Consider the following 134,565-nt stretch of genomic DNA (forward strand, 5'->3'; position numbering starts at 1 on the left):
TTTTATTTAGTCTGAATACCTCCTGATGAGGTGAATAGAAATATCTTCCTCCCACCTTTTCTTTTGTCTGAGGTGCTTTTAATGAGCAATTTTCTCTCCGCAGTAGCATAGTGAGGATGAAGTTGTGTCCAAGAGGTGTCTATAGCTCTCAAGTAGCAAGATTAAAGTATTGATGGTTCAAAAGCCTCTTCTCAGTACATAATTTTCAGATTCAGATCTTTATTTTGTTTTACTGGACATCTGTGTACTAGATATTTGGATAGAATTTGTTGTTGGTTTCATTTAGAAGAAAGAGATTATACAATGTTCCAGCGTTTGTAAAAAGAAAGGAATCTATATTATCAGTTGCACACTCATTGTTTTGAAAAGGATAGTCTAATGGCTCTAAAAATGGATACATCTCAGATAAGGGGAAGTTCTTTTTATTTCCAGAAAGAGTATGCAAATCAAGGGTTAAATGAAAGTGCTGTTATTTGACATGCAGATACTTCAGTTTTGGAGTCTCTGACAAGGTTGGTAACACCATTTGCTCTGCACTGCCACATGCTTTCTAGTTCATTGGAACCATTTTAGCAATTAGAGCATGATTTATTCTCTAACAAATGTCTGAAATCCATTGTTAATGTCCCTTAGAGAACTTATTTCTAAATTATCAAAACTACAAAGTTATTTTAGTTATTGGCCCATTTATTACATTGCAAATTTCTGCATTACTCCATCGTGCCTTTATAAAGATTATGCTACCTCTGATTTTTGGTTAAACTTGTTCATACATATTCTTGGATCACACCAAAACACTCATCTTTGTCAATATTCATTAGTGCTATTCAGCTGAGAAACCTACTCTTCTGGCATCTTCTTTCAGTGGAATTTTTTATTTATTTTAAGGTATGATTAGGAATGCCAGAAAGAAAAAGCTTCTGTACAGGAGACAGAACTCCTGAAAAGTTTGGAAAATGCTGTAAGTGCTAGTATATATGTGTATATATTTATATGAAGATTATAATGATTGAAGTCTATCTGTGCAACATGCTTTCACTGGGGCTTATCAGAAGGGGAAAACTGAAAATTCTCAGCTGGTTTATAAGACTTTTTACGTTCTTCAGTGAAGTGGATATATGGCATTTCTTTCACCTAGAGACTTGTTGATAATTAGTTATAAAAGTTGTATCAATCCCTTGTATATCCCAAAAAAATATTGATTGGCAGTTAAGTGCAAAGAAAGCAAAATAGGGCTCGTGGATGGTGATTTGGGCTAAGGTGAAAGGTGTGCTTTCTTATTTGGACCTTCTATGAGAAGACCTGGTGCTTTGTTAAATTAGATGGCCAAAGGAGAATGAACTGAGTGATTCTGTGCTGAGCTTTACAGTTGATAATCTTCAGAGTTAGAGAGAAGACATTCAGTTTAATATTTATTAAAATGCAAGAGTTGCATTTCACAGCACAAATCTAAAAATAACTGTAAGAACTTGAAGTGTGTGACAGTTTCTTTGTAAATTATAATTAATACATAATAGATTCCAATTAAAAATATGCATACAGTTCAGGCAGAGATTTTTAAATTGCTTTGCATAGGCATATAAATACTGCTACAGTGGAGAAATTCAAAGAAGGGTGACTGAAGGACAGTTCTAAAGATACAGTCGGGTTCCTACTCTTTCAAACCTCTCAGTTCTTAAACTAGAAATTAAACACAGGTCTCCTAAAGCTCTTCTCTCATCTTCTACCACAAGAATATATTGTCTCCCTTGAGATATAAAGCCAGAGAAGACATGAATTATTACACTGAAGGGTTTGTGAGTTGATATTTATTAGTCTTTCAAAGAAGTCACATCATTATTCAGGAGAGCAATATCTAAATAAATTCTTTTCATGGCCACAGACCTGACCTCATTTTGAATATTTAATTTAGACTAAAAAGAAGACTTCCCATTACATACCAAGTTTATTCATTTTAGAAAGCAAATGTAATATATGCCCTAAACCATTAAGAACTTATGAGCTCTTTTTCCTCCAAGACACCTCTCCTATAAAAAAATGAACAAGTTAGTTTTAACCTAGTCCTTATCCTCTGCATAACTGAGTGAAAACACAGATTTGTAGTATGTCTTAAAGGTATATAAATTGAATAAACTGTTTTTTCTATGTTTTGGATTAGTATTTACAACATATAATGCTAATATAACATTTTTATTTTCAGTGGATAGAATATATTTTTGAAAGAAAAATAAAATTCAGGCATACTCACCCATCTAACAGTAAAATTTACCAAATTTGCTAAATGCATGTGCATTTCAGAGCTCAGACCTTGAAAATTTTGAATGCTCTGTATTCCCTTACCACAGTAGGAGGCTGGGGAACCCATCATTTTGTAAGTTGCAAGATTAGATATTGGAATAATCTCCCACCCCCTCAATATTTACATCCTAATATTTCATCATCTTCCCAAGTCCGTAGCCTTCTCCAGTATACATGGAGACAGATGGCTTGTAAGATTACAAGCTATGGAGATTTGGTGCTACAGACAGGTCCCCTGGTATTCTAAGAAAATTAACAATTTATTTAAACAGCTCTGTCAGATGCAATCCTCTTTGCCTCATTTTGTCTCCTGCTGGCTCTGTCTCATGTAGGATTGCCTGCATGTAGATTCACTGGTTACAGATTCATCATGTAGGAAAGAAAAGAAACTTAGTCATGAGCTATATGACCTGTAAGCACACTGGACAAGCATGTGAGCATAACCAGAACAGCAGTCAAAAAAGATTACACTTCTTATTTTTGTACCATCTTTATGTGAAAGAACTCTCTCTTTCATGGAGCTGAAGCACATTCTTGCCTGTTGAGCAGCTCTAAATTAAGTCAAAGGATTATCTGTATCACAGTAGTCCCAAGCAACACCAGATTTCAGATAAGGAGGTCACCAGCCTAGCTCTGCACCCTGCCAAACCATTGCTGCTGCCCGCAGATCTGTCCCTCATGGCCAGCAGAGCTGCTCAGTGACTGCTGGGCAATGGGTACCCAGGGATGCAGTCAGCAGGTGCTGGTTTTGCACAGGAAATCTCACACTTCACTGATTATTGTAGCACTGCATAGTTTGCTGAGCTGACCAGTGAAAACAGGTAAACAAATTAAGGATCTGGCTGTTGTGGGAGCTGTAGATGAGGGGCCACTCACAGGATGGAGTGATTAACCACATGTCTTGGTGTCACAGATGGGGAACGAGCTCTCCCTTTTCATTTCCTTGTTGCAATCAGGACGTGGTGGTCCATGCAGCCAGAAGGCAGCCCCTGAACTGCTGAGCCTGGTTCCCCTCACAAGGCAAGCTGGGAGAGCAGAGCCTACCCAAGGGCCTCACTTGAGGAAGAGCAGTGAAGTCACCAGGCATGCTGGACTCTCCTGCTGCTCTGCATTTCTGAGGAATGCACGCTGGGGATTCTGCAATAAGGATGCAACAACACCCAAAGTGAGAGGCTGCAGCTCAGGTCCAAGACCTAAGCAAAGTGCAGCAGGTGTCTTAGAGTGTACAATAAGGTCAGCTCTGTAGAAAAATGGAAACTGGGATGTGTGCTTTTCCAGATTTGCTTGTTATAGAAGTTCTATTTGGAAATAGTGCCGTTTCTCTTTTCCATGGCAAAATAAGCATAGTTTCAGTAATCCTCATCTGTCTCATATTTTAACATAGCTTTTCTGAGTATGAATGAACTATCATTATACATGCTACACAGCTTGTCAACAGCATATTTACTTATCACTGGAAACACTGCACCTAGGACATTAGGACTGAATTTGCCCGTTTCACAAATTAATTATAAGTGATGTAGAACTATCCTGTGATCCTCCCATACCCTTTCCTTTTCCACTCCGTGACCCTGGGTTGAAATGTTGTTTGTTAAAATTATCATTCCCTTTGAATTTTCTGCTATTGAACTTCTCACTGTTACCATCACTTTTTTTCATTGTCCACTAGAATTTCCTCCATGATATTTGGAATATCCCCTATATATACAATTCCTCCCTCTTCAGTGCCATCATTAAATTTCATTAACACACCTCTCTCTTTTCTATGACAACCATTAGTGAAAACATGAAACAGCATCTGTTCCTACAATGGCCCTTGGAGAAAAGCAGCTTCTAGGGAGTCTCCAGTCCAGAAGTTCTGTTTTCTGCATAACACGGTGGTGTCTCTCTCCACCGGCCCCATCCCCATTTGTACTCTCCTCCTCAGCTGAACTAATGATTTCTTATGTGGCACCACCCTCAAATGCCTTAATCAAAAACACCTTTTCTTTTATAATTCTTTTGTCAATCAAATCAGTTCTGCCAGGTAGTTTGATGGCTTGATCTGCCATAATAGTTGTTATAGTTAATAATAGTTAATAGTTAATAAATGCAGCTTTTTATCGCACTTCCTACTTTTGTCTGTTTCATACATACGTGTATTTATATGAGTCTAGTCCATGCTTTTCTTTCTCTCAAATACTTGTGATGCCACCTTTATTTTCCTTGTTCTATTTGTGTGTACAGTTGAAAATCCTTTGGCAATCTCCTTAACTCCTTGTGGTATAGGAGCTAAACTTTACTGATAAAACTGATATACAGAATAAAACTGACCATTTTTTTTTATATTATAATAAGAAAAAGTCCCACCAAAGGGAACAAAAGAACCCCCTTCCCTGAAAACGTTTTTTGTTCTCTAAACTACCCTTTCCTCAAATCTGTGTGGTGCTTTGGGCTCCAAAACTTTAGGATAACAGCAGAGAGAAGACTGAGTTATTCTTGCTCAGAAAAAGGCAAAAAGCATATGGGATAGATATGTCTGTTAATTCAAGCTGTCTGTCTCTTCTGCTTTGGTTTCCTTCTCATATTGATAGTAGCAGCTAAATGTGAGTGATTAGTATTATAATCTCTGAAACACCTGCATACAGCTAAAGATTTTCTATCTACAGGATTAGCAGGCCTAGTGCTGAAGTTAATGGAATTGGGTATTAAAATCACAGAGGGAGTTTTGAAAATCACAAAGGTGATCAGCACTTAACTAAGGCTACTTTTAACTTAGGGAAGAGTTTCTTAGAGGATAGCCAGCAAATTCCTCTCCTGAAAATCCTGCAGCCCAGTCATATATTGGGTGCCATTCAGTAGTGGCCTACTGGGGACAGTTTACTTTTAATTCTTAGTACAAATGTCACTAATAAACTTTAATTTCTAGTGCTTAGTACATTATTCTGAGGGGAAGAATCGAAGCCCATCTTCTTTTATACCCAGGAAGAATGTACAGATTTGAGTTGCTCAATTGCACTGATGTTTTTTCATGAATGTATAGCAAGTGCTTGGATAAGAATGAAATATGAGAAGAGTGGATATTTTGGTTCAAGCTTGTAGGTAGCGAAGAGAATAAGTAAAGTGGGAAGCATAATTCCAACAAGGAGAGGTGCAATTCCACTGAGGTAGTTAATGACTGCAAAGCGAGAGAAATCTAACTGGTGTCCTGGGATAGAAGGTCAGATAAGGTCAAATATAAATAGTGTGGAAAAAAAAGTTATAATACACATTTGGCACTCTGCGTGTCTGGGACCGATCAGTTGGGAAGCTCAGAACCTGTTCACAGATATTTTGACTTTTCTGAAGTCTAAAATTTGAGGACTTAAATTTAAAAATTATAAGTATCCCAGAAATGCAAATCTAAAGCAGGATTGTTTCCAGCAAGCCTGGGCCCCCCTTATACTATTCCTTAGATAGGTCTTCCACTTCAAAATGAATGTCAACTTCTCCACCAACTTTTGATCAAAGAATTTTGACATCATTCCCGAGTGATAAATGAGAGGGGCAAATGTATGTCAATCAGGGAGTTAGTTTTTTATGGAGAGATTTAGGGGGATATTGGGCAGGGGTTTCACATTAACACCTGTCCTAAGCCAAGGGTAAGGTTGAAGACAAGACATGTTCAGGTTCCCCCAAGGCTCAGACTGTCACCAACAGTCACTGACCCACAACATGGCAAGCAAGATGAGCAGTAGGAATGACACACTTCAAACTCCTCCTGCAGGACTTGATAACTACTGAGTCTCTCCTGTGGGAACACATTGGTAGCAACAGTCTTAGTGTACGTGACCACACCTTATGTGAAACTATGGGATGCATGGCTGAAATCTTGCACGTGCATAAGAACATGTGGGCTTGCTGTCCTTTCCCTCTCCTGCCAGCCTGGTGTCCATGTAAGAAGTGGGTGAGGATTGCAAAAGATTGCTTGTCACAAGAGGGCATAGGAACTTACTGAGGCCAGTGACAAATGAACTCGTTACATTAACTTCTTTATGGAAGCTGTTATGTACGTATCCATTCCTACATTTTAGTTCTTTCACTTGTGTTTCTAAACAATAATCTTAATAATAAGAAGTGTATTATTGAGAAAAAGATGCTGGAAATTGCAGTAGTTTATGCCGGTATTAGTACGCTAGAGATTTTGTATTGCAGAAAGTGTATAAAAACATGTAAAGAAGTGACAGACTTTGATATTAAGTAATTCATCTTCTTCCCTTGGAGCCACAGAGAATTGACACATTCATTTCAGACATTTTAATAAGAGCATTAGTGACACTGGTTTCTCAGCAAACCAAGTTGCTGTGATCTCCACTTTTCCATTAAATATACTGTATTTCTTCACTTTACCATCTTTGTACAGAGAAATACATTGTAGTATAACAATTACATTATGACAACAAATATCTCTGAACACTGTGGCTTTAGGAGCTAGAACTAAACCCCAAGAATTTAACTACCTACCTATCAGTGTTGCTTTGCACCTGAGCAGTAGCAGTGTGGAACTGTGAAGTGTCTCAATAATGATCCCAGAATCTCCTGTGAGCACCAGTTTAGCTTCTGTAGCCCCCAGCTGTGAGACAGTCCTCACCTCACATCCCACTGGACTTTGATATATACTTGCATTTATCCTCTGTTAAGGAGAGAAACCTGCAAGAGTTCTAATAAATATCTTGAGAAGTGTGGAGCAGGGTTGTGGGCACTGATAAATTCATGGTCGGAAGGGCACTGTCCCCAAGCCTGGGGAGACCATGTCTGTGTCTGTGCTGCTCAAGAGACTGTTACCTATTCGAGCAAGAAGTATTATGGCAGTGAGCAGAGCAAAAAAATAAGAGGATGGAAAGCATATTCCAGTGTAATTATAATAATTTATAACTCGGGGTTGTTCTCCTGTTAAAATCTCAAAAGCAGAATATTTTTACTTTCTTATAAATTATTCACAGTCATTTGCTTTGCTTCGTGACAAGTAACTTCTTTTCTTCAGACAGGATTTTCAACCTGAAAGAATGAAAGTGTTGACCCAGTTATGCCTAACAAACAAAACGTGAAAAGAACTAAAATTAGAAATTGATAAAATAATCTTAGTAGGAACAAGAAATAAAGCTTTTTTTTTCCCTTTCCTGTTCCATCTGAATTTAAAATTGGTAAAGCTATTTCACTACAAAAAAAAGAAAATAGACTTCAAAATGAAACTGGTCAGAGAAGGATGAGGTAACATTTATGGAAATGCTGTACATTATTAAAAAACCAAAAAAAAGTTTTAAAAATGCCCTGAAACAGAATTTAGTGGCTTTCCAGTTGTGCAAAATATTCCTGATGCCTTACCAGGCTCTCATGCCCTATCTGCAGCCTCTCTCCCGCAGACTGAGACCCCTGTCATACATGGCATGGATTTCTGATATGGGATTGAGGGCAATGTATAGGAATTGAAAAAGTAGGTGATATTTAAGGGGTTAAAAATGCTTTAGTGGCATCATTCTCCAGACTGGAGTAGTAGATCTAGGACTGGATCTACCCACTCCCAGATTCAGAAAATTCCCGAAAAGGGAAAAATTAAAAGGCTTCATGGAAAACCTGTGCCCCTTTTAACCTTCTGGTATAGTCAGTGCTAATGTGCAGGATGTTATTAATGTATTGATTGCGTATTCCATTAAAAGAGTCTCAAATGGTTAATGTAGGTCAAAAAATTACTTACCTTTTAAGACACAGAGATCAAGACATTAAAATTATGAGATCTTCTTAAAATTCCTAAAGCCAGAGTTAAAACATTTAATGGGTAACAGTATTTTTAAAAAAAAAAACTTACACTCAAAATTTCCATTAGTATCAAGGATTTAGGTTTTATTATCTGAAGTGCTTCAGAAACTGGTAGTAAATAACACTTAATTAAACAGATTAAGTAAGAAAATGTTTGTTTACATTACTCTATAAGGGAAAAAATCCCACAAGTTTTGTAATGTGAACTATGTTTGCTCTTCAAAGGAGTTAACAGAAACAGGGTGCCAAGCAGTTTCTTGTCTACTCATTGGCAACAGTTCTGATCAGGTTCAAGATAAGAGAGGGGTTGTATATATTTAAATGACTTGCAGTCCTAGTTTGTACATTTTAAATTGGCCAAATGCATCTGCGTTTCATTTTTCCTCGACCACTCTTCCCGGTATTTGAAATCTGTGTTAGTTCATAACTCAGCTTCCAGCATGTTTGGACTACTATGGAAAGACAACATAAGATGGGGGTTTATCCTCTGCTCAGTGAGATATAAAAACGGAGCATATATATCTCCTTGTGCATGTACATTTCCTTTTTGGCTAACTATTTGGCTGAGTTTGTTCTATTTATAGTACTTTTCAGGGTTTCAGTAATGTCCAGTTAAAATAGCCTAGAAAATCTTTTCTGAATTGGGAGCTCTGGATTATTAGAGGTCTTCCTGCTTGCAATTTAAAAGAATACAATGGAAAAACTATGAAGTGACCAGTACTTTGTGTGTACCTTATTTACTTTGGATATCAGACCTCAACTTGGCTGTATTTATGACTGCTTTCTTAGGTGTTTAGAAAAGTAGTTGTTGGACAGCAGGGAACTATTTCACTTGCAGCTGTTTATTTAGTATTTATCATTTTAACAGTTCAGGAAAAAGAACATTTTCCAACTTCATTTTTTACAAGAATTTCCACTCACTACAACCTATCAACACCTTCACCAGGTCAGAAATATAAAGCTGGCCTCACTCTCCTTACCTTATAATTTATAATGATGTTTTGGTAGCTGGTAATCTCAGCATGTGCAGTGGAGTCAGTCAAAAGACTCATGCACACAATTAGTAATGTACACTGTGGCTCTGAAAATGATTATAACATCAGGATCCTCAACTGTATTTTGAAAACATAATTTCTGTGTAAAGAACCTCAAACTTTCAAAGAAAGCAAGCAAGTCAGCTGCATGGCAGGCAGTGATAAGCAAAACTGAAAATCAGGCTCTGCTAATATAGAATTTTAAGCCTTTTATCTGCATTTTAAACCTTAGGAAATTTCCTCCAAAAGAAGAAGGCACAAATATCTTCCTCATTTAAATGGCTGCTACTTGATATCCTGATGAAGAAGAAATTAAAAGGTTTTGGTTTGGACTTCTTCTTAGCTTGGATTTTGATTTCTTTTATTTCTTCCAGTTCTTGACTGCTGCGCTCACTCTGGCTCAGATGTTGTGCTTTTCCTGTGAGAAACCTGCACAGGTTTCCTGAATGTAGGAGATTACTACTGCTTAGGGAACAACGTCACAGATGCAGTGAAGATAAGTGGATTTGTGACTTAATGATCTCCTTTCTTCTCTATTCTCCTTTCAGCAAATAAAAGAGAAGATGTCTGGATAAAATTAAAGTGGAAGGAGGAAGAGCTGAAATAGTTTTCAAAAAACTGATCCAAGCTAGGTCAAAGCGTCCCATCGATGTCACAAAATAATATGTCAATTCCCAAATTATTGCGCCCTTGACAAAAGAATGCAATTTGTTCACCTTCTTCAGTTGTTTTACTTAGATTTACAGTGAATATTTGTATAATTCATGCCCTGCTGATGAGGGAAATGGTTGCCATTGATTGCAGTCATAGGAGATTAGAACTTTTCATCCCTTTCAAAGAAAAACTAATTACTGCTGCGCCACAATGCAGTATCTGAACAGATCAGATGCGTAAAAAAGGTACGTGTCATGATAGGCAGGACTCAGTCAGAGGTGACTATCAGGGTGGCTGAATCTGGTCAGCAGAGTAGCCACCAAAGCTTTGGTATCTTGGCATTAGTTCATACTTGGGAGACTTCTACATTTATTCGTGCACTTCACTTGTTAGAGCCACAGGGGTCCTTTCAGGGGTCTGTGGCTCCAGCATATCAAAAGACATGGGATTGTTCACAGACTTAACATTAGGCATGGACTTAACTTGCTGATTCAAGCTTATGATCAAAGTTTTCTTCCTGAGAAAAAAATATTGCTTTCTTCTGTACCATGTAGTCAGAGATGCATTTAATCTCACCTTGACTGATGTGTGCCATCCCTAGCACGTAAAGGAAATGCTTACATACTCATAGCTACCTTTATTTTAGAGACATGACTGTGGCATTCTCTGCACTAATTCCCCAGGATATTTATTTATAAAAAAATTACTTCCAGAGCCTTTTAGTGCATTGACCTTGTTTCAGGGTTTAGCTGGGAGGAGGGAGAGCTGGGGTTTTTTCTTAAGCACTGCAGGGGATTTCTGCCAGGTTGCTTTAACAGTTCCCTTCAGATTCTTGCCAGGCTTTCAGGCTAAAGAATTTTCAGATGTAGCTAGCCATCATCACATAGGTCTTTGCATAGTCTCTGTTATTTTATGAATCTAAAATTCAATTGTTTTTCAAGAAAAGAGAAAACAACAGTATACAAACATAAAGCTATCAGATCAGAATCATAAATGCATGGAAACAGATAACTTGTAACGTATCAGATCTGTATGATACAGTGACCACTGCACGGACTGGCTTCATGCATTATATCAATTGTATGTCCAAAAATTTGGAAAGGAGTATTACCTCTACAGAATAGGAGAAGGAACAAAGTGAGATGTTACACTGTTGAATTTTCTTTCAAAAACTAGAGTTTTCTTAAGTAGCAAGACACCAATTTTAGAAATCATGAAAATATATTTATGCTTTACAGCTGTGATATTCTTAGCCATCTTTACCCTACCCAACCATGACCCCAGTGGGTTAGCACTGCAACTGCTATTAGCCACACCTTTTGCTGTTTCTTCCTGAGTGTTTCCATGTACAAACTGATAGATGTGTGGGAAATACATACAGGTAATCTCTGAACCTCGTTCTCTGTCTGTAAAGAATGTATCTACTATATAGTAGCATAAGACGCACAGGGGGTTTTTTAGACCGGATTACCAAATTTGAGCCACTTTCATTCCCCCAAAATAACTGGTTACATCCAGGCCATGAGGAAGACCCTCACATATTCCCAGATAACCACACTAAAGCAGTGATTCTGGATTAATGTTGAAGAAAGCCTACTGATATTGCAGCATTCTCCCTCTTCTTATGGTCCTTATGGTATAACTGTGTAATTCTGTGATGTTACTGCCTGATCCTTGAACTCCATCTCTCACCTCTCTGTCATCGCTCCTCAATTTCGCACAGGGCTGCCACACACGGAGAGTGGATATTCAGCCTTGGTCACAGATGCGGCTTAGGCAAAGTGTTCAGCTTCATGGCATTTCTGTGCTAATCCCTGAAGGCCTTTGGATATACCCTTGCAGCAATGCACTTACACAGACTAGTTCCACTGGTAACCCTGCTTGGCCAGACAGAAGCTTAGATGTCCAGGGTTAAACACCAAGAAGAATTCAGTGGTAGATAACTAGGTGTAGGCAGGTGAAAATGTACATTACTGCAAAATCTAATTCCACTGCCTCTTGCTTTTATTAGTGCCTTAAAGAAGGGCTGAGTTATTCTAACTGCAGTGTAAGGTCTAACTAAAAAAAGAGACATTTGGAGAAATTCTCCATTATATTTTTCAGAAAAAAAAAAGCAATTACATCATTCTTAGCAGAGAATGGAAAGAAAGCAATAAATAACACAGCTGTTCAGTGGTAACTAGAAAAGTACAGTCAGACTCAAAGCTTGCTATGTCTATTCACAGTGAAGGACTTAGGACAGAAATTATCATGATCCTTCTATGTGCATGTTCTGAGGACAATAATTGCTAGTAAAGTTCTAGGGTTGTCTCTTAAAATGGATGATTGCTAACCGTGTTAACTCGACTCAGTTTTATCACTGTATGTCTATATGCAATGTGGTGCTATATGCAATTTCAGTCACTCTTTCCATCTCAAAGAGGACTTTATCTGGATTGCTGTCGTACCCCAAATGGTCTGCCCTTTCGTTAAAAGAATTACTGTTCCTGTCATCAGCTTGGTAAGAACAGCACCAGGAAATAAGCTACCTCTAAAAGAAAAGATGAATTCTATTGCTCACAAAGCTGGTGAAATATTAGTCAAACATATAGCAGATAGGCTGTTTGGAAATGAGAGTTAGTGCCCTTGCTGGAGTTCCAAAATGCTGCCTGGCATTTCTTATGAGGCACTGGCATACTCTTTGCTGTAAGATCTTATGAAGGCCATGCCACGTCTCTGCATCTCAGTTTCTTCATCAGTAAAATTATGACAATTGTTTTCTACTGAAGTTTCCAAGTGATCGGCTTAATTGTCACATACTGCAAAAAACACTTAGAGATCTCAAATTGAAACATAGTTCAGAAGTGCAAAGTCTTATTGCTATTAGAAGTCCATTACAGCTCTCATTTTTTTCCAAACTAGTACTTTGGTACGTGCAGCTAGACAGCTTCTAATGTTATCTTGATGCACAAAGCACTTCTTGTGTGAGGTTTGACTCACAGTAAAATGCCAGTTAGAATTTTTTCCTCAGGAACTCACTGGAGCTTGGCTTACAAAATCTGAAAATTAAATCAACCAAAATAGGTCAAACACAAAACTATATGTCCTTATGTGTCCTCTTGTCCTCTTTTAGCAGTACAGAAGACAGTTGTTTTCTTTTCTGTAAAATTTGGGCTTGTTGTGTTTCTCAGTTGGTTATCATAACTGTATCACAGTTACATTTTGAATACCTGCTCATGCAAGTTTTCATTCCCTATTAAATATAGTTTAAAGTGATATGCTCATCTGTTAGTCGTCCAGAAATAATATGCTGGGTATACAAGCAGCTGATGCTACTGAACATGACACAAGAGTGTATCATTGTGTTGCAGCTTGTTGGTAGCCATCGCTACAGAGATATTTTCAAACCTTAAAAAAGTAACAAAGCATCTGAAATATAATCAAATGTTAATATAAGCTACAGTTTTGCATTTACCTTCCCCCTGTAGCTAATTCTTTAGGAATTTATTCCTACTCACATAATCCTTCAAGTTGGTATGTTTATTCTGTACCTAGTTTACAATTTCTATTCATTCCTGTGTCAAGTACATGAAGGTGCTGCTTAAATTAGTACTTACTTCAGGATTATAGATTTCTGAATTGGTTGTTCAGTGCAGTTAAAATGCAGTGAATAAATTTGTTAATATTTGAGGTGAGAAAGGAGGTGAAAAGGGAAACCATCTATACCTGGCAGAGCCCAGCTTTCTCGTTATAACATATTATAATTTATTTAAACTCAATCAATACTTAATCTGGAGTTTAAATTCTGCTAAAGATCTGCGGCATGGCTAAAAGCAGCTGGTGCCAGGGAATAAAATTTTCTTCAGGCTGTGATTCTGATGAATTTATAATGCGCTCTAAGGGTGATGCATTGACCTAAATTCACAAAAGCACTGCTATTCCTATTTATTATTATGAAAGGTATCCTACCCACAGTTTCGTTCTCTCAGATGTTGTGTGGCTACATGGAAAAGATGACAGGCTGCAGTGAGGATGACTGGAGCGGAAGGAACTGCATGCACATCCCTGGCATGTACTGGCTGCCCTGGGGTTTGGAGGGCACTCCCAGGCAGAAGGGCAAATCTCTGGCAAGGGGTGCGGAGCACAGGACAGCTGGAGCCCCCTTCCACCCTTGCTTCACCAGAGGAAGCACCCAGCATTCTCTCCAAGGCTTTGTCTCTGCAGCCTGTAACCACAGACAGGGTGGTGCCTCACTGTAATTCCAGGATTTGATGCAGGAATTTCAGCACTGTAAAAACCCAGCAAATGTTTGAAGCCAGCAGTGAGGGCAGACTTCCTGAGAGGTGTGTGTTTGTGGTGATCACTTGGATTTGTTTTGTTGGCAACATGAATGATGTTGTTAAGGCAGGAAGAGGACAGTTTTGTTGAAAATTGCTTCTCCTGTGTTATTTTGTTTTGTTTTTCTCCTGTAGCCTTACAGGGAATATAGAGTAAGATCTAGGGTTTGGTTCTCTGTTCACAGTTCTTTAGAATCCCTCAGGTCCAGCCATCACAGGACAGTACCTATGAGCAACTCACATTGAAGTGGCTGGGAACTGTACACACTGATCTCTTGTAATGATCAGGCCACTTAATTTTTTCCAGTGCATTTGGCAAGCTTTTCCTCTGCATCATCCAAGGGCTTTTCATTGTAAGTGGTGCCTTCCCAGTGACCTGAGTCCTTATCCAAGCGTTCTTTGTTACCTTGAGAGTCTGCAGTCATATTTGTCTATTTTTGTGAAATACCATGTGTTTTAGCAGATTCATAAACGCAGGAGACTTGTGGTTGTTTAAAAAGCAGAGTGAATAAGGGAAATATAAATAAGGCTGACAATCCTTCCCACTTCTTTCATGATGTGATATGGATGCCTCTCATGTAAAAACCATGAGAGCAAAATTATATTTCTTTATTGGTACCTGACCACTTCTCAGTTGTTGCTTTTCCAGGCAGAATGTCCAAGGAGGACTCTCAGCTCTGCGTCGTTTATCCCCTGTGCTCTCCTGCCTTCTTTTGGGGCATAATATCAGACACTGTCTTCAGCATGTCTGTTCTCATTGTATTTTGTGCTCACCTCTTCCCATATCGCTGCTGTAGTCAAATTCTTGTTGTGATTTATGTCAGAATAACTGTGACATAGAATAAATCCATGGACTTTAAAGGCATTAGCCTGCTTTTACTGCAGCACAACCAACAGCTGTACCTAGCACTGCGACCTTATCCCACCCCCCATGAGGCAGCATGCAAAACCATGCTGCTTGGGAAGAGCAGTGCTGTGTGCTCGCTGAGCTTTGCTCCTTGGGGCCAGCCCAGAGGATGGGAGCAGCATGCAAACACAGCCTCTCAGCTGGAGCAACTGTTTGTTTCAGCTCTAGCCTCTACTTAAAAATGTGAAGCTATTAAACAGAAATACAAAGACTTGGAGTTCAAACTCATACCTAAGTAGCTTGGAGAGCTGGGTTTGTAGATCCAAATGTGCATTGCAGTCTGGCAGCAAGAAAGTCTGGGTTTCCACTTCAGTTTGTTTTCTGCTAATGGCCAAAGATCCAGGTGCAAGGGTGCAGAAATACTTACCTGCTGTAAAGCCTATTTATTGAGGTCTCGGACCCTCCCCTCTCCCCAGCATAACAGTCTGATCCACATCACAGCTTTGAACTATATCAAGCACAACTCCAGACCGTGGGTGATCATTGGCGAAGTCATATCCAAAAACTGTGTTCTGCCTGGTAGAGTAATAGATTGGGCACATCTGCAATTAAATATCTGGAAGAAATAATTTAAATAGAAAAAGGTAACTGGAACTTCCAACAAAGGACTAAAGTTGTATCTTACTCCTTATCATGATGGCTTGACCAACTGAATCTTCCTAAATTGTTGGTAATTATTGTTTATGTATTTTTTTTCTATAATTTTATTAAAATTTATTATCTATCTTGCTTTCTTGGAGGATAAAAAACATAACCCTCAGGTTTATGCTTTGGTTAATGTCCTTGGCATTTCAATTGCAGCCAGAGGAAAAGTGGACTGAAGCTAGTTCATGCACATGCCTAGAGAAAAGCATATTCCTTGCCTCACAGAATGCCAGCTGATGAGTTGTAACAGATGAGTAAGATAAAAGTGGAGTATAGGTTGGGAGAGACAGACTGCCAAAAAACAATTGTGTTCATAGCTTTTAGCTAATCAAGAGGAGTAATAGTTCTTTGCTTACTCGCCTAATCATGATTAGGTGCCAGTTTTCAGTTCTTGTAACAGAAGAGGAAAATTTCAAGCCTATGATTTTAAGTAGGCTGGGGGTAGTGACACTGTTTTCATAAATTCAGAAAGTTTTTACCAGGCAGGCCTACAGACCAATATCTGTCTTTAGTTCACCAAACTGTACAGTAATGTTTTTTTCTTCCCGCAGTGCCATGAAAAAACATTTGGCTTCAGTTCATGTGTGAAACATTTTGCACGACAAAAGTGGTTTCTTGTGGCCAGTAAGACTAAATGTTCTAAGCATTCCAGGAAGCATATAAATGGGTTGGTACCCTTCCTAGGTTTATGGAGCCTTATTTCTCTCTTTTTTCTCTCAGTCTTTTTTCCCCATTTATGCTCTCTCCATCCATGCAAAGTCCAAGCAGAGTACAGTGTTTGAAAATTCTGACCATCGTTTTCCATTTTCTTGGGTTTTCCTTAGTTATATTTTCTGAAAAGAAGTTGTTTCGGTAAATGCAGCCTAGTAAATTATCTTAAATTACTTCTTACAGTCCAAGCTAGTAACTAATTACTTCTTACAGTCCAAGCTAGTAATTTTATAACATGAAAATTGTTACTTGGAGTCTCCCACGCCCCCAGCTGCTGCAGACCTATGTCTCCAGGCTGGGGAGAAGCTGAGCACAGTTCTTCCCCAGCAGAGTCTGCAGGCCAATCCACAATGTGGAAAGCAGAGTTTACATAAAGAAGATTTCTTATCCTTGCTTCACAAACCTGCCAGATTCTGTAAAGTTGTAGTGATGGTCAAAACCAACTAAAATGATGATTTTATACCGATGGGTAGGCAAACGTCTATGCGGAAACCAGATGAGAAACTGTTCAAGCCAAAACCATTAAATTTCAGCTCATCTAAGGATACTAGAAAACAGCCATCCCATTTCTTTGATGTATGATATTTGACTCTCAATGTGTGTTAATAAGACATATATGTTGGGCATTGGCATTTTCTTCTGTTGAACAAGGGTAAACATTGTATTTGTTTCTGTAAAAATATACTTCAATAGCTGGGAAAAAAAGTTGAGATTCATTATTTTTGCAGTTGTAGAAGACACTTAGCAGCTGTGTTTATACTGGCAGACGACTTGGATATTAGGTGGCAGGACAGAGAACTGCAGATGCGCAATATTGTGCAGACATTGTGCACTTACAGTCCATTTCCAGGGAAACATGTTATTTTATATTTCCCTTGGTGTCATTAATCACATTTTGTGATGTATCTCACTATTTCAACCCATTCCCCTAGATTCACTCTTTTTTGGCCTGTTTAGTAGTTATTGATCTCCATTTCAAGAAATTCCATCTCAACTACAGATAATTACGTTCTTTTTTCTTCAGGAAAGAAAATTAAGATGGCCCTATACTGACTGATTACTGAGACTACCTGTAACAATTGGCATGTCTACCACATCAGAAAGATATTTAGCCTGCTTTTAGTCAGAAAAAGATTCATACTGTTCATTGGTATTTAGAAATTAAACTCATTTCCTGAAAGTAAAAATATGTTTCTCATCTTGACCTACAAAGGGAAACAGCTGCTCTTTTCTCTGTTCTTGAAGTTCTCTAATCCCTTAACAGGTTTTGTTTTGGTTTTACAGGTGAATCCCTTAGACTGTAGCAATGACAGCCCATCTGCTGGGAGAAATATGCTGATATAAACAGTGAGGAATCCCCGGTTAGACAGTTGAGAGCCTGAGGAACCTCAGTGTATGGGTTGTAACCCCAGGCCTTTTTTTGGCATTAGCTCTACATTTAAATAATGGCATTAAGGATTCCTGAATAAATTTGGCTTGTAAGTGCTGCTGTGGGTGCCCTTTGAGCCACCTCACCCTGGAAGGGTCACCTGGTGTTATTGTGCTTCTCCTGCAGCTCCCTCACCCATGGGCAACAGTCCTGATGCACTGTCTGGGACAGACCATATTTCTGTTTTCTATATGGTTGTCTGGGTCTGCTGGAGAGAAGTTAAAAAGGGAACGAGCTTGTGCCAAACTTTTGATCTTCTTTGTCTGAAGAACTGGCTGTGCAGGAGCTCTGGCCTGAGAGGTGGGAACAAAAGCCCTGTCAGGCACACTTTGTCCTCATTGAGTCTGGGTGTCATGCTAGGTACATTTTTTTCTCTTGGGGAACAGAGAAAAGGAGTTCTACTGACCTCTAAAAGAGAAGGAAACCCAAAGAATTCACTACACAGAGAATTAATGAATTATCCAAGATGGTATAATCAGCAGATTGCTTGACAAAACCACAAGCCCTGCCCAGTGCCTTTTCTCGTGACTGGTTCAGAATGCTGAATAAAACCTGGCAGTATTTTTCTTAGGGATAAATGAAAAGCATACAAAAACGAGGTCTGTTTATGCTATATGGCTTAGCCACACCTAAGGAAATACAACTTGCTTTCAACCTTTTTGTTTTAGAGGATATCTGTGAGGAGGCTCTGTCACCACAGTGAAAGTAGCTACCCAGTGTGTATAAGCACTGTCTTTGTGTTGCCATGAGTTGTGTGGAAAGACATGGCCCCAGGCACTAGAAGAGAAGATAGGGTGGATTTTAGGCTGTGCTCAGCAACACTTTCCTGGAAGGTCATGGAGTTTGGATTTGGGAGAAGAGGACTCTAGTGATCATATTTTTATTTCTAGAAACCAGTAACATATATTTTATATATTCTGAAAGAGTAAGTGGTTTGCAAAAGTACATTGGGAAGCTGGTGGCAGAACTGGAAAATTAATACAGCTCTGGGGAACTTGATACAAGTGCCTTAGTCTAAAACTCATTTATACAAAGAAAATAAAACGTCACTATTATTCATGCTCTTGCGGACCCCATAATTTTGCCCTCTCTAAAATGCTTGCTCTTTCCTGTGATCTTTTTCTCTGTGATCTTTTCCATGTCCCATTCTCTCTCTTTCTCCAACATTCAGGTGCAGTTTTTCTTATATGATGATGGTTACACAATTGATGCTTAACATAACAAATTAGAAGCTGTCTCTGAGCAAACAACATGGGCAAAAGACTGGAACTATGACCATTTGCCAACCTACTCCCCCACATACACAGTATGAGGTTAGTTGTATATAGTATAATTTAGTGGTATTAAATAACCTCTAAATGTCTAGTCCAAGCATGCATAAAATAAATTAATGAAATATCCACTAAAAGATCTATCAATAGGTACTGCAATTCCCACTCCTTTCAAATACGTCGATCATATTTTTTTCCCTTAATTCCTATGTTTTCTTCCCATGTGTTCATCTGCAAAGCACCTGCCTTTCTACTGCAAATAACTCAAGAGCCCAGATCAAGACCAGGTCTCTACTGATTCCACTCCCCTAGTACGAACAGGCTCCTCTAGTTTCTTGCTACACTTGTACACCCCAGTTCTCTACCAAGTGGTCACTGTTGCTGAGCCAACATCGTGGCACAGCTGAGCACTACCAAGGAGGCTCAGGGAAAGGAAGGAGGTGTGTCTTGCCCTGATTTGCTTGATGTTCCTTACAGCTCTTCCCTAACATATTCTTTTTTTGCTCTCTTCACGTGCATGCCTCTGTCCTCCAAGGTATTGCACTGCTCTCCCTCAGCAGGACCTAGGCCTGTCTCCCTTGCTGTTGTCTTTGTTGACTCCAGTCCCTGCTCCAGTCCCCTGGTTTGCCTTCCCTCACAGAGCCAGAGCTGCTCCTGATAACAGCATGTCAAAAGAGATGCAGCAGGCTGAACATGTGTTGCACCAGTACCATGTGAAGTCACTTTCTCAGCTGCCAGTTGTGTAGGTCTCATCCATTTCAGAGCTGCATTCCTCCTACAGATAGCTCAGGCACCAATGCCTCAAAGAAACAGTAAATTAAATCTCTTACAAAAGATTTAACAAGGGCCTAACTGACCGATCACTGAACACCACACCTGGAATCATTTAAATTCTAGCATTAGTAGGAGTGTGTTTAATTTTTCCTTTTAAAATAAACCTAGGAAGTGGCTAGGTTAATGCATATGACCTTAGCCTAAAGGATAAACAGCCAAGCCAATAAATATAATATGCAGGCTCCTGCCTATTCCTGTCTATACAGGCAATCGTCTATAGCACCTGTATGCTCTCTTGTAGAGGTTTTACGACCAACACACTAAAGTGCAGAGAAACAGAAATGCTGGTCATGTACAATGTATTCAAGTTAATTTTCCCCTAGGAACTGAAGTATTTAGTTGCTGATTGTCAGTTCATGGCAATCACGTTCTTCTTTTTAAATGTGGAATTGGAATATTGCATTTGTGTAGCTGTTTAAAATGTGTTTAACATAAAGCTTAGTCTGAATACAAGGGACTTTCGGTGCTTCGAGTACTGAGGAGAAGGAGGGAAGGTTGCAAGGAAAGCTGTTTCAGTATCCCTGTCCGGATCAGCTACTCACATTCTCTGGTCACCAAAAGTCTCCAAGAGGATGCTGTAGCACTGGTGCTAAGAGGAGTTAAGGCTCATGAAATAGGCTGGTACCTTTTATATTGCAGTGACTATGGACCTGGACAGCCTACAGGGATCTTCTGAACAGAGCAAATAATCAGAGCAAGTGTCTAGTCTGGCCCCACAGCTATTGATTTCCCTTTACTGTCATTTAGTCAGATAAAAACATCAAATTCCAGCTATTAGCCACTTCAAGGTCTATGTAAGCAGCAGAAAAATTAGAAACATTTGCATTTCCATCCCTGTTTCAAGCAAATACACCCTATCAAGAGAGGGCAAGGAAAAGACAAGGGTATAGCTCTGGTCTATGTCACTTGAAGTGATCAGACCTGGAATGATGAGAAGGAAATCCAAACCCCATTCCTACCCCCATACCCTCCAAGACACAAATATTTTCTTTTTGCATGATTCTCTTAGAGCAACATAGCTCCCAGTGGACTCTGTGCTATGGCTTGGTATGCCTAAAAGGCATGAAAGGAAAAATGTGGATTTTGCACATAACAAAAATCAAAGTGCATCTTCTGACAGGCACTATTCTAGCTGTGAGATGTGAAACAAATTCTGTGTTCATTACTTCATAATAGAGTGCAAATATGCTCTTTGATATTTTTCATCCAGAGTTCAAAACCAGCGGTGCTATATTGTTGAACTGCAGTGCTTATCACTCAGGTCTGTTATTGTTACAGCCATGAGTATCTCCTGTATGTATACTGATGTATATTTAACCCCACTAAAGCAAGATGGCAGAACCAGTCCCTCTTTATATCCAAAAGAAATTACCAGGTGTGGTATTTGTTCTATTTGGCTTCTGGAGATGTTCCTCAATAATCTCCAATTGCAGGTTACGTACAATATCTATATTACTTCAGTGAAACATAAAGAAACTGATAGGAAATGTCATTCTGTAGTTTAGAGGAATTCTGCTGAGTTTAATAGAGGATGATTGAGTCTGATAAAAACAGAATTTTGGACACCACAGTGATCCAAATGTAAGGAAAACAGGGAGGTGCACAGCATGGTCCTTTAATAAAGTACATTTCCCCTTGCTCTTGCATGAATCACCTCTGACAGCACGGCCATGGAGGGAGAGAGGCAGCAGGAGGAGGCAGAGCTGGGCAATGGAAAGGGAGCTGTGGTTAAGGCAGTGGCTTTGCAGACCATCTGACTGGATTTCTTTTCTGTCCCTGCCTAAGGAAGTCATTTAGGAGATGTCTGTGGCACAGTGCCATTCTGCATTTAGTTTGGTTACTAAAAGCAGCTGCTTTTCTGCACTCACTAGGGGCAGAAGTGGACAGTTTCTCCCACTGGCTCTGCATTCTCTGTCTGTGAAATGGGAGGATTAAAGTTTCTTTCCCCTCACCCTGCTCTGTGCATGGCATCCCCTGTCTGAGTGTGTTGATACGAACAGGAGGCCAAGCTCACAGGTCTTGGTCTTCTTTGGCCCCTCTTAGCAGCAATTGCTTTTGCTCCAGAAACAACTGGTTTTGGAATTGCCAGGATTTAGTTCCCAGCGGCAGTGGATGTTTGTTTTGCCACTGGAAGTTGACTTCTGCTCTCCTATGGAGTCAGTGTGTAGCTGATCTACCAATTAATTTCATGCCTGATTGCAATGTTTCTTGTAACTTTTACAATCCCTTTAATCACCGTGACCAGATCCTTGTTTATGCTGTAACCCTGTAAGAGGAAACAGCATCCAGACACAGCTTTCTTGCTATCTAGTCATAAGGGATAGAGACAAAGACTTGTCTTGAATAATATATAAAATCCAATTTAATATTAACTCTGTTGTAATATTCAATTCCAGAAGCATATATGGAAGCAAATATTAATCCATTAGATTCTTTGTAATTATTTGAACTATTTTTATTAAACATATTAAAACTATAAAGTATTAAGCTTTAAATTTACAACAGCTATTCTTAAAAATTAATAATTTATTGCTAAATGTTACTGTATTATTAAAGTTACAGTCATGCATTCAAAACTGAATCATTTTCACCTACTGCCCCAATAAATTTCTTTAGCAGCATGTAGGAAACTAGGTGAAAGAGGTAAATACTTTTGTATCAATTAGATCAGCTACCCCAATTAGAAGTATCTAATCAAGTGAGGAAAAAGGTCTTTTCAGATTTAAGTTATCTTTTTCACCTAGTCTTGAACTGATGCAACATCTGAATGTGGTTGCTCTGAAAACTGGGGAAACTTTAAAAACAAGGACATGTCTAAACATGCCCAATGTAAATATTGTCAATGGAATGCAAATGCTAGTAAATGCTAGTCCCTTGTCTTTCTGGTTTTGAACATGTAGTGAGAGGGGAAAATGTCTTCAGATGTAGGAAAACCTGTGCAAGAAAAAAAAATCACCACATTTTCCCTTTAACATTTTGGAAGATAAATTTACAATTATGGTTTCAGTTAAAGCTGTAAGAAAGGACTTTTCATCTTTTCAAGCTGTGAAGTCCTGTCCTTAGTGTTGGTGCTTCTGACTTTTTTATTTCTCTAAGTACTAAATGGGGTTTGCAGAAAGGAAACTAAAACAAATGGGAGCAAGCAAGAAGGGACATGACTCTAGGGTTTACTGTTCAGAGCACTCGCCTCCACAGAGGAAAGAAAGGAGGAGAAAAATTTTGTATACTGGTCTCTCAGAGAATATCTGTGCCTTCTACCACAAATACCACTAGATTAAAAGTAGGGGTTAACTACATATGATTATTTGGTTCTTATTTTGTTTTGATGCAGTCAGTTTATTTCATTGTTTGCTGCATCACGATGACATTCACGTGACAGTATTAAGACTGCAAATTATTTAGTTGGCTTACAGTGCCTTTACAAACTGCTTTGCACATGCTTCAGCCACGCTCCCTTCCTACTCTATATATACTTGGATGAGATGCTGCTTCTGTTCAACGTTAGTGTTCAGTCAGAGCCATTTGTCTTTGGGTTTTGGGGTTGGCCTTTTTTTTTTCACTTTCTTTCTTTCTTGTTTGTTCCAGAAACAAAACCATTAGCATTTCACACTAGCCCTTTGGTAGGCCATCTGCTTCTGTGAGAACTGTGCTGGAGTCCTGGATCTGCTTAGGATGAGGAATAGGTAGAGGAAACATTAGAAAGTGTTGCAGGGTCGAGAGCCTGAAATGCTGCGCTCCAAGGAGGAAGAAAGGGCAGGGCTGAGGGAAGACATGCACGGGGTACTGCCTCATTAAAACTAACAATATGAAAATGTCTTACAGAAAGCTTGAGCCACTCATCCATGTTTTCATCAGCTGGGCAGAATCTCGCCCCGGGGTGCCAGCATGCTCCTGCATCCTTGCAGATGCAGCTGCCTTTGCGTGGGGAGCCGCATGGCCAAGCCACCGCTGCCCGGCCCATCATGGTCTGACAGCAAGAGATCCAGGGTGACAGATCTCAACTTGCCTTTCCCTGCTATCCATTCTCAGCCATTAACTGTTCATGCAAGCTCCCAATTAGGCTATGGATGATAAGAGCATTAATTGGCAAAGTCACATTCCTTAGCATCTGACAATATTGATGTTTACCCTTTCTGTTTGCAGGTCTTCAGTCTTTTATGCCATTTATTATTTCTTTCATGTTGATCACACACAGGAATAAATAAGAATGACTGTACTTTCTAGTTTGAATTTTAGCCCATTCTTTTTGATTTAGAAGCTTTCTTTCAGTACATCAAAACCTTTAGTTCGGAAAACATTTAGTTTAGTTTTCCATTTTGTGGTATTTCCCCATTAAGATATTGCTCAGCTGAAGTAACATGGTTTAATAACTTCTCCAGCAGGATCAAACAGGCAAGCCCCAGCTTCACTGATGATGATTAAGGGTGGGAGTCATGCTATGAGAGAGTGACTAAGTGCTGTTATTGAGATCTGACAATTTTCCTGGAAGATGGATCTGATAACTCTATAACAAGCATATTTCAGTGAAATGACCCAATTTTAGAAGATTAGTATATTTTCCTAAATTCAGTATGCCTTTATAAAAATCTCATGTCTACAAATCTGTAGGAGTTCTCTGAAAGGAATTCTAAAAAGGGAAACTATAATACCTACCTGGTAGTCTCAGGGAATTGCAGTACAGAGGTGCATCCTATAGGAGCACTGTCATTTTATGTTCTGGATCTGTGAAGGCATGTAAGATTAGTTGAGGCTGAAGGCAGTAGGAAATCACAGTGAAAAACAAGGATCCTGGGAGTTCAGCATTTGACAACATTCTTCTTAGAAAAGTGAATGCCTAACAGAGCCTCAAGGTGGTCTTACTCTTGTAAGTAATTAATGTGGCCATTATAAGTAATGGTTTTTTACGATCTGGGAGAACTATCTCACTTACACAAATTAATTGCACAAAACTTTGCAATTCTTATGCTGGCAGAGATTAACAGTTAGGCATAACAAGGATACAGGTTATAACAGGAATATAAATGAGAGTCATAATACAACTGAATAGTGGATAGGCATAGGCCTTATGAATGTGGAAGAAAACAGAAATATTTCTGATAGCTGTGAGGTGTCTTACATAGATTTAAACGTTTGTATTTTCAGGTATAAAAATGCTTTGCCTGAAACAAGTAATTTAGAATTCTCTCTTTTGTAGCTAGACAAGTGGAAGCTCAGTTTCATTCTTGTGTAGGGAGAGGATTTGGTTCTTCCTTTATCGCTTCCCTCCCACTCTGGAATCCTTTTCACAGTTGTAATGGGACTCTTATCAATAAATAAGGTTTCTATTCAATATGACAAACTTTGGCAGGGCTAGGTGGTGGCCCAGATCTTGTATCCAGTATGTAAGGTGCTTCCACTGACTCTGCATTTATTCTTGGAGGAAGCAAAGAACAGTGGTTCAGGGAAAAAAAGATCCCAGGCTAGGTTTTAGGAAGGAATGCTTCATGTCCATCCATGGCCCTGCAGAACCCTGAGCTGCTGCTGATGTTGTGTCTGCATCAGTAGGGAGGGGAAGACAAGAGCAGAGACACAATTACACCAGATCTGTGGCTGTCACTCTCAGAAGAGCAGTCAGAAAATTGCCCTCAGTCCCAACTGTCTCCTGAGTGGAGTTACCTCTTGTGGCTGCTGAGTGAAGACCACTCAAACTCACTTGTGCTAATGAGTGTCCCAATCAAATCCCTATTTTTTCATCTTTTAAATCAAATCAACAACAATAACAAACCAACAACAAACAAAAAAAACCCAAACAACCAGAAACCCCCAAACAAAAACTCCCACCCCTAAGTAAATAAAAGATGTATCCTGAGGTTGTTTCAACAGCATTTTCATCTTTTTTCTTCTGGCTAATTAAGTCATCACCTAATTGTTTATTTCAGAAGTGGGCCAAATTCTATGCTGATATAAATGGGCGCAGCCCTTTTAGCAGTAACTCCTACTTAACTCAGTCCTACTGACCTTTAAAAATTGATTCAGAAGTTAAAAGGAAAAAACCTGTTTATTGCCTTGGCCTCAGGTTAACAGAGCAACTGAAAATTCATAATGGAACCTAATAAATAAAGAACTTCATGTTTGTCGTCCAAGCTAACACAGGTGAATTGATGCTTTCCATCCTTTTCAATCCTCCCTCTAATTTTTTCTGACCAATATAATTTTTATTATATTTTTCATAATATTTCATTTATCTAAGAATGTTCTTTCCAGTGGTAATTGTATTATTCTCACTCTAGACAGTCATGTATTTGAAGATATATTCTGTAGCAGGACAGTTTTTTTCAGTATGACATTTGAAAATGTAGTGCTAGAAACTTGTGAGTTCTGATCTTTTTTATTTTGCTGCTAAGAACTGCATACAGTTCCAGAGATCTCTGTGGTTCTTAGGTGTTGGAATTTCATCATTCTAGGTTCTGCCCGCTGGTCCATATTTTCAAGTGGCAAAATAACTCCCTGTATGAAGCACAATATTGAGCGTAATGTGAGGTTCTCCTAACCAGGCTTTAAGGAAATTCTTGTACTGCCATTTCAGTTTTTCCTGTCATTTGCTTCATTATGTTGCTGCATATGTGGTTGACTCATCAGTCCTTCTGATCTGAATCATGCTCTTTAATATGTGCTTTTGTGTCGGTGTGCCAGGTTTGGCTGGGATAGAGTTAATTTTCCTCCTAGAGCTTGGATGAGCGGCTGTGTGGTGCTTAGCTGCCGTCTGGGGTTAAACCACCACACTCAGAAATATTTTTACAACTCTAAATATGTCTGGAAAATGCAGAAGACAGGACCTCTGGAAAAATAATTTTAGGAGATCCAAGAAAATTTTCAAGAACCTAGACAGCTTCCTTTGCATTTTATTTTTCTGAAATTCTTAGTCTTTGGATTGGGAATTTTATGCTGTTTTCAGAATATCTTTTTGAGTAAAACAGTGTGTATAATGGTGACAGAATCATTGCCAGATTTAAAAATAACCCCAGCAGCAACAGCAAAATGCTGTCCCTTGCAGTTTGTCTCCCTGCACCAACATTCCTTCTATATTTTCAGTTATCATCATTCACAATTAAATAGCTATAAACTGAGTTTTATGACAATTTAAAGTGCTTCTGAATGCACCAAAACCCATGTGGTGTATATCACATACACAGCTTGCTGAACTAAGGAGAGAAATTATCTAAAAGTAAGTTAGGTGGAAGCTTTCCACAGTCTCCTTATGTGACCTTGTATGAGGCCACGAATGTTTGAGGTCAGAGGGAACATAAATACTCATTTCTAAATGACTCATTCTGAATACTCCGCTAGACAAATTTTAAAATAATTCTAGCTAACCAGCACTGAAAACATTTTGGACATTGATCATTAATGTTCTACATGTTGGTTTGGCAAAACAGTTTTTCCCAGATTTTTGTACTAGAAAACAAAATAAAAGCTTTGCTCAGACTGCCCCCTGCAGAACACACAGCACTGGGGTTTAATGCCTCGGTTATTGTCAGCGACAAGAGAATCCAAAGGTAACATCACAACAGCGAGCTCATCCATAGCTTACAGAAATAAAGCAAAGATAGACTAATAGTTATTTTTCAAGGTATTTCAAAACCCCCGTGATGGAGGTGTTTAACTGTGTCTGGATGGACATTCATTTCAGGAAATGTCCCTAATATGTAGCTACTGTACTTCTTCTAGAGTAAGAACAGCGTGCAGAAGCACAGACCCCGCTAGTTACAGTCAGGGCCCCAGACAGGGATTTACCAGCCCACCCATGGCTTTGTTCTCAGCTGCTATCAAGAGAGTTCCACTGAAACTTCACCAGGACTCTGATCCTGACTGGACCTAAATATATATTCATTAAATGACAAATACTTTGAAAAACTAAAATATAATGTCCTGTGACTCATGTCTTAGGTTTTCCTCCTATTAAAAGGGTAAAAAAAAAAAAAAAGGTGCTGTCAACGACTTACACATCATGAGCATTTGCTGTTCTCACTGTCCCTAATAGGTCTGTGTATGGCAGTGGGAGAAAGTTTCTTATGAAACCTTCATGTAACTAAAAAGGAAGGGTTTAAATCACCCTTCAACAAATATAATTTCAGGAACAAGGCAGGAGAGCATTCAGACACTTCCAGAAACTGGAGAGATTTGGGGTAAAATGCAAATCTGGGTTTGGGATGGAAAGAAAAAGACATAGGACAAGCATTACAAGTTCTGATTCCTGATAAAGGCTTCTTCCAAGTAGGGGCTTATGTTTTACATATTTATTCAAATAGAAAATCTGTTAGAGCCATTAAGACTTGGATGTTGGCTCCACGATCTTTCCCTATCAGATTCTCAGTCCTCAGACTACATCGGGGCAAAAGTTTTCCATTTGACAATGCCAATCAAGGAAAACACAGAGGTAGGACATTTTCCTGATGGATACACATCAGCTGTGAAACACTGTTGTCTAAAAATGAATTATTTCAAGTTTAATGGGCCCTAAAATTGTAACTTTTTTTTTAAGACAATGTCAAAAACATAAGCCTGTTTTCTCCACCACACAGTGCTTTCCTCAGAGACTACCTGATCCTATGGGATTCTAAGTCCTACCATGTGAAAAGGAGTAGGAAGTTTCTCAGATATTGCTGCCTTTCCTATTTTCTTTGGCTCTTGAGCTGTACAGTTTTTAAGGCATGCCAGACACTGTCTTCACATGAGATACTCACCCAAAAAGCATCAGAGAAAACATTTAATATTTTCATTACAGATTTGACACCCTTGAATATTTCAAGGAACTGGATTGTTCAACTCAGTTCTTTCTGTATTGGGGAAGTGGAAGGCTGTTTCTTTCCCACCAAAAACTAAATACTCTGTGGTTAAATCTAAGATCCCACAGTAAGATGACTTTTTTCCAGAGAGACCATAAACCAAATACTGATTTACTCCCTTTCTGCTTTGTGAGATTACTGTCCTCTGTTTGGATCAAGAAGGAAACACCCTGGAAGCATAAATGCTTGCTCTTGCTTCAGAATCATACTTAGCACCACCTACAAAAGCAGCATCACACCTTTTCCAACCAAGTAAATGCAATTATCACATTGGGAAAAAAGAAAACATTGTACTGAATATCCACTGGCTTTAATCTTTCATTGGAAGATCCTGCAAGGTTTTTCATCCTGTAGAAACTTAAACCAAGTAAAATCTCAGTGTCTCATTTGTTGATGATCACAGTCATTTCCAGAGTTTTAGAATAAAGCTGACTGTCATTAGGAAATTGAGTTAAACTGCAGAAAAGCCTGTTTGGATGTTTGCAGCGCTGTTTCTTTAGTCCTGGTTAAGGGCTAATTTCTGTGCAGGGCTCAGTGCCCTTTCAAAGAAGATGTAGCTGAAGGTATTTTGCAACTGAAATGAAGATTCCATTGACTTACATGATTTCTTTCCTACTTGCAATATGTTTGTGAGAATGGGCCACCTTAATGTTTATGGTGACACTATTTTAAGTGAGGTTTTGAACTACATTTGTAGTCGCATATATTTTTTAACCTAAATATTAAAACTACAGCTTGCTCCAACATCTGGTTGGTCATGTGATTTTGTTGGGATATAATCTAACAAACCTCCAAAATTTTAAAGACAAATCTGGCTGCTAAATTTTTATATTCTTTGAAATGTTACTTAATTTTCTGAGGTTCATTCTCTTTATTTTCACAGATTTTTCATATTATATTTCTAGGCATGGGCCCACTACTCCACCTGTATTCCTTAGTGGCAGAGAAAAGATCTGTTTTAGAATTAGTACCACAAGTATGTAGTAAAAAGAGGGAAGGTTGAATTTTTACATAATGCATAGAAGGTATTATTCTTCTAATAAATGAAAGACATTACATCAATGGAAATGGAGTCAAATAGAATCCTTACTGTTGATCTTCTACCTAAATTTGCTACAGATTTCTTAAGCTCTGTTCCTGCACTGTGTCCCTTTTGTAAAGGTTCTGTTTTAGCAGTTTTACTGCAGGAAGGACAGATTTTGCAGAAGTGGATTCTTTCCATTTTAAGTTTAAAAGTAATTCTTGGAAATCTCTTAGAAGCCTCCATTGCTTTAGAGACTGTTTATACAAAAGTCTGAATTCTTGACTTTCTTTGAGGTGAGAATTGTACCTATAATGTGAGAACATAAAAGTAATGCAATTTTTTTTAATGTTTGCAAACATTTTTTTCCCTTATTTCCTACGAGAAAGTTTGAAACAAGTTATAATTTGTTGGTTACATTTTGTAATGCGGTATCCCTATCTAATTTCTCTGTTATTAATTAAACAAGTAGGCATATCTTTCAGCTGGGCATTAGAAAGCTGGGCATTATTTTGATATATTCAAAATTTGCTCATAATTATTGGGATGTTAGGAGTTGCTGCAGAAAAGATCCAAACAACTTGGCTCATAAAACCAATCCTTTTACTATCATGAAGAGTCTTAAGAGATGTTATATTAAATAATTGGGACAATTAACAAATTTCTACAGATAATACCTTTCTTTTGACATCTTATGGTCAAAGTTATATCCAAAATAAATTATTGATGAAGGACTACTCCTTCACTTTTCATTTTCAAGGGTACATTTTTTGATATATTTAATTATTTAGAGATTGGAACACCTCAGTTGTAGACCTAAGTATTTTAGATCTCTGACTATATCTCTGTAATAAGAGATGACATTACAAGGAATGAAATATGTACTGAGTTAAAAATATATTAAATGTGAACGGAGACTTTTTTCTTTCTGACTGAGGCGATTTTCTGTTGACAGCAAAATGACCTTTGCTTCGTATGTTTATTTGCCTCATTTTCCCTTCTCTCAATACGCAAAGATTTCAACATGAAACCAGTGTAATTTTCTGTAATTTAATTTTAAATAATATATAAATAGATTTATGTTTACGTTGTAAATTAGACTTATAATATTGGCAGCAAAAATTAAGGAGCTGACTGATGGAAAGAAAAAAACAACGTCTTCCTTTCCTTGTTTTGTCCTAGTTCCTTCCTTCCTCTGCCAACAATCACAACTCTTTCTTCAAAGGGAACACACAGCCAAAGCCTGACTTTTCAGTTTTTCTTTTGCACTGAGCAAGCTGAAGCATAAGTCCAGACCCTTGTTTGCTAGACTCCAATGACACGTGCCAATAGGGTTCCTTAAATTACATCTCCACTGGTCTAAGTAAAAGAGAAAACATTAAACAAAAAAGTCTCTTTCCTGACAGTTTAAAACACAAATACCAAAATATTTAGCTTCCCTTTTGCAAAACCCAAGGACAGTGTGGCCCAAATGAACAGGAATCACAGCCTGGGAAGTGTCAGACTTCTGGCCCTCAGGTCTGTTTTGGAATACGGAGTGGATCTACCTTTTGGTGGGCTGCCAAACGCTGAAATGACCAGAAATTGACAGGTAATAGGGTGATGATGCTGAAATATGGCAGGACTGAGATGTCTGTCTAATTTGCAATCGAAGGCAATGTTTCAAATTTTCTTCTTCCCATTAGAGATGGGTTCCCATGACATGGGTTTGGTCCTCATGGACACCTCCCACAGGCATAAAGCACCAAAGGGTTTTTAGGATTGGGGCAATGGAATGTTTTCTCTAGGGCACTGTGCCACATCATAGCGCTTTGCTGTTGATTAAAATCAGTCTTATTCCCTATTCCCAGAGCTGTTGGGCTCTTAACTCCAGACATCACCTTTGACTCCGTGTTGCCAACTAAATTAAGACAAGAAAGGTGAGAAGTGTCTGTAGTATTTGCAAATGTGAATAAGTGATTGTAACGATATTTTTCTCCCTGTACGTGGCTTTTATTTGTTACGTTTTATTGATTTCTGCTTTTTGAGTATCTGAATGCAGGCAATATTCAGTACTACAGATTCATAAGGCAGCCAAATAATCACTGGTTAAAATATGCCCACAAAATTCCTCTTCAGTCCAAATAATTTTCTCTCCAAACATTTATCCCTTTCATTTGACAGAGCAAATCTTTTATTCTGCTGCATTTGGTCACGAGGAGTGTAAGAAGAAAACAATTAAATTCTGAGTTGCGTTAGCTAGCAAATGTCTTCCTTTTCTGTTTTTCATATAAACACAAACTTGTGACTGTCAATTTGGATCATAAGGGAAATGGAAATTGGAACTCTACTGGAAGTATGGAACGGCACATCCTAAAAATAGAAGTGCAACAGGTATTCCCATCAGCTGGTCATGGTCTTACCCATTCCCTTACCTGAGTGAAATGATCTGGCAATGTTACTTTGCAAGAGATATTTAGAGAAAGACAAAGCAGAGAAGGAAAAAACACAGTAGAAATGTATGGGATGAGCAGGAGGAAGTAAATGGAAATGCTGATTTTTAGATTTTCTAGTTCTCTGACTCTGTTTGCACCCAAAAGTGGACAACTTGCCAGGAAAATATGATTGCTAGCTCTAATTATTCAAATATTTGTGAGGAATGCTGATTATATAACCACCCTAAGAGTCTGAAAGAGCACATTTCTTTGAACTGTGCAGCTGAGATGCGCTGGTTAAACAATAATAGTAATTAATATAATTTGCTAAAAAAAAAAGACATTCATCCACCAGTGTATTTTACATTAGCAAAGGAAAATTTGCAATATCCTACAATCACAGGATACTAAATAAACAGTAAACAACTGTATTCCAGTTTTCACAAGCTGGAAAGTCAAAGCACAAAAATGTGAAGCTGGCCACACTTTGAAGGCAGTTCCAGGAAAAAAAAAATAAATCAGGATCACTTTGTTATTTTTGTCTTGTGGTAACACTCAGAAGTTCTTTTTCTGAGACAGCACCCCCATCAAGAATACATTAGAAATATGCATAACTTCACATGATGCACAGGATAAGTAAATAGTTCTCAGCACACCTAAATAAACATCTTTGAAAATTTCAGTCTGAGAGGTCAACTAATGGTAGGAAGCTATTTTTCTTCTCAATCTTTCTTTATTTTATTCCCACCTAACAGGATACTATAGCTTATGACATATGGTCCCTTAAATTAGGCACTCCAAACCTTGTTCGTTCATCTCTGTGTGTGGAGCCAAGTTGTCTATTAATAGGAAAATCCTTGCCCTGGAAAAATGTGTATGCACCAGTCTCTGCATGGGGGAAATGAAGGATATGCTACAATAGGGAATAAAATTAATTTATTATGTATTACGGAAAGAACCACTCTAATGTAACACTGCCAAACAAAGTGGAGAAGTGCTGTTAAACCTTTATGTTTCAGAGGTATGGTACATTTAGCAACTTGATGTCTGTGTTATCCCGCATGCTGACTTTCCAGAGTCATCTCCAAGTTGTAACGGATAACCTCTCTTTGGCTACCAGAGCCCAGAGAGGCATAAACTGAGACCACCAGCTAAGACATTATGTAATTGCTGTGCATATGAGCACTGAATGACCTCAGGTGCTGTGTTTCAATGAAAAGATTTAGCCAAAACCAAGAAGAGTTACATGTAAAAAGGATTTGCTAGTATGTCATTTTTTCTTTTATAAAACTAGAAATTTTAAAGGAACACTACAATGAAAGTGCTGACACAAAACACTATTATTAGAAATATCCAATAAAATTCCCACCTTCCCATGCAACATGCTTAGTGTAAGTTTAAAAAAAAAATCATTAAAAATAATTGTCTTGTGGAAGTGAGTTATAGAACTTACTGTGGAAATGAGTTATAGAACTTAGTGATTATTACTGTGCAAGAATTAATAGATATGTACGTAATCACCAAGCTCTCTTGATTATTTCAATAGCCATTCCTCTGCTTTCGAAAAATGCAATTTTGCAGCATGATTCTATACATCATAGCACTGCAGAGATCATTTGCCTAGCCCATCACTTTGGCTGTCAAATGTAACACTCTTTTTCTATCAGATATAAGCAGCTTGTCTTCACCTTCAAAGCCTGCACCTCATCCTACCTATCATCTCTCATGCAGGATGAAGAAATCACTTCTTTCACTGATTAGCCCATGATGCCAGCCTCCTTCATTGACTTCTTAGATTTTCAGTCACTCAGTTTGAAGCTTTATCCCATGCCATTCCTTACATTTGGAAAGTGCTTCTTCAGACATCTGTAAAGCTACCTCTTTATCTTCCTTCTAATCCTGTCTGTGAGGTTCCCCTGCCATTATGCCTTCAAAAGAAGTTTCAGAGTTTGGACTGAATTTTCCTAGTTATAATGAGCTGTTCCCAAAAAAAAGATTTCTGGATCAGCTTCAAATGGAGCACTCCCAAAGATCTGAAGGTTGGTATTTCCTACTCAGATGCTGCACTGTCAATTCTGTATGGTTACCAGTGCCACATTTTTCAGAGGATGTTGCTTTGCTGTTTTTGGGCACCAATACATTTCCATTTGAAAACACAGGATGAATATAAGGGTGATCTGTCTGGATTGTAGGAGTGACGTGTCTGAAACAAGGGATAACCTAGAGGGCGTCTTGGTCTTTTCCTTCATATGGCAAGTATAAGATACTATTTATATTGATTAAATGAAATAGTCTTCCTGCTGCTGGACACAGGCATAGGAAATTGTGCTGTAGAATTATGTGGAAGGACTGATGGACATTTTTAGTTTTGGTGACCAGTTTGGGGGCAGTTGGGGGCAGGATATTGCCTATGGCTTGTTCAAATTTCTGTTGTGGGAAGAACGAGTAGTCATGGGAAGCAGTGTATTGCACTGGGTCACCATCTCAGAAGAGAACATTTTGCTTTGAAGCAATAACATTTGCAGCCTGTGGCCTTGAACATGTTTGCTGTTGTGTTGTGTTTGTATTCCCATCTCCAGTAGCAGTGACTCAGGACCAAGTCATCCCTTTATGGGAATTATCTACGAAGGAAACTGGAAACTCCATGGCATCTCTCTGTCATCTTTCCCTCCAGATGGTGCCTCCAAATCCCTTCTGAAGGCAATTGTGTAAACCAGCATGTAAGTAAGTTCTGTTGGTTTTGATCTAAGTATCTCTAGTTATGGTGAAGATTTTGTTTCAGGATGCTGGAAAGGTGCCTTCCTCCTCCTCTCCCTCACCTGTGGCTCCTAGCACTCAGCCCCAGCCACCAGAGCACTCTCATGTCTCCTGAAAAGGCAGGAGGTGACAGTCTACCCAAACTCTCCAATTCAGGTTTTCTTGAGCCTCCTTTCTACAAGGTTTTCATCCCCCAGTCCATCAGCATTTCCCACTGCTGCAGGACCAGCAGGCTCCTCCATTACTCTGCATGCAGACGCTCAGAGAAACCTTGAGAGCCCTCCATCACTGCAGAGCAGTTGGACTCACGTCTCAGGCTGGCTAAAATCTTCTGAAAAGTACTGTAGTGCTCAGGTGATTAAACTATCTTCCAAAGAAGCACGGACTAGATCCAATTTGAAAATCTTTAACATATGAGATAATCATTTTTAAAACACCCTTTTAGATTGTCTTTCTAAAATTTGTCAGGAGTGGATCTGCGCTTTTAGAAAGTCAGGCACCAATGGGACGTAGATAGCAAGGCATAGTCTTGGTCAGAATTTCAGACTGAAAACACCCACAGAGTTGTGCAGATTTTTCAGAAACTGAAATCGCTTCCAGACTGAGCTTTTTAAAATAAGTTTCAGCATAAAACTATTTTTGTAGCCAAACTATAAACCTCTGAAAATAAGAGTTTATGTGGAAAGGCTGAAGCTTTACTTACAGCACTGGTAATGTCTATAGCACTTGATGATTTGATGTTGAAGGCTATTAATTCCAAAAACAACTTTCATGGAAGAAGCTGAACTTTGGAGGTCAATGAGATCTCAGAGGAAGCTGGACTGAAAACTGAGAAAAGCTGATTTTGTCCATGTAAATCAATTGTTACTGTTTCCTGTCTGAGAAAAAATTTAATGCAAATACTAAGGATTTATGAACAGGAAAAGGGAGAACCTCTAAAGGTCTTGTAAGAAGTGATTAATAACAATGTTATTTTTTTAGATAATGCTATTTTAAAACTATGTTCAAAAGCCGTGCTGATGGTTTAAGCAAAGAATAAACTATGTTCACTTATGTGCCCTGGTTTAAAGTTTGTGGTCAATGTTAAGTTGTGATACTGTAATTGCAAACACCGTTCTTCTTTCAGCAGAAATTAGGACAATTAACAGAGAATACACAAAAATTTTCAGTAAGAAAGCCCAGAAGACTTGAAAAAAAATATTTGAATTGTATTTTGAGGCAAAAATATGTCTGGCAGATCTATTTTGAGGGGAGCTGCAAGAGCATGAGGCTGCATTAGGCAGAAATCTTCCAGTGTAGCGTGAGAAGCTCACTCCTTAGTTTCTACCAGGGATAACCAGAACCCCTAATGCTATTAAGCCCATGTGACTTAATTCCCTAGGAAGTCATCACATTATAGTTCCCCAAATGGTCAAGACTCTGACATAGGGCTTGAATGGCTTCCTGTCATTGGAACTGAAGAATGCTTGAAAACAAAGCAATAAATCCTCTCCCTTGCTACAGACAAGTAAATGAGAGCAACTCTTTTGGGAGGCTGAAAGCAAAATGTAGGCAAGGAAGGCTATTTTGTGCATTGACTAAAGGTTTTTGGTTAGGCTTCAGGTTCCTTACCAATCTAAGTAACAGGATCCTACTTTGTCTCTTATCAGTTTAAGAAATGTTAAGTTTTTTGGAGCAATTACAACAGACAAATTCATCTGTCAATTAAAATAATAGTGATTGAGGTATTTTGAAATTTGTCTGCTTCTACTGAATTCATGCAAGTAAATTACTAGCAATTGAAGCTATGTGTGTGGGTGATCCTACTAATTAATCACAGCCAGCAACTAGTGTGTCTCATTTAATGCATTTTCTTAATCTTGTATTGTTATTTTGATTATTCCAGAAAAACCGAGAATTAAAAAAAAATACAAAATGTTTCTATGCAGAAAAAACCAAATCCTATTTAAATGGCAGCATGAACAAACTAGTACTTATGCAAGGTTGTACAGGGGCACTATCCAGCCAGTCTCATGGGATGTTCTACACAGCATTCCCAATGTCATGTGTTCCAAAGCCCGTCCCATACAAAATGGTGCACATGGCAGAGGAAGCACAGTACATCTATTCTTTCCCTCCTTCATGAAATGTGGATGGGACAATAACTGAGTAAAATGAACTGTGAATATTGAGCACAAGGAGGAAGATATTAATCCAAGATATTAATCCTGAAAGTGATTGGTAAATATTTTGGAGATGTCTCAGTAACCTATGAAGAGAACACAGGTGATTCTGCTCCTGTAGACGTTCTCTCTGAGCTGCTAAAAGTGCCACTTGTACAATGTGGTCAGTGGTACCACTTGTCTTAGTGCCACTAGTACAAAGTCAAGCCTTACTTTCCCATGTTACTGCTTTTTAAAAAATAACAGCATTAAAGTAAAGAAATGCTTATGTGAATCCAAAAGGAAAGTTAATTTTGTGAGACTGTTACAGCTACAAATTATATCAGGGCACCACAAATTATGCACTTTCACAAAGCATAACACTGTTTGAACAATGGAATTAATCCTTTTGGTTACTTTAACTCAAATGTTTAGGATACACTTTTGTTATTTTAAATTTTGAAGTTTAAGACTTTTTCTTCAGTGAAAGAAAAGAGATTTCAGTGTGTCAGAAGAAATCCCCTCTGAATGAAAACATAGCTTCCAAACCAGTTCCCCTCTTGGACAATATTCCTGCTCTCCTAATCCTCTGAATGGCAGACTGAAAGTAGAGTAACATGAATCTTGGCAAACCAGTATTTCCCCAGATGGATTCTGAGCCATTATGGACAGATACATAATTTTTACATTCCACTAAAGCCAATAAACAAAACTGTCAGGATGGCTTATCTTCTAGCAGTCTTACAAGCAAAGAAAAATTTTCCATCATCAAAATCATTGTAGCAGTGCAAACTTTCCAGATTGTGCTACAGCAGCTGTGGCAGTGCAAAGATCTGCCTCGCACCTTGAACTTCTTCAGCCACCTGTGAGCAAAGCTTCCTTTCAATAAAATGGGGATAATCTGTCTGTCTCTTTCAAAAGGGCTATGGCATTGGGCCCTGGTGCTGCACAGAGTATTTTGAGAAGTACAGGTCTGTATTGATGATCCCTTTTTAGTTTCTGAAATCTGGAATCTCAGTCAACCAGGTTGCAGTGATGGAGAGAGCATAAGTACCATGCACATTGGTGACCACAAAATGGATGTATCTATTCTTGATGTATATTTGACACATAAGTTTGGAACTGTATTTTTTAGTAACTAGTAATAGGGAAAACAATAGAAGAGCGAATATCAGAATGCTTAATCATGTATAGTAAATTTAAATAACTGATTATACCCAAATTAGGACTAAAATGGTGTGCAAATAGCATCTATCTCAATGCTGATACTGGCACACATCTAAGTACACCGTTTGGGATTCTGTCACCACTACTTTTCCTAACATACCTGATACCTAACAAGACAAAATAATTAAACATTTGGAATAAGAATGGAAGCACAATAGAGAAGAGTTATTTATAAGCAAGTGAGATTGGGGCAGTATTCTGTGGCATCTGTTGTACTTTTGATTAATGTAAAGGAAATGAGGGTATGTTCAAATTATATGCTCACTGCTATAGAACTTTTCAAAGACCTTTTTTGTTTTGTTAACTCTGTTGTACACCCAGGGTTAGTATGAATTTAGTGTTTGGATACCATAGTGTGCTCAGTGTCTCAGACTGGCTTCTGTACGAATTCCTGCCAAGCAACAATTTCATAGCTTTTTTTTTTTCCCTATGCCACAAAACTGTTCATTTTGTGCCATTCCTTTGTTTTTAGTACATAACATCACTCAGAGTACATATCTTTCAGCACTTTATGATGACAGTGCTCAGGCAACTCATGGAAAAACAGAAGAAAAATCAGAAAACATTTCAGGACTTGAAAACATAGCTGGAGATACCCAGAGATGGATGTATCTAAGAACCAGAAAATAAATGTGACATATGCAAATGAAAAAGTTTAAGCTGTTCCTCTGCAACTGTTTGACTTGCAATTTGTTACTTGTTATTATTTTCTACAAAACATTCACTTGAAAGAATTTTAGAAAAAGTATTGATGCTTAATAAGCTAGTTCACAATAATCACATGACTAAGGTTGCATATAGAAGGTGCAGGAAACACCCATCCTATAAAGACAGATGTAATTTACTCATCCAAATTAGTGCTTCACTAGTAATGTCATGAAGAGATGAAAATTTCTGAGACTACATTTAATCTTTTATTCATCAGGAATGTTTTGGGTCAGCTTAAACAGGAAAGACTTTCTGGAAAGATAATAAATGAATTTGAATTAAAATTTTATAAATAAAACCTTGTTTTACAGAACAAATACAAGAGATTCTGTCAGAAGCCTTCTCTACAGAAAGATGGACTTCTGTCTCATGGCTGTTAAATAAGAGAAAAATTATTGTTAATGCCATAGGTTTTCAGCGCTAAAATAATGCCTAATACTCTTTTCTAGTGATAATTTTTTTAAATCAAAAGAAGCACCTTTTTGGCATTTTCTGTTTGCAATCAAATTCTCTGTGGTAGTCTTTATGGTGACCTTTGCACTAGAGAAGAGATGCTAAAATCATTAAAACTGATATTGCCACATAAGAGAATACAACTGTTCAATAGGAACCCATTTGAATATGTTTCTTGTGATTTTTTTCTCCCCTCAGAGTAAAGCAATAGCATAATACCCAGCTGCATGATAATATTGGCAAGCAAGGCCATGAATTTCAACTGCAAACCCTAAACACTGAATGTGCTGTGCTTTTTAAAGAAATCCCCTTTTGTATGAGATATGTAATACCCTTTTGTCCTGGAGCAGTTGGCATAATAATAGTTTTCTTTACTTATTCATTGTCATGTGATGGAGCTGCAAAGTGAGCTACACAGTAACAGCATAAAAGACAATTTTCCATTTTTCTCTAATTTTTCAGAAATTTTCTTGTCTTTTAAATGTAAATACTTCTAACTATCTTCAGAAAAGATATCTAGTTATTAACATTTCAGACCTAATTGTTACTTTTCTTAAATCCTACCTAACTATTTGTGCTTTTCTTTTTCATAAGAAACAGGAACATTATTTCCTTTGCATTCACTCCTGAAGAGCCTCAAGCATACTGGGGAAGATTGGGCATATGATCAACTGGTGTAAATTCAAAATATCTCTCAAGAGTTTAACAGTAGAACTACTTGATCAGAGAAGCCAAGCAAAATTTATGTTATTAACTGTATAATTTATATCAGAGTTGTGCATGTGTTATACTGTGCCACTGAGCTAAAAGGTAATCTCGGAGTGAAGAGCCACCTTAAAAACTAGATATCTAGGATACATCTGACACTAAATATAAAATGAAATTTTAGAAATTTTCTGATGAGATTGCCCATGTAAAATTTTTTTAGGATTCCTTTTGGGCTCTTTGATGTGTTCTAGTCTGGGTAGTAAGTAAGGAGTATTTCCCAAAGGAGATACAATTACATTGAAGTGGAGCTCAATCTTATCCACAATGAAATTTAAGAGGAAGTCTAAAGCCAGAGGAAGTTCCTCAACTAATGTACAATAGACTAGCCATTATTCTAACTGCTGCTATCAAAGGATTTTTCCTTTGAAATCAGCAGAATTATGCCAAATTACTCTAGTTGTGACTTTGGCCATAAAATTACACATAGTTTTGAACCTCTGGCCTGTAACCACGGCAAAGAGACCATTTCCAGGCAACTCCTGACAAGTAACGAAGGAAAGCAATGCTATTACCCATTATCTCAAATTCAGAGAGCAGAGAGGGTTCACAATCTTACTCAAAAACATTTAGAGGCTCGTAAATTGAAAAAAGGTCAAAACCTACTGGGTTAGATTATTTTGGAGAAGTTCACAAGGTGGATAAACATATAACAATACATGATCAGATCTGAGCAATGCAAAGAATAGCCAGGTAGAAAATAAAGGCTCCAGAGCCCCAGTAAATCTTTTTATAGCTCCACATGTTAAAATAGAAACTATTAGACACAGACACCCTTCAAAAGTTAGATTAATAAATCAGCATATCACTTATGAAGCAACCATATATTAACTGTTTTCTAAAATATCTAAGATCTGTCTTTGCCAAACAGTGCAACAAGAAATGTCCACAGCTCCAACCGGTAGAAATTAATACCATAGACAGAAATACTATCGCTGAAGCCATGGAGGAAGATGCAGACTCCAGGTAAGACAGTACTATAATGGTTATGTGTACTGTAAAGCTTTTAATCTGGACTCTCACAATTGAGCCATGGGGTTCTATCCTCGGAGAAATAAGAGTTGCTTTTTTATCAGTTGGATACCAGATACCCTTAATGCACTGCAGGCTGAGCAACATGTTACACTCTATCTCAGTGGTAGTGAAATATATTAGCTTAGACCATTCTCTTTGCCTAAGGAAACTGAAAAAAAAAGTATTTCAGGAGCAAAAAGTTCAGTGGAGCTTTCTGAAATATTTTACTAGAAAGGTATAGCCTATCCTTATTATGTCATTCATTATAAGGCACTCTGAGTTTATTCGGGAGTAAGTTCTTGTGACTCATAGTCATCATACACCTGGCCTTGGGATACAGCCCTTTCATCCAATTTTCTTGTTCCACTCCCCACATTTCTGGGGTTCTGTGATTTTTTTTCTGCTTCCTAACAGATGTATCAAGAACCTTATGTGCTCACCACTTTCTTTTTTAATTTCTTAGAAGTGTTGAAGTTTTTGTTCACAGAATACTGCATGAGAATTACATTTTTCTGTTAAAAAAAACCCCACAACTTTGCAAAGATGTCATTTTTATGTGACTATTTTAAAGAGATGCAGATGGCAAAAAATTGGAGGAATCAGCTATGGGGTTTGTTTGATTTTCTGAAACAACTGTTGCTTAGTTTGTGAGGTAATGAAGTCTCTACTAAAAGCAATACATTCACTTTTTTTCTATTAATAATCCTCCTTCAGATGATTTGCTAAATCCATCCAGGTATTACACGGTACAAACTTTTTCTGATACTTTGATACAAGTAATTTTTATTACGTGGGAAGTGTAAGTCCATTCCTGATAAGCATCATTCGGTTAGATCCTGATACTGTGCACTTGGACTTGGAAAAACAAATCTTCCCTTGTGCTAGCTGCAGTGGATAGTGTTGCAAGGAAATGACAGATTAGGACAAATTTACTTCTATTCTCTTTCTGTGACAACTCAGTAAGAATAAGATGCACTTTCAAGTAACCTAGGCTTTTGCAATATTTTGTGGCATCTGTACATGAAAATGCAGAATTCACCCCAAATAGTCTTCTGGTGATTTAGTCACTGAGAAAGAGTCCCAAACAGTCAAGACCTGAGTCTTAATGAAATTAAAAGTTTGTAAAATGTTCTTTGATTAAATGTGCTTTAAAACAAAAGGTTTATTCTCACGTGTTGGCATGCCTTTATTGGCACCATTTATTTACTTTTTATAGGCGTGAGAGCATGACTACTTTTATGCCAGCACATTTGATTGTGTACGACTTACTTACACTTACAGGGATCTATTGTTACTTTTAAGGAAAAATAAAATTTCTGTAGAGTGTTTAGTTAACTCTCTGTTGAAGTTAAACAAGACATATCTTTGGAAGTCTCTTAAAGGATTATTTCTAATGGCACCATTGGGACCCTTGCTTTGCTTATAAAAATATATGTGAATTTATAAAGGATAATGATACAATTATCCCAGAATAGCTTCAGGAAAAGCCATCATACCTCTTTCAGAGGAGGTGCACAGCTATGGATAGCAGCAAATGTTACTGTTCCATGGGCAGACTGGCTTTTATTTTCAATGTGAGACATATTCTCCTACGACTTTCAAGGGTCAAAATTAATTCCCTTTAAATCAAGATTTTGTATTTCCTAAGTGGAATTAGTCCTTATTCATATGGGTACAAGACAAAGAATATTCTTAGCCAGGATTTTAATATTGCCAGTGATGAATATATGAATGCTTGAGGTCTCTCAGAATTCTTAGATCTTTGAGAGACAGACTCTCAAAGTCTGTCCCAGTTTAATCCAAGAAATTGCAAACTCGGTCTCATTGTAACAAAAGAAAATATATTCATGGGCCTTTTTTTCTTTTCTAGATCAGGAGTTCTGTCCTCTACATTCCCACTAAAGCTTTTCTGCAAAATCCTTATAGAGATGAATAAACCTTGTTAAAACTTAATTACATGTTGTACTAAAAACACATCTGGAAATTACATTTCTCACAAGTTGGTGTTCAATTGTTAACAGTTATTTCTGTTGACTCCCCAATGAGCTGCTTATGAAGATGGAGGGAGTCTCAGATGGGCAGAACTGAAGCTTGAGCTGAAGAGGGTCTTTAAAAGATCCTCAGTTCTCCCAGCATCTTTGTGTATATAAACCTGGAGTCTGGTTGTCCTTCTTTACACCTGGTCCCAAGCATGAATTACTGTAACAGCATCTCCCCTGACAGTGAAGTGCTCCCTCAATAGATGTGAGCTTATTGTCTGGGTACTGTTGCTAGGAAAAGCAGCTGATCAGGGGGCCAGCACAGCAGCCAGTTGATGTAATACATGCTTGATAAATCTCTTATCAGAGTCTTGCACGCTTCCAGGAACGCTCACAATTCAGCTGGATTTATCAATATGAAAAAAGCCTCATTCTTTCTTCATTGCACTCACCTGTTGGAAGCTGGCCCCACAGAGCTGGGTTTTAAAGCTTGAAATCATCACTGTCCCCTCCTGCTATTCCTGCCCATCACACAGTGGCCGAGGATGCAGCAAAGGAAATGCCATGTCAGGGAGTGTTTTCCCTCTGAAGCTGTTTGTTGACGTGAGCAAGGCAGAGTGCTTTGAGCTGCTGTTCTCCAGCCCTGCACTCCTTTGAAGGCCTCTCAGGTGCTCCCTGCAGTGAACCATCTCATTCAGGGCAGAAACAGAGGAAAACAGGCCATCAGAATTGAAGTGGGGACAAGTCTTTGGCATAACGTTGAACTGCAATTTTCTCTTCCCAAGCTTTCAATAGGGGACAACATTCAAAGAAGAGGAGAAGGAGGAGTATTTTAGTTAGCCACCAGATAATTTTGATTAATGCTATTTAAGAATATGAAAACAAATTAAATTCTTTAATTTTTATAAAAAACTCCCATGTTAATTATTATTAAGCAAATCATGTCATTTCCTTCAATTCCTTATGCAGCAAAGAGCTTACATCAGTCAAAAGGGAGTATTTCTTTAATAAAAGACATTCTTTAACAAAAATTACATTCTTTTCTCTGTATTGCCAAGAAAGATGACCAAAGGAAAGCCTTTAATCTTGGAGAAAAATCTAAGAAAAGTGTTTGCTAGATATATTAGTGGCCTGCTGATCCATGATTAAGCATCGCTGCTCCTTTTTGCAGCTGTTGTGTAAACTGCAGATTAGCTCTCAGATACCTTTCAGGAAGGATTTGACGGATGGCACTGGGTTGCCCTATCAGCCCCTACACCCTTAAATTAAGTGATTACTGAAGCAAAGGGGTGGCACCCCCTCAGCTAACACCCTGGCACACTCTATACACCTTGGCACTTTTTGGCCTTTCAAATGTTTTTTCAAAGCCTTGGCCATTGGGGTGCAATTCAAAATACCCCGTTACGTGCACCCTTCTGAGATGGAGGGATCATCGAGGGGATACTGCTGTACTGAAGATCTGAGCAATTGCAAACTTTTAAAATTTGACTGGAGTGATACTGGGATAAGTCATTTTGTAAGGATGTGAACGATGTGAAAAGGACGAGGTGATGTGCTGATTACCCTCAAATAAGTGAAGCTTTCCTGTGTGCAAGAAGTTCTACAAAGCCTTCCAAAATCTAGTTATATAGATTTTAACAACTGCCAGTGCAAACTTTATAAATTGAAAGACTCTGGGCATATTTGCCCATGCACATGTTTGTATCCTCATGTCTTTGATTTATTGAACCACCAGTCTGCTGCTAATAGAATAATTATTGGCCTGATTCTTTTTTTTGGGGGGTGGGGAGGGAGAGGAGGGTTGTTTGGTTTTTTGTTTTATCAAATACATCTATCTCAGTTGTGAAAAGTTGACTGGAACAAGCAAGAACTGTGGAATATTTGGGCTTACAAATAGCTTCATCAAAAAGTATCACTATTGTATCGATTTTACCGGGACAATTTTGTAACTTGGAAGATCCTTTGTAACCTTAAGAAGGTTCACAGAGTACAGCAGGGGACAGGGCAGAGGAGATCAAGTAGAAAGTGAGATGCACACTACACTTGGGGAGGTTATAGCAGCTGGGCATTGCATTCTGCTGATTTGCAAAGAAACCAGTTTATACATCGGCTTAAAGATAACTTGGTCATCTGTCGCAGCGCATCATCTTCCTGCAAATTTACTTTGTCCTTTCTTTTCACTTACAGTCCCTGACCATTGAACTGCTGTGGTTTAATTGTGCAAAACTGGGGTTCAAGATTCAAGGTATTGCTCAGATTGTTCTGCAGTAAACTCTTCTGATTCAGCAGTCTCAGCAGGAGGGAGCCCATGGATGCCAAACTAACCCCATCTCTGCAGCCAGTTGGGCCATCACATGAAAACAGGATTCTTGCTTCTGGATCACTCAGACAGCTCTGTTGTTCACGTGATTTTTTGGATGTGTGACTGCTCTACTTGTCTTTGATTTCCCATTTATACTTCTTGCTAATTTTTTCATGGCTTGCAGAAGACATTAGTTTTATGTCTTCTCTGCCCTTGCTGTCCCCACTCACATAAAAGCTTCACCACAATATGCCCTTTTATACCTTAGTCATTCTTGCTTACTGCTCTACAAAGGGCATAGCTGATCCTGGGAAGTCTTTTTCTGTGGCATGCTGATGTATTGTGCTTAATGTATTATCAACAATGACAGATCTGCCTCAGGCAACTCCAGCAACACAGAAAGCATAGGGGGTTTTATACAACAGTTCTTTTGAAAACAAGTGTATATATCCCACGCAGAAAACTTTCTCCCTTTGGTTTCCTGCAGGTCGAAGCAGCAGTTGATGCTACACGGAAAGACAAGCCAAGGAGACCTTGCTCAGGTAAATCAAACCTGAAAGCAGAGGTAACTATGCTGGAGTTTATTTGTGCTGTCCATTTGTGTAACACTGCAGGAGCTTCATGCAGCACATACAGAAAGCAAGTTCTAGAAGGGACCCAAAAGGGCAACCCTGCTCTCATTTCCAGGGCTGTGCTGTAAGGTCTACTCCTGCTACTGCATTTGCATGAGAAAGCAAAAAAGCCTTGTTGTAAGGCTGCACGTGCTAATTAGTTCAGGGAAATAGGCATTTAGAAAAACTTCACATTCCTTGCACACAGTGCAGGTCATCTTGCATTTACATTTGTGCTCTTACAGTTGCAAGATGTCTCAAGTCTGAGACAGGGATGCTGTCCCAAACAGATTTTTAAATTTTTTTTATTTTTAAAAAGTCCAGAGTGAGTGTTTTTCTTGACAAAGTGTTGGTAGTTCTGTAATTCTGGACATTAGGAGTGCTAGCATAAATCCCATACATATGTTTCTAAATGAAGAGTCCAAAATAACCTTATACTCTGATCACAGTATAAAGAATTATTCACGATTCAGAAAGAAACCAATCTTTCAGTGAGTTTCACTTAATTTAGAAGCTTGTAATGAATAGGAATTTTTAATCTGTTTGAAATCGCCTTTCAAACTGAGCTCTAGCTATAACCAATCCTTCTGACTAGCTGGGTATAGTTGAAATGCCAACAGCTAGAAATACAAGTGCACAGTGCTCTTCTGTCCTCACAATAAACTTGAAATCTCTGTATTTTGGAACTCAGCCAGAAATGTTCTTGCATGCCTTCTCCTCTCCTGACCTCAGCTGTCATAGTGAGCCCCAGCAGCACACAGGAAAGCATCTTGGTTTTCCATCAGACTCCATTTTGATATATCAGGGAGACGAAGAATAGGGTTTTTTGAAACCTATGCAGTGCTGCATGTGTTTTTTGTCTGTATTTCTACTATGCCATGTGTACATATCACCATCTAGGAAACTGGTATAGACATTTTTGGAGCTAAGGGAAAGGGGGAGGTTTATGAATTACATCTTTTTCAGAAAAGAGACCATGCAGAATGCTGCTCAAATTGCTCACAGGGCTGAGAGAGGTGTTTGGTAGGCCACTGCTGCATGGCAGAAGCATTCCTCCCAAATTGTGGACAAAGCTTATACTTAGAAAATTACACAGTAAGAATAAATCTGCAGCTGACCATTTAATCCATTTGAATATTTTTTACAATGCCTGTCCTACTACCATGGTGAAGAGAGGCAAACTCAGGCACTGCAGTGGGAGAGAGCAGTGTTTAACAGGACAGAAAAGAACTGCATGCCACCAGCCACGTATTTTCTCTCTACTTGTTTGGTGGGTGGGGAGTGTCCCTCTTGTTTCTGTTTCTTTTACCCCTGAGCTCAGAAGTCAGCATGAGCAGCAACAGGCCTTCACAAATGTGCTAAGGAGGAACCTCTTGGGTTGGCTTCTCAACATGCCTAATCTTTTGCTGACAAATTGGTGTCAGGGCCAGAACTTAATGAAGTCTTCAGAGAAAATTTTTCAGCAAATCAGGGGATCTCAAAGGTGTGGACTTGCAGTAAAACCAGTGCAATACAATTTATCTACTTTTACTTGTCTTTTGAAAGGCTGAAAGTTCAGCTTTGCAGCAAATTGTAAAATCAACTTTCAAGCTGCGTCCACTTTATTATTTTTCAGGTTTCCTTACATTCCAAAAAAAGAGGCCAGAACAGTAGCTTGGAGTAATTTGAAGTTTATCTCCCACTTATACCTTCAGTCTTGTAAACTTCTTGAGCATCTCTGTTACACTGCTCAAGAAAATTACCTGCACAAAGCTGTCCGAACACATGTATGGAATGTATGCAGACAGACAAACAGTATGTCTGTGATTCCATTTCCCTCTGCACTGTGGAGCTGGATTCATGTCACCAGGTAGGTGCCACCCTTTTTCCAGAAGAGCAGTAACAAAATTTGCTTCCCTGTCTGTTGAAGAAACTCAAGAGACACCACGTCTTTCCAAAGCACTTAGTTTCCAGTGCTGGACTGATGTTTCTGTCACCACAGAGGGCTTCCGATGCTTGGGTAGGACCATTTATGGGATTGGCTTGTGTACTGCAGAACTGTTTTGCTTCCTTCAGTCAGATGTAGGCAGGACAAGAAAATGGGCAGCACCTTACTGTGCTGTTCAAGATCAGGACAATAGTTGTAGAAATAGGGCTGTCTAAGTAAGTTGTTTTCCTGAGCATTATCAATTTAGAGGGAAAATATAAACAGTGTCTTGATTCTGGAGAAATTAGCGTAAACTTGCCACCTTTGGTTTTTTCTACTGAAAAATATGTGGGCAGAAACGTTTTCCTTAACTCTAGGAGCCAAGGGGTTTTTCTCCATTTGAAAACAATAAGGTTTCAAAGGAATTGGTAGCACTAATCTCTTGGTAGAAAAACACCTTTACTAAAAACCACAGGCCCATTGGCCATCTCAGTCTATAGACCAGGAACTGAATGCGCAACTAAAATCAGTAACTTCTTGTCTGATAGAATAATATATATATATAAGGAAACAGAAGTTCCATATGCTGCTGCTGAGCCAAGAGCTGGGGGGGAGCATTGCCCTCACAGCACCCCAGAAATCAGGCTGGTTGCTCTGGCTCTGAAAGACAGACCTCAGCTGGCCAGAATCAGTAGGAAGTGCAGATTCGCTTGTATAAATGCAGGCACTAATCTTTGAAAGTTGCTGCTCTGAACTGCCTCATTTGCACCAGCAGTAAAACAAGGCAATAGAGTTAGTCCTGGCTGGTGAGGAGACATGAGTCCTACATGTAAGTCCAGCTCTGTTACTGAAAAAGTGTTACTTGCTCAGATGTGAAGGGAGAAAGGCTTAATTCCTGCTCATACCTCTTGTTTAACTTACATAAATGCACAGTGTGTGTTTGGAAATCACCTTTACTAGATGTATTTTCTGTCTTGCCAAATTTCACGTTGTAATGAACAGTCAAGAAATCCAGACATGCTCTGTTACACTGAGACTATTTTAAAGTGGCAGATGTTCTGGTACACTCTCAGGACAGGACATTTCTGTATCTTTGGTATTGCTTCATTGTTTAATGTCAAGGAATTTGATTTTCTCAACATCATTGGGCAAATTTTATGAAACAGGTAGTTGGATACAAGTAAATATTAATGCACAGCACCAATACCTTTCTTCTGATTCCTGTTCTGGTTTTATACATAGGACCTGTGCAAGTAGATTTTTACATTAAACAGATTCCTTCTTTGAAAGCTTACTTAGCTTTCAAATTTAGATTTGAAAAAACATAGAAGGAATGAAATTAAATGTTTCTTTTGGATAGCACACTGACAAAGGAAAGGAAATCCCTTGCTGCAGGATATTGCAGTCACAGGTCATGACTGTTTAAGCAAGAGTTACTGCCATCCAGAGGAGAAAAGCCATAAGCTGTCCTATTTCATTATTTTTTAAGCATAGATAGGTAAACCTAAATTGTTGATTCCGTTTATTTCACATTAAGGAATCAAAGAATAGAGAAATATTATAAATGTACCCAGAGGTATCTGTGGGGTTTTTTGATGTAGGTATTTATGAAACGAAGTTCAGAGCAACACTGGGAAAGCACTGTGAAAAACACATCCACGGATGAAAAAATACCAGGTCAAAGCCAAATTTATTTTCCTCTCTTCATTTAAGATATTTAAGGAATAGATTTCAGAAATACCTGTGCTAGGTTTCAAGCTTTGTACACAGTCCAAAAAGTGGAAAGGAGACGTCTATCCTGCGCCACTCGCATCCCAGGCCTCTGGTGACACACAGGCAGAGGGTGTCCCTTGTCACAGGGAGCTCGGTGAGACATGAGTGGGGATGCTGGCAGGGCTGGGCATCCTCCCTGCAGAGCACAGGGCAGTGCCGGCCTGGGAGGCGGCGAAGGCACCCAGGACCCCCAGGGTCTGCTAAATCAGGAGACTGGGAGATGTTGTGGGCTGAAGGGATTTTTCACAACTCTTAATAACCGAACTAGGAGAAAAAGTCTGTGTGTCCAGCTCCAAAGAAAAGGTCCCTCCCTCTTCAATCCCCCTTTCCCCCAAAACCAACAAAAACACTGTAGAAAACAAGGAATAAGGGATTTGGGCGGAAAGGGGGGAATGGGAAGTTCAGCATGTCCCTGAAGGCAAAAAAAATAAAAGTTCTGAGCTGAAGGAGAAAAGAAAATCTGAAGGGAAAAAAAATTTGAATTTAGTGCTTTTTTTGGACAGTCCATGTCCAATCACGAACTGTAAAAAATCCAAGAATGGCAGTTCATTTTGCGCAAAGACCAATAATGAAAATCCTCCCAGGACAGGTCTTTTTAAATATCTTATAGAAATTGTAGTTCAGGATCCTTCTAAACTTTATTGCTTCAATATCTTTTTTCTTCATCGGGAATTAACCTCCAGGTGCTCGTGTCTCTCCTTACGTCCATGCAGGATGCGAGAGGCGGATGCCGCCATTCCCCATTCCCGGCTGTTCACGGGCGCGGGCAGCGACCGCTTCCTGAGGGGGCCGAGCCGGGCAGGCAGCGCCCCCTACCGGCCGCGCCGCTCCTGGCTCCGCTCTCGCGGCGGGACGGGGCCCGCGCTGTGCCTCAGGTGCCGGGCCAGTGCGGGCCGCAGGTGCCGGGCCAGTGCGGGCCGCAGGTGCCGGGCCAGTGCGTGCCGCAGGTGCCGGGCCAGTGCGGGCCTCAGGTACCGGGCCAGTGCGTGCCGCAGGTGCCGGGCCAGTGCGGGCCGCAGGTGCCGGGCCAGTGCGTGTGCCGGGCCAGTGCGTGCCTCAGGTGCCGGGCCAGTGCGTGTGCCGGGCCAGTGCGTGCCGCAGGTGCCGGGCCAGTGCGTGCCTCAGGTACCGGGCCAGTGCGTGCCGCAGGTGCCGGGCCAGTGCGGGCCGCAGGTGCCGGGCCAGTGCGTGCCTCAGGTACCGGGCCAGTGCGGGCCTCAGGTGCCGGGCCAGTGCGGGCCTCAGGTGCCGGGCCGGTGCGGGCCGCAGGTGCCGGGCCAGTGCGGGCCTCAGGTTTGTGTCCGAAGTGAAGCAAAAGCTCGGCCAAGGCGTGTGGGCGTGTGCTCGCCCGTACCGGCGCAGAGCTGGGGAAGCGCGGCTTTGGCCGAAACCGTGGCGTCACAGCGGAGGCGGGAGACGGCTGAATTCCCGGACTAAAGCTGCAGCACATTTGCCATTGTGCTGCTGGGCAGCGGCGTCTCCTCCAAATGATCATCAGAAGGAAGGGGCACTCCAGGAGGGAAGATTTCCCCATCGGAGGTTAATTCTCTTGAGTTTTAGACCATCTCTGAAGACACCTACTTCTCTTTCCCGGTCAGATTTTACCCACAGGGGTAGCAAACATCTACCCCAGGGAGCAGAGCCGAGCCCAAATCCTCTGGGAATGCAACCATCTATTATCAGAGGTATCCTCATGCTTCATATGCGAACACGGTGCCCAACCTTGTTAAACAAATTAATTCTTTCCTCAAGGGGCTCTGCTTAATGGAGGGATTTCCAGAAGGCCCCAAGCCTAAGACCAGTGATATGCTTGCCCTAGCCCCAGATTTATTTGTTGAGGTAGGAGGGAGGTCAAAAGCACTGAGCCTTCCATTTCAGTAAGTTATGTGCCTGATGGCCTGCTGTAGGAAGAACTATTGATCTCTTCTTATAACTCCTGTTAAGAGTCCTGTACATATCGACAATCCTGGAACACCCCACATTTAAACACTAGGAGTGCCAAAGACAACCAAGCAAGCAAACTTTCCTTCTGACAAGGTATTTCTGGTTCTGTTCTTTCCAACAACATGTAAGAAAGCTGAAGTTTTACTAGTTTACACCCATTCAAAGTTATAAAATATTCCAAGATAATGGTTTAGGATTTTTAAACAAGTTATGTTTCCTTCTCCTTCTGTATAATGCTGAAACTTGAGGGGAAGGGGGAGCCTCTCCATTACTAAATAGTTTTTTGTCAATAACACTCATAGTCCATTAAAAAGTCCATCAGAATACCCTATTGATTTCACTCAACTACCCAGCCCACAGAAATTTAATGAAGTTGGTAGTGAGACAGGACAAGCCCCTGGGTTTTTGCTGCTTTACTAGTTACCTTCACTATAGCATCGTGTCCTCTCCAGCTTCATCACAAGATGATTTATTTCAATGGCATGTGAGGAGCAATTGCCCTTAGAGGCAACAGATAACCTTAGAACAGCATCATCTAAGAAAAGCAGAGCACAAATCACTAACTATTGTTTCCAATTAGAAAAAAAAAAAAAAAAAAAGCATCAGGAAGAGCCATGTTTTACAGAGCTAAAATTATGTATTATTTCATGTGGTCTATTTTTTAAACATTATAATCCAAATAAAACAAAACTGAATTTAGAAATCTGTTTTAAAACCTGAAAGAAGCACTGCTGAGATGTAAGGAGGTGTATGGGCCAGTACCCAAAATATTGGATATAAGTTTCCACCACATTCATCAAACCAAATCCATGTAAACTTTGAATAAGTTTGGCAAGAGCCATAGTGGTTTTGTTTTTACTGCCATATAAAGGAAGAAGTCCCTTGTGAATTGGATATCCCTTTGTAATAGGCAATATTACTGTGGTAAAATGTGTTTATATGTCTTAAGACAATCAGGAATTGAGACAATTCTTTGAAGACAGTTTATGGTAATAATTTCGTGACTGTTAAGCTGCCTGGTCTGCATAGCTGCCTACGTGGGTGGGTGCCAATGAAAGCAGCAGTATTAGGTGCTGCCAAATGAAATCATCACCTGTTTTCGTGCCCCTTCCCAAAGCCTGCTCCTCACAGGCAGCCTTCGGCACATAAACAAACGGATGAATCATCTTGCCAGCTCAGAGGGTGACAGTGAAATTAGAGTCCTTCTCTGCTCAATGCAGCAGTTTAGTCATTTGAGACAGGAAATCACTTTGTGTTGGGAAGCAGTACTGGGTCAATCTCAACCAGTTTCTAGAGCAGTGGAGGGCTCAGGTTGCAGCAGGAACAACGTGATTATGACGGGCAGGAGGCAGAATAGGAGAAGTTCCAGCAAAAACTCCATAGAACGTAATAGCAAATGTTGCTGTTGGTGTAGATCTTTAATGTGTAGGTAATTCAAAAAAATATACCAAGATTCATTCTACAAATCCAATAAGCTCCTAGAGCTGTTTCTATAGAATTCTATTCAATGTGGTAGGATTTTCCTATACAAATACTTGTCTGTGCCCTGCATCAATCACCCTGAGCACAGTTCTACAGAAGTATCTGCACAAATAATGATGTAAAGGAGGAGATACGGAGAAGCAGAAGTTCTTTTTCTCTCCCACCTTCATCAGCTGCAATATCTCACTATCAGTGAAAGCTGGCAGAGGGACAAGTGACAAGTTGCCAAAAGATAAGGAAGGCACAGACTGCTGAGGAGCACTTTGGGAAGTATCTCCTGTGAAGGATCTGCACCAGAGCTGACTTTGATTCCTCTTTGTCAAGGCAGAGGCTAAACTTTGGAGTGCTGTCAAGTCTATTTTTATGATACTAAGATCTCCCTGGAAATTTATGAGACTCTCTCTTTGGATTTAAATTATCTCTTCAGGAAGTGTGGGTTATAGATCAGTCATTTTAAGCCAGCTGACCTCAGTCACCTTCAGTGACAGGTAACCTCAACTTAAAGTGAAAGGATCCCTAGGGTCCGTGGTTTCTGCTGAAGGACGTGTGTGTGTGTGTATGTGTGCACTATCAGAATACTCAAATAAGAGAAATATGATGCAAAGTGAGGGCATTTCCTTGCAGACACAAACCACTAAACTGATGTAAGAACCCTTGACATTTAATTCCAGAACCATTAATGCTTCCCAAATGGTCCAGAATTAAGTGGAATTAAATTCAATAGTGAATCCCACTTTATATGATGATACAAGGCACAATAGAAGTTACCTGTTGAGTGATAAAGGAGCTAACCAGTATTTGAGACATTTGGGTTACTCATAGCAGACTTTAAAAATGGCCTGAAAAGGTGCTGCCTTTTGTACAGCTCATTATAATTCACCTGTAGAGCTTCATCATTTTCATATACATTTCACATGCAAGAACTTCCATGTCAAGCTGTAACGCTTGCCTCAAATATTCAGGGTGGGTTCATTAAATTCCCAACAGCAGTCAAGGGTGAAAAAGCCACTTGTCAAGCTCAGCCTGCTCATCGATCCACCTGCAGCTCTCCTGTGTGTCTGACGGGCAAGGAAGTGTTCCAGTGTTTCCAGTGTCTTTGCAAGGCTATTGCCAAGCAGCAAAGTCCCAGGAATGTTAGAGAGATTGTGGAAGGCAGTAAACCACACAGTGCATTTCTGGAGTGAGTTTTCTAAGTAGTTCATGATTTTAAAAACTCAAATCTCCATCCACATTGCAATTTAAGCATTTGTAGCTGTTCTGAACAAGGGAGAAATTAGGCAATGCTGGATTCTATTACAGGAGAGTTCTTTGATGCCCTTTTCAAACACTATCCAGATACTCCATCTGAAGCTTTCATTTAGAGTAAATACTACAAAAATCAGCTATCTGAAAGAAATTAAAAGGATGGAACATATTCCTGGCTGTTAGACATCTGAGAAATCCAGAAGTGGATGATGCCAAACTATCTGTCATATGTGTCCTTTAGCCTTATTCTCCTGAATGAAATGTGGTTACCACAAAGGATATTTGCAATTGAGAAGGAGAGATCAACTAGATTTGGCTTTCCTGAATGTGGCCTGTCTCTTAGCAAGTGTTTTGCAGTTTCTATTACAAATTTGAAGGAAAGGTTTTCTCATTAACAATTGTCAGGTTACATTTTCAGCACAGAAAAATTAAGGATATTGGGGTAAGTTTCAAGCCACCATTTTAGAGTTTTTAGGCAAGCACTCTTGTCAACTGATTGGAATTACACCACAGGCACCCAATATACTTACAGGACCATTTACGGATGTGCTTCTATTTAACCAATCCTTGAAGTAAAAATTAAATAATCAAAGTACATTTACATACCAAATTACAAGAATATATGTTTTAGAAGCTATTATAAATACATAATTAATATAAATACATAGATATAATATTACTATATTTAAATACATAATCCCAATCTTGTAAAAAATAAGACAAAAAATTGCATTTCAGTAAAATTTAGTAACAGTAAGGGAAACTATTCTGATTTCTTTAGGTCCATTTTCAAATCATAGATAATTTAGGCTGAAAGAAACTTCTGTAGATCATCCAATCCCCTTCTCAATGCAGGTCTTATTACTTCAGGTTGCTTGTGCTGTGTCCAGTCCACTGGAACACTCCAGAGACAGAGATTCTGCAAGTTCTGCTGAATGCTGATTGCCGCAATGCATTGGTAAGAAAGCAATCCACATGCAAAAATATTCTCCACTTTTCTGAACACAATAGGAAATGTTCCACTTTCTATCAGAGGACATTCTCACTGCACTTTATGGGTTGCATGTAGTACCTTACAAGAATCAGATGACAGAACTTTGTTTATCTGGGGGGATCTAACAGGTGCCAAGAGGTGCCTCCTCCATTTAGGTTTGCATGAGCCCACTGTGGAAGGGATTAAAGTAGCTCAGGATTCAAAAGTTAGCACAGTAAGTAAAATCTTTCAGTTACTCTGAGATTTACAACTGGTTTGTTCCCTTGTTTACAAAATTACTTGGTTTTTTACCAGTTAAATCCCTCGTAGGCTTATTGGGGGGAGGATAAGAATCTGAGAATTGTCACTATCACCAGTATTTTAAAGGAGTCCCTTAAAAAGTGTGCAGTGATTTGAGTCATATCTTTTAACAAATTCTGGAAGCATCACTGCTAGAGCCACTGGCAGCCCTTCCCAGTGTGCAAATCCCCTGTGAGTTCACAGCCCCTGTGCAGACCTCTGCAAAACTGGGGAGCAGAGGTTTTTCCTCATCTCTCCTGACCTGTTCTACCTCCTTCAACCTCCATCCCTCTTCTGTGCAGAGCTCAGGCCAGGAGAGCCAAGAAAGCACTTGTGAGTATTTTTGTGGTAAAGTTCTGCTTTCAGAAACATGCATCAAAGACACAGTTGATGCCTTCTGTTTTGGTCCAAGTTACTTGCAAAGGAGAGGTCTGGATCCAGACGAGTGCTGGGAGCCTCTTCTTCCATCTTCCTGGGAGACCTGGGCTGCACCAGATCAGATCCCCTGCCAGAAATGAACGTGGGGTGTTTTGTTTAAAGTGGGAAGCTGATAGTGTTGAACCCATCTATTTGAATAAACCAGCTGGCTGTCCTCTTGCCATCTCTGATGTAAATCTATACGGTATTGTGAAACTTTATTTATTTTAAGCTTGCAATATTTACTAAAGCAAACAAAAAGGGTTCTTTCTAACTTCCATAGCATTTTTTCTACTGAGCTATTCGTTGGAAAGACATGTTCATGTATAATTAAATGTGGCTTGCTTAAACCTTTGCAGTTGGTAGCTTAATATGTATTTTGTTGTGCTTTGAGTACAAAGGCTATATTATGCTTTTGTTGGCATCCTTGCTGGTTAGAATGCCAACTGCATAATTTTGTTCTCTGCTATATGTCAGAATTCAAGTGCCGAGGGCTCAACAGGTGGTGCTGGGATAAAGTTCTGGCAAATCAAATAGGTAACGCGGTTATTTCTTTTGTCAAATTATAATTGAAAACAGAGACAAGTAAAATGAAACTCACATTTTCCTGGTGCAAAAGAGAGACTAGAATTAAACTCAAATCAGTTTCCATGACAAATACACATTACTACTAGAGCTTGATCTGTAAATAAACATGCAACACCTTAGTTTTGATGTAGAATGATTTGTTCCCTGTAAATTTAAACCTTAAGCATCAGTGCTTAAACAGTAACAGAAGGCCAGAGTCCTCCATGAATCTTCTGTCTTTCTTGTACGTATTTTGGAGAAAATGTGCCAAAAGCTTCAGAAAATCTTTGACAAGATTTAAATCTGGAAATTCACAGAATTTGAGACAATCTGTAATATATAACTCAAATGTTTAACATCAAGAGTTTCCTGTCATATTGTTTTCTAATCATTGCTATATCCATGCTCCCAGAAGAAAATGATAAATACAGTGGAAATTCCACTGAATGTGCTGAATGAGGTGCTGCTCATTTTATACTTGACTTGGATAATGTTTATTAATCCTAAAATCATAAAATTGGGATAAAACCTTCTAGAAAAAAAATGCAACAAATCATATATGCATAGCTTGGTTTTCCAAAATTGCACATAAAAAGGCCCGTGCACTTCCAGGACTATCCACTTTGCTATTGTAGCTGATCTTTTTTACACCAAAATGTTTTTATTTTCCTCTGAGGACCTATTCAAATCTAATCTAAATAATCTTATCTACAGTTCCAATGATCATTGTGGTTTTATTTAGTTTTCTGTTCCTCCTCATTTAAAGACCTTTCTCCTAAACTATACATTTCTCAACTCAAAGTTTTGTTTTATCAGATCTGAACCCATCATCCACTGGGGCAGCTTCCTGCAGTGGCCTCCAGTTCCTTAGGCTGTCACAAACATCTTTCTATCCCTTTCGAGCTCTTAGTTTATTCAAGGCACTGCCTTTGTCTGGGACCAGATGGTGCATCCTCTTCTTTCAGTAACTCATTCCATAAGTGATGAGGAACTAAGCAGCATGGAAAAGGGGTAACACATCAATCCAGAAATGTTTTTATTTGCACCTTTTGCATACCATGGTTGCTCTATTTTAGACCTGGCAGAATGCATGTTTCTCTCCCAGGCTGTGGCTGTGCTGCTGAGTGCCGGGGCTGTGGGCAGGGGATGGGACACACCTCACAGGACATGGCCTGAGAAGCTCCTGAATATGGCATCAGAAATTGCTGGATGTGACAGATCACAAGGTGACACAAATGTATATATGGTGCTGTGAGGAATTCCCAGGTGGTTAAGGAGTAGTTATGTGAGGAACAGTGGAATTTCAGAGAAAGATGGGGCTCTGTGCTGAGGTTGTTTTGGGGTTTGGGATAGCGCAAGGCCAACAGTACTCGGTAGCCATATCAGCTTACCCACACAAGGCTGAGGTCACCTTGAAATGATATCAACAATACCAAAATTCAAATTCAACATCTACAGATGTTGAAAATGGAAAAGAGATTAACTGGATTTGTGGAGAGATAATAAGTCCATTAACCTTTTATCTGTTGCCTTTTGGCTAGTCATCAGTTTAATTTCTTCACACTTTTCAGTATGAAGATACCTGGGAACAAGAAGATATTGACTGAGAATAAAGTTCCCAGTTCAACATAACACTCTTCATAATACCACACTTAGACTGACCCTGTTACAGCTTGGTTAATGCAGGAAAGCTGCAGCCAGTTGTCTCAGGAGTTTCACTGCAAGGGACTGGCTCAGAAGGTACAAATTATATTACAGCCAAAGTGTTATTAAATTCTTTACCCCTTTAAAAATCCTTTCCCTGCACTACTGCATTTCTAGACTGACCTGACATAGGCTATGAGGACTGGTCCCCAGTCTCTATGATTTCTCATAAATGTTCAATACATAAGAAAACGTGTTCTGGCTTTACTTTTTCTTTCTTTTGAATAACCATATTGAATATTTATCTCATACATCAGGTAGCTGTTTAGGAAAGAAACAGCTGAGAAGCAGATAATGTGCCCCTTTCATTGACAGAAGATTTATGTCTTGCCTGGCAGGACTTGGTACTTGGAGTGCTCACAGCTGACATAGTCAAACACAAAGCACGTAGTCCAGTGTTTATCCAGGGGAACCAAGACTGCTGCTCCCACACTTTTTTGTGTGAAGTTAAATTAGCCACATTGAAATTGGCAAAGATTTAAAAACACGATAAAAATTTTATTAAGAAGGGGAGAGAGAGGCTCAGCAGCAGTTTGAATCAATTAATACAGTGCAGAAGTAAGTAGGGTATGCATGAACATTTCTGGTGACCTTCTGTAGGAGCCATCTGTGTGCTTGTAAGGCACCCTTTCCCCATAGGAACATGTGAGGAATTCAACCACAGCGCCGAGCACCCTTCCCCCACAGCTGTCACAACCACTGCAATTTGGCTCTAGCATTTGTATCATTGAATTCCATGCTGTGCCAGAATGAGAAGGGAAAGAGAATGAAACGTGTTCTTGGGTACCTCTTTGCCATGGACTGCGTGTAGCTCGGGGTCAACTGTCTGCTCAGAAAAAAGGCTTATCTGCATTTCAGTACAACTCTTTTGTCAATGTATTAAAAAAAAAAAAAACATTACTTTTTTCTTTTTAGGCAGGGGTTGAGAAAGGTAGACTAGAATAAGAAAATTCTGCATTTCCCAGGAGATCCTTAATTTTTCCCAAGGATAATATGACAGTTTCCTCCAGCTTTGCCACAGCTCAAATGAAGCAGAAGGAATAAATGTCTTTTAGTGCGGTGCTTATACTCAGATGAGCTTTCAAGGCTGGCCAGAAGAAGGGGCAAAGGATTGGGTGTACCTTCATTTCCTGAAGTGAGCAGGTAAACCTGTGGGTTTTCCCATTCCCTGGCCCTCATCACTCTGCCAGTCCAGACAGGTCTACCCATGGAAGTGCTACTGATGGCAGCATAAACTGAGTATTGGAAAACAGGCAGAATTTGCCCCAGAGGAAATTAACCATGAATTGGCTTAAAATACCACTTCCCATCTAATATAAATAATGCTAATATCTTCAGAAGTATTACTGTTATCCTGGGAATGAATAACGAAAAGAATTGAATAGTCAGGAAATTAATTTTTGTATGTGCTGGAAAGCCTAGAGGTTAATGTATGCAACTAGATGGCCACAGACCTGAGGGCCATTTCTTCCTTAGACAATATTCTGCATTGCCAAGGCAAGTCACCATGTTTCTTCTTCAATAATGTCATCCATAAAATGAGAATGAACCTACACGGCTCCCATTCCAGTGAGGATGGTAGAGCTCATCTGCCTTGGTTGTGAAACGAGACTGCTCAGATAGAAACAAGCTCCTGAAATTCAAATTATTCATATTACTCCATGCTGTTCCATTACAGAAAAATGGCGGATTCTTCTGTGATACTTAGGAATAGAAAAACAGCAAAATTTTCAGGGTTTTCTTTTACATTGCTACAAATCTGAATAGAATCTACCACATACAGCATTTGATTATTCAAGAGTTATGCAATATCTGTTTTATATTGATCTCTTAGAAAGAGACTATATTTAATTTTTTTTGAAAATAACAAGGTTTTTTTCTCTGTAGCTGTTTGCTGTTGTTTTCTGTGAGGGCACACAATGAAACAGATATCTGGAGATATATGGGAGCAAGGGCTTAGTATGTGTATGTATGTGTGAAAAGTGTTTGAACCTGCAACCAGATTTCAAATTTTTCTTGAGTTTACATACAAAAAAATGTAAATATTTAGACTTAAAACAACATCTCTTCTGTGTTATTAAAAAATAGAAGGGTAAAAAACAAATCCTCCAGAACAGGAGTATGGTAGGTATTATTTCTCCTCTCTCCCAGCACTCTTACAGCCCAGAAATACATACTTAAGAGTTATATTTTCATCTTAGTTTGATGTAGCAGATTTTAGTGACTCAAATCCGTTTTTCCATTAGTGTGAGTTAAGCTGTTCAGGCTTTGCCCATGGATGCTGCCCTACTTTTGTCACTGTCTCTATGAGCCTTCAGATCAGTTTCCCTGCTCTGGCTGGCTGGAGCATCACTCCCAGGCTAAAGCAACACCTGCTGTGCCTCTCCAACCTGTGGCACTTTTAACACTTCCTTTTCCCCTTCGGTTGAGGACAGCACCCAGGATCACAGCCCTGGCAAGGACTGCTGAGTGCAGCCAGCCCAGGCAAGCAGTGCCCCACTGCCAGCACTGGGAGGCCTCCCAGCACATCTGTCCCTGTTAGGTCCAGAGATTAGCTGGGGAAGAGGCTGGGAACCAGTCTGGGCTTAGACCTGGTCTGTGTGCATTCTGCCAGTCCTGCCCTGCATACAGCTTCCCATTTCCTTCTTGTTGTTCTTGGATACGTGCACATGGCACTTTGAATTTTCACTCGTCCCTCTGAACCATCCTCTCTATTGTACTTTCAATTATTTCATCTTTGTTTATTTTTACTACAAGTAGTCGAAGGACAGAGAACTTGATCCTTGTCTTATCATTGTGCAACCTAAAATGGTAATATCTACCCTGAAGCGTCTGGTTTCCAGCCACACAGTGACAGGCATTGCCTTGTAGTACATGCCTAAATTTCAAAACATTGCAAGAGAAGAGCTTGATACCTTACTGAAATCTATTTCAGCCTTTTTTATGTTTTTATTATGATTAATGGATGAAACAAAACCATTTGTAGTGCCTTTATTATCACAAACAATATTGAAAGTAATTTGACCCCTACAGTACTTTCTTTTTTTAATAATACTATACAATGGCAAAAAGGCTATGAAATCCTGTGCAGAGATCTTTATCTTAGTTGAACTGGTTGAAATATAGACAATGGAAATTCTCTGGGTTGACACTGGTATAATAGGAAGCAGCATATGACCTGCTCTTCTGAACAATGTGCTGTCACCACAAACTACATTCCCATACCTACCCAACATTAAAAGTTTATTTGTCAGCCTGCTCCTGTGAGCTCTTTATTTATGGCTACTTTATCATCTGAAATAAGCCATGTTTTTCATTATTAGAAATATAACAGTCTGGCAAAATCTGAAGTTGTATAGGAGAATGTGAATGCTTTTATTATGATGTCGTTTTGCTGTAAGCACTGGAGAAATCAGATAATGTCATACTGTGTTACTCAACTAACAGGTCAAGTGTGATATAAAAGCATGAAGTTCAGAAAACCTCTCCTGGCACAGTGTGTTTTACTAAAGGACTAAATTACTCTGTTTCTCCCAGGACTTGAAAAGTTGGGAACTCAAGGTAATTTTTTTGTCTGCATCTTCTTCAGCCAGAGACTGTTCATATGTGCACAGCACCTGCCTGACCATGGGCTGTCCCTCAGAGGGTTCTGTCACAGCTGCCAGAGGATAGGATAGCATTGTGTGCCATTTACTGCCTTGTGTACCAACCATTTAGCTTTGCAGAGATGCTCCAAGAGCTCACCTGAGGAGTGAGAGCTGAGGTAAGACACTGACTGACATACCTGAATGCCAGTACCAGTACTGGTCACATACATTCAGCAGAACTAAGCTGCCAACTTTCTAAGTGTAAGGAAAAAAACTATGTCCTGACGTTGTTCTCAAATTCAACTCCTTACAGAAGGATAAATCAGGCTTTGCAGCAATTTACCTTAAAATGGGAAAGTGTAGTGGTTTGGTCCAAAATACTCATTACTATTTACCTTCTGTGAGATAAGAATTAGGAGAAACTCAAAGCAGGCACCAAACTTGAAAGAATATAAAGAAGTTTATTAACAGAACTAAAAGAAGAAAAAAAAAATCATACCACACCTTCAGAACTCTTCTCCTCCCCCCACCTTTCTCCCTTCTCCCACTGACAATGTAAAAAGACAACCATTGAGATGTTCAGTCTGTTTACCACTTCCATAACAACCTTGCTCAGTCCATGTAGGAAGAGGAGTCTCTCTTGCCCATGCTATGAAAACATTATCACAACGAGACAGCCGCCCAGGTTGGTTCTCTGCTCGCATGTGAGTCCCTTCCCCCCGACTTGCAGCTTTTCCCACAACTGCTTTCGAGGGTCCACTCTTGAAATTACCGGGGTACAATTTTAAGGTTGAGCCATTCAGAAACAAAAGTTCTCTTCACCCATCTCTGGGAGCATTTCATCTCTAAGAACAGAGGCCCTCCTCTTTCCCTGGGAGCAAAGGGTCCTCCTCATCTTCATCTCTAGGAACTGAGGTCTTCTCCTTTTCCATTTGGAGCAAAAGTCCTCATCGCTTCCATCTCTCCCTGTTCAAACTTCTCATTAAATTACAGCTGCTTCAGCATCTGCCTATCTCAGTGCAGGTGCTTTTGCTCTCAAGTACAAGTTAAACGCTCCACCCCCCATGCCTTCATGAAATTACAACGGGTACTCTGATACATCATAGCTTCACAACTGAATTTCAGCTTTAAGCATCTCCTCCTTCTCTTCCCTCATGTTTTCAGCTCTCCACAGCACTAAAAAGGTTAATCTCACCTGGGATTAAGATTATTGCTGTCGGTCACATGACCTCTGCCGGACAGCGGTGCAGCTTCAGCTGAATCTTGGCCGCCCTGGAGAGGGGGAGCCGAGCTGCTCCGGCTGCCCACAGCAGGGCTGGGGGGGGGGGGGGGGGGGGTTCCGCAGGTGGAACAGGGCCCATCGGCTCCAGGATGGCCTGGCCTGGCCTGGCCTGAGCAGGGCCTGGGCCGGGCCCACTGGCCCCCGCACGGGGCCTGCAGCCACCTGTCCCAGCACTGGAAACGAGACAGAGCTCTGCCTGGGGTGTGTCTATTCTTAAGTGTGGATCACAGAGACAGTCACAATTTTAAGTGGCTCAAAGAATTGTCCAAACTGGCCAGCTGATAGGTTCTGCTAGGTCACAGAGAAAGCTGTAAGCACCCCTTTGCAAGAACATCACTTCCAGGACTATGCTTGCTAACCCATGACATAAATAAAAAAAAAAGTGCAGCTAGCACAATCCATGTGGAGTCTGCTTAAAGGTTGAGTGTAAATGTATACCATTAAGTAGTCTCTTCAAATATCAAAAGTAGTTACCATGTTTAAAGGGCAGAGGATACAGTTATCAGGAGAAAAAAGCTGTCCTTCAAAAGGTAAGTCCTGTTCTATGGAGAAAAGTAGACTTGACTGAAACCACTGTAAATAGGCCCACAACATTTCTGAAGAGTGACTTGCTAAACACACAAACATAATAACTGCATTCACTTAGCCTAGAGGGTAATTGGTGAACTGATGGTGCCAACACATGACAGAGGTGTAAAAGGAGCAGTTCTGGACGAGAAAGCCATTGCAGGAAACCTGAATATGTTATTTGCCTCAATAATCAGTAAGGGAGAACAGCAAGGTTCCTATATGAGACCAAAAGTGTCCCCAGGACTGCATCAGGTCACAGTGTCAAAAAAATATTACACTTGGAACAGAGGGGATTCCCTCAAATATGAAATTCCCAGTAATAGCTCAGTGGAATCAATTATTTGCACTGACCTCAGTACCACAGGCAAGGAAAAACAAGATGAAAATATGTGAGAAAGGCTCAGACCTTTACCTACGGTCCAGTAAACCAGAAGTGCTGCAGCAAACAAACTGGTAGAAGCTATGAAAAGAACCAAATTACTTAATGTGGGGAAAAATATGTCCCTCAGAGAGGGGTTCACCTGATTGTTGTAGAAGACACTCATGCCCCCAAACCTGCTAGAGCCCCATGGAGGGATCGGCATGTTCGTTTTTATGAGGAAACCCCAACAGCCCAGTTCAGTGTGCACCCTCCAAGGCATGACTGTGTCCTGCCTACCTTATTGAGAGACCCAGCTGTGTTAGAGTCACCAAGATCTACTGCACCCATAACTAATATTACAGAGCTTTGCTTTTCTTGTTGGATGGAACAGAATTCTCTGTACTTCTGACTTATTTTGAAAGCTGCAAGCCAAACCTCATATGTATCAATTAGACTGTGAAAATGTACTGCTGGAGTTGCCTATGGATTATAACTTAATGATAGATTGCTTGCATGCTGTAGAGAGACATAACAGAATGTTATTGCCATTGTTCATCCTTTGGAATTCAGTCTGAGAGTCTGAGCTTGTTAATCAGCAGTTCGTCCTGCTTGTACTCGCGAGTGCTCAGCGCCAAGAGTGAATTTCCTCTCTATGCTTTTGCACTGGAAGCTTTGCCAAAGGTCTTTTGTTCACTATGTCAGTCAGCTGTGCTCTTGCCTTAATTGTGCCAGTAACTCATGTCTGGAGATTATTCATTCTGCTCTGGTGCAACGAGCAGCATGTCAGCCTGAAGCCGGTGGAGACACTGGATCTTGTGTACACCCAGGTCAGGTCTGGGGACACCAAATGTGATTCTGGACCTTTTTTCAAGTGCAGCCCTGAGCAAGGGGATTTTGAAGGTGTGCTAAGTTTGTAAAAATGCTTATTTCTGGATACAAAGTACAAGGTATACAATAACTCATGTTGTCTGAGTGCTCCTGCTGTGCAAGATTTGATCTCATGATGAGATTTTTTCCAAGAGGTTTGTTTAAGATCATTACCAAGAAACTATAAAATGACTGTCAAGGAAATTATTTTTAATAATATCTACTACAAAACAGTAGCTACACCAAAACTAATGCAACTTTTAACACAAGTATTTTTTTGTGTGTCTAGGGGTGTTAGATTATGGCTGTACATAACTTTGCAAAACCAATTGCATATCATGGGCTAATTCTTTTAAAGAAAAGATCAGATGATCAGCTACTCTTGGCCAGATTGACTATCTTGCTTTACTTCTTTCTCAGAAAAATAGTAGAAAGAGCGTGAAAGAAAACTCAGTTAAGGCAAAATTCCCAGAATATAAAAGAAAAAAAAAAAATCATAAAATGACAGAATGGTTGTGTTGGAAGGTACCCTAAAGGGACATTTTCAATTATGTCAGGCTGCTCAGAGCCCTGTCCAGTCTGGCCTTGAATGGATCCAGATCTCCCACTATGTTACTGTTTGAAACACCTCTCACCCTTCCCATGTCTGCCCAGCTCAGTACAAAGTCCTGCAGATGAAAAAAAAACTCAAAAGAGATCCCCCAAAAAATAGACACTGGCTAATGCCTTTCTCTCCTAAAGGAATTGATGTCCTGTCCCAATAAAGGTTTAAAGCAAGATAATGTTTTCATTAGCTATTAAAAGTTTGCATGAAAACAATATGGTACTTCTTTTTTCTTGGTTTTTTTTTCCCCTTTCCTTTTTTTTTCTGGGTTTGTTTCTTGGTTTGCTTTTTTTTTTCTCCACAAAACTACTTTTGAAATAGTCTTTTGTTGGCATACATGCTGTTCAAACTTATATACTTGATAAAAACTGCAATAACTAAGGGGCAAACCTTACAAAGTAGCTCATGAGTAAATGGAATTTAATGGGGTCAATTATCCCCACATGCTTGTGTGCAGGTTTCATTAATATTAATAAGTGGTAGACATGCTGTTGAGCTGAAGAATAGGTTGTCACCGGCCTCTACATGCTGTTTTGTGTGTGCTGATTTAGGATTATTCAAGAGAACACATTCATTTCCAAATGTCTAACATGTCAGTGGCAGAAAAACCCACATTTGCCCATTATACCGGCAAGATACAGAAAGATTGAAAAAAATAGGTTAAACAACTGAAATAGCACAGATTCAGTTTGTGTGTTCTCCATAATGTAGACTCACATTACATGCATGTCTCTCTATAAATATTTAACGACATGGAAATGAGTATGTAGCAGGCTGGGTTCTTCCCTCTAAGGGTTAAGTTCCATTTCTGCAAATTGGTTTGTGCCCTATTTCTGTTCCTGTGTCTCTGTGCATCTAGACATTTTCTTGGCATCTCTAACTCTTCTGAGGTTTCAGGAGATCTTTGGAGATTTGCTAGTAATTGACCTGTTTGGATTGCCCATGACTGGCATTTGCTAAAAGATAATAATACAGTCCTGCATTTTGTTGTTAAGTGCTGGTCGTGTTATTAACTTGTGGCCAAACCAGAAGAAAGGCTCAGGAGACATCATTTTCCCTCAGACAACTTCATTTGGTTCTTACTGTAATCTCCATTATAAATGAAGCACTTTGGTCTCAGCTGAAGGGAGTCACATATTCCTTAACTTGTCAGCCGTGTTTGGCCAGTAATGAATACAGCCACTTTGCTTCATTTTTTTAAGCTATTACTGTACACGAAGGGTAAACAATCAACATCACATCAAAGTCAGATGATTTAACCTTCTGCCACTTCTCTAACCACTAAAGAGTTCCTGCCAGGGCTAGCTGAGTATTGGAACATGTGTAAATGTTTTCTGAGAAAACAGAATTATCAAATGAAGGAAACCTGATGTTTTCTCCTCAGAAAACAGGAATAATTAATAAGATTAGATCTACCAGATCCCAAAGGAGTCTGAATGAACCCCATTTGGTTTAGTTTTATCATGTAGCAGGAACAAATCTTGCCCCCAGTTACAATAGCATAGTTCTGGAGGAACCTTCAAGTTTAGTTCTGCTATAATTTAAACTGCTACCATCTCAGTGTAACACATCTGATTTCAGCATAGTTCCTCATCTTTAGCACCATCTTTAATAGCCAAGAAAATTAAAAATGAAAATAGAGTCTGGAAACAATGAATTAACACTAGCCAGATAAGCATAGGGAATCTACTTTGTGTAATACAAGAATTAAATACTGCTGATCTTTGCAAGTAGCAATGACAACTCAAATACAATGCCTTGGGGCCTGCAATAACCTGGAGGCTAATTAACTGCAGAGAGGGCTTTTTATATTACACTTTGTATTAAATAAATTCAGCACAAATCCACGGAGACCAATAAGCATTTTTTAGGCAGTCTAGCTAAATTTTACCCTAAAAGTGATCAAGCTACATAGAATTCTGGCTTGTGAGATGTCTGATTAATATATTGTCCTCCAATAATTTGGGTGCTTAGGATGAAAATAAGAGCAAATAAGAGATGGAGATAGAGGAACTCTTCTGTTCATGACTTTGTATCTCTTTAAACATAGTACTAGTAGAACTATATAGGAATTTTACTTTAGGGGTTTTAAATACTGCCCTAAAATGTGTCATCATTTTAAAACCAGAAGCTGATATCATCAAGTGAGGAAAAAAGGAAAAGAGAGGAGGCATAGCTTAATTTTAAGGCTCATCCTAGTCCCCCACTCTCTCACCATCTCCCAATGACCCCCAGAGAAACATTCCAGCAGGATACAACCACAGTGCTGGAAGGCAAAGTGCTGGGCACAGTAGGGGTATCAGCAGAGAACCTCTGGGGGGAAAATAAAGTCCTGCTTTTTTCATAAAACATCTGATCACAGTCAGCCACTGGGGTGCATCCAGATTTGTGTGCAGTAAATATGGCATCAACTAAGCCACTGAAAAATGCATACTAGAAATGAATGATTTCTATTTTGGTCTCAAGGAAATGTTCAATTTCTCTTTGTAGATGTCTTTGTCTTCTTGTCATCCTCTCCCACACGTACTCAAGAAGACTAGAAGCAGAGACAAGGCACCTTATCTAATTTGCATACTTGGCTTAAAAATAAGATATTGTTCATTTTTTTATTTCCAAACCAGCAGGTCTGTGAATCAGAACTGGTGAGCTAAGTTTTATGTTATTATGGTGAACTAGGCACTCTTTTTGAACACTTCTCATGCAGTTATAATACATTCAACACAGCAAGCTGGGGAAGCAAATAGAATCTGGCTTGAATCTCTTTAGAGCCTTCAGGTTAAAAAAGTTTCCCAGTAATTCTCTCCATTAAAATAGTAAAACTCCTTAAAAGAAAATCTGTCTCCTTCCAGAGGAGGTGTCAGGTATGTTCACCACCACTATGTGGTGCAGTCAGTGATGTATTGAGAGATCTGAAATATCAACAGGAGCACCTCAAGCACATCAGCATAATCTTTGCAAGACAAAGCAGGATAAGGCAAAAAGGACTACCAGATTATCTGATATCCTTATCCCAAATTTGAAAGAAAAGGAGTAGACACTGGTGGGGTTCACAAAATTATAAAAAATAAGCCTGTCCCTCATATAGAATCTTTCACACAGACACTGGCACTCTCTTTTGGAAAAATGAAAATTAGCCACCAATACAAGTTTGTGTTTAGGACCTTCACAGAACAACTGCAGAAATTTATGCAGGGAGTAGATCAGAGAAACCTTATCTCTTCTCAAGTTACAACCCCACTAATAACTTGTCAACCTGCATCAGGAGGGCTTTATTCACGAATTAACACACAAGCTGTTTGCCATCAGCCAGCCTCAGCTGTTCACAAATGGAGGCAGGCTGGTTTCACCCCTCATTCTCCTAGGTTTTCTTACATATTATGGCTGAGGCAAAGTTGTCATGTTTTAATTTCCGTACAGTCAGAATGGAAAAACAAAGTACCAGAAAAGTAACAAGGATTTATATGCAGCTTCCATTTTTAACCATTGGTGCTTGGGGTGTTTTTTAAGATTTCTAGAAGTTTCTCAGAGTCAGGGTTAAGATAAATGCACTGATCCCTGGAATTCCTGTGTTATGCATTGTTTGCACTGTTGCTCTGTCTTGACAGAGAGGTCATCATGGCATCTCCCTGCTGACAGCATCCTGCATGTCACCACTGGCAAGGTTTTGGCTGAGGCCACTGGACAAAAACCAACAGATAAAACCATGATTCCAAAGTTTGGTTGTATTTCGGGGTTTTTTTAAATGAAGAGCTGAATCTCATTAATAAATGTATGGCTTTCAAAAAAAAAATAAAGAAAAAAGACGAGAGTTTCTCCTGTAGTCAAGAAGCTTCCTTAACGAGATCCAGACAGATTTACATTTTTTAAAAGCACAAGACTTTGGGGTTTTTCCATTTAAATCATCAACTCCTGCATAAATTACATTTGTAAGACCCACTGGCTCCAATCAAAGGGTATTTAAGAGCCTGTCTGACTGAGTTATGAAAGGACCAGGTAAGAGGAAGTGGAAAAAAAGGATAAGCTATAGAATATCCATTAATAAGATGACTAATATTACTACAAACCTGATTTCCTACTTCTTTGGCTTCTTTCATGGAGATTTAAAGATAATTGTAGCAAAGGCTCAGGAAGAAAAACTAAAAGAGACAAATCCTGCAAAGAGAAGTCTTATTTACAAATGTTTAATATTTCTTCTGGCTTATTGTAAATAATTTATGAGGTGCTTTTCAATATTAAAGTTCTTCGTTAGTTCATTGGAGACATGGTCAAGATTAGTAATGAACTAATTGTCATAGAAAAGAATTTATTGCTAACAGTCTCCAAAAAATCAGCAGTTTGGCTTCTGTGGGTTAAAATGAGGTAATGTAGCAAAGTCCTGACTTATGAGGAAATAGTATTTTAGATCACAGACAAATAAGATTAATGCTATATCCCATGCTGTGCTGAAAGGGATATCTTGCATGGTTAAAAAATATATTTAAAAACCATCTAATTTCCTTGGGTTTTCCTATGTTTTACCTTTTTCTTTTTTTTTTACATAAATGTTTCCTGTTCCAATAATGTAACTTTTCCTTGTCATATAGCTTGCATTTTCCTCAGCTTCAGTAATGAAAATTAATTAGCTAAATTTGCTTTTCTAAAAGCCAACTTCTCATGCAGATTTTCACTCAGGACTGGAAATTAGGACTTTGAGGACAATATCATGTAGGGTTTTGCTTCTAATAGATGGAAATATTTCTACCACTTTTTTGTTTTCCAAAATCTTGGTAAATATTGTCCTTGAATTGATCTGGCAAATTGGTTCAAACTGAACTTGTAGAAAAACAGGAGCTCTTTCAGGGTAATGTTTCATTTCAATACATTTTCACATAGTTTTTTTGGTTTGGACAAATTATCATCACTTAAGGCAGTTAATAACAGATCTGTAGGCAAGGCAGATGGATCTGAGTAAAGCAAGAACTTCCCTCACTGGCTGCTGTACCTTCCCCTCAGTCTTTGAAAAACTTTTACAACAAATTTCAGCCCAAAATCAATTCCAAAACAAATACCAAAAGGCTTAATTAATCACTTTGGTTTGATTTGTATGTGTGATTCTGTTTTAAGCTGGTTGTTTTCCATCTGGTCACAAACACCATGGCCTTTTTCAAGTTGTGAACATCAAGAAATCTGCAGAAATTAAAACTATGTATCCAATTTGAATTTTTCATATTTTTCATCTGTTATTTCAGGCTCAGAAGTATTAAATAGCCTCATGAAAGCATGAGGGCCCCAACTTTCTTCTGTGATTCGCCCAGCTTGGACATAAGAGAGCACCTAAGTCAAGAGATTCAAATAGAAAATACTGCTGGATAAACTGTGATAAATGAGACTTCACAGTGATGTATTGGAGAATAATATATTGTAAACTGGAAAAAGTAGGAGGAGATTCAGCACATGGCAAAAATCAATCACTAAAAATGCATATTTATGTGAAGAGAAACCCCAAAGCTTTTCAAGTTAGTTTTGCTTTATCTGTGGATGCCAAGAAACACCAGGCAATCTACAGTTACCGATCTTCACTCTATTAAAAAAAAGGGGCCATACAGTCTTCTCTGGTGGCCTATAGCACGGTAGGAAACATTTTTATACAGATGTAAGATGCTACTCATGAATAAATATTTCAATTTTAACAGAAGGGGTTACTTCTCAAAAGAAAATATTGTATTACTAACCTTCTACTAGAGTTTTTGTGTTTCATCTTGGCTACAAAGCAGTCATGCTGTGCCACAGCCAGGCTCCACCCTGGTGACACTGGCTCACAAATACACTCCTGTTTTGCTTGCTTCCTGCTGCTCCCAGAGCAGTTCTGCCTAATGTCACCTTTTTTTTTTTTTTTTTTATTCAGAACCACCTTTTTTGGTTACTTAAAGGAGAATTCCATCCCCAAAGCCCCACACTGATGTTCTCTGTACCTCCACAGCTGTCATGCCACTAGCTCCACTTCCAGGGCACTGACTACTGATGCAACAAGCAGGCAATTCCTCCACTCCCACAGAGTGACCAGGAGAACCAGAAAGGTCTCTTGACTATATTACCTTATGGCAAATTCAGAGACTTGGACCCTCTCTCATGTTCACAAGACCTAACCACTTCCCCATAACTGTCACAATCTCTTTAGCATTTGGAGAAAATTAAACTACATGCAACATGGCAAGATCAAATACTAAAAGGGCAATTTTTAATTTAATTACTGTAGACATAGAAAAAGGAGTTCTTTAAGGAAGTCTGTCAACTAAGAGCTATATATAACTCTTGAGGGATTCCTTAGTGATTTTCCTAGTAAAACAGATTTCCTTTAAAATACACTTGTTTGCTACACGGGGTGGAATTATTGTAAAATCAAACAGTTACTTTTCAAAAGTCTGATCTGACGTGTGATGATAACAGAGCGGATAGTAAATACACAGCCCTTAGTTTGTCGTATTGATCTGAGAAACATGACTGGGCATTGCAGAGCCAGTGTTTGTATCTACTGAGAAAAGGGCCAGGATGAAGTGTTAACTGCTAGAGTTAAAGCTCTTTCTTTCATTGATTTCAGTAAGCATTTTTCCAGATCCAAAGCCTTTCTATTAAGTTCAGTGCTCTTTCAGTCAGGGCTGTGTTATCCATTGAAGCCAAAGAACAGCAAAGCCTGTCTGATCTTTTTGAGATCTGGCTTCAGTTAAATAATCCAGTGGACCCTTCTCTGAATTAGCATTGCAGAATATGTGCCAGCAGAGAGGGGACTACTCAGCTGAGAGTTACCTGGGAGTGCTCCAGAACAAGGAAGCCAACAGATCATGCAAGCGGCATGCAGCCCTAATTTTGAGCTATTACAAAGTAAAGCAAATTTCCTATCTTTCATTTCTTTCCAGACTTAGATCAATTTATTTCTTCTTAGATTTACATTCCCATTATTTATTTCTGAATTTCTATATTAAAAGGAAAAAACGTTACCTGATTTAGTGCTTAATTTTTTTAAGAGCGGCATTACTTCTATTGAGCGACAACTCCAATCTGCACTGTTGTGAGCATTAGCAGAGGATCTGGGAAGAGACATTCAGAGGGATGAATTCAGAGGTGATAGTGTAACATAAACTCAGGAATAAGACCCACACACACTTTGTGTTAAGGTAAACCATAAAAGAAAGGAGCAGAAGAGGAAAAGCAGTTAAGTGAATGGTATGTAACACCTAATCTAAAGCACATTTATCTTTCCTTCAGCACACACAAAACTTTTGCTTAGTTTCTTTTTATAGTTACTGAATACTGTTACCCACATTATTTGAAGTTGGAATTTACTGTGTGGGGACTTAAAACCTTACTAAAATCTTAAAAATAGGCTTTGTAATAAAAATATTTAATAATTTGCAACATACACCAACTCTTACTCTCCTACTATGTTCATCACATTTTCTCCCGTGAAGAATATCATGAATGTATGCCAGCCACAGAAATACATTTAATGTACTTATACCAGAATAACAGTGCTTAAGCACCTTCTTACTACTTCAGCTCTATTTCATATACATGGGTATGTTTGCTCAGCAACTCAGCTTCTGAAAGACAAAAATAAATTTACTCATTTCTACAGCTGTGAAAAGATTTCTGAAATATGGAAAATTTTAAGAGCTCCTTCACTGAAAAAAAAAAATCGCAGGATTAAAGAAATCCAGGGAAAGAGAAAAGATTAACCTAGAAAAGGCAAACAGGCAAGAGAATAAATCTGAGCTTCATTGTGGCTTTCCACTTCAACAGAGGATTCTTATAAGGCCCTGGCCACGGTGCTCAAGCTCTCACAGGTAGGAGGACAGGGGTGGGCATATGTCTCCAATGTGCACAGCAGCCTCTGTGACATTAGTCAGGGCCACGGTGCAATTGTTCCAAGGAGGAGGAACACGTGGTCTGGCACAGAACCGCATTTTTCTCTCCGCTTTCCTGCAGTTACCGCACGGAGCACAGGAGTCAGAGATGCCATGGCACCGTAATGGAAATAAATGACTCCGCAGAGCCAGCAGCGGGAGGTGGGAGCAGGAAGCATCCTCATCCCAGCCTCAGCGGCCACGTAAATCTGTCCCCGTCAGGAGGGCTCCGGGAGGCGCTGGCACCCGCCGCTCCCCGGGAGTCAGTGAGAGTTCAGGTGCTTACTGTGTCATCAAGCCTGACCTTCAGATGCGACACGGCCAGCACGTTTGTTTTCCCACAGCAGTGATTGCTTCAGTCAATTATTATTGCCCATCCTGGAGTGCAAACACATAAGGATTTGATTTACAGTGCAAAATATACATCCTGAATTTACTTCCTCTTTTGTTTTTGGTCTGCCGTACCGTCTCCAGCTTAAAGGGGTGACAGCAAATTATTTCATAGGTAAATATATCTACATATGAGGAAGGCTAAATATCAGTCATTCAGGGCATCCTGAGATGAACACTCCATATACCGTTGGATGTGTTGTGTCAGATGTGACAATATATTTAAAGGGTTTTGCATTTTGTTTTAAAGTGCTCTTTTGTCTGCTCCTACCTAAAAAAAATCATTAACAAATTTGTTGATTTGGCAATCTAACCATTAAATCCAGTTTAGCACAGATTTAAGATTGTACATTCAGTTCTTTAAGCAATGTTTAGGTATTACCAATATACTGAAAGATAGATGAGACAGCCTCATGGTAATACAGCTTTTAACCTTTCCTCTCCTCTACCATGACGGGGGAGAATTACAGTAAATGATGGTTACCTTGTCTGCAGTATGGACAATTGATTTGACCTCACTGCATCTGATGCTCTAATGGACTTCGTGGCTGAATCCCTGGAGATATAAAATATGTCCAAGTGAATTGGGGCAGGTTAAAGAACGGACCTGCTTTTCATGGCTGGCTCAAGCTGTAATAGATCTCCTGGTTGTTCTGAGAAGAAGATTAAAAATGATCAATATCCAAATCATTAAAAGGAAAGTGGTGGCTTCTGTAAATCTACCTTAGCTATATTTTTCTCCCTGCTGAATGCTGGGGGGGAGCCTAGGTTGGTGACATGAGTTTCTATAACAAATGTTTGCTTCTGTTCACTTTCTTGTGGCATGGTCCCTGTTATAGTAAGAATCAGACACTCGGGTGGCCTGAATCAGCATTGCTTTCCTGAAGTCATGCTTGTTTGCACCACGAGGAATCTAGTCTTATGTTTAGTTAATATGGATAAAATGCCAATACTATTATATTTCTTGGACCAGCAAATAAAGGCAAGTACAGATTTCAGAGAATGATGGCAGCTATGATAACTGAATGTCCTTACAACTCTGCTAGCCCCAAATAAAAGGCCAAAACCAAAGGTCTAGTTTAGGGAGGGGAAAACAAAAAGATTTCCCTTGGCTCCTCTGAGCCCTTCATTTGGCAAAATGTAATTCAACATCTTTTTTATCCCTGCCTACCCTCTCATAGGGGTATGTTTGTGCTCTTTTCCCAGCAGCCTCTCTTACATGAGCTTGTAACATCCCACAGGTCAGAGACCTTCCTCTCTGCACACAATGTGCCAGGCAACTTCAGTGGGATTACATACACCTACATTTCCTCCACTTCCTGGAAAGCCCAAGCCTTAAGAAGACAGCTGTACCACTGTTCCATGGCTGGCACACATACATTAAATAATTATTTAGTACACTTGAAATCCAAGAGAGCCCCAGTCTTTAACCAGCCAAGTCTGACACTGTTGGGATCGGATATTTCCGTTTATTTTATGACAGAAATAAGAGGTAATCCCAAAGTCTGTATTTGAAGATGCAGTCTATTTTCCTACTTTTGAGAAATTTAAGGACACTGGAATTGGACTGACCTAGCTCCATTCCATTAAATTGAGTGAATGTGAAAAATATTCTATTATGAAGGAATAGGTTTTCAACAAATTGAAAAAATTTCCCTTCTTTTTTCCCCACTTGTTTGTTGAACAATATTTTCCTTTTGTTTTTCACATGTTGCTTGTTTAAAAATATGGATGTGTAACAGTAGCCTCTGTAAGGAATGTCTATTTACCTACATGTATTATCTATCTTATATGAAGAAAAGTAAAGGCACTTTACAAGCTCTTTGCTTTTCTCTGGGGTTGCCTATGCCCTGTGGCTTGGGCTGAGCTGAATGCCTCACATCCATGAGGAGAAGAGAGAACAACTGCTGACCCTCAGATCCAGCTATTCTTGTAGCTGGAAACATTGTCAAGGGCTGCAAGCATCAAGCTGTCTGAAAGGCCAAAGTTGAGCACTACATTATTGGAGTAGATGACACTTTATTCTTATTCTTCAACAATTCTAACAACTTCGAGTCCCTCACTGTCCCTTTATGAACACAGATGTCATTTTGATGGGGGGACAGGCAAAATGACAAGAAGGTGACCTGTCAGTGAACTCAGGAGCAGGTGAGGCCTGTCAGCTTCTAATTTCAAACTGGTGTCAGTCCTGAGGAATGGCTGGTATAATCACATTTGTAACTGATCCCCTATAAACTCTGCAAACATTCCCAGTGTGCCTGTTATGAGTAATATGAAATTAACAATTCGTGTTTATGACACCAGACACCAAGAGAATCAAGGAAATTTCAGTAACAGGATCAGCTCCGTCTGTCTTCCAGAGCAGAACACCAAAGTCCCCCAGTCGTAGCCAAATTACTTTGTGCTTATGTTACAATAGGCATTGTTATTTATTTTGAAGACAAACTTTTGTAACTGGGTGTAAAGTGAGGACCTAAGAACTAACCCTTAGTTGAAATTACTCTTTTTAAATTTCTCTCATTCAACCTCTGCCTTTACGATGTTTATGATTTTTAAGTTGAAATTTGGAACCTGACAAACCACACACATACTTCTATCTCGAATTTTTTTAATAACTGAAGGGAAGGCTCTGTGTAAATCTCTCTCAGACACATAAATTACCAGCTGCATGAATACTGCCATTAAGACATGCAGACAAGTGTAAGGGGTGGGGACAGGGCAGGATGCCCGAAAGAGGTGGAGTCACAGAGAAAACAAGACATTTGTTCACTGAGTAACTTATCCATTAATTAATATTAATTAATTAATATTAACCTATCTTCACTGTAGCTGAGCAAGAATGAACACCACAAGTTAGCTTGTCAGACTCCCTTGCTTCTCTGGCATCAGGGAACTTTGTTTCTACAAACTAGACCTTTTCTTCCTGGTTCTGTGTTACATTATCTGTAATTTTTTTATTAGAAAAAGTCAAAATTGCAGTATGTGAGGCTAGATTTGAATTAAAATCAAATACAATCTTGAACCCAACCTAATTAACAAAAGACAGGTACAACTGCAAATGGTCCTTTTGGGGACAATGACAGCCCCAAACCCAAGAGGAAGACTAGGGTGCAAAACTCACATTCATTTTGAGCGTATGAGAAAACATAGGAGCATTTTGTATTGCTGCTACCTGAATCTCAAGAGCTTATCCTGTGCAGCTTTAAAATGCACCAGAAATAGCCCATCACACTTCTGAATCTTGAAACCTTCCAACTGTTTTCCACCACTCAAAACCTCATGTCAGCATCAGCCTTGAATCCTGAGGCAGGGGCTACAAGCTGTGCACACTACCATTGATGAGGTCACCTCTGGACCCGTAATACAATGGCTCACTTTAAATCTGATGCACAGAACAATTTTTTGGTGTTTGGACAGGGCATATAGAACCTTGATAAAAATGCCATCCATTCAGAGCTTTCCTAGAACCCAGTGAAATATGTTTTTGTTTTCCTCCTATTTACATGGTTATAGTTCAACATATGGTTTAAATAGAGAAAATTAGGACAGTTTGGGCTTTTTGGTGTTTGGGGTTTTTTTAAACAAGTCAGAATTTCTGTAGACTAACTTCAGAGGGTTTTCTACCAGGAAACCAAGTGGGGAGAGGAACAAAAACAACCCCAACTAGGTTCCCTTCTGAAAGGAAAGGTAGGAAGTGGAAGAACAGGACAAAAACCTTTGTTGAGCTGTTCAGAGTAGACCCTGATCTTGAGGCTGTTCCCCACACACAGAAAGGAGCTGCAGAGCACATCTCTTTTCATGACGTAGCTGATGGTATTTTGAGCACTCAGGTCCTGCACTTTCCCCCACAGCACCACTTTCTGTGAATACAATTACTTTCAGGGCACCTTCAGTTCTCACCAGCTTCAGTTTTGAAATTAAACAAAATTAGTCCTTTCAAGGCAACTGTGGCACGCACAAGAGCATTTAAAAGCAAGAAAGATGGAGGTGGGGAAAATGAGACTATAAAGAGGTATCCCCATTTTTAAGACTATTAATCTGTGTTACATTGGGGGGGACCGGAACAAGGAAGGCTGCATCACAACAAAGAGTTGAGGCATTTGAGTTTGCCTCCATGTCATGCTGAACAGAGAGTAGCATCATTGCATTGGCTCATTGCATGGGAGATACCTGTGCATAGGTCATTCCACTGGCTGGCTTGGATGTGTGACTGGTCCTATCTCACCCAGCTGCTCTAAATGTTGGCTTAGAATGTTTTCTTCCTGACCCATTGAACTTATAATTAGCTCTACAAAATGGATTAGCAGAGCATACTGAGACCACAACTGAAAGACTTAGAAACTAGTCTGCAAAGTAGGTTCAAATCCTTGCCCTGCTTGATTCCCTCTCAGGCTCAGTGACTGCTATTTCACAACTCATTGCACTTTGCTGGCTACAGGGCACCCACACGCAAATGCCCCTATCATGGAATAATTCCTTTTTTTGCTATATACAGAAAGATCACCACATCTGGGAAACTTTCCCCTCAAAAACAATCCATTTAAAAAGTAAGTTTAAGTTCTCGTGACTCAGTGTTTTCTTTAAAAATAAGAAAAAGCATGTTTCAGTCAAAAACCTGTAATCAACTCAAACTGAAATGGCAAGGTTTCCCCTGCCCTTGGCTGCATGGCAACGTGTGTGCAGCCCCAGGGAATGCATCAGCACCAGTGCAGTGACCCAGTGAAAATCCTGGAAGAAGGCAGACAGCATTAAAGTCATGCATTAAGGAATGCTTGTGTATACTTCTGAGGCAAATTACAGAACTCCCCAGAAATATCTGCAATGTGATGGCTTAGGAAAACCATGTGGGAATTGTACCTTGGACAAGAAATATGCCAGTAACAGAACTAGTGGCTGTATCTTCCCCCTGGAGCTCACCTTCTCTTTTTAAATCCCCAGGAGCCAGAGCTGCAGAGGCAGAGGGGGATACCCGTGGCACACAGCCTTTCCCATTTCCTCTCATAGGCACAAGTCTGCAGAATAACGATACAGATTTATTCAAAGGAGTCACTGTGGAAGCAGATCTGGATGCATGTGGCAGAGCTGGAGGCATCTCACTGTGATTAGTCAGTAGTGAAACAAGTAGTTATTTATGTTGCACACATCTAATGAACGAGAATTAGTCATGGCTCTGATTCTTGCGCAGCTTATCTAATATTGGAAAGGAAACTGCACTGTTTTTTCTAATTCAAAGAGGCTGGGTGAAATAAGAACTGCCTTCTGCCTTTGACTAAATATTAGAAAACTGGTTTCCATGTTCAGAAGCATCTGGGTGTATTTTTTCATATTCTTTCCTTCTCTGAGTTTTCCTGACTTCAGTCAGGAGGTGAAATGCCAGAAATATCCAGAGATACCCTACCAAAACAGACGGCTCCCCTGCGGGCATTGCAGCCCCAGCGGGTGTTTTTCCAAACCACCCCTGAACTCTGAACCTCCAAATCATTTACAGATCCCTTCCATGCAGAGATGAAACCACATCACTGCCTGCCTTTTGCAAGCAGAAGTGTGATGGAGAGCCTGGATCAGCAGAGCTCCTGTGCACAGTCCAGCTGCTTTGCAAATGCAGCTCAAGTGACTCAAGGCTTCTGTGGTTGCAGTTGCAAGTTGCAGTCACTGGAGCTGGGAACGGAGGAGTTGTCAGACTCTGTTTGTGCTGGATGCTGTTAAGGTCTGTGGAGCTAGGCACAAGCTGGGCACCCATTAGCTCTGTAATTACCCAAAGAAAACCTTCTCCTTTTTTTCTCAGGGTACAGCCTGAACAAAGCTTAACTAGCCAAAAAACTAGGAGACGCTAAATTTCCAACTACAAGCACTGTCTGGTCCAATGGTATTTTGTAAGAAACTAAAGCCTCCTGTCCCTGGTGATAAGCTGGTTTTTATTATGAAATATAACAGTTGTATTGTACATGACTGTTCTGTACAATGCAATTTACAGAGCTGCTCTGGTGACTGCTGTCCCTGACAGGGTGCCCTTTATAACAGGACTTGTATCGCGTCAACATTTTCATGATTCTAGGAGAGTAGAGAAAGAAATGTTTCCATAATAGAAAATTCGTGTTAGGTAACTATCATTGAAGTGTGTATGAGATCGGATGTCAAAACATTTTTATTGTTAGCTGGTGGGAATTACACTGACTGACAGCAGCAGTTTAATAACTGAGAAGCAGCATAGTTCGTTATTTGAATTGTTTTTCCATTTGCATTTTGAAGTGATAAAGCCTTAGAAATGCACACAGGGTCCCTGCTCTCACTTTCTCAGGTTGGTACAAGAGGAATGACTGATAAAAGAGATTAATAAATAATGCTTTAACTTTGTCTTGCTACACGGTGCCAAAGTATCCTGGCCTATTAACAGCATAAGCAATGATCCTACATTGTTAAAATGAAGTTAAAATGAGATTGAGCTCACTGTTAAAATGAAGATGAGCCGCAGTACGGGGTGTTTTCCGGACCCTCGTGCCCAGCTGTGGTTCTGTTGCCACGGGCCGTCATTGCCGCTGCCGGCCGCAGTTCCGGCGCTGGCCGCGAGGTGGCGGCCGAGGCGGTGCCATGGCCCGCAGGCCCCGCGGTTCGCTGCTGCCGGGAGCGCTTCGGGAAAAACAATCAACCCTCTGCTTCCCGCTTCGCGATGTCCTCCTGCTGCGCGGCTTCCAGAGGCTGCGAACAGTCGTACTGCTCCTTGTACCCTCTGCTCTACAGGCAGGGGAGAACCATTCCCTCAGAATTTACTGTGCTGTCGTTATCTTCACTTGAAAACATTACCTGCTATCACACAACCACCCTGAAACATCCCCAAACCTTCTGACTTGAACCTTTGCCACCCACGTGTATGGCCACTTACCAAAGTCTCTCATATGCCCTACTCAGAAGAGGGAGGCTGTGACACCCTCTGCCTCAGGCTGTGATGACATCCCCATCCACGTTTAGGTTTTCCACATTTATTTTACTTCTGTTCTTTATTTTAATCCCGCTAAACTATTTCTTCAATGTTTTCGCACCTTGCTTCAGCTTAGAGACTGCAACTGTAAACCAGCATATCTGAAAGCTACAGAAGCATTTAGGACAGGAGCCTTCCCCTGAGCTGGATGTGTTTGTCAGATTGTCAGCGTGCACAGCACTTTGCCAAGGAAGTGATGGGAACTACACTGTTGACACAGCATTAATGTTTCTTGCTTCCTGTCTGTTCACATCATTAACCCACGTAGCTGTATAATACCCTTGTGCCAAAGTCACAAAAAACTGGCTTAAATACCTCTCAGAGGTGCTGAGGTGGTTGAGCCCATCCGAATTTGTGTTTCCACAGCAGCCTGCTCTGGTGGGATCCCCACTTTTCAGAACAAAAGCATGCTTTTTACTCCATCTCCAATATCCAATATGTTCTTAATGGTCTTTTAGATTAGGTCTCAGTTGCCAATAGGCTTCAATAGCAGCCTAAACTTGGAGCTATTTGGGTCAGAATGGTTTAAGGGTAACATCATGGAGGTCACAGGCTTCTGCCTGTGGCTCCGGCACCATAAAAAGCAGTGACAGTGCTCAGTGTCAAGATGCTCTGGCAATGAGAGCAGCTGAGGACTGCAGCTAACCCTGGATTCAGAATATCAAGGCATTGAACAGCATTATAAAATACTAGACGAGAAGGTGGGCAGATAAAAAGGAAGGGAAATAGAAAAGATAGGACATGAAGAAAGAAAAATAGTTGAGAATATATAGGAGAGTTAAAAGGTCCTGATCTGTATTTTTTGAGCCTATTCATGTGTGTGCACAAGAGCATGCATGTGCATGTTACCCCAGCACATGACCATAGGAACTGCTGCTGGACAACAAATAAGAAAAGAAAATGTGGGAGGAGATGATGAATAGAAGAGGAAAGTGGTCTAGAATAAGGAAGCTTGGTATTTTTTGTCTTTAAAGACTGGACTTGCATGAAGTCTTACACATGGAAGAATTGATTGTTTTGAAAATAAATACAAAGATTAACTCCTGGGTAGAGCTATTTCAAAGTAGTAAACCAGCTGGCTCTAAAAATGTTTTTGAACAGTAGCAGTGAGAAACTCTTAATGGTAGCACAAATAGGCAGCCTAAATGAATTCAGTCCTTGCTGGTAAAATACTGCCGTGCTTTTCAAGTCAAAATTTCAAACTGTTTTTGTTTGTTTGCTAGGAGTTCATCTCCCTTTTTTACTTGCATTTAATCGAATGGGATTTTGGTTCTGCCTGTCATTTTGAAGTAGATTGGAAAAGAGGGATAGGCCCCTGTGAGAAATGAATTTAACAACCAAATGCTGTCCCTGAGAAACCAGAGCAGTGCCTCTGTGCCAGGGGGGGACCAGAACAGAAAGAGAGGAGTGAGAAGGGAGGGTCTGTATGCTGCTCACAGGCTCAGCTCTTGCCCAGCTCCCTTTTGGTCTTTATAGGCCACTGGCAAATTTTTTTAAAATGTTCTGAAATCTCAGAGCTTTGAAAGAAGCTTGTCCACAAGTGTCATGTGGAGCTCTGGGTGGTAGATGCTAGCTGTCCCTTATTTCATTTACGTGCCTAAGGAAAAGCTATCACCTTGTAAATCTGGCATCAGTGCCAAGTGGTCAAGTTCTGGTTTATCTCCTCAGTTCTGTCCAGGTTTCCCCTTAGAAAAACTAAACAAAATCCTGTACTTTGAGTGCTGTTCACACACATGAAGTTTCAGTTTGAAGTGAATTAAAATCACCAGTGGATCTGTTCAACACGTGTTAGGCTCTGCCTCAGTTGCCAGGAAGCGTTATTTTATGTCAAGGGGAAATTTGGGGCATCTTTTACTGGTTTCTCTAGTAAGAAGGTTGTGTCCTAGTCCCACTGTCCAGGAGTACAAAAGCCACCCTGCTTGCTCCCAAGGACAAACCCTAGAGAAACAGGCCACTCATTCAGATATCAGTTATATCCACATCCAGCAGATTGTTTCCTTACCAGGAGATACCAGTTTTAGAAGAATTTGATTTCAGAGTTTGAAGCAGTTCCACAGACCACTTGGGCTTAACCTTCAAATGCCTTAGATAGATATGAGCCTTGAAAATGACCCTCTGCACCCTGGGAACTTTTGCAGGGAAAAAAAAACCACCCAGGGGGTATAGCCTTGACTATGTTGCTGAGTCAGTGAATTGCAGTGCTCCAAATTGCCTGAAGATTTAGTTAACCATGAGTAAGTTTCCTTCAGGTAGGAAAATATAACAGTAATAAGGATTATAGTTTGTGAACGTTTACGTGAAATACATACATGTGCATATATTTTTAATAGGAAAGGAAAAGGAGTCTAGAGATGGAAGAGATTTGTAATCCAGTGTCTGCTGTCTGGGAAGAGCAAGGAGCTGAGGAGACATATCCAGGAGCAGAGCCATGCTTCTGCAGTGTTGCTCAGAGTCCCAGCACTACCATGCACTCTGTGCCACAGGAACATCCCAGTGCACCCCATGAGGCTGCCGGGAACCTGACAGGGAAAACAGCTGGAGCAGCTAGAAAGCCCATCCAGTTCTCATTGGCAGCATTTTCAGCACTGCAAACAATTGTTACCTGAAATTGCACCATTGATGCTTCAATGTAAAATGCCCAGAAACAAGGAGAGACTTTGTCAGACCTTCCCAGCAGCACTAGGGTAGAATATGGATCTGGGATAAGTGTGATTTTTGTCTTAGCTACGGCTGATCCCAATATTATGCAGGCAACCACCCTTAATGAGAGATAGGGACAATAAATTTTGTGACTTTGTTTAGGCAGTGACATTTCGGTATTGGGGGCAAAATGCTTCACAAAAGCCAAGGGACTCATTTATCTTTTCATACATCTTCACATGTTCATTTCAAAATACAGCTTTTTTGTGAGCTGTGATACCCATTCCAAACCTGAACAGTTCCTGTGGCTCATCTGTCATGTATATGTTTGCAGATCACACTGTGTTCTGAGATCTGCTTTCACAGCATTCAGAATGTGCAGCTGCAAATGGAAATGTAGGAGGGATCAGCACTGAGGGGTTTGCATTTAGCATCGACTACTAGAATCCCAAAACTAGAAATGAGCCAGAGGAAACCAGCAGTGCTCTGCTTTGCATATGCTTATGGCCCAGGAGCAAATCCAAGGACCCAGGTCTGATTTCCCAATTCTGCACATGCAGTCCTGCAATTTTTTCAATATCTGCACCAAGAAATATGTAGGCATCTGAGGGTTGGATTCAGATCTGAGATGAATATTTACTTCTATCAATTAGGAAAAGGTTTAGACAAGTGCTCTGTGATCATTACCTTAACAAAACCAGAGCTTTATCTCTAGAGTTGAAAAACTGTGTTTGAACAGAACAATCTGCAAGTCTATTCAAGTTCCTCCAACTCCTGCTGTTTTTAGTACAGGTACCTAAATTGAAGTTAAATATGTGAATTGCATTGCTGTTGTTTTATGTCAGTGACAGAATTTTGTTCCTGTTAAGATTATTTCTACTGTGACATGAAACTGTGTGACAAAGTAAATTAATACAGCAAGAAAGTCAAACTGTCCATACAAAATATGTTGACATAGCTGCTCTATCTTCCTAGCCTTTTCTTTCTATATTTACTTATTTGTTGTGTTCCTTCCTGTAACATGTTTTGGTCACTCTCAACAAAAAACCTCATTACAATAGGGTTTTTTTCAAATTTATGCCAGCTAATTTAATTTCAGGCAGAAATTGAGCCTTGTCATCACTGGCTAATTCTTGCAGCTTATCTTATTTGAGACACTAATACAAGGAAAATATTTAACAGTACTTAGAAAATTGTTTTAGTAGTAGATGCATGAATTTGAGACCAACACAGTGAAGTTCTGTAAAGCCTACAGCAACTTCATGATCACGAGTATTTACACAAGCTGACTAATCCAAGAGCTTTCACCAGCCAGCCAGTTAGACACAGAACACCCAGCTGCTGTGGCTGGTTTGTGTGGGGTTTGTCTTGTGAACTTGGAATCCTTGCCACAACACTCTTGTAATCACTCTAGCAGTAATTTCAGACAAACTGGTCATGAGATGATAGCCTCAAAGCACAAAAGAAGCTTCAATCTTTTAGTCAAAAAGCATTTTCTCTTTTCTCTGAGGGCTAATTGCTCTGTGCAAGTTCTTGACTATGAATAGCTCACCCTGCCTTCTAACCCAGACTCCACGGTGCTATGAGCTGGCCCCATAAAGCCATTCCCACACAGCTCTGCACTCACCCACTGACCCAGACACTCATTGCTACTCTCAGTGGGGTACTGTTAGCCCAGCCCTACCAGCGTATTGGACAAATCTCTTTTTTTGTGTGTGTGTAAACATATTCACAGATATATTCTCTGTTATTTCGTCAGAGAACAGCAGACACATGTTTATGTAACTGTCTGTGTGATATCTGAATACCTCAGTGTTCTTTGGGATCATACTTAGGCCAGTTTGTCAAAATCTGGGGGAAATACCTCCCTTTGCATCATTTCACCAATTAAATGCCTCACCCTTGCACTTGTTTTCTTTTGGGAGTGCAACATAAACTTGGGTGCAATTGAGCCTCTGTAAGGTCCTGCTTTACTCATGGAAACCAAATTAAATGCATATATTAGCCAGCATCGATCCACTTAGGACAGGTTAGACTGAAGGGTAGATGTGATGCCAGTTTCTGTATAGTCCGTATAATGTGTTCATCTGCACAGAAGTCACCCAAATTGTTTAGAGCTGCTGCACAATCCATATTTTGAGATCCAGCTAAGAAGCCTCGATTTAGTACCTATCAGGAACTGAATCCAAACGTGCATTTCATATCAAAGCATGTCACTCTGTAACACTGCTGTAATTCATGCAAGTCCTGTGAATTTATATTTCCCCAGATAAAAATAAATATAATATTCTTGGTATTTGTAAAACTACACCAATACAAAAAACCCACAAAAATCCCCTAAACTCCTACTATACCTTCATTGGAAAAACTGATCTTATGACTGGGCTTGTAAATGTTCTTGATCTTTTTGCAAGGTTGCATGGCAAGCATATGGGGCTTAGAATTCCAGCCTCAGGGTCCATCAGGGCTTTAACATTTAACAAGAAACTGACATTTGTCAGTCACATCTATTGTAAGTTTATGCAGCGTATTTCCCCCAGCTATCAAAGTGGACAGACACTGTATTAACAGCTCTACATGTCTCCAGGTACTTTTAATCCCTTTCCTCCCACTCCATTCTTCATTCAGGCAATGAGCTTCAGTCAGACTCACCTCAGTGGCCCAGCACAGCAGTCTGCATTTAGAGGCAGAAAACCTGAATCTTCACACTGCTGACCTTATTGTTTCACAGACAATCACTTGATTGCAAGTCATCAGGTTTCAGCAGTTCAAAGAGATCAACCTCTGGAAAAGAAAAGCAGAAAGAAGGAATGAACCCATGCACAGGACCAGGGCTCAATTACAACTGAACAGACAAACATGAGACTGATGTAATATAATGTGGATAAATAGTAGTGAAAAGAGCTTCTCTAATCTCTCGTGTGCAGTGTCAGAACACAGCCAGCCAGAAGTTTGCGGCACACCAGTGTGCCTACATGGCCTGCAGGGAAGGCAGTGCTGGCAAGGGCCACAGCAAAGGCTGGGCAGGACAGCTGTCCATCTCCAAAGTCTCCAAATGGAGCAGTTCTGTGTTTCACCCTGTGAGCCCATGTCTACCTTATGCTTTGGTGTAGAGAGAACAAGAGGCTCTCCCTGAAGAAGAGCCAGGGTGGAAAACCATTTGAGAGTGTGTGAACACATCCTCCGCATCCTCATCCAGAGCCATCGCTTTTCTTGTCCCACAATCAGGTGAGTCCAATTAGAAGACATCCAGCAAAGAACTTGCTCCACCCCACCAGCATCCTGCAGCTCTCCCTAGAAAATTTGTCATTTCCACAACAGAGTCAATGAAGATAAATATCTAAAGTTACATAGAACTTACAAAGGTTTAGACTAACAGGGGCAGTTTGGAGAAGGATACCTTTGTGGGTTTATAAACTACTGCTTTTCTTCTACTATTCTTTATAGTTTGTGGTATTGCATGCAGTAAGAAGAACTTGGAGACATCAGTGTTATATGGCACTTGGACTCAAATCTAATATAATTTGATATTAGACTCACCAGGGCTTTAGAACTCAAGTGAGGCTGTGAATTTCAAGTGTATTTTTTGATAAACTATTTGCAAAAAAGATGTATTCCAAATGTTTGCTCATTTAATTAGAACATAAAAGATTTTTCTCTTTGACTGGAGCTTGCTTCTGACCCTTCTTGCCTGTGTGTGGTTTGTATTGTTCTTGGCTAATGAGATATAGGATATGTACTAAACATTTACACATTAAAGGCATCCTTCATTCAGCATGAAGGTGTTGATACATCAAGGATACCTCAAACATGCTGAGATTCCAACAACTTGTCAGACAAATTAGCACCTTACCAATCGGGGGTAAAATTGAGTTTCACATTTCTCCCTGGTGGGAAGAAAAAAAAATCAAAAATCACTGTAGCTTAATGGTTTCTTTGCAAATAGGAACACAAAAGGCTTTATCACCTCTGTAGTGTAAATTATAGCCCTCACCGACCATCTGATTTTAATTCATTGGTTTTAAATGATCCCAGGCAGTTCAGAGCAAATCCATTGTGTCTTTCCTCTCTTAGAGCAGACATCTTCCCTCTTTAAGTTCATATCTTTCACAATTATTCAAAATTTACACTTCTGTATTAAAATGGAAGAAAATGAATCTCAAATCTGTGTGCTTCACTAGCATATAACTGCCAGAGGGGTTTAACCCAAACTCTAAGGAATGTGTGGAATTATGGGACTGAATTATGGCAATTAAACTAAAAAGATTACATTTTTTTAATGTTTGTTTTTCAGCTGACTAGCCCTTAAAAGAAGCGCTCAGTGCTTCAGATTGCTGACACTCTGCCTGAGACAGTCAGGACACCAGAAAAACCCACAGTCGGATAATCCAGCCTAACCAGGTATCCCAAAGCAATAACTGGGCTGGGAGCAAGGCTCAACCTCAGGTGCTGTAGACAGTACAGCAGGAACCAATGACCATTCTTTACCCATAAGATGCAAACCATTTATATCCTGGGGCAATCGTGACAAATTCCTGCCTGCATAAGATTTGGGAGAGGGGGTTACTATCATAAACCTCTAAAATAAGAATTATTTATGCATCAAAAGGGCTTGCTTTAACTTACATACCTGACCTAATCACAAACATGTATTTTCTAAGATCATGAGATCAGCCAAAGAACATCTAATCAAAGCAAGACGGAGCTTAAGGTTTCATAGAGATCAGTTATAAAACAAAGTTTCCCTTCAGCAACTTCTTCGTTCTCAATAATCTCAAATTTAGCAGGTTTTTTATATGTATACAGGATAGATATTTGAGGAGGATTTTCCTGGTTAAAGTTGCTTTTAACTCCTTTCATAAGGCGTTTTCAACATAAGAATTTCATTATCAGCCCTTCTAATTTGTCATTAAACCCTAAAACCTAAACGGCACATACATACATCTTTGTTCCACACCTGGGTATCTGCTCAACGGGACTCTTATCCTATGGCCACAGCTTCTCCTTTACTGAGACAGAACACACAAGACTCAAAATCATACTAAACTCATTATGGAATAGCTGCCTGGGAGAAGAATGTTACCAGAAGCATGTATTTAATTCTGAGTGCCACCTCCTCCTCTGCAGGTGTGTTTTTCAGAGTTCTCAGCACAAAAAATGAGTAGAGCTGTTAGTGCTCACCATCCATAACCAGGCAGATGAGGGCTGCTGAAGCACAGAGATGGGATCGAATGATGACATTTTGGGCATCGCACAGCTATGTCAGATTTGTAAACCAGATTCTTATACAAAGAACTTCATATAAATATCTGGAGAAAATTAAAGAGTTCTATTTTTCATAGTACACGTTTATGGAGCACTTAGAGCAGTGCCCCTGCTCAATAACACATATTAGATACATTAAATAACTTGCACAGGTTTTTGCTTTGAGGGAAAAAAAAATCCCAAAGAAAAAGATGCAGAACGTTCAAATCCTTAAAAGAGACATTTTTATTCCCCATACATATAGTGACATGATTTATAAATATGTAATTAAAAGGAGCATAAATCTGTAGATAAGTGTTGGTATTTGACTGAAACACTAATGGCAAGCACTAACTGCATGTGGTCTGTTGTGTGGCTACTGGAATCAAGTAGTGAAGAGGATCACAGTTCCTTATTAGTTAGGACCACCTAGAGTGATGGAAAGCTTGAATGATCAAAGAGAAGACAGTTTTATGCTGTAAATGTTGATATACTCCTGAGCTTTCTAACTCATTTTAAGGTCCAGTGTGAACACTTGACATGTTAACTACTAAGCAGGGAAACAAGTGTAGTATTACACTACAAAAGTTCTGTTTGCTTCAAAGATAAGTGAATGGTATTCAGTGTTCTAGTCCAGTCCCTTATTGGATCACAAAATAGTTTTTTATTAGTACCAGAACTCAACAACTTGGTTTTGCCTACCTTAAGCAAGAATAATTAGCCTTTCTTGCTAATAACAGCATATGAAAGAACCTATCCTGCTTCGTCTGAATAGTCACAGTGATCACTGGTGAATTAGGGTGAAAAAAATTCGTTACTTAATTTCTTTGTAGAAGCCAGAGTAATCCAGAGTGAGTGTTTGCTTTTCATAACTTAGTCTTGCAGTCCCATGGAATTGTTTCTGCCTTGTCCAAACAGCTGAAATGTTTCAGAGAGGATGAATGTGTCTCTGCAGTATTGTTGGTCATGAGAAGCTGCACCTCATGAAAGGTACAGTTCTTCCTTTGTGAAAGAAACCTGTTCCCATGAGTGTAAATGCTAACAAAAACATGACTGAAACAAGCTCTGCTTTGGAATGGATGTAAAACTGAAGAGTGAGAATTGTCTTGCAGAATTCAAGTGGTTCTAAATTCTCTAAGCAAGGCTTCAATTTATTCTCATATATCTGAAATTATTTTGTTTGTTGCTGTTCAGACTCCAGCCCTCAGGCTGTTCAGTAGGTTATGGCTTTTGATTCTGGGATTCATCAAATAAAATCTACTCTGGATATAGAAAAGCCTTCTCGTTCAAGTGACAGGTGCTGGAAAGTAGTCTGTATTAAGAAACCTGAACATTGATTTTAAATTCTGTCTCTGTCTCAGGAAAAAACCTTAACTTCTAATTGAATAAGATTAGTGATCTCCTCTGAGAGAGCTTTCATTTAACATAACTGAGGGACATAAGCAGGAAACACATGCAGTAAAATAACAACCTGATGCTCCCAGTGAGGGTGAGTTTTAATAAGAAGTTTTACCCTCCTCACATATCAGTTTAGAACTTCTCTTTAAAAGCTCTTCACAACTCTTAACCTGATAACCTTTAAATTCTCTAAAATCACCAGAGTTTTAAGGTGTTAAGCACCTTGGTATAGCCGTTAAAATTTTTTTATATTTAATATATTTATATTTGCTTTGATACTACATAGAAATGCATATTATTAATTAACCATGAAATATATTTAATGCTTAATCTCACTAAATAAAAAACATACACCAGCTGGAAATATATTCCCAGATATTATATATGGGTTCTTTGAAGCCTGCAATCAAGTAGATAGTTCTCAATATAAAATGGACCACTGCCTAATCAGAAAAGTGGCCCCCCCTCCTTGCCAGTATCTAAAATCCATTTTCTCCCTCCTAAAATGTCAGGACATCTTTGTTGCAACATCTTGACAGAGGCTGAAGAGAAAAGAGCTGTATGTATGGTCATATGCTCCACTACAAAGTCAGCATCACTTCACAGAGTCCTTGAGCTTGGTGTAAAGATGCCCCAATCTCATTGGAGTTTGCTTTTTCAGACCACTTAATCCTGTACAACACTAGTACAGAATCAGGAATGAGCTCAACATCCAAATTCTGCATTTTTGAAGTCACAATGATAATCCTGGTTTGGGGTTCAACTAGAAAAAAAATATCCATGTTCAGATTTGAGGAATTAATTTAACCTTTTTGAAGAAATTAGAGGCTGGGGCTGTCAACTTTGAACCATCCCCATGTTTAAGGTTCAGACCTCATTAGTTTTGGCTAGGAATACTCTCTAATTACTAAGAGAGTTTCCTCAAGTTGCACTTTAGAAATTCATTTTTTTTGTAAGCTGTAAAGTATTCATAAAAAGCTAAAAACTGTGGGAAAATTAGCATTGATGGATGTTTTCTTACCCTCCATCAGGAAATGATGTACTTGAAACTCATTACAGATCTTCACAGCAACTCTGCTGAATGTGCCTTGGGCTTTGTGCTGATCAGCACACACAGAATTTACTGCATAATTCATCTCTCTTGTGTCACATTTAATGTATAACATGTATTTCCTGTTAATTATGAAAATAAGAAGGCGTCCTTTCTTTTGGAAACATAATCATGAAATTACTACAGAAATTAAGAAACATGGAGTCCTATATTACCTCTTGCACAGAAATAAGAAGAAAGCACTGCAGTAAGTACTCACCAAACAGGATTTTGTTCTTGATGCACCAAGCACAGCCTCTCCCTGTGACCACACCAGGAGAGGTGCATGGATGGGATCCTTGTTGTCCTGCCAGGGTCACCGTTCTCACTGGAGCTGTGGTACGGCATGTGGTCCCCTTAACTTTCCTCTGCTGAGAGAGCTTTGGATGTTTTCATGTCTCTTTTCATGGATGTCAATGAAACATTAGGCATACTGTATCTCATTTTCCTCATTCAAGGTTGAAGATTATTCAGTAATATTCTACTTCACTTCACCCATCCATCTATATGTGTCTGTTCAGCTTCCCTTACTAAAAGAATGAAGAAACAAAAATCCCATCTCAGCATCATACCCACACCAATACATCTTATGGGTTATATATTATCTGCCATCAGGGGAGGAGAGGGGAAGAGTAAAGTGATGGAGCAGAAGAAGAAAAGGAGCAACACCATAAATCTGAAAACATACCATTATTATTTGGAATAAGAAGGGGGCTCATCTGTACTCAATGGTACATTTGGCCGGCACATTTTCATTGTCACACCGATTATTTCCCTTTAGAGAAACAATCCGGTGCTGGGATTATTTGGTCTGTGACTGTTCCTCAGGAAAGTTTGATGGGGCCCTTGGAGACCACATATTACCTCTCACTTGTGGGGTAGTCCCATAATTCTCCCTTTTCAGAAACTTTCAGGTGATATTCCCTTTTGTCTCCTGCCCACATAATAAACCTTCACTCATAATTGTTAAGATCAAAAAGCTGACAAGCTGCCTAAAGCTATATAAAGTTGTGTTATCAGTAATAGTGCTGGTGATCTCTAGAGAGACAAATGAGTGTGGATAAAAAGACGTATTATCAGTAGTGGCTTTCAGGACACAGGATAAATTTCCATTTCCCCACCTGAAGAAACACCTGTGGCAGAACCCCACTGAAACAATCCCGAAGGACAAGAGCATGACTTTGGCAGCTTCTTCTCCAGGAGGCTTTAACTTCATTGTTTCTTATGCAGATATGAAAAATTTTACTGCCAGAAGTAGCAGTTAAAGTGATCTGGCTGTTAAAAAAAAAAAATGGCCTGAGGGAAGATTTCATTCTGACACAGCTGATCTCTCTAAGAAACAAAAGCAGCCTTGGCAAGAAGAATTTAGGTGTTTTTAACCTTCTTCTTCAGGGTGGCATTTAAAATCATGTGAGCAAACAGTACACTTAGAACTAGTTACCATAGTATCTGAATTTCTTGTGGCATACTTAAGCATCAGTTCCTAGAGTCACATGGCTGTAAAATCATCCACTTTTTAAAAAATACTCTATTCATGATTGTGAGAAAAATCTAGGAAGTCACTTCTAAACTGACAAAGCCAGGAAGGCCAGGCATACCAAATGTGCTCACTGAGCTGCAAACTCATAGCTTTGAAGTCATTCTCATGATTTCTAGATACTTTCGATATATTTTATTGAAGTGTGGGATGGCAATGCTGCAATTTTTGGGACAAAACTTTTACCGTTCCAAAACCAAACATACCTCTTACAAATCAGTGGTATAAGCAGTCAGTCCTGCCTTTACAGATGGCTGGACAATGCCTCTTTAGCCAATTTAGGAAGTGAAGATGCAAAATGTTTCTGAATAATGCAAGCAAACATGAAACAACCTGTAAAGAGAAAATATCATGGAATATTCTTTTATGAAATGCCGGGGAATAATATAGTCATCTTACAATGGAAGCTTTTCCCATCACCTTCGTATTTCACCTCAGGGCAAATTCATAGATTTTTTTTTTTCCCCCTCAAGATATTGATTCTTTTGTATATCCTAAATAAGATTTAAGTAATAATTCTTTTATTTTTTTTTAGCTCTCAGGTTAGGAGCCTTACTTTAGAACAGCCCATTTCATCGTTATATGCCGCACTTATTTTACGTTTCTTGCATTCTTGAGGATATTTTTCCATGAAAGTTTATTTTGTCACTTTTTATCTGTTGGAAGTTGGTTTAAAACATTAGCAAAAAAGAAAGCAATAGAATTATTAAGACACATTCCATGCTATAGGTCCACTTCTCCAAATGTTCATAATTTTTCCTTCCAAGTCCACATATTTCACTAAACCTTGTCTTGTTCTATTTCTCACCCTCAGGTTTCTTTCACTCTTCATTGGCATAAACAGAGAGACTGATATTCTTTGAAAATATATCCACAAAATCATTTGCTCTTGACATTCAATATCTTATTTGGAAGAATATTTTATGTAAGAGCTGAATTATTGATAGACAGCCTTAACATAACGTTTAGGGCAAAATATTGTTGCTGTATTAAACTTTATTGTATTACTTTCAGTTAAAGTGATGGAAGAGCTTGATCTTTGTAGCTTTAATCACAAAGATTCAGAAAATTTGACAAATCAAATTGAATCTGCCAGACCAAAATGTGCACCTTCTTAGTTTTGCTGAAGAAAGACTCCACCAAGTTCTAAACTTAAGAGGGGAAAAAAAGAGCCTGTTCTCTCTGTAGAAATAAGGCAGCTCTTCATGGCCCAGTCTTTTAAAGCTGGGAATTCCTGGCCAATAGAATTATATTGCTCTAGAAAAAAACATATAACAAAGTTCCTACATAGTGAATACACAAGGGAATTTTAAATACAATTTGTATGAAGGCTTCTCAAAAATAAAATTTTTCAGCATTCTCTGAAATTTCTGTCAATACACTTAACAGTCTTATTGTAGACAGACAGGCTCAGAAGATACTCAATTGACCTCAAAGAATACCAAACAGCATTTCCCAGATGTGTTATCTCAGGTCTCCTGAGCCCCATGCTCTCTCCTGGCTCTAATTTAAATTTTCCATTGATAACCATTATTGAGAAGAAAAAAACATGTGGCCTGATTCTGATGCCATGCAAGGTTTAACTCCAGCCTTTTATCTGGAAGAAATGTCCATAGGTGTAATGGCACTGGGTCAGACCTCAGATCCGTGTCCTGGATCCAACAGTGATCAACAGCTGATCACCATGGAAATACCTATGGAAGGGCCCTTTTTTAGGTCAGTTGAGAATAAGAGTCAAAACTATCCCTAGCACCAAGTGTTACAATTTGTCTTAGCCCCCCATAAAGCATTGCTATGATTATTCACACAGCTTTGTTCTCCTCAAATTATCTGACAGACTATTAAAAAATAATAAACCACTATAATGAATAGAATTTTGCCAGATTTTCTCAACTCAAAGGGAACTTCTCCTGAACATGCAACTAGGCTTTTATATGATGTTTTGGCACAACTGCTTTATAGAACTTAGAGTAAAGCAAATCTTCTCCCAGATCCTCAACAACTCACCTTAAATCTAGAGACTCCTCAAACCAAAGCCCCTCCTAAGTCAATTTAGTTGTTTTCACTCCATATCACACTTTATTGCCTCTATGCTTCTCTCTCAAGAACGACAAAATGATGTGGAGGAAGCCAATTGCTGATACCAGAAAGGGCTGCCTCGCTAGGGGTGGGATTTATTTCACAGCGAACAGTCACAGGACCATTAAGAAACTATTTCAGCATCCTTTACTCAAAGGAGGAATATTACCAGAGAATTAGATAAGAGGGAATCCCAATTTCAGTATCAAAATATTTAACCATAAACTAATGTCTCCTCTTCCAGACTTGTTCCTCCTCTCAGAGCTGCACATCATTGTGCATCATGGAAATGAAACAGCAGATGTTTCCAAATATAGAGCCAGAGTCATTGTGCTTTCAGCTGTCTTCCTGGACTGCAGACATACATTATAATTGTAGTGAGAAAGCCGCCTAAAACACCTGACAAAATTAGGGAGGAGGTCTAACATTTTAAATAATGAGCATATTAAAAATATTTATAGCTGATATTTGAAAGATGCAGAGTGGGGAAGGTGGAACTGCTTAGTAACATCATTCCTGCAGCAAGCCCTTTCAGCTAAATCCCTGTACAACATCCAGCTGGACGTCTGCAGAGGAATTTGACACTGACATCCCTGGTAGTCATTCAGTGGGTGCTGGCTGATGAAAGATACTGAGTGCTTAGAGTAAGAATCCTGTTGAAAACCTGTGGCAGCTTCAAAAACAAAACCAGGTAGTGGTTTCCAAAAAGGAACAAAGTATATTGCGAACTTGATACTCATCTCAATTTATAGTTGATCTTTAATCTGCAAACCCACCCACAAAACAATTGCTAGCTGATTTTCATTGTATGTCTTGCTGAAAGAGAAAAGGCAATTGGTGGTATGATGCACTTTCACTGTTAGAAATAGCTGTGCCATTTGGAAGTAGTGGAGGAAAGGTATGAGCTTGTTGTTTAGGACCATCTGTCTTCAACATACACTACATAAGATTAACTTTTAGTTAGAAGAATTTGTTTCAAAAGATAGATATAAGTCATGTTTATCCATTTTTTTTGGAATGGACAAAGGATAAGTTCTCTAAGATCCATGATGACAGTAACTAAAAAGAAAAATATTAGAATTAAAAATGGACCCAACCTCAGAATTTGCACGGATACAAAACTCAATATCCCTGGGATTTCCAAAATATATGTCTCTGTGTCTCCCTGAGCTACTATTTTCACCAGGTTTTGAAGTCAGGTGAAAATGTCATTATTCCAATCCAACGAGTGTAATCTCCTCACTTTCCAGTAGGACACGAGCCACAAGGGGATACCGTTTACTGTATCCCCGAGCATATTGAGAAATAGTCAATGCTGGGAATAAACTCCAAGGTGGTCTTGTATAGGGACTGAAAAGAGAAGTTCAGAGTAATTGCAACTGCAAAACATGAATATCATATTGATGTTAGGTAATTTTGCATAGTATACTGACAAAAAAAATCTGTGGAATGCTCAGGATGAGAAGACAACACCACTGCGGTGTGAAGGACCATAATCTCTAGCCATTTATGCATACATCTGCTTATTTATCAAAAATAGACCTATTTCCTCTCCTTTGTAACTGTATTTGTTGATTTTATTTGAAATTTCAGCAACAGGAAAGCCTTTTGCACTTCTTGGATTTGTTGTGTTCATTTCACAATGAAGATTTAGTTTTTATTTAAACTGGATGGCCCAATATATTCAGTTCAGCTACTAGATTGACTGACACTGAGTTGTCAAATGCCTGTTACGAATAGTATACAGAAGGAGAACAAGTTGACCTTGAACTTGTTAAATGTTTTATGAATACTACCCATTTCCAGAAAAATATGAATCTGTTTTCCAGATTTGCTCTTTTTGCTTTCCCTAAGGCCGTTCTCAGTAACAATTGCCTTTCATCTTACTGATCTTCTTGTTAAATGAAAGGTTTGGGAAGGAGAAAACAACATTCTAACTATGAATTTAATACTTGTGGATTGTAGAGAATTGATTATATTGAAGACTAAATTCCCGGACTTAGCCAAAGGCTATCAAGAATATTGGGGCTATAATGCTAGCCTTCCTTCCTAAAACCTGTCAAATTCTGTTTTATAGTTTGCTGTTGCTGGGCTGATTTGGTCTTGGTGACTTTTCTCTTAATAGCCATTTTCACAGCTAAGCAAAGTCAGAGCCAATGATGCTATTCAAACAGAATAAATAAAAACAATCATGGTTTTGATCTGTCCAGCTCCCACAAACCCATGCTTTGTTTCCAAAGATAAGAACGTGACCTTAGCACCTCCAGCTGGCATTGGAAACACGGAATCCTCGTGCATACACCAAAGAACACAACAAGAGAGGGAGGAAGTTAGTGCTATAGGATCCAGGTTGTAACCAGCAGAGAAGCACTCTAAACAGAATTAATTTAAGACACTATATTCAGTACTGGATTTTGATCAAATACTTCAAAAGTAAAAAATAGCATTTAATTTCTTCTGCCATGAAATACATTGGCTCCTTTTCAAAAGCTACTTTCAGCTCTTTCAGAATTTGTGGGCAAAGTGGTTTCTAGCTAATACATAGTTTTAAAATGCTGTTTTGAAAGCCTCTTGTATGATAGAGTTCATAGCAACAGCTTCTGCTACTGCTTTAAGAGCACAATAAGGTTTAATAAGAGGAGGATGCACTTCAGTTCATAGATTGCTTGTTTTCTGCTTTACTTTATTCATCATAATCTTTACCTATGCTTAGTTTAAAAAAAAAAAATCAGAAATAAAAATGCCAGTGACCAGTATTGACCTTCTGTACTCAACAGCAGGTTCCCTTGATCTGGATCGAACCTGTCTCTGTCAGTAACTGCTTTTTCAGGAGACAGTTCTATTTAAAATGTTTCACAGGGCATCTAGTTATTTGTTCATTTGTCAGGAATGGTGGAAGAGACTATAATAGACAAGCAGCCTCAGCTGGCTGCTGGATGTAAGACTAGATCCAGTCATTTCACAAAGACAAGATGAGTATATATTTTCTGTGCTCTGTGGAAAATAGATTTATGATGCGTCTTGACCCAAGACTTATTAAAAAACCCATTCTCAATATTAATTGAAATTTAAAATGTCCTTAGGAATTTCATTGCAAACATTTTTACTCTACTATTGGTTTTGATGTTAAGAATGAGAGGTGTGTGGCATGGGCTGCAGTACGGTGCACATGGCAGCTATCAATTCCACACCACAAGATCTGTTTGTCAGTTGAATGTAAACGGAAATGTTTTCATGCAGATCATGTCCCCCCTCATCTGTACGACACACTCATGGCAAAGCTGGGAAAAGAACAGTCTCTTATGACAATCTTGTTCGTATAGTGAAAGGTACCTTGGTCTTTGTGGTTTTCAAAGAAGAGCTGAAAAAGAGCTTCAATGAACACTGATATATGTAATATGTATTCAATGTCATTGAATGTGAGGTACAAGTGTAGTCCAGACCATCCAGTGTCATTTGCAACATCAAAGACCACTGATGTCAGTTAGAGAGGCAGTTGGAGTGCCCATCCTACGTTAGACATGGTGAGAAGAAACTCGAGACCTGTTCCTTTTCTTCTGACACACTTACAAGACAAACACATGCTCCATTAAAAATAACACAGCTCTGCTCTGATATGTTTCTCTCCCATGTGTCTGACTTAAAAATATGCCTCAGTTCACAGCGTTATGCTTATTAAGATATAACATTACTGCTCTGCAACGAGCCACTTCAGAGAACACATCAGGAAGCTGGGTCCCATTGTGTTAAGAGGGCAACCCCTTCAAACTCAGCACTGGAGCTAAACATTCTCTGCTTGCAACACTCTCTCATCTTGCATCCAGAGTTTATTTTTGCTTTTTTTTTTTTTCCCTCTTTTTCTTGTTTTGTTATTTTCTTGAGTCATATTGGTTCCACCTCTGAAAAGCTATAGTGACATAATTGACACTACAGCGGCTGAGGCTGAGAGCACTAGAAAGCAGCATATTACATTTTCTTTGCACAGGTCACTGAGCATCCAGTATGATTTTAGCACATCTTGTTGTGGAGAGCTTTTAATGCTAATTTGTTACTATTATTTAAGAATAGTCTGCTGACAGGGAGACTACCAGCATGCTGTCTAAACATTAGGTATTATTTCGACCTTGCTTTATTCCTGCAGTAAAACCTGATCGCAGGTGGGAAATGCAGGTTGTTATTCACACATTAACCAACAATAAGGGCAACCCAGATCATAACTGCACATGGAAGGTGAGTGTATGGAAATGATGGAGGGCTTTCTTCTTCTTTTGGCCCAAAAAAAGGGTTTTACTTGCATGGCACTGATTTTTTGCCTTAAAAATAAGACATCAAACATTAGGCATAAATAATGCAGAATGCCACTGCACCTGTGGAGCACATACAATGCTTCCAGTTGAAACAATGAAAATGTTGAAGCAATTAGAAATATGAAAAGAAGCAGATTATAAAATTATTCTGCTCTGTATCTTATCAGTAAAGACAGTTTAGGTGGATTTGTTGCACAGATTTTTGAATGAACATGTATAAGAGGACAGTATATCCTGGCTTAGGAGTGGCAGGTCACCAGTTTTCCCCCAGCAGGTTCACTGTCCCAGAGATTCCTCACTGAAATTACCAGTGAAAAGCCTGACCCCAGGGACAGGATTGTTGTCATGTGGCAGTAGCTGGGAATGTTTCACATACTTAGCACTTATGCATACAACAGCTCTTCTTAATTGTTTTTGCTTCAAAATTTCTGCAGAAAAGCAATTCAATGAGGCTGGTTAAAGTGTTACAGGTTTTAGTGATTTTTTGGGTTTTTTAAAGACTTTATGCTTCTGCAAATTTAAGTATCAGTATAAACTTTTTTTTCAGAGCTGAAAGTTCATCATAAATTGATAATCTTTATAAACATCCTCCTTTAGTATAGTTTGATCAACATAATTGTTCTTGCTCCCAGCCTAAATTACTATTGCCACTGAGAGCCTGTTTGGGGTAATGATCATTTATGAACGATCTTCCATTATGGGAATGAACTTCCATTATGAACTAGAGCAGCTGAAGATTTGTCATGGGTATTTATTCACTTCTTCCTAAATACAATTTCCCATCTCATCTGATGAGGGGCTTCAGTTTAAACCTCTGCTTGAGCCACATTCTTGAGCTGAAGGTTTTTCAAAAGTGCTGTCCATGTTACCACTGGTAACATGATGCACATCTCACACATCTGTTTCTCTCAAAAAAGCCTGCAGCCCTCTAGCCTAACACCAACATATTGATGCTTCGTATCAGATATTGCAAAACTTACTGCAAATTTGCATTTGTCCATCTAGCCCTTTAGTCTTGGTCATACAAATAAGGGGTTCTTTGGGCTGCTGCTGTAAGAATTCACACAAGGAACCTTCACATGAACTCATGTGCTGGGGCAAAGCACTTCATACCTGGCCTGGGTCACCTCATGTATATCAAACTACTTCATTCTCAGAAAAAAATTAACAATTAGATGAAGAGATGTTGAGAATAGTTCAACTCTGCTAAGGCAACATTCATTCTGGAGACTAGACCAAGATAAACAAGAAAAAAGGGAAGTCTTTCCCCCAGATCAGAAGAGAGTCCAAAACAAGAGACATCCTTCATCTGCACACAGCTGGGACCTACAGAACTACCTCTTCGTACTGTGCTCTGGGCCCTGTCAGCATGTCACTGTACCTACAAAACAAAGTGGTAGTGTCTGGTAGTCCATCTGATAGAATATCCCAAAATAGTGCCTGGTAAGCCAAGAGGGAAAGGAAAGTTTCCAGGCAAGTTTTGACACAAATTACAAGGACAAAGTGTCTACTTGGAATACCAAGAAAAGAGAAGAGGCTGTGACTTGGACATCACAGACTGTGCAAGCAGATGGGAGATCTGGAAAACTGTGATGAATGTGAAAAGGTGTTTCAGTGCACTTAAAAAAAAAAATGTTGAAATTTTTAATAAAAAAATACAGCAAAAGAGAGAGGATGCATAATAATGTCAGACTGAGAAAATAGCGAAACCTCTGCAGGTTGACATGTAGAAGACACACATTTCGGAAGTCCAAAGAGGTGTAATTTTGTCTGCCATGAAAGGAAGAAGTAAGAATATGACTGAAAATTTGAAGAAAGGCAATGGTTAAGTGTAAGCACAAGGCTCAGTAATACCTGGGAGATACTCGTCTGCAGGTGTCTGACAAGCCCATTTTAGATCATCTTTATGAAGTTCCCAATGGCTAAAGGAGACCCGAAAGATAAGGAGTACCTAAGTATTGCCTCTTTTATCACAAGGACCACAATGCTTTATAACCACTTTAAAATTCAGTATTTCAAATTAATTTACTAAGGGAAAGGTTAAATCTTTTCTACTAAATCTTTGTACAATTAGGCAACCTTTTTCCCCAGAAAGGCTGAAAGTGCCACACAAGGCCTTAAATGTTTTTGGCTGTAAATCATCTCAGATATTCACTCAGTAGGCTTGATCAGTAAGTAACTTTTCCAAAGCCCTCAAAATCCTGGCAGTCTTTGCTCTGAGCTCTAATTCCTTTTGCCTGGAAAAATATGTAGAAGACTGGTCCAGAATAAATCTGATTATTTATATCATAAATAGATATCTGATTTTTGTTTTGAAATATAAATAATCAGTTTTTAAAAGTCTTTTTTTATAAAGAATAAAAACATCCCCAAGATGTATGCAGATACATTAGCATGTGCACATTATTTTATTTCAGAGTGAAAAAGCAGCTACATACCAGATACCCATTACATGAGCGTGTACAGACCTGAGTGTCGAACCACTCTTCCTGATTAAAAGAATCATTCCAAGAATTTTTAATTGTACTTCATTTGCCTGTGCCAAGAGAAGATGAAAATTAGAAACCACAAAAAGATTGAGCTAAGTCTGGTGAACTGGAGGGATAATGGAGGCCAGAGGGTAGGAAAAAAATGTTATTTTCTATTTCTTAGTGGTAAAAGTCCTGATAAGGTGGATGTTTGTTTACATTCCTCAGACATGCCCTCTAACATTGTGAGTCTTCAGCAAACACAAGCACTGATACAACAGGCATCTATTCAGCTTTCTAATTATGCAAGTACAAATATCTGCCATTTGGATTTTAGCAATTTCAAACAGTAGAAATGAATCTGATAAAGGGAAAAGGTGAATTTTTATGCTGCAATTGTCTCAGTAGGCAGGGAAGGAGGATTAAGCAAAAGTGTTTGTGATCTTAAAGGCAAATTGGATGACATTTTGAAAGATATCTATAAAACCAAGTTAGTGATTGATAGAGATGGCAGTGAATTTTTCCTCAGAGCAATTAAAACTTCAGGGATTTTGCTTTTCTTTATCATTTGCTTACCTATCATTCAAATCTTTAACAGACAGTAAGAAAAACTTCATACGAAAGATTCTTCTTTCATATCACTGAAAGGAGTGCCCTGAGACAGCTTCTAGATCAGATCCAGTGGCACATAAAGAGAATTTTCCAGTCAAAATTAAGTCAAAAGGAAATCAGGATCATAGTGTGTCCTCTTCCCTGTCATGCTGATGCTTACTTGGCACACTGATATACGTTTACCCATTGCTGCCTACCCCAGTTTGCCCACAATGGCTGCCTTGACACAAAGATTCACTTGGCAGATGTTTACTTGCATCACCTTCAGGACCCCAGTGAGTTACCTTGACTGAAAGTCAAGCCAAAAAGATTCAGTGTTTGCCCCTTTCAGGTCCCATTCTGTCTCCTCAGCAGCAAACTACTCCACTCAGTTCAAAAATCAATTTAGTTGCAAGGTCATATGGAAATACCTCACAGTGTGAAAAGCTTGCCTCTGTCTTAGCAGAGGCCTTTGGACTAAGCAGGAAATTGACCACCTAAAAGCTTTGGCCATACTTCACATGCAAAGAACTTTGTGTCCATCTCCTGCACAGCCAGAGCATAAAACTTCGAAAACTCCATGTCGTAATCAATCAAGCTCAGAGGACATGGCCACTCTTGGCACTTCAGCTGGTTTTGCTCCCACTGCGTTTGCTGCAGTTCACTAGCAAAGTATTACAACTCACATGGGAAAAGTGCTGAGTAAAAAATTGTCTTTGCATAGGCACAGAACAGTTCAGATGATGCTATGAATAAGGGAAAGAGAGTTTAGGTTTTTGGAGGTTTTTATCATTTCCATTTCTTAAATTGGTTGGAAGCTTGGTTTGGAGGTCAGGTGTCCTCCCCTAAATTGGCCAGTTGTTTTACTTCTTGTTTATTCCTTGTATTTTCCAAATAACTTATAAATAATTGTGAAGCTGATCTATTGTGATGATTTGTCAAAACATAATCACATAACACAACACAGGCCAGGTTTTAATTGTGCTTTAACTGAAGCCCTTGCAGCCTTAAAAAAATAAAGCAGAGACTTTTTCACTTGCAACCATGAGCTACGGACATATGTGGCCCTATGATGAGCTATTGGTGGGGAGGGCCCACCAGATGGGAGGAATGAAACAGAAATTTTGTTTATTTCTGCAATCAAGCCAAAGTGAGCTGAAAATCCTGAATGAAAAACTTTCCACAGAACTTTTACACAAAGATCAGAGACTTTTTCTTGGGATGTACCACTTGGGAATTTGTGTTCCTTGTTCCTACCACAGTTGTATAATTTTAACATCCCACAGAGCTGACAGACTTTGACACTAACAACTGTGCAGGGAGTAAAACAGATTTACAAGTGGCAGTGACCTTTTCATCAAGGGAAGTAAAGTAGACCACCGTACCCCCGACTCAGTCCTGACAACATCATTCAACATACAGTAGGAAAAGCACTTCAGCAAAAGTTTATGAAAGTGACATTGACACAGCACAGGACATTAAATTGATCCCACCAACATGCCAGGAGTTTTAAGTAGCATCTCTTTCCTTTTTTTCATTGAGATTTGAAGTATTTTCTGCTTTAATAGTTTAGTGTCATCTGTTACTCAGACAATTAAAACACACCAGCACCATTTTAATTACAAATGCATACAGATTTTGACCATCCTTGTAGTAAAAAGACGGATAAATAAAAATTAAACTAACCCATAATTGAATGTTCCTACCAGCATTTCTTTGCATTCATCTGAGACAGCCGTAACACTGTGCTGCCTGGACAGGGCTTATTCACTATCTTGGATCTTGTTACCCTAGCAACTAATAGCCAAGCTGGCTTCAAAAAAAGAAATAGAGTGGCCTCTCTGATTTTTAAAGGAAATTGGCTACTTTAAACCCAGTGAATGCATGTTTTAATTGCACTCTTCATGGTTGAGAATCTCTCCCTCAGCATTTCTTCACAGTTAGTAACAATTTTATTCATCTATGTGGTTTGATGTGTAGATACAGTAAAGCAAAACTCTTCCTAACAGACACTTGAAGCATACTTGATTCATTTTAGGACCTACAAGCCAAAAATTACATCTGCATTTGTTTATGCAGAATCTCCACAACTTCATTTAAATTTGATTTAAAATATGGCTATTATTTTAAACTTCTGTAAGAGTAAGAATAGTTTACTAAGAAGCATTATGCAAGTACAGTTAAGAAAGATACTCCATCTTCAGAAGAAAGAAAATTGTTGGACAAATTTATGGTAAAGCAAATTTTTCGTATCGATCAAGCCCTCAAGGGGCATTAACAACACTTAAGGGACCAAAGCGCAGAAGATGGCATAGCTGACACAGAGAGGAGTCGACAAGAGAACTGAGCAGGGCTGGAAGGAAATGGAACACTTTAACATTACATCCCAGTCATACCAAGGTCCATTGACCCTCTACGCATTCCAGATAATTAATTTACAACACATTAAACCTCTGTGTGAAGAAGGATGTTATGCATCAATTGCATAAGAATAAGAAGCGTTATTGATTTAAGTTTTCTATTGTATCATGCACTGACAGAAAGAAACAATCTAGTGGTTTTTTAAAGACAAAAAAACTCTTTTCTGAAGGACAAGTTTGCTAAATAAGTGCACTTTACACTACATTTAACTGAAGTATTGTTGACACCCGAAAATAAATGCTGTTAGGAAAGAAACCCTCAGCATAATTAGGAGAATATGGTGTGACTGGATAGTATTGGCATTCACTCTAGGAAACAAATACTTTGAGGTGATAATGCTCTCTTTTACAGTAAGAGCTTAAAATAGAAAAAAATATTGACAAATATAATTTAATGAATAAAATATGAGTGAACCTGTTCCATTAATACAGGACGATGTCTAATGAGATTCAAGCCCATTTTCCTCACAGAATCACTGTGCGCTTAAACAAGTAAAAGAAGGAGACTCTCACAGGCTGGCAAACTTAGATTCATGAACATCAGAATGAGTTTCATTTACAGGGGTTTGTTTTCTTCAAATTACAATTTTCAGACAACAGTTAAGAAAATTCAGAAGTTCTGGTGAAAGTTCTGTACTGTTTAGCATTTCTTACTGTAGTTTAGCTTCCCAGGAACACAGGATGCTTAGAAAACCTGGCCTGTATCACTCACAACTTTCAACAACTATTTGAAGTTCATTTAAGACTCGGAGTTTAGGAGGTTTGAATCAGCTTACATGTAAAATACTTCCATGTAAAAGGATCCAATAAATTCAATTTCAAGCAAGCAGTAAAAAAAGAGAGAGAAAACACAGAGAAGCCTTTAACTGATCTGAACTACAATGAACCTCACAATCTGAAGGGAAGGGTTAGTTTCCTGATAGAAAGCTGGATGGTGTTCTGGATTTTGTATAAAACACTGGGAAAGAGTGTATCAAAGATCTAAAATAAAGCCTGGGATTTTGCAAGCCAGTGAAGCTACTGCAGCCAAATTGAAAACAATATGGGAGCATCCCAAACATAGCAGAGAAGTCAAAGCATTACAAGACTCAAATAGAAAAGTGTGAAGAATCTGAGCTATAAAAGCAGGAGAGTGCCCAAATAACTCAGAACTCAGGCACAGTGGCCAATAGTATGAACTATGAAAATCTGTGTGTTTAGGTTTAAGAACAGCAATTTACATTTTTCTGCAAGAGTTTCTGGACACCTGCAAGTATACACATATATTGGCAAAGTGGATGGCAGTGGCAATATTAGATCCAGGATCCCTTTGTGAAACCAAACCACACAGAGACACAAAGAAATGATAGCTTGAAAGCCAGCCATGAACACACAAACAACATGATGGCAGCAACACAGAGACCACTGATGCAAGAAAGGCTGCAGCCATCAGGAGGTAACTTAAACTGATCAAAGAATTCATTTAAAACAAAGATAAACTTTTCTTCAGCATTAAAGTTGGCTATTTAGGTACTTCTGAAAGAAATGTGTCATAGTTTCTCACAATAGTACTGTCAAAACTGAAGTCAAGTGCATTATTTATCGTGGGTACTAATAAAAAATTTAATATCAGTGCTTTCAAAGAGTGAAGAGAACCTTTGGCCTTAGTCTACATGTGTAAAAAGTTATGCATCTGATTCAGAGAAAGTTTATGTTAACTGAAACTAGCTATAAAATACTTACTGCCATTCCCAGAAGGAATCTGATAAGCACCATTATCTCACCCTCTCTTGAAACTGCATAGATTATTTCTCAATTGCAAATAGTTAATTAAAAAAACAAAGCTAAGTAAAATTTGTTACCAAAAGATACATATACTGGTCCCTTTGATACAAGCCCAGTGGAGCAATGTACTATCCCTTAAATGACACTTGTATCATCCATCTGATATTTATTCCCTCTTCAACCATTTCTAGTCCAAAACAAGGGTCTCAAATGTCAGAGAAAAATCAGGGTATGACCTTAGTTTGCTGTGCTCCTCACTTTCTCAAGGTGCCTGATATGAACACCCTTCAGCTGGGCTGCAGGCACCTGTCACTCCCTTTTCATTAGTGCCAGTGAGCAGTTCTGCAATACCTCCCATGTGAGTGTTTGCCAGAGACTTTCCGCAACAAACTGTGCTCTTGCCCAGGCTTAGGATCACACCATCAGCTAAAACAACAGCAACCAAAACCCAGCCCTGGCAGTGCTCTGATGAAAAGAATTATTTCCTAATACCCATGCCAAGATCAGATGTGCACATACTAATAAAATGCAAACTGCCAGTCACAGGAATGAAGGGGATATTATAGGCGTGGCTCCTCTATAATCTACCTGAATTTTCTAAAAACATGTGTGTGTTTCTAGGAGTAGTACAGGATAAAGGGGAGAAAGCTCCAGTAGGTCCAGTCTTGACTCTAACTCAGCAACCTCCTCTCCCAAAAGACTTCTTGACCCATCATAGAAATTTCTCAAGTAGGTGTATCACATTTTCCTTTCTGCACACATTGAGACATCCCCAGGATTTATATGATATAAAAACCAAACTATTATTCATCCAGAGCAACTAAACATTCACAGTGCAGAAGATAAAAACTGATTTTAAAAATTAATTATTTTGGCTAGATATTTTAGATATTCTTTGACATTAGAATTTGAAACACAACATTCAGTGATAATTATTATCTAGAAAAGTAATTCAAACAAAATTTAAAATATCTCAAACCTATCCTTAAAACTGTAATGAAATGAAGGGCAGGTCTATTGCTATTATAGAATCAGAAGGAAAACAAAAGTCTCTTATCATTTGAGATTCCACCAGGTCATATAAATATGCTACAATATTACAAATTTCAGTATCTAAAATAATAATTCAGTATTTCCCCAGAGCAAATTATAGCCTAAATTTTTTTTCAGGGGGGAACAGGGAGGAACAAAAACAAAATAAAGCACAAAACAAACCAAAAAAAACCCCAGCATTTTTCCTTTAAGTTTTACAGTGAAAAATACAAAAAAAAAAAAAAAAAAAAAAAGCATTCAGCTTGAATGTGCCAGCCTTAACTGTCTGCAGCTCAAATGGACAAAATGATGAAGGATTGTAAGGAAAACCAAAATAAATTGATTTCTTGGTGGTGGTGCACTCTCTGATGAGTAACAGCAAGAGAAGAGTACAGATTCCCTTACAGTTGATGACATTGTTTCCCCAGTCTGTATCAGAGCAATTATGTTACTTAGTAGCCTTTTCAATGATGAGATGATGTTAATAAACAACCTGGGTGTGTTCGCCCCTCACTAAATTACAATCAACATTGATTCCAATTTTTCATTTGTTTTTCCCTCCCTCTATGGCAAAGATGAAGCTCTCACATTTCATACACTTGCACGAGTAATCACGCTACTGTTAACTTCTACTGCCCCAGTCAGGGAAATGTTCTTTTTCTCCTTGACCTACAAGGCATGACCCAGTCTCGTGAAACATTATTTCACTATTCTAAAAAACTTTTTTTTCAAATAAGCTGATTCTGCCAGTCTGATGAGAATTTTGAGATTTCCCCTGGTAATCATGATGGTGTATTGAAGAGGGCTGCTACACCAAGGCACAGACTGCCTGCCCACTGCTACCTCCTGCTCGTGCTCCTTTGCCCACCGTGTGCCGTGGTAACCATGGCATTCCCACAATATACACTTCCACCACATCCAGCTGCCACACACTTACATGGCTGCACATGCCTTGTAGGAAAAGGAGGTCAGCCAAGGAAACTGGTCCAGAGGAGCGAACAGAAAGAGAGGCCCAAGCTCTTAATCAGGTGAGACAAGGCAACCATGGGAGAATGTGCATATGACATTTAATGATGGCCAAATATACTCTGAAAAAAAGTTGTAAGTTCAGTTGAATATAAATGTATGTTTGCTTATTTCCCAAGTTATTCTTTTGTCACTCAGAAGAAAAAAAATTCTATATTACAATATTAACATTTTAATGGGATTAATTTTCTGCTTTACTATCCTTTATTGAGTGTTTCACACCATGCACATTGCCATGGATCCTGAGCACCTGACTGATCAGACTTGCACCCTGCATGTCAGTGGTGTACAGCTGATGCACAGATGGCCACATTCGTTATAATGGACTCAAATGAACACCCACTTGTGAATCCATCATACACTACTCACTGACTCCTTGAGATCTAGCTGGTGGCAAAATTCCATTTAAAGTGTAGCAGCAGAGTGTTTATCCTGGAATTGCTGAGATAGCTCAGAGGTTTGGGCTGGTTTTTGGTTCCAGTGATTATTATGAGCAAATGATTTACTGCACAGAGGGTTTCTCTACTCAGATTTTATTAAATAATTGCAAAGTGATTATTTGCAATTGCAAAGAGATGAGCCAGATTCCCATTAGGGGTATATTGCTAGAGTTCTATGATGTTTATTTATCCTGTGGATACTTATTTTATATGTGAACTGTGTATATTTGAAAGACTAGATGCTACATGAATCAGGGTATCACGCACACACATCTAAGGGTGAGGTTATTTTTAAATACTGTTAATTTCATTCAAATCCATATCTTGCAGTCCCTTCTGAAAATGCTTTCCTAATGGAGTATTATGTATGTAATAACTGCAGCATCAGGCTCAAATAGTAACTCAGACTTTCAAACCAGTTGAAAGAATGCAAAATGCAGGTAGATAATACGGGTTTTTTAAAATATTCACCCATACTTACTGTGTTCCTCTCCAGAAGTCATGGGTCATTATTCTTTGTAGCTCTTTTTTCTTCAGAGTAAGACTATGGAATGAAGTCCACATTCTGAAATTACATACAAATATGTTAGAAAAATGGAGTGTTTGAAATCAACTCTAATGTTAAATGCAAAGGACATTCTGGGCTCATTAAGTAAAAATATCTCATTTAATGAGCAGGAAAGCACTGGAGCACACTGAACCCTGACACAAAGCAAATTATTTAAGTGATAAATTATATTTTATGTGGAATGTAAAAGTTAATAATACTCAGGGGTAGGGTAATAAATGCAGAGGTGTAACTAACTTCATTGACTGCTTTACTTACAAACATGCCATATGTACCTGGTTACTTGAAATAGTAATAAAAGGAATTGGCAGAAACTCCAGGAACCAAAGATTCACACAGAGACCTTTGTAGCATTCTTTTCCACTAACAAATCTGTGTTTTATTCTTCTCAAACTCATTATTCTCCTCCCTCTTTCACTCTAGAATATATACCTCCGGTCTTTGCTTTTCACTTTTTGTCAAATATTTGATCTTGCAATCATTAAAACTGAAACCTTCTTATCTACCAGAGACTAATAAACACAGTGCACATTTACCTGCAATGATGCCCCAGAAGTGACCTGAAACTTTACTTGAAGACAACCAACCTATGCTGAAGGAAAACTTTAAATCTACTGCCCTTCTAGTGCATACAAGTTCAGTGGCACTGAATCAATCTCCTGATATTTTTGTCCTCAGAGATCAATGCAACAGACCAGCCCACAAGGATACAGATCCCAAGTACACCACAAGGGTTGTCACCATGAATTTAACTGTCTGCATTAAAACCCTTTCTCTATATTTCAACAGTGTAAAGGAAACAATTCATACACTTCTAATAGAAAACAGAGGAGTCTGCTCAACAGCAACTATTTCCAGTGACTATTTCCTTAATCCTAAAATGTAATTTGCATCACCAACATGGTCCTTTTTTCTTTCCATTTTCTTTTCTGTTTACATTTACAGGTCAGCAGGTAGTGCTTTATTCCCACTGGTTGTTACCTTGAATTGGTACAGTTTGTACATGTATGAGACATTCACACAGCATGAGTATCACATTTGTCAGAGTCCACCAGCAAAGCTGTTGTACAGAAACAATCAAATGAATTATGAAAGGAATCAAATGAAAGTTTATCCACTGCATTGAAAATTACCCACATACGTGCAATTGGTTTTTTAGGAAAAAGAGTTTACATTCAATTCTGAATTAAATCAACTTAATTTTACCCTGCTTTTTAGTTTGCAAACTTGTGATGGTGATCAGTGATCTTATGGCACCAATAAGTGAGCTCGAGCTATCATTTTGAATCTGGAAAATAAAAAAATATTAATAAATAAAACCAGAAAAGCAAAGTTTTCTTTCAAAAAAACCCACCACACTCATCCAAATTCTTCATTTATGGTTGAACCCAATGATCTAAAAGGTCTTTTCTAATCTAAATGATTCTATGATTCTAGTAAATAACAATAAAGATGACATACAATATATCATTTTCCAGCAGAAGAAACATGTCTTTCACAGATAGCATGACTAGAAACAGAGGCTTTGGGGACCCACAATGATTACATTGCATGATTTGTAAAATGGCAAGTGTGTAAGCCTGCAAAAGAAACAGCAGCAGCAGATTTATTTGGATGGATTATAAACTTTAAAATAAGTGTTTATCAAAATTATTCTCTCCTTCTAAATAGACGGATAGCTTACTACTGTTACGTTTTAGCTTTTTAAGTCAGTCCTGAAAGGTCCAGATTTACTAGGTGGTTTGAGGTTCCAGAAAGCCTGCATTTTGAACAGAAGCTGAAATTTTGAACTAATCCAGTGACATTAGGAACAGGTATTTTCAGGAAAAGCTTTGATTATTGTACTCATTGTGAGTTGAAAGTACCAAGAATTTCAGCAAACTTTTGTAGATCGGCATTGGGGGCATATATGTATGTGTCTGTATATTCTGTATATATCAGAGACAAAAAATTACAGATTCGTGGCATGAGAACAGTAATAAAAGCAATGTGTTTTTAGGAGAGAGGAGAGAGTCAAAGTTTTAGGTAACTAAAGCATGAAAAATCCTCACAACAATTTGTATATCTATCTTCTGATTTGTGTCTATCCAGAAGACAGAATCAGAATTCTGATTCAGAACTGAGTCCTTAATAACTTGCATGAGCAGCAAGTACTTTTATAAAGAGATAAAGAGTGATTTCCCTTTTCAAAGCATGACTGTGCTGCCTACAGAAGTTATTTTTGTGGGGTTTCTAGACTAGATTCTGTTAGGAGACAGATGAACATTTAGTCTCCCTTACAAAGTTAATAATACAATTTTCTCTGAAACTTCTTTTTATAAAAGAAAGAAGCATTGCACTTCTTTTTGGAGAACTTCAAAATGGTGCAGGGAGTAAGAGGCTACATAAAGTTGGGAAGCTGAGGGACAGAAGGGCTCAGCGTGTTCTCCATGGAACTTCCCTGTGAACTTGCAGCACACTTGATAACCAAAACCATGTCATCTGAGTCTTCTAAACCAGTAGGTGCTGCTATCTCTACTTCTCCAAATATTGAATTTATGTTTTCAGCTACATGTAGAATAGCTAATGCACTGGTGCCAGTCAGATGCTTTATATCACCAAACCCCCACAAGCAAATTTGTTTTACACAGCAGTTGAATGAAAAACATCCTGTAGAGAGTGCGAACGCAAGGGAATGAAAACAGAAAACAGCGCTAGCAACATGATTTAAATTAAGTGAACATTTATACCTCCAAGACATTGCATTATTGCTTCTTACACTTAGTGGGAAAAGCTGTAATTTACATGTACAATATTTTTAACATCATCTATTAATAAGATGTGTATAGTTTAAATTGATACTGGAAAGAAAAGACTTATTTGAGAACATATGCTGCAATAATTAAAATGCTATTATGCTGACAGTGCCGTTCTTTGAGGAACTTGTAACGTCTGTATTGGCTGTGATAAGCATTGATTATCTAGAGTGATATAAATATTTGGGGAGCTAATAACAATCAGGTAGAATTTCAGTGCATGCTATAGGCAGCCGAGATAAATCACAGGAAGCCTAGATCAAAGCTGGTTTGTGAATAAGCTTGTTTTTACTTAATGTACTTAATGACTCAATATAAAGCACACACACAGAAAACTCTTCAGAGATTTAAAGCACACGGAAATGCCATAAAAAAAACATCCCATCCTGTGCAGCATTTCTCTACATCTGTAGAATCTCCCTATGCAGCGAGAAGGATGTCAGCACACAAAGAAGGGAATTAATTCAATCCATCAAGTACTTACCATGTAAATTTACCAACATTAGGCATTTCTTTGAATTATTAAAACTTTTTTTAAAGCAGGAAAAAAAAAAACAAAACCCATGGAACTTTTATCCCTTCCCCTTGAGGAGGGTAATTTAGTGATGCAATAGGTCAACTGACTGGGTCAGCTGCCTCTTGGTTCTACCTCAAGTATTTATTTATTCTGACTTACTTTCATTAAATTGCTATAGACTGTAATAAGGGTTTATATGACCCATTGTGGTCCTTTCTAGGTGCATTTTCTCTTCCCCACTCTGATGTCCCACTATATAAACCTCTGGTTTCTTGGTCCTGGTCCTTAACATCCCAAAAGCTCTCTGGATTTCTGGAGGTGATGCAGGCTTGAAAGAGACCTGATGAGTCAAGATGGCCTCGACTTCAGTGAGGTTGAAAGGGCATGACTGAAAGCAGGATCTGCTCTCTATAGTCATTAAGGAGGACTTTTATTGCTCACATTTCCTCCTTTGCACATAAGACAAAAGCTCATTCCTGTCAGTGAGTGAAAGAGAGCCCCAGAAGCAGCTTGGGAAGCCCCACAGCAACGTGTGCTGCCATACGGGAGCAGGGCTAGGATCCGGCCATGGATCCTGGCTGCCAGCACTCCACTGCTCCTTTAGAAACCAGTGCTGGCAACAAATCTGGAGCCTGCTGCATTAGTGAGATTTTGGCCCCAGTGATAAAATAGGAGCTTTTTGCTGACAATTATGCAACCAAGTTTTTACCCTGAGTGACTGAATCCAAACATTTATCTGATTTCAAGTGAGTGAGAAGCCCTCTATTGACTACCCATCCCCGTAGGACTTCCCACATACTTGTGATCAGGAGAGAAGCCCAGTTTATGTAAACCTTTGCCCATGAGTCAGGGTTGAGTAAACAAAGACTTTTCCATATTTTCTGCAAGCATTCCACTGTTAATACACAGCATGCAACATTTGTTTCTTATTAAGCAGTATTTTCATTTCTTTGCTCTTGTAATTTAGGTCTTTCTAACACTCTTTGTTCCCTTTTTTTAAGCATTGCACTAACTTGCCTCCCTGTAACCTCTGTACAGCTTTCTCTGTGATTGTTGTAACAATTTGTCCTATTCCAAAGCACAGGGATTAATTGCATCTCTAGTTATTATCTTGTCCTTGTTTCTTTCAGACTAGTGGCCTCTGAATTTTATTTTTTTTTCAAAACAGATAGAAGACTAAAAAGACATCATCTTCACAGTAGCATAAAGTAATGTTCTGTAGACACAACAATGGCTGTTTATTGCACCTTGCATAAACTGCTTTCATTACCTTCAGATTACTGGTGTTATTCAAAAACATTCATTTACAGCAAAGACAGTCCATGGACAGTTATTGAAACTCTTATACACGGCATTTTGTCCTAGACTACAGCAAAATGTATTATACTCTTTGTCTATTCAAAAATAGATTCATTTTCAAAAGAAGCTTCTGTTATTTACACAGTTTTGATTATCTTAATACTATGATGGGTTTTGTTAATCTAAATTAAATAAACTTATAGCAATGTAACTGAAGTGAATCTTGTAACTTAGTGCAATAGCAGTGTCACCATAAACATATTGCATTTTTGCTCAAAATATAGGAAAATTCACACTCTGTTGGCCACACAGTGTAGTTTGCATGAAAGCCAAAAGGATTCACGTTATTTTCCACAGGGAAAATAACTGCAGTCGGGCCATGGCAGCATGGTAGTAACAATACATGGGAAGATAGGTAGCCTCGGAGACTATTTTAAATGGCTGGTTTCTGTTGTTTTGGGGTTTTTTTTTATCCTCCCTATGTATTTTTCAAGTGCTTCTGCAACAATAATGTTACTGGTCTTGCAAAGGACCCAAGACAAATTAAAGAGCTGATTACTGGCTATTTATTGCAGAGTATCACACAGAGGTACAGCCAAGCTGGGGCCTTACTGAGGTGATGCTGGGAGGGGGAAAGGGTCCCAGTAACTACTGTCTCTCTGTCACTTAAAAGACACCAGCTGAGAAGGTAGAAAACAGCAGTAAAATGTAGAAACCCCATATGTCCTGATTTTTTGTACACTTCACAACAGAACTATAAAATATATTTCTAGAATGATACTAGTGCCACTTCTGTCTGTTAGTTTCTAAATTAGTTTCTTTGCACATTGTATTTTTCAGGAAGTTTACATTTATTGTTCCATTATCATAAATGGTATAAGATTGGTTAATTCTATGTTTCAATTCTGATAATCATATTTTAAACACGTAAGTGTTGCTACATTTCATACAGCTTCCCACTACAAGACAAGATTCTTCAGATTCTACATATGCTTAATGAATTTTCTCAACAATGTGGAAAGTAATTCTGTTTGCATGTTATAGGGGCATGGAAATTCACAATTGGGTAGATATCTCTAATTTCCCTCTCATACAGTTACAGAGTGCATTGAAGGCTTCATAGGTTTTTTTCCACATGCTGGATAACTCCTATGTATTCCTGTTATGCTAATGATTGCTATAATTTGAGACTGCTTTTCTAAGTACCAAAGATGTCTGAATGCATTTGTTTCTAAACAAGAGAGAGTCTGTGACAAACACATACTGAATAGCAAAAGGAGGCAGAGAGACCAGGGGATTGGAAACTAAAAAAGAAAAAAAAGAAAAAGAAACAATACATAGCACAGCAGCCTATCTGAATGACCTTGATACACAATCTGCTATTTAGCTATATACAGGGCTTCAGCTATTCATTTTCTCTTACTTCTTTCGGATGATGCCACCTCTGTTAAAGAAAGAAATTCGGGGAGAAATAATTAGATTTTGTCTGAAAGAGTGACTTAACAGTGGCAGTACAAAATCTCATGTGTTTCCTCTGCTAAAGAAAGAATTTGTATACAACTATAAATTTTTTATGTTTCTATCAAACATTGATAATAAAAGTTTTAATATTTATAGTTACCCTTGGCCAAACTCAGAGTTCCCTCTCCAATAGGGTACATGCACAGAGGTACACATTGCCTTTGGGTACCACTGATTGGGACAGTAAGTACATGGTGGATTTCCCTTTGGAATATAGCACTGATATCCAGCTCTCCTTAATCTTCTTAATATTCAGTTTTACGCATTCCTCTGTAATCAGCTCTATCCTGAATTCTAATGAGTTCTGGTTTTACACTGGGAGCTGTGTCTTTTAACAATCAATGTTATTAAAATGACCCTTGATAGAGCATGATTCCACAGTAGGGATTTTCAAAGCTATGTACAAAAATACATTTCATTACCACTTTAATATAGAAGTTTAAAATCAGAACTTCTCTCTGCCTTGTTCAAAGCAACTTCTCTAGCTTTGAACAGCTGTTTGGCACACCACAGTGACTACAGCAAGATTTCAGATTTCTCCTTCCATGGTGGCCCAGGATCTCAGAGCAAAAGAGGAAACGCAGTGCTGGAGATTGGATAGCTGGTAGATTTATGGTCACTGGTCTGAACCCAGCCCAGGAAAAAAACTGATTAAAGGGCTCCATGATGCAAGGTGCTCTGTATTGGTTAGATTTTTTATTGCATTGTTATAACTTCATGGGAGTTATTTAATGATCTTTTAACTAGTTTTATTGCTTACTGTATATAAGAACTACCAAACTGCTGGCATAGATAAAATATGTTAGGAAATGAGTTTCATCTCACTTTCCTTTTTACTGAGCAAGTGAATCTCCCTCAAGTTTCCATCACGCAGCAAATAAACCCAATACAGAAGCAAGGAGATTACACATCCCCTTGTCACAAGCATCTGAACCAAGTACTGGTTTCTAGATGGAGCCTTGCTAGGACTCTGGGAAGGCACCAATTTGCAGTGCCAGCACTGTATGAGCCCCACTGAACAAAACTGCAACATGCAGGTCTCTAATTCAACGGCTTCTTACTAAGGAAAGGAAAACACACTGCTTTAAGGTTTTGCTTTTCTTAAAGCTGAAAGCAAGCTACAAAAAATTGTGCTTTGAGATAGGCAGAGAGAATAAACAAAAATGAAACAGCGCGTATGGGAAATTTTCATCTGTCTGTCAAAGCACATAACAGAAGAAATCTGCTATTTTTATTAGGGTTTTGTTGTTTGGTTGGATTTCTTATGACATAGCAGTAGAGAAGGTTGGCAGCTGCTGTGCAGGTAACTGAGTTTAGAAGCCTGCTACAAATAAAAAGACTGTTTAGTAGGAGCAGAAAGGGTACTTCATAGGATAAAATGGAGTAGGGTAAATATAGACCCCTGAAAATCAAATAAGGAAACCTTGAAACTCCTTACCCACCCTGCAGCTTCAGCTCTAATTTGTTCCGTCACAAAGCAGAGTTCAAATATTTTAAAAAGTCTAATGTAAAACAGAAATCCCAGGCATCCCGTATTCAACAGCAGTTTCCTTTTCCCCTAAACATCATGAAAGGAAAACCAAAGAAATCAAAAGATTGTTTCAAAAACAAAGGAAAAGAATGCTCATTCCAGGAGAACATGGTGCCTGCTCAGTGTAAAAAGCATTTCCCCTTTGACTTATTTCCATTATTAAGAGTAAATAACCAAACTAATCCCAACGGTGGATTTAAAGTAAACAAGGCAAAAACAGCAACACTTCTCTTGAAAAGAGAAAAGAGTTACTAAACAGAACTAAACAAATCCTAAGTGGAAATCGTGAGCTTGCAGTAGCATTTAGGTAGAAACACATTTATCTGGATGACAGTAGAATATCCTTAACATGGAGTTGTATCACAAGGGCACGCTTTGGAAAAAGAATGAGCACTACTAATAAAACTTGCGGCACAAAGTAGTAGGAGAACTTTGCCCACGTGATTTTATTATAGTTCTACTTCTGGGCTTATGTCATTTTATTCTACCCCACCTCTTAAGCAGGTTGCCACTCTGGAAGGAGGCAGCTCCTTTACCCAAACGCACAGGTTTGATTGGCATGTGCTCCCACCTTTGCCCGTGCCTGTGTTTCTGAATGCTCCAGGGTCTGGATTGAAAAGTGCCACAACGTGCACTCCCACGTGTGAGCTAAAAGCACTCTGGACATGAACTGAAAGCTGGGGGCCTAGAGCCAGCCTAGAACAGCTACAGCCCCAAGCTTCTCGGCTTCTCCCAGCCCCTGTATTGAGGACTCAAAAGTTGGAGGAATTTTTAGGACATTCATCAGATGTTCAGCACACCACGGAACAGAACCTCTTGGCCTTGTCCCTTAATAGCCTACATCCTAAAAGATAGATTTGACTTCAGGTCCTGAATAAGGAGGAAGGTCTGTAAGCCATTTGAAACTTAAATTCACCAGGTGGGCTTAGCCACCTGTAAAACAAGCCCGGAGGACACTAATGCGTTCCCCCTAACACTCAAATCAGCGTAACCCTGTGGACTTAGACCTCCTTTATACCAATGTTAGAGACATGAACTGAACTCTGTGTCCTTGCCTGAACCAAACTGGCATTTCTCAATCACTCAGCCCTTCAGCCAAGAATATTAGTATTTTAAGTATTCCCTAGCAATTTTCTCTCTCATAAATACATCTAAACATGTATGATGGGTCTTCCTTCAGATATGTGTTCTACAAAAAAATACGACAAGCTAAAATGCCATTGTTGAAGAAAACCCTATATTACCAATTTTTTGGAACTCTCTGTAGAGAAAGAAAATTACACATTCTAGAAGACAGTATTCTGTAGGCTTATCTATAACAATCCCTCTTTTTTCCCTTTGCAATTCCTCTCTGAAAAGGAAAAAATGACTGGCAAGTATCTTAAATACTGTGATGCTCACCAGTCCAGCACTTTATTTCTGAAATTCAAGCTTTAATATATCCTCTTGACATTAACTTCCTAATTGAAGAAATAGATATAATTTTTATGTTCAGGAAATTATAAAGAGGTGGTATTTACTACTACTTCAGATGACTGCAGAATGGTTGATTTACAGCCAATATAAAAATTGAAAAGTATCTGTCACTGCTTCATTGATAAGTATTGAAATCCATGGAAACAAGAGTGTAGACATCAGCATTTATTATCTTATAAAATACCAGGTTACTTCATCTTTCTAAATGTCTGTAAAATAATAATGGTTAGTTCTTTTGTTTATTCTTAGGGAACAAATCAGGCCACAGGAGATTTTGCTTTAGTAGTGGCTACTCCAGAAATATATTCAATAATCTGTAATGACTTGTGAAGCAAAAACCCCTGAGTGAACTTCACATCTGTAAAGCTGTAAAAAAGGAAATGGTCATGTACATTGATTGACCTTTTAAAATCCTAACCTGTTTTATTCAGTTTAATGTAGGAGATATATGGAAAATACATCTAAAAAAGAAAAAACTATGGTCTTGGAAGTCTAGATGCAAACCCACTGGATTAAGCAGTTAATAGCATTGGTGAAATTACTTATTTTGTATAAAGACTGCTATAAAGATCACGATAAAAACCCTAAATTTAATCTATGATTCCTTAAAAGTTTACTTGAGGCCATATTGTATTTCTTGTTTTCCTGATTAACAAATCATCACTGCACAAAGCAACACAGGTGGTCAGTCCCCTTGGGTTCACATCAAAGGGGCCACCACGAAGCTTTAGATGTTATTCAACAGCAATCTGAAAAGTGTCTCTCACTGTTTGTCCCATCTATTGTACTCCACAGGGTCATCTTTAAAGGACTGTCAAGTTTGGGGAAAAAAAAAAAAAAACAAACCAACAAAACCAAAAAAAAAAAAAAAAAAAAAACCAAACAAAAAACCCCACCTTGTAAATGATGTTTCTAAAAACTGTTTCATAACACTTGACTGGTTCACAAATGCTCTATTTTCAGAATACTTGCATCATAAATTATGTCATTTTAAAACTGTTTTTACATGAAGCACTGTTTGCCATCCTTAGACCCAAGAAGAAATGGGACTTTCTAAAGGATAATTATATTACCATGTATATAACCATTTCTATCACTGATGTTAGGCAGTGTGTATTTAGGATATTTTTTAAAATAGCAGAAGAAAACAAAGAAAATAATTAAAAAGTCAGGATTACAAAATAGCCCACCCTTCTCACAGCTCTTGAAACAAATTCCTGAATATATTCTTATAAAACAGCAGAAAGAAATCAAATCAGTTGTTGTATTCCTTGGATCAAAATATGTTAGGGAGTTTAAGATATATTCTTAGAAACACTACACATTTCAGTGTACATCCTACACTCATGGAAGGGTTTTTTTCCTGTATGAGGAATTTTTGGGTTTTTTTTTTTCATGTTAACACTTTGAAGAGTACCGACATTGTGCCTTATATGTGAGTTACTTGAAAAGATCAAAGTCTCATTAAGTCCCCAGTTATTCGACCAATACCAACAGGATGTTTATAAACCATGATTCATGTTGGGTATACCAAGAAGAAAACACAGACCACAGTTCTCTGTAATAAACAAAGCCAGCAACACTTTTCAGCTATGGAAAACTGATTAAAGAGTTATGGGCAAGCTGTCATAGGAAGGAAAACCCAACAGGGCTTCCCACTTTTAACGTACGTACAGGAAGCTGACTGCAGAACATTTTCTGGGTTTCTAACTTTATGCACTCTAAAATGATCTGATACACTCTCTAGAGAGAATTTACTTAAATCCATAATTATTCACACAGAGTTGATGGATTTTTCAGCAAATAAAACATTCATCAAATGTGGTTTTCAGCAAAAACCTATTCAGTTATTTCCAAAGTTACAGTTTCACCTCCAAATTACTGAGGACTACAACAAAAAGTGAAAAGAAAGCAGTCCCTCTCTGAGAGCACCTCCCCACAGAAAATGGTGTGTTTGAATTCCTCTTCTGCTCAAGGGGCCCTTGATCCATGTCTCCTATCTGCTCACTATGTGCCCAAAACAGTAAGCTAAAGGACAATCTCACTGGCTCCTGAGACACACAAAATATTGAAATATTTGCTGAAACAAAGAGTTCAGTGGTCCGACAGTTCACATTATCTCTTAGGAAGTAAACTTTAACTGAGCTAGGATGTTTTAGATAAGGGGAGAATTTAACTACTGGTTTAATTTCCTGATGACATGCTAACATTATAAACTGGAGACCTTAAGACCGATGGTTAAAAGCCAGTGCAAGGCAGCCCAAAAAAACATCCTTTCATTTTCAGGCCACTTAAGCTTGCTGGGATTTTTGTTTGTGGGGTTTCCTAGGTATTTCTTAGGAAAATGTTCAGTGATAGAAAATGGAAAACAAAATAAATAAAATAAAACCATTTCATTAGGAAATACCAAAATGAAATTTTCCAGTTTCCAAAATTTTTACTTGAGAACAAGGGGTGGGAGGTCTGAAGCTCTGGGAGCACTGCAACACTTATCCAAAGTCTACAATGAAGCCATCAATTTCTCATAAAAATCTGCACCATGTAAGCATAAACAGCTCAAATATACTTTTCATGTAGTTTTAAAAATGGACATCTCTAAGTTACATGGGGAAGGCAGCACATTCCTGCAGAAATACCTTATGTAAAAATGTGAAGGGCAGCTCTGATTCCATGACAAATATTGCATCACTCCTACACTGGAAGATACTATAAACATATAAGTACTGTTGTGGAAATATATGCAAATTATATTAATGAGCTTGTGTTTTGTTGGAAAAATTATTTTCTAATGCACTTTGTAGGATTTCATAATTTCAGTATTTACATGTCTTATTTAATTCTACAGCTTCCTTTTGATAAGGTCTGTCTGCTTCCCTTGAAATAAATATTTATATATATATATGCTGCTGTTAGGGAAGCGACCATCCCTAAACAGAAAATTACTAATTTAAGAATCATATTAGAATCAAGGATAGGTATTCATAAAAATGGGTAGTGAAACAATAGCCTGAAACAATTTTACTCAACCAAGAGTCTGTGTGTGGTCAATGCCTCCAAACCAAACAGCAGAAAAGTGTGTTCTTACATTTACTGTATTGCCTGGAGCAGTTAAATTGACCTCTTAGGAGGGTAAACATTGTGTCTATCCAGTTGACTGTGTAGTCAATACCAACAGGAGCAAAGGGGGCTTTTTCCAAACTAGGAAAGTAACTCCTCAGTGAGACTAATTAATTTCTCTGGAAACATCCAGGATATTGATTTGAGATTTGAAAACACTGCTGATGTACAGTAGTCAGCTCCACATGAATGAGAGCAATCTTTGATGGAACTTTAAAGAAATGGAGCAAACAGTATTTTACAGTCTGACTTCCACTGTTACACAGCAGACAGCGCAGCTAAGCAGTAGAGAATCTGAAAATTTTTACAAACTTCATTACTGCTCAGAAAGCCCCATGATTTTCTGCAACCTTAATCAAACAGATTTTTGAGCCATTCAATGAAGATTTTGATATAGTTAGAAAACAAAAGCATCTAAACTATCTTGTTTCCCACCCTGACAAGCCCAGCTCACCAGTGATCAGTGCAGAACTTGGGTTTGTCTGACATCCTAGAGGTGTGATGCCCCTACACTGTGCTTAAAGCATGAAGGTGTGGTAGTTTCAACAGTCAAAGTTTACTTTGCTAACAAACTCTGTCTGAACACTCCTGAGTTATATTCTTTCTTAGGCACATGTACAACAAACATCTGTTTAAGTCATTGGCAGTAACACATATCTTGCCATATCAAGATGCACTGATCTTAAGACACAAATTTCAGCTTTTTGCAGAGGATGTGGTTATTCACATTCAAACTGCTTGAAGAAGGGACTGGGAAGATACCCCTCCGCACCAGTGCAGTTGCTGAGTTTAGTGTAGGGTTTAAGATGGGTTCAGCCCCAGGACCCCTGAAATGGGGACATCAGGCTGGGCCAGCCCAGCACCACTTTGGGCTTTAAGCTCAGCAATCTGTGCATCACTCTCAGCTCCCTGACCTGGGGCAGAACTGGGTCCTCATCCACAGACAGTGCAGCTGCCCTAGAAGCCTTCATCAGAATCTCAGTCCAGACAACACAGGATCTTTGCATATAGAATGTGTCCCATGCCCTGGACAGTGTCAAAGCTCCATGGAAGAATTTTCAAGACAAAAATCACACAGCCCAACAAATGTAAATAATGCAGAGAAGTCAAACCTGGCACAGTAACTGGAAGCAAGACAGAAGGTATGGGCTTCCTTGTGCAACAGCAGATGGACAGTGGGGGTCAGCCAGGGAAGAGGGAGATAAAGAGCACTGGTTCAGCAGCTGCTGACATTGGTGGTACTTTGCAGAAGGTATGAGACTATGTACCTCTAAGAACATGACTCACTTCTTTTCAAGCTATCATCTAAATAGAACTAATTTTGAGAATCTGGTTAGAGTACCCCTTTTGTCAAATGCATCCTGAACGTATTTTTATGTGAGTTGAAGTTTCCTGTTAAATTATAGGGGTTTTTAATGGAAATGCTGACAGGACCTTAACCATTGCAGTGTGAACAAATGAATAACAATATACATATTCTTCTTGCTAATAAAGTTTTATAGCCTTGAAATTCAGTGTAGAATTAGTCAATCGATTCTAGAGAGAATTTTTGAAAGAAGGGCTTCATGGTGCATTCCTCCTTCCATGATGCGAAAAACAAATCATTCCAGTGCTTTAATTTATTATCAGGCTTTTACAGAAACCTTTAGGTTTTTTTCCCTAATGTTTTTTGCGGTCTGTTTATGACAGTATTAAAGACATAAGCACCATTTCAAAAGGATGTAATGTCTTTCTCTGACTTGAGGAACAAAATATCCAATTTTTTATTCATTTAACTAGAATCATTTCTTACATCTCAAGTTCATCTTTTCCTTTGATTTTACACTACATTTCCCTAAAGGTTTCCCCATTAATATTAACATATTTATGAATCTCATTATTCTGATTTATGTATTTTCAATATATTTAAGGCTATGTCAATATTAAGCTATTTGTCCCTTGTGAGCACCTTCTACAGAGTTAGGATTGGAAATATTTTTAAACTTAACATACTGAGGATGACCACTTTGGGCTCAGAGGTAATATACTTATATAACCAAACTGTTTCTCCGTTTGTTCAGTTTAGTTACTGAGTCTGCTTTAAAAAAGGAATGACTCCAGCAATGGGACTAACCACTTTTAATCAAAGATAGACTATCAAAACAATTATATTTAATTAAAACAATTATATTCAAGGACATAAATGATGCTATAAAGGTATCATACTACAGGATATACTGTGTACGTTACCCCTACCTAGAGTTTGAAGCTCCTTTACAGCTTTCAGAGGCCACAATGGCCTTGCCTGGACCCTGACACTGGGCTGATTAGCTTGATTCCACCTGCCAACACAGCTACAGACAGCTTAATTCCCAGTCTTGAAGTGACAGTAACCTGAATGGGATGAAGGATGCAGCTCCACTACTGCCAGGAGCAGATCAGCCTATAAGGGCACTTGCCATAACACATTACTTACATATGAAATCCAAACCTGCAGCACAATGCTCCCCTCTCTCTGGGTAGGCATGAGAGCGCAATTTCTTAATTATTTTTTAAATGAGGCTCACTGTCATCATGAATTTCAGATACAGATTCCAGTAGAGAAAGCTAGAACTTGGTCTATCCCTATCAATATGGTCATAGCTTGCTTACATATAACAAATGTTGTTTATTGACATATTATTGATTTCAGACAGTCATATTGTAAATTCAGTATGAATTCCCAGACTTCCTTACATGGGTCATAATGACTAGACTACATGAAGAAAAAAGGAAGCAAAAATCTTATTTTTCAAGCAAAGAATCAGTCCATGGTGTGTGAACAGAACTGTCTCTTTTTCTTTGCAGAAAATCTGCATAACACTGGAATTGATTGATCGGTTAATTACTGTGCTTGCCTCTCTTCTATTACTGTGTCAATAATAAAGATAGAGCTGGTATTGAAACATTTTGCTATAATTGTAATTTTTATTAAAATCTCATTTGCAATATTCCTCTTGCAACCCTTTCTGTGTGCATATTGAATATGATCAGAAAATATGTTGAAAGTAACTCACATGCACAATGGCAATCAATGCTTGGGAAAGAACATCCCTCCATGGACACACACTAGCGAGGCTACCAGAAAGCGATTAATGCAAATTGCTTATTAGAGAAACACATGGACATAATTTCATCTCTTGTTAGAGGAGTTGCAGCTTTGCGCCTCTGCTTTCCACTCTGACCTCCCACTGACTGGCCTCTAATTCCTAGGGAGTAGCCCTGTTGAGTTTTTAAAACAAACAAAAATCATCACGAAGACAATTTCTTCCAGGAGTACCTGTTTGTTACGGATGATGAAACAAAGACAGTACAAAGATTTGGCCCAGTGGTGATTTTTCCTAACAGTTTTCTTTAGCTTTTTATCATACAAAATACAAACTTCATCTGTTCCTCTGACTCCATCATTATATTGCTATGAGGCAGAGCTAAAAAAGACCTTCCCCATCCCATGAGTGACAGAATTTCTTTTAAAAGGTACTAAACGCATCTCAAATACAACTAAAAAAACCCATGCCAACACTCAGGAAAAGTACCTGCTAAATCTAAAGTTCAAATAGGAATGAATTGCATCATGTTCCTAGGGAAGATTGCAAGCAAACTTTTTAACTCCATGAAACCCGGACTTCTATTGCTTTAAAAGAACTGAAGATGTGTTAGTCTGTGCTGGTTTTTCTGTGTCTTTCTTGCATATTTCTAAGAGACATCAACAGGGAACAGAGCTCCTTTTTAAAGATAAATTTACCAAGTCATAATCCAATGCATGTATTCTCCATATCTCCTAATTAGCAATAACGTCTTGAGAATATATTTTTCTCATACATTACTCTAAATTATATACTGGGAAGCAATAAGCATTGAGTTCATTTAAGAGGAAATACCATTTTCATAATAAAAACCTTCTTGTGAAATAACTTGGCCACAGCTAGCATTTCCTATCATTCTGTGGTTATGGTGACATTTGCTTTATTATAAGGAAATCCACCAGCACCACAGCAAGATCTACAAAAAGAATAAGTTGTGCTGTGATTTATACATACCCCATGCCAGCAAAAGTAAGCCCTTAGTCCAGAAATCTTAATATGGACTTTAAGCAACAGTGCACATTATAATGCACGGGGATAAAATAAGCAACACCAGGTGTAGCACATCTGCCGCTGCCTGTGTTTGCCATATATTGAATGTGGGGCATAAGCTTTCAAATGACCCCACGTGCACACATCCTGGGACATGAGAGATGTTTGGCTGTGGGGGTACTAATAAGAATGAAGGAACAAAGCATAGGTTAGCATTGCCTTTTTTTCTTCCTAAATTTTGTGGGCTATAATCCAAATTCCAGTTCACAACCTGTCTCATTAAGAGACACCATGTGTCCAGAGGGATCCTTCCATCAGCTCTCAGAGAAAAACCCATCTTACCCTTTGCTGTGAAAGCTCCTACTGGGTAGAATTCCCTCACCCCTCCTGAATTTAACTCCTCTCCTTTCTCATGATATTAGAAAATGCTCATATTACTTAAAAGGATGATCCCTGCCAGCCTCTCTATAACCACCCTCCTTCATCGCTTATACTTTGAATGCACAGCTTCCAAGACATTAAAGCTAGAGCAAAGCATGAACTCCCAAGGCTGCCTTTCCACACACAGAGCCCTTCAGATAACATCCAACAGCTCCCATACCTTCCTGAACTACAGCACCCATTCTCTTTCTGCATGAATGTAAAAGTTTTCTGAAGATCCAATGCGGAAAAAATTCCTCTGTGTATTAATTTCATTGTATTAATAATGTCATTTTGAAAGTGGTACTGTAAAAATAAATATATTATTTATTACCTGCTGTTATTTCAGTAGCAAGTGGAAATCCATCTATTTTCTCTCAGAATGAGCAGAACTAAAACATGGTGGCCAGAATCAGTTGTGTTGTTCCTGAGCAGAGTGGGAGCCTCTAAACCAAGATGCTGGTGCAGGGTAGAGGGCGAGCAGCAAAAGTGGGAATCCTCAACTTCACAGCATACTGGGGAGGTGGAGGAAAAGGAGAAGCCCTGAGACCGGGCTCTGACAGGGATAAACCCATGCACAGGCTGCCACCACACAGAATAAGGAAGTGGCATGGGGGTTTGAGCTTCCTGAAAGAAAAGCTGCTCCCAAGACATCCTCTGCCAGTGCTCAGGTTTTATTGGGCTCTACAGAGCAAGAAAGAGAGTGAGCAGAGGATACCCAGTCCCAAGAAATGCTGTACTGCAAATGCTGTATCTCCACCTGAAATGCTTTGGGTCTCTGCTTCATGCTCCTGGTGCCAGCCAAGAAGGCGCCAAGGAGAGAGGCAGCGCAGAGTCAGCCCTCACAGGCTGAGTAAATCTGCCTTTCTGCACTGGCCTGACCCTGCCAAAGCCTTTTCTGGGCTGTGGGAGAGAAGATGAAAGCCAAGAACCATTGCCAGAGGGCTGGGAGAGGCACTGGCAGTGAGGACAGCAGAAGCCCAGCAGGCCCAGAAGGACAAGCCTTGTCCTGCACCTCCAGCTCCTGGAGGAGGGTCATGCCAGTGAGTCAAAACCAGAATGACTGATGAATAGCTCTAGGAAAAATAAATAAAATAAAAAGTCAGTAACCATGCAGGAAGCATAGACTTCCAAAGTCCACCTGATCTGTAGAAAAGTAATGGTATCTAATAAAAGAACTTGTCAGATTCCTTCAGAAAGGTAATGGTGGTTGAAAGTCTGCTTTCCAGCAATGTAGAAAATTGTTCTGCATAATTTAAAACAGCACTCTGGATCAGCATCATCTAACTCTGCCTTGAATAATGTCTCATCAAAAGCTTTTTTTCAACTGCAAGATGGAAAGAGCCAGGCGCTGAAACTTAACCTAGTCCTTATCTGAGCATGGGCACTGCTATTGGCAACAAGAAGTTTTTAGGCTTCAGAAATGTTAAGACTGGATTTTGTGTTACATAGGCTGAGCTCAGGCTACAAAAAAGTCCAGATACTTAATTACATACATTACCTCTGAAGAACAATTATAAAAAACCAAACTAGCTGAGTGGTCACTCATATGTGTAGTTTTATTACTCATTTTTCCTCTTCTCTCCAAAACATGGATCAAATTATTTATACCAGGAAATGATGGCATTGGATACCAACAAATGGAAATTATTTTTGAGAAACAGAAAAATACTTTGTAATTATGCAAAAACAGACTGCTAACATCCAGATTCACTTAAGCGATCTGAGAATCAGGCATTTTACCCAAGCTATCAGCCAAATTCTTTTGGCAGTTGCTAAAGAGACAAAAAACCTGTGTCTCAATGATTCATCCCACCTATCTTAGTGAATGACTGAATTACTGTAATTCATTTACTGAAGGTGCCTCTTTCTCCATTGACTAGGGAGGGAGTGTAGCTGTTGAGGACAGACCACATGCCCAACTTTAGACTGCTCAAGTTGGGCAAAAGAAGCCTCTGTGTCCTTTAACATACTGTATTATCTACAGAGCAAGCAACAAAAAGCTTACATTCCCTGCTATGGAGAAAGCCAAGGTATGACCAAAATGGGAATTAATTTCATCTATAAAGAATTAGGAATGCAAAGTAATTGTTCTTGCCTAATGAGCATTAAAAAGTAGTGTAGAAGGTTTAGAACTTAGCATTAGCAGCAGTGAAAACTAAACAAGTACCTCATAACACTTGCAATTGCACCCATAGTGGTCAATATCCAGTAACACAAAATGAACCACATCAAAAAGTTTGCCTCGTTATCAGCCAGGGAAAACCATGCTACTGTTTCTGTCACATCTTCTCCCTTGCTGTGCTGGAGATTAATATTTTCCTTTTCACCAGTCCAGCAGAAAAAAAAAAAAGCAAGAAAAAGTTTGTTTTCAACTTTCTGGTATCAGTAGGGAAACAAAGCCACGATAAAAAGGACAAACAGGAACCCCACACCTGACAACAATGAAGAATCTTGCTTTCAAACACCACACAATTGGCTGACACTATTTTTTTTATGGGCTAGCAGCTGCATGACTCATTTATGTATGTTTTGCCTGCCTTAGCACTAAGTGGACTGATGTAAATAGGAAGTGATGAGGAAAATCAATTCAGGGCAAACACATTTTTTTCAAGGCTGTAACAGGAAGAGATAGGAAGCCCAGGAAGATACTTGATAGATATTCAACTCCGCAGAAAAGAGGAAGCAGCATGTTGAAGCACTAAGCTGGTTATTTTGAGTTGTTGAACGGAAACGGGATACAGTGCAGAAAGGATGCAGATAGGATGCATTTTGTTGCATAGCAACCCAGGGAATAGAAGCTCCTGCATATAACTGGAGACCATCTGCTAGTATGAGAGGGAGAGAAAAACACGTGTTTAAAAGGGAAAAGGAAAAAAAAAAAAGTGCAATACCAAAGAAGGAAGTTTAACTACGCTACATGAAACCTGGCCAAATCACCCCTGGTAAAAGTTTAAGGGATAAAAGAACTTAAGGAGAAGTCATTGTTTGCAGTTTCCTACTACAGTATCTTTGTGTCAAGATTGTTCTTATAGAACCAGATTAGACTTTGGTGTAAAATTGACAAACTGACAGTGAAGATGCTGCCAGTTAATTCACTTCCACTAAAGCCAGATTGCAGCTTCTTTTATTTTCTCAACAATATTTACAGTAAAACTGCACCAACTTTTAACATCAGTATTTTCCACAGTGTTGTAGTATACTGTCTATCGCCAGAGCACTACTCAGTCATCAGGTTGCATGGGAATATTATTCAGTATAACAACTCCAGCTCTTGGCACACCACAAATATAGTTTCGTTGATGTTAGTAAATGTGATCTATAAATAAAATGCTTATATATTCAAATTAAAAACATTCTTAACTGATTCCACTAGATTCCCAAGTCAAAATTGATTCAGGATTTTTTCTGATGCATTGAATTGATGAAAAATACAGATTAAACAATTTACTAAGAATAGGAAAGAAAAAGGAAAAATGCATTCTGAAGAAGAGGTTCCCATTAATAAGTGACGTCAGGAGAGAACAAGGGAAAGAACAGAAACCTGAATCCTGACAGATGCTGCTAAAGCTACTGGCTTTACCTAGGAGAGACTCTTCTGATCCTGGAGCAGCTGGTACCCAGAACCTTGGAATGCTGAAGGAGAGCCTGAAGGGCAGACCCTGAAGGGTAGGGGACAGGAAGCAGAACAGAAAAGTGACAGTCCACATCAGAAACATGCCAGCTACTGAAATGCCCCTGCACAGACTGTGCAGGAAGAATGGCATTCCAGAATACCCAGGTAAGGGAGAGTCTTAGTCTCCAGATTTTGGTGCTGTATTCTGCTTCTCTTGGCACAGAGCTTAGACAGAAGTGCCAGTCTCTGCCTTTGTGCGTGTGGCCATGAGAAATACAATTCTCACTTCTCCCCCTCATTGTCCCCCATATGACTTTATAGAGCACCCTTGCATATAGCTCTCTGATACTCCAGGAGAAGGCAAAAATACAAATATTGTCCTTATTTTTCTCATTCAAATTTTCTCCTTTTTTAAAATATTTTATTATGAAGACATGTCAGATGGGCCCACTGTCATTTTCAGAGTCATTCAGTGTGTAATTGTTGAGGATAAAACTGTTATAACCTTCATATGAAATTTATGGCCATGTACTGTGCTGCACTGCATAGCTTCTAGCAACATTATGGTGTTCCCTGGACTGTGTTTTTCCTTATCTAGCAATCATTCACACAGGACCCGCAGTGGTCTTTCATTAAACACAGGTTCTCTTCTGCTTCTCATACACACCACCCTGAAGCCTTAATATGTTACCTGACCTGCTGGAAGCTGCTTATTCTGCAGCTGAGGCAGAATTCTCTGTCCTGAAGGAAAACATTCCCTTTTTGCTGCCAGGTGACTGTAAAGTGCAAGGGATCTAGGCCAGCACCCAGCCCAGCTCGAGGAGGCAGCAGAAGACCTAAGTGGCACTAGACTGGTGTCAGGCAGCCTGTGTTGCTCTTCTGCTGCATCAGAAATTCAAAGCGTTTGACTCTATTTCCCACCTCACTCTTGGCCTAACTTTCTAATTCATGAGTTCTCCCAAGCAGGGGTGATTTCCAACCAAATTTTGGCCCATGTTTTATGTGTCTCTCAGTGCCTATGATGCCTTAGATATACTTATATCAAGGCATAGGAGATTATGTGTCAGCACATGTCCTGGTTGAAGTACTGCTGCTTATGCCACCAGCAGAGCTCATCCCTGAGGTTGCACAAGCTGATTATTGTATGCAGGTGGCAGCATAAGCATCTACTTTTGAACACATCAGCAAGTATAAATATAAAACAAAATTATCAGGTAATAGCAATTACAAGAGGTTGGAATGAAAGCAAGTATTCATTAAATTTAGAGCCAAAGCTCACGTTGATTTTCCTTTTAAAATTCTCTCTCCAATACAAACGCCTCAGAAAACAAAGTGATGTAAAATGGTTTATTTCAGGAAAAAAAAATAGCTGCTTAAAAGGAAGTACTTACAAGATTTCATTAGTTGATTGAATTCCCCTCAGGTCTGTAACTTGAGTTGTTTTACCTTACAAAGGGTTTCACCAGTACAGATAAAACAGCAGAAGTTATATGCTGCTTACAGAGGCAGGACAACTTTTCATCTCCTACCATGCTCTGAAATGCCCTGTGCCTTCCAAGTAAATTCAACCAAGGCTGCAGTAAGGCTCCCCACAGCTGTACAGCCTGCATGTGTGCAAGCTGATCCCCAAACATGTAGCTTCCAGCAGAGAAAAGTACAAAAGTACATGTTTCTGTACTAATCTCACATTTGAGCTCGTGTTTCCAGGAAAAAAGCTCTCCCATTCTCATTCTTTCAATCATTTTTATTATTGCTTCTGCCTTATTGGTCAATTTATAAAATGCCTCCAACACTGCAGAGCTTGGCTGCCAAGTTCAGGCACACAGGCATGAAGCTGAGCTAGCGAAGAACAAAATTAGAGCAAAACTCTTGAACTGAATAAACCAGAGTAATAGATACATTTATTAACTTATCCAAAGACATGCAGAAAAGAGCTGGCAATACTTTGAGGTTTAAAATAACTGGGACTTGTCCATGTAAAAGTGGTTTTGTCCAGCAGTGTTACATGAGAGCACTTGCAGAAACCAGCTGGCAGGCCTGCAAGAAACACCTACACCCAGCAAGCCTGAGTTCTGTTTCACCATGTGCTTTCCCCTCTCCTCTCCCCCAAAAAAAGTATTGTATAACTTTAGAAAATCATTATAATCCTGATGATGCTCCCAGGGTTCTTATTCAGTTGAGAAAATATTGGTATGGCTCAGTAATGACCCTTTGCAATGCTCAGCTGCCCTTGGGCAGTAAAATAATTCCTAGCTTCTCCTGCTGCACACTAGTGCTGTAATGTCAGTATATATTTTTCATCTCTAGCACACCAGAGTACAGATATTCTTATGTGATTGATGGTAGGAGTCACCCTCTTGGCCAGCAGCACATGCAAATCTCCTGTGGCCCTCAGGAAAAATCTTTACCTTAAGGGGAAGAAACCAGTACCTAGCCAAGGTAGAGTTTCCTGCACTCCTTTGGGGAGCAGCAGGTGTTGACTGCAGCCTGTGAGAGAGGACTGGTCCAGACTGAATACTGATCCAATAGCCAACAACTCCTATATCAGCTGCTCATTCTCATGAAGAGGGGGAGGTCACAACCCCCCAGCAATAGTGAAGGAAAGCATGCTGTTGTGCTTGGCATCTGAAAACTGCAGGAGGTAGAACAGAGACCTGACCAAGCAATGACACACATCAGTCTTTGATGTGCAGTCTCCCCTGACACTGGCCTGATGAGAGGTAAAAAGGAAGCTGATCTGAAACAGAAGTAAAGAAAGCCATCAGTCCTGTGGCGATTTACCGGCCCTACAGGAAAAATAACCAGTCTGTCTTGTAAAGAAAATGGCTTTTTCTCCTTCAGAGCTCACATGGGATAGACAGAATATGCAGACAAGGTTTTTCAGCATGTACCACTGTCAGGTAGTTCCATGCTACCAACACCTTTGCATTTTTACTCATCAGTGGAGGCATTCAGCTCTTTCATGGAGGACTGGAAAACCCTGCCCCTATGAGCTGTCAGACAAAATTAGTCTTTCATCCAAATAAAGACCACAGGGCAAGAAAACATGCTGAAGCTGGAGTCGTGCCAAAACAATAGTGCCAAGGCATTACACTGGCACAGTGTTTGATTGATTTTAATTGTTTTGAATTTAAAACATGGGCTCCCTGTACTTACGACTTCTTGTGACTTTTAATGTTCAGCACAAACTTAGGTATTTTGCATTATCAGTCACTACAAAGACATTGATACAGGTAACATTTCCTATTAGAAACCATATCACATGACTAAAGTAGCCGCAGGAAAAAGTATAAAAAAGCTAAAGCTAGACTTCTTTGTTAAGTATTACCCCCAAACTGATGCCAGGACAACCCAATTAGGACACATTTCTGAATAAAGAGATGGTATTTAAGGGATGAAAAGCCATGGGTTTTAGTGAAGTTGAACTGAGAAAACATTCTCCAAGAATCATACTAAAATGAGATATAGCATGCTCATGTAGACAGTATTGTAAGCACATTTTGAAGAGCCATCAGAGTTTAAGGCTGAATTCTCATCTTCAGTAACCTCAAGGCAAATCAGGGAAACCATGTGTAACTGCTTTTTGTAGTATAAACACACTAAATACGTATGTTTCCAAAATGGGAATTACTTGGAAATTTTGTGATCATTAACAAACTCTTTTACAGTACCAACAAAACAGAGCCTTAGCAGAATCTAAGTTATGCCATCAAATCTTGTCTCTCTTGTGTCAGGTCTAGTTAAACCCTAATAATTTCTGACACAGACAGTTCAATTTTGTAAGAGCACCCATAGTTCATTTTGCCTCTAATGGGCAATGATTTGACATTTAACCTCATTAGGGCAAGCGTCCTAATCCTCCAAAACATTTATCTACTTCAAGAATATGCCTTTGTATGCCACAGATGTGCATTACACTTTTCAAAACATGGTAGAATATTCCATAGGTTGAGGGACTACAGCTGCAAAATTATTGCTACTTTTGGCTTAATGAGCAAATGCATTAAACACTATTATCTGCCTTAAGTGCAGTTGCATGGAAAAATCTAAGAGAAGTAGCATTCTCTGAAGAAGCAGGGTCTATTGAATGATTGATGTTCCACAGATTATATTACTTTTCAGTGCATATAGAATACATAGGAAAAAATGTAACCAGCAATAGGATAGTTTGAAATATTTTCTTGCAAGTAGAAATCAATCTTAACTGCACTCAAAGTATTTGAATTTCCAGTCAGTTTTTGCTAAGAGTTCTCTTGCAAGGAATTGCTGTGAAGAGTTGTATCAGTTGCTCCATGAAGGAGCACCGAATCACATCGTAGAGAATAAAGTACATAGTGCACGTTTAGGTTGTTTTTAACTGAAAACTGAAGCTCTGCTAATAAAAAAGAGTTTATTGCATCATAGGATAGGAACTTTGGCATCCTGTTCCGTGCTTGTCTAGGGCAAAGCCTGAGCTAATTGTCATGTACATCCATTTGATATTTGAGAACCACATTGGTGGATGCCAGTGGGAACGTTCCAGGATTATTTTTTTTCTTTAGTTTAATATATTTCCATAATATTGCACTTCATCTGAGAAGGAAAAGTCGACATTGCACATTTCTCCAACATAATTAAAAATGTAACAGGGGAGAACACTTAAAGTGTATGAATATT

The 134,565-nt window shown here is 39.1% G+C and overlaps 2 long non-coding RNA genes across 5 annotated transcripts; one reads left to right on the forward strand and one right to left on the reverse strand.

Annotated features, from left to right (window-relative positions):
* The first annotated feature begins 31,568 nt into the window (after positions 1-31,568).
* LOC125330325 lies at positions 31,569-87,180 on the forward strand. Of its 4 annotated transcripts, XR_007205459.1 has the most exons (10): positions 31,569-31,639; positions 33,866-34,173; positions 34,714-34,854; positions 41,057-41,151; positions 45,366-45,423; positions 45,968-46,022; positions 47,707-47,940; positions 55,312-55,399; positions 57,804-57,924; positions 73,636-75,372. It is a non-coding gene; the product is annotated as an uncharacterized LOC125330325 (long non-coding RNA). The 4 variants fall into 4 exon arrangements; XR_007205460.1 differs by lacking the exons at positions 57,804-57,924; positions 73,636-75,372 and adding an exon at positions 86,188-87,180; XR_007205458.1 differs by lacking the exon at positions 73,636-75,372 and having other exon boundaries at positions 57,804-62,346.
* On the reverse strand, positions 86,233-110,805 carry LOC125330326. Its single transcript, XR_007205462.1, has 5 exons — positions 110,730-110,805; positions 109,437-109,520; positions 93,035-93,161; positions 91,512-91,821; positions 86,233-86,343 (listed from the first exon to the last, which is right to left on the reverse strand). It is a non-coding gene; the product is annotated as an uncharacterized LOC125330326 (long non-coding RNA).
* Between the last annotated feature and the right edge of the window lie 23,760 nt (positions 110,806-134,565).

This window comes from Corvus hawaiiensis, chromosome 9 (genome assembly GCF_020740725.1).
Source record: "Corvus hawaiiensis isolate bCorHaw1 chromosome 9, bCorHaw1.pri.cur, whole genome shotgun sequence".
In the NCBI taxonomy this organism is placed as follows: Eukaryota; Metazoa; Chordata; class Aves; order Passeriformes; family Corvidae; genus Corvus; species Corvus hawaiiensis.